The sequence below is a fragment of the Capra hircus genome, chromosome 26, assembly GCF_001704415.2.
Source record: "Capra hircus breed San Clemente chromosome 26, ASM170441v1, whole genome shotgun sequence".
Classification (NCBI taxonomy): Eukaryota; Metazoa; Chordata; class Mammalia; order Artiodactyla; family Bovidae; genus Capra; species Capra hircus.
The window spans coordinates 41,876,233-42,014,900 of NC_030833.1; the positions used below are offsets into that span (position 1 = coordinate 41,876,233).

Genomic DNA, 138,668 nt, shown 5'->3' on the forward strand with positions numbered 1-138,668 from the left:
TTTCCAATTCCACATTGTACCTAACTTTAAGGAAATTACAACTTGGTGGATTGGTAGTACCAAATAAAAATATCTACCCTGGTAGCTCCGATAAAGAATCTACCTGCAATGCAGGAGACCCAGGTTCAGTCCTTGGGTCAGGAAGATCCTCTGGAAAGGAGCATGGCAACCCACTCCAGTATTCTTGCCTGTAGAATTCCATGGACAGAGGAGCTTGGCAGGCTACAATCTGTGGGGTCACAAGGAGTCAGACATGACTGAGCAACTTTCACTTCACTTAATTCCACTTAACAATTATCTGAAAAGGCTGTTAACATACTTCTTTTCCTAACTGCATACTTATGTGAGGCCATATTTTCCTCACATACTATAACCAAAAACCATACCATAATAGATCAAATGCAAAAGCATGTATGAAAGTCCACGTAAAAAAAGATATGAAAAAATGTTTCTTTAAAAGCTACCCTTATCACTAAATTTCTGTTTTGGAAAGCATATCATCTTCATCAAAAATGTTATCTTAATATGCAACGAATATATTTATTGTTACTTTTTAAATTAGTAAACATATGTCAGGTAATAAGGCTTGAGTTTTAATTCCCCCCCTTTTTTTTTAGCTATAAAGCATCTTTCTTTTTGGGCTTCCCTGGTGGGTCAGTGGTAAAGAATCCACTGCCTGCCATTGCAGAAAATGCACGTTTGATCTTAGGGTCAGGAAGATCCCCTGGAGAAGGAAATGGCAACCCACTCGAGTATTCTTACCTGGGAAATTTCATGGACAAAGGAGCCTGGCGAGCTACAGTCCGTGGGATCGCAGAAGTGTCAGACACCACTTAGTGGCTAAACAACAACGAACTACACATGTAGACCTCACCCTGATACCTCATCTGAAGAGGCCTCCCCTGCTTATACTCAGTCTTATCTCCTGTCTGTTTCCATCAGAGTATTTGGCTTGGTTCTGTAATTACCTCATTTACTTCTTTACCGTCTACTAGCTTTCTCCATCCGGAGAAGGCATTGGCGCCCCACTCCAGTGCTCTTGCCTGGAGAATCCCATGGATGGAGGAGCCTGGGAGGCTGTAGTCCATGGGGTCACGAAGAGTCGGACACTTACTGAGCAACTTCACTTTCACTTTTCACTTTCATGCATTGAAGAAGGAAACGGCAACCCACTCCAGTGTTCTTGCCTGGAGAATCCCAGGGACGGGGGAGCCTGGTGGGCTGCCGTTGTGGGGTGGCACAGAGTCGGACATGCCTGAAACGACTTAGCAGCAGCAGCAGCAGCAGCAGCAGCAGCAGCAGCAGCTTTCTCCATCCACAAAGGACACGTGTGCACTGCCAGTGGTGGGCACAGGAATAGAACCTTAATTGGGGCTTCCTATGTGGCTCAGCCGTAAAGTCTACGTGACAGTTTAGGAGATGGGTTCAATCCCTGGGTTGGGAAGATCCCCTGGAGAAAGAAATGGCAACCCACTCCAGTATTCTTGCCTGGAGAATCCTGTAGACAGAGAGCTTGGTAGGCTACACAGTCCATGGGGTCACAAAAGAGTCAGACAGGCTTAGTGACTAAACAACAACATTGACCTACAGCACTATGTTAATCCCAGATCCTGGAATGCTTCACAAATTTGCAGAAGCCATGCTAATCTCTGTATCATTCCACTTTTACTATATGTAGTGCCAAAACTAGTACTGAATTTTAGTTTCTAATATGGTAAATATCAATAGGTAAAGCACACAAACAAAAGCTTGTTGAGATCCTCGATAAATGTTAAGAGTATAAAGGAATTCTGAAACCAAACACTTGAAATGTGCTCCTTACACCATTGTTCTACCCATTCCAGGTTGAAGACCATGTTCCCTTAAAGAAATGAAAGGTTTCCTCAAGTTGTTACAGGAAGTAGCATGTATAACACGATAATTAATGGCCTTGGGTCGGCAATCAAATTGACCTGGATTTAAGACCTGGTTCTACTACTTACTAATTTTGCTATGTTCAACAAGTTGTTAAACCTTTCTGTACCTCAATTTCTCATGTATCAGATGGATATAATCATACTTCCTACCTTATGAGAATTAAATGGCAAAACTTGTTACACTTTTTAATCCAGAATACTCATTGTCATCACAAAGTTTTATACTAACAGTTGAAAGTAATATGGTGCTACTGCAATAATGGGAGATATTCTAAAGACTTGAAATTCTCTTCCTTCATCAGGAAGTCATTTTTTTCCAGATGACTGCAACACCAGTTCAGTTTTTCTCCAAACCAACCTAGAAACTTGTCAAGATTTCTAGGTGCTAGAAACTTTAAACATCAAATCTTTTCTGTTGGGAAACTGAAAAGCATGTGTTATGCCTACATGATTGGTCAGTTTTCTGAGGATATCTCTGTAATAAAATTCATATCTAGGAAAAGGCCCAGTTACAAAGGTTAAATCAAAGAGTTAACATGAGCAGGTGAGCAAAGTGATTACCCAGTACTGACTCTGAGGATGAGCTTAACCATTATGTATCTGGTGATGACTCTCCCATGTTTCAAAATTGCTTTTACTGTGGGTATACAAGACAATAGACCTAATCAGATACTATTTTTTGTCCATGCCACTTTGGATACTGTAAGTACAGAGCATTTGAAACGGGTTTTTACATATTGCATGCATGCTTAGTCACTCAGTCACATCCGACTCTTTGAGACCACCTGGACTTTAGCCCACCAGGCTCCTCTGCCCACGGAGTTCTCCAGGCAAGAATACTGGAATGGATAGCCATTCTCTTCTCCAGGGGATCTTTCTGACCCAGGGATGGAACCCGGGTCTCTTGCATTGCGTGTGAATTCTTTAAAGTCTGAGCCACCAGAGGAACCATTTACATATTAAACCTGCATAAAACACTGTAATATAAAATTGACATAATCATGTTTGGACCTATGATAATGCTAATTTTTCACTCAGTGTTGTTGACAAACAGCAGGAACTTTATATATAGCTGAGGGAGTCCATGAATGTTCTTGGTTTAATATCTTATTAAGGTACTTGTAGCTAATTGCAATCAGATATATTTTGCTTTTCAAGCACTCATCCACATTTAAGGCTTTAAAGTCAGCATGAAAATCAGACAGTTATTAATTTATCTTCAAGTTTGCTGACTCTTTTCACTTCCATTTTTCTGTTGTCCATGTAGTGGTTTTTATTTTTAATATCAGATGGTATACTTTTTGTTGTATGATTTCTATGTGATTCTCTTCATAATTTCTGTTTCTCTGCTGAGAACTTTTTCCATTCAGTTCAAGCGTGTTTATCTCTTGAAGTATAATTATAACAGTTGTATTTACATCTGATAATTCTAACATCTGGGTTATCTGGAGGCTGGCTTCTCGACATTTTTTTCTTTAGAAAAAGTATTCTTGGTTCTTCCTGGTTATGTAAGTTTGGATATTGGTTTATACACCTCTGATCTTGTTGGAACTTGGGGGGATGGGGAAACATTTTGTTTGATTGTTTAGTTAAGCAATCAACCCAATAAGGCTCAGACGGCAAATTCTGCCTCACTTTTTGTGAGTGGGGGCTCTGACCTGTTTCATTTGTGAAGGCTGCTATACTGCCTTAGGTCTGTCCTATGCATGTCCGCTCAGAAGTGAGCCCAGGACACGTGGAATGTCACACAAAGAATTAGAAGGTTTTCTAACTCTGGATTTTCCTCAGGATATCTTCAAGATGTCCCCACTCTCCCCAACCCCATGCTGTCTGACTTAGATGACACTCTTTTTTCTGGTTCCTCTGGCACGTAAGCTGGATGTCTTCAGCCATGTATAGCTCCACATGAGGCCCACTCTTAAGGCTGAGCTGTAAGAGAAAAGAGAAATCATGGGAAATCCTCATACAAGTTGCTTTTCCAAGTTTTGACACTCCTTCATAGTCTGCTTGCTTTTGTTTACTTTTCAGGGTTCGTAGGTACTATACTTGGAGAAGGCAATGACACCCCACTCCTGTACTCTTGCCTGGAAATCCCATGGCCGAAGGAGCCTGGTAGGCTGCAGTTGGAGAAGGAAATGGCAGCGCACTCCAGTGTTCTTGCCTGGAGAATCCCAGGGACGGGGGAGCCCGGTGGGCTGCCGGCTGTGGGGTCGCACAGAGTCGGACGCGACTGAAGCGACTTAGCAGCAGCAGCAGCAGCAGGTACCATACTTGACTTCCACATTTGCTTCCGAGGTTGCCATTAGCAAGAACTGAGTGGTCTGGGCACACTTGACTGGATCTGTAAGTTCCCTGCCTACTTCTCCTAATGCTTTCTTCCACCACTCTCCACTGCCACCTACTCTACACCAGCCTTTTCCTTCTTACAGGTTCCTACATGACTAAGTTTGCACCTACAACAAGCTATGGAGCTCGCTCTTCCCTCTACCCGAAATCTGTTTCCCTGCTCTTAAATAAACACTCTATGACTTTTTCTGACTTCTGAGTGTGCTTAGTTGCTAAGTCGTGCCCAACTCTTAGCCACCCATGGACTGTACCCTGCTAAGTTCCTCTGTCCATGGGGATTCTCTAAGGCAAGAATACTGGAGTGGGTTGCCATGCCCTCCTCCCCGGGATCTTCCCAACCCAGGGATCAAACCCAGGTCTCCCTGGGTTTGCAGGCAGATTTTTTACTGTCTGAGCCACCAGGGAAGCTTTCTGACTTCTACACTACCATAATGCCCACTGGACATGGAAAGCATGCAACCTGTCCTTGTTGGATGGCTAGCTGGCCTGCTTAACTGATAACCAGTTACTTTGAAGAGTCCAGGTATTCTGGTCCAAGCAAAAATAAAATGTGAGTTTAGTTGATCAATTTAATAATAAACTAGTAAATAGAAAGATCTCTCATTCTGTGTCTTGATATGAAAATGTGTCAACAACTTACTATCATACCTGTCAAGAAGTTTGCAAGATATATTTTCCTCTTTTATGGCCCTTGTAGCTCACTTGGTAAAGAATCTGCCTGCAGTGCAGGAGACCTGGGTTCGATCCCTTGGTTGGGAAGATCCCCTGGAGAAGGAAATGGCAACCCACTCCAGTATCATTGCCTGGAAAATCTCATGGACAGAGGAGCCTGGTAAGCTGCAGTCCATGGGGTCACAAAGAGCTGGGCATGACTGAGTGACTAACACTTATGGTTCAAACAATTTAGTATTTCTCTTTGCAATTCATTTTGCCTGACATACCCTGAGCTGAAGCTTGCTTTTCTCCTGTCAGTAATAAACAATATAGGCATGACTTCATTACCCACTAGTTGTTGAGGCTTTGTTTGCTTTGTAAATTCGATTCTGTTTAACAGGTAGGAACAACCCTGTTAAAATCTGGATCTACTTACTAGTTGTCAGATGGGAAATTTAAGGACTCTGAACTTCAGCGTTTGTGCAGAAAATGAAATACAACTATCTACCCTGAAGGGTAGGTAAAGTACGTGAAATATCTACCACAGCGTCTGGCACATACTGCAGACTCAAAAGAACATTTTTCATTTTCCCATCCGTCCACCAGCCCCCAGTACTAAGAGTCAGTTTGAGCTCTCCCATGCATTACTTCCTGCTTTCCCTTCTTTTCTTACTTCAGCTTCCTCTCTCTGTGTTTCATTTCGGTCTCTAGGTACCAGACCTATCATCACAGAATTCCCATGAATTTTAAATATGTGCCTTCAGGTTTTCTGATGTAGAACTGTGTTTGATTTTCCTGAAAAAGATTCACGTTGCTTGAGGTTTCCAAGGACCTCCTAGTCAAGAATTTACCTCAATAAATCATGTCCATAGTGATATTTTTGTTTTAATCTTGTTGGATTTTTTATAGAAACAATGGCTTCAGTCTTCTCCAAGGACAGCTAAAACACATTAAATATCTGCTGGGTCTGGCAAAAGGGAAATTTTACCTTATATGCACCTACTATTTTATAAAAAGACTAAGATTTATTTTCTCCTTCAAACATTCATTACTATACAGTACTAATAATCATAACAAGCCCATGCATTATTCATATGAATTGTGATAGCTGTACCCAATACACAATTAGCCAATTAATTACTTAAAGAACACTTGTGGTTCCCTTGTTGAATATAACCATGCAAAATGTTTTCTGACCAAATATACTTTCATGGAAATATTGAATAAAACTGGGAAGTTTGATAATTTTCATATCCATAAAATTTAAATACATTTATCTTCCTTACCGATAATAAGAATTAGAAAACTAGGAAATCTTTAATTTCAAAAATATTATAATAGAAAAGGAAAGCATGAGTTTCACAGTATCTATGGGTCATATTTTTGCCTTTGCATACTGTTCACTGACTACGCTAATGCCTTTGACTGTGTGGATCATAATAAACTGTGGAAAATTCTTCATGAGATGAAAATACCAGATCACTTTACCTGCCTTCTGAGAAATCTGTACGCAGGTCATGGAGCAACAGTTAGAATCGGACATGGAACAACAGACTGATTCCAAATTGGGACAGGAGTACAACAAGGCTATATACTGTCACCTTGCTTATCTAACTTATATGCAGAGCACATCATGTGAAATGCCAGGCTGGATGAAGCACAAGCTGGAATCAAGACTGCTGGGAGAAATATCAATAACCTCAGATATGCAGATGACACCACCCTTAAGGCAGAAAGCAAAGAGGAACTAAAGAGCCTCTTGATGAAAGTGAAAGAGAGTGAAAAGGCTTAGCTTAAAACTCAACATTCAAAAAACTAAGATCATGGCATCCGGTCCCATCACTTCATGGCAAGTAGATGGGGAAACAGTGACAGACTTTATTTTCTCAGGCTCCAAAATCACTGCAGATAGTGACTGCAGCCATGAAATTAAAAGACACTTGCTCCTTGGAAGAAAAGCCATGACAAACCCAGACAGCATATTAAAAAGCAGGGACATGCCGACAAAGTCCGCCTAGTCAAAACTATGGTTTTTCCCATTGTCCTATATGGATGTGAGAGTTGGACCATAAAGTTGAGCACCGAAGAACTGGTGCTTTTGATTTGTGGTGTTGGAGAAGACTCTTGAGAGTCCGTTGGACTGCAAGGAAATCAAGCCAGTCAATCCTAAAGGAAATCAGTCCTGAATATACATTGGAAGGACTGATGCTGAAGCTGAAGCTCCAATACTTTGGCCACCTGATACGAAGAACTGACTCACTGGAAAAGACCCTGATGCTGGGAAAGATTGAAGGCAGGAGGAGAAGGGGACAACAGAGGATGAGATGGTTGGACGGCATCACTGACGCAATGGACATGAGTTAGAGCAAGCTCCAGGAGCTGGTGATGGACTGGAAGCCTGGTGTGCTACAGTCCATAGGGTCACAAAGAGTCGGACACAACAGAGCGACTGAACTGAACTGATAGATCATATTTACCTGGGAAATATTAAATAGAAAAATATGACTAGCTCATTTTTTCCCAAGTCTCAGTTATTTCAAGAATAAACACTATGGTAAAAGTATAGCTTATTTTTTGAAAACTAGGTTGGAGACTTATTTATCAAAGCTTAAAGGAGCAAGTCACAAAAATATTCCAATGAGAGGTTCAGGAGATATTCCCAGTAAGTTTAGCCAAGACCAATGGATATATGCAGTATGGTTTTCTAAACTGATTTGGCAGTTCGCACGTTAGGGAAGCCCATTCAGATACCTTAAATTCTTTCTGAAGTAAAATGCACTAGGAAAAAAAAGTCATGGACTCAGAATAAAAACAAAAAGCAAGACTGTCAAGGAAATCTTTTAAACCACTTAAAACCCCATTTTAAAAAAAGCTAATAGAGAACACTTTCTTTCAAAATTTTATGTCCAGTTATACATAACTGCCTTGCTAGGAAAAGAAACTGGTCACTAGCAAATACCAGTTAAACAATGGCCAGATAAATAGTTGCAAATTTCTATTGTATTGACTTAATTTAAATATACTCTTTCCCTTTGATCACAAAGTTAAACTTCTTGTTTCTTGAATGGAGTAACAGAAGAGTGTGTGTGGGGGGGCGGGGGTCCCTCTTTGCGAAAAGACATTTCTTTCACTATTATACAGTTCCACAGGATTTTGCTTATGAGTTAAGAATATAAAGCACTAGGCCATAAATTTCACTTTTCTTGAGTAACTCAAAATTTACAACTTGTTTCCTATCAATAAATCGTAAGTGACATTTCCTTTCAGCTTTACAGAAGTGTTTAAGGCCATAACAGAACTTTAACGTCTACTGAAAAGTGCTATCAAATATTGCCAAAATACAAACACACACATTTAGTAAGACTGCAAGAAATTTAAAAATGAACACAACTCTAACAATGAAGAGAAACAGATTATTTATACAGATTTTGCCAAACCAATTTAGAAAATAACATACCTTAGAACATTGTAACTATTTTGAGTAGCAGTCTTTAAAATTCTCCCTAGATATACCAACGTGAGCACCTGTGTCCTCAGTAATGGCTGACTCTTCATGACCCCACGGACTGTAGCCCATCATGCCCCTCTGTCCATGGGATTTTCCAGGCAAAAATACTGGAGTGGGTCACCATTTGCTTCTCCAGGGGATCTTCCTAACCCAGGGATGGAACCCAGGTCTCCTATGTCTCCTGCATTGCAAGTGAATTCTTTACTGCTTGGGCCAAGGCTCAGATATACCAACAGTAACCCTAAAAACTCAGGAATCAATATAGTTGTAAAAGGCGAGAACAAAATTTTATACAGGATGAGTGCATCTTGCTAATTAAAAGGATGAAAACTTCTAACTACTGTTTCAGGGGAGGCCTATCTGGACTTACCCTATTCAACAGTGCAATCTCTGCTTCCGTGTACGTGGTTCGTCCTTACCCTGTTCACATTCCCCACCCCTCTCCCCACACATCATTTATTAACTTGTAAGTGGTGTGGTAACCATTCATTATCTGTTGCTATTATCCCTTACTAGAATGTAAGATCTATGAGGACAGGGATCTATTGTTCACTCGTTTGTATCCCACATACCTAGAGCAGCACCTGATACATATCAAGTGCTCAAGAAAACTGAGCGACTTACAGTTTAGTTTCTTTATTGCATCATGCTGTTTTGTTGCTTTCTGTTTTGCCTTTTTTTTTTTTCCAGTTTGCTTTATTCTTAACTCCCTCTTCTTTGCTCAACAAAGCCTTCCCGGTTTTGTTGTTGTTCAGTTGCTACGTCGTATCCGACTCTTCGCAACCCCACGGACTCTCATGTCCTTCCTTCACTATCTCCCAGTTTGCTCACATTCACGTCCATGAAGTCGGTGATGCTATCTAACCATCTCATCCTCTGCTGCCCACTTCTCCTTTTGACTTCAATCTTTCCCAGCATCAGGGTCTTGTCCTTCCAAAGCATCAATTAGAATACAATTAATGATGCAATGTAACAAATTGTCCCCAAATCTCAGTGGAAGCTAATCCTTACTTCTTGCTCATGCTAATACCTAACACATTCAATACAGGGGGAGGATTTGAGGAAGTTTTGCTCCATATAGTCACTCACGATCCAGGCTGACAGAGTTGCTCCACCTGGAACACATCATGTCCTTGGTCACTGTAGTAGAGAAGCCTAAGGATTGTACAAGGGATTTTATTTTCACTGCTTTTCCTTGGAAGTGTCATACCACTTTTCACTGCTAACTCACGGGAATAAATTAGTCAGAAGGGCCCCTTCTAACTTAACGGGGGTGGAAATTTAGAGGAGCATATGGAACGTGTGGTAATCATCATGGTGTCACGTATCAATATTATAACTATTTTAATAAAGTCCATTTTCTCTATTAGAATGGAAACTCCTGAAGGGCCAGAGGATGTTGGTTGGATCTCTAATATAATCCAAACATCTACGGACTTGACAAACATTTGTTGAATAAAAAGTTTAAAACCAAGTATTAAAAATAATTAACCTTTTTAATTTTTCAAAGAAAACAAATACTGTCCATAAGAAAGCATTTCTGTTTTTATGTCCATCAGTAGCCAAATGGAATTTTGATATAAACATTTCCATCATACCAACTTTGGATAAATGCACAACTTAGAAAATAATTCAATAATGCACGTATCAAGATTCTACCAACAAATTAATTAATATCCAAGATTCATTACTGAATGTCAAAGTCAACCAAGGTTAAGATTTTCATTATGATGAACTGTAAAATTCCAGTGCCAACTGGTTGCCTGAATCAAACTGTTTAATCCCTAAAACTGGAATCTAGCACTCTCAAACACGTAGTTCACCCAGCCACCCAGACCTCACTACACACACACCCTCTCACACTCTCTTTTAAAAACTGCCCATTAGGGCATTATAATGGAAAAAGAAAATAGAAACTGAAAGAGCATTTGTAAACATGGGATATCACTTAGACAACAGAGTAGGCAGAAAAATCCTAAAAGTGTACATGAAAGCCGATAAATGATAAGCTACAGAAAGCCACATTTAACCATTTTAAGAATTTCACAACAGTGAGCAGATTTGACAAACTGAAACACCAGAGCCAGGACTATGAGCTTTGCTCCACTCCAGAACAAACAAAATCTCTAACCATTTTAAGAACAGATGAGAATCCACATGCAACAAAGGAGATATAAATATTATTTTTAATTGAAAAAATGAAAAATATAAATCCTTGTTAAACATTTCATTTAAAAATATGCAGCTTTATTTTAAAATGTGGTAATGCTCAAAAATGGCAGTTGACTTCACTCATATATGTAAAAATGTTGGTAAAATATCAATACATTGGTTTATAAGTTATGTACTGCCCTCCAGCTAAATTTTTTTTCACCAAACTTAACTGTCAAGAAAAGTCTTATGTCCTAAGCCCACCATTATTAAACATGGTTAAGTTCCAGAGCTAAAAGCGAACCATTCAAGAAATAGGTTTTGATGTGACAGAAGCCTCATGAGCAGATATAGAGGCAGCTAAGCGATAAACCAGCAGTAACTTTCTTTTTTGCAGGTGTTTAATTCACTCTAAATTGAGCCACTGTTTGGGAATTATAGAGTGAAAAGCTCATCCTTCTTTTCCAACTTATAAGGGAAATAGAAAGGTGATGATGAAATTAACTACTAATAGTGTTTCATACATTGTTTAGCACATAATTCCAAAATGCAAATGTTTGAAATAGTTTTTGAAGAGAAATATCTACAATCTTAAGCCTGTCTATGCTAAATAAATGTAACTGTCTTATTTACCTAGACATGTATTATTCTGATGCCAACAATATTTAAACGTCTATGACTGACCACTGAATTGGAAAGGGCTCTTCAGTACACACACACTCTGCATCTGCAGCACTAGAAAGAATCCAATCAATGTCCATTTTCTGATGTAATTTAACATTCTACAAATCCATGAAGAGAAATACTAAGCTTAAAGGCTTTGAGAGTATGCACAGTACAAATTTCACCATTTAAAGAAAATATATACATGAATATACAAGAACAAAAACAGGATTGTATAGTCACTGAAGTATTAATAATGGCTATTTCCAGGTGGTGGGATTATGAGTGAAGATTTTTTATGGGAAACTGTTCTCAACATAGCTAACTTAAAAACCAAAGGGTATTACCAACCAATGAAATTACTGTCCTTTACAACTTCACATTACAAACTTTTAAAGCTACCAACATATGTATTTGTCAGAGTGGCTACATATATTCTGATACACTTGGAAGATCTCTTAAAAGATGGAAAAATAGCAAGATCATAAAAGAATATATTTACTCTAAAATTAAAAACCACTGATAATCATTAGGTTTCCTACAGATATATAATTCCATAGGAAAATCAGTCTCTTTCATCTCATTTTTACAAGTTTTTAAATGTTTTTCTCTATTATCTTTTTTGCTAGTTTTTTATGTATTTATACCAGTTTGGACTGAATATTTACACTATTTCCATTCACAAACATTCCTCTCTGAACTAGTAACAGCACTGCTTATCAAAACTTACACTCAAGCCATTTAAGACTAAGTTTTAGATCTGTGGCTAATTATCTGGCAAGAATAAAAGAATAAGAAAAGTTTCATATTAGCAGCAAATTAACTAGATTTAAGGGTCTTGATTTGTTGTGAGCCTTTGGAAGCCTGCATATTAAATACCGGTGATTTTTAAATTCTCAATGGAAATGGTGATGGCATTCACTTAACCAAGCTAGCTCAAATTAAGGGTAGTGAGAACATGCAATTAAAAAAAAAAACAGTAAATTCCTATTTTTCAGACATCTCCAAGATCATCTTATAAATCAGAATGATCTTAGACTCCAGTATGGTTTTCATCCATACTTAAATATCTAAAAAGAAAAAAAATGTGTGTACTCACACACACACACTTTTCATACTTTATATATTATTCACTTTTTAAAAGTTAGAGAAAATGTAAACTTGAAATAACATTAAATTGTTACATAAATGATCTGCTTTAACATTTTTATAAGCTACACTTTCACTTATTACCTTACTATGCTTTGTGAAAGGATATGCCTTACTTAGTCTTTGCACTCTTAAAAATATGAGAAATAACAAGATTAAGTTCAGGAACATAAAGTCTTTAGACTATTGTGGAATATCAATTTTTAAAGAGCATAAGTCACAATGATCAGATGAAGCTTCCCATGTTGATGGCGTATTACAGAATCAAAGAATGGAAAAGCCACAAAATTGAAATCTGAGATATCAAATCCATTCTGGGCAATTATCTTCAGATACCCCACTTAGTAGAATATATATATATAGATATATGCATGATTTTTCAAAAATCGTGAACATTTTGGGATTAGCATATTATTTAATATGTGCAATTTAAATTGTGCTTAAAACAATTTACTAAGTATTAGACTAAGATCCTAAAAAAGCTAGATGCCTCTCAAACATGAGTAGATTGGTACTCTACTCCCAAATTGATAAGGACCCATGTTTTTATGTAACTGTAGGCTTTGAAGGACAGCAGGGGGTTCAAAAAAAACCTTACAAAAAACTTATTAATCACATTTGGCTGCCCATCATTAAAATGTCAGTGAACCTAAGCAATTTAAATTATAAATATTCTTATTTAATAAAACACCCACACAATGACAAGAATGAGACTTTAATCAGTTTTAAGTGGAGTTTATAACACTAAGAGATAAAGGGTTGTTAACAAACACAATAACAAATGGACATCTGATTGGCAGGAGGCATTATCCTGTACACATCGTATTTTTTTGTGCATCCTCAGTGCATAGCATTTACACACAGAGCCACTGCTGCACAGCACAAGAGTATCTGAAGAGGCTGAATCAGAGTAAGGCTGTTGAACAGACTGAAGTTTTTTAGTATATATATTCTATATGAAAACAGATTGAACTTTTGAACTGGCAGGGTAGAAGGCACCTCTGCCAAACACTGCAGTTAAAGCCCCCACTTTAGTGCACAGTTCCACCCCTTCCATCTGCATGCATGACACATTAACAGTATTTAAAGGTAAACGAGGCACTTTGTGGCAACCACAGCCATCGTTATGAACATATTGCACAAATTTTCTAGAACTAAACAGTAACTTGTACCCTACTTTTATTTTTTAAAGCTGAAACATTTGATGCTGCCGGTAAACTCCACTCAAGTTTATAACCTGTGCCACAGTGAAGAATGGTGATGCTATTTACTCAACTACCCTTTAATAATTATGGCAGAAAGATGTTCAAGAGGAGCTACAGAGGACTTGGGATGGTACAGGGCCCAATTGTAAGCTTTCTTAAAAGTGATGCCTTCAAGTAACTTCAGACAAGTAAGCGGCTGCACATCCAAAAAGTCTAAGAAAACATTCCAGAAACTCAAGAGATTTACCTACAGAATGCATTTCAGGCTAATCATGAATACTGTCATAAATAAAGTTTTAATTAGGACTCGGAAACCTTTCAGTCATAGCAATTCTTGTCAAATTCTATGGGCATGGTAACTGAAATAAAGGAGAGTAGTATGTATAATATATATTTATATATATATAATATATATAATGCCATTTTTCCATTTCCAATGACTACACCATAAAATGTAAGCAAGGCTTCTCAAAAACATTGAAACATTCAAAATCAAAACCCTCATTCAGACCTTCACATTCCAAAGGAAAAATAATAACAGTGCAAAAGCCCATTATAATGTCATTATTTATGACCTGGCCCTCCATGTTACATATTGGAACAATACAAGTTATGCTTTAATATACTGTGCCCAAAACTGTAACAAATAACAGTATTAATAACTATCTTCAAAACACAAATAGTTGATTTTCATTTTAGTCAACAGTTTTCAGCTTTTATGAAAGACAAGGTGAGATAAATTTCAATGATGAGAGCTGAGGAATAGGTGTCTCTAACTTTACCAATTTAACTTATGAGCAGTCAATCAATTCTCTACATATCAATGTTTAAATATAAATGTGTAAATACTAACCGCTTTGTTAAAAAATTTTAAAATCTTATTTTTTGAATGAAACTGACGAGGTATGGAAAACATGTCAAGATTATTTACCAAAGAATATTTTAGATGAAGTTCTGCCTAATCTATTTACCATCAAACTCTATAAATGCTGCTCGAGTAGGTCCTACGCAATCTGTATTTGTAAATTAACTAGGTCAGACCACAGCTAGTGAACAATTTCAGCACCAATAAGTTATTGAAAATGAGATTTTACACCATTAAGAAATAAACTGGCTGGATAGTCAAACATTTCAAGGTCAAGGTGTAATTTGAAAGATCAAATTTCTGGGAAAAAATTATTTTTAATCATATCTTCACATTAACTTTACAATAGTAGTTGTACTCTGCTTAAAATCATATGCAGTCTGGGCATATCAAATATATGATATTTAAGAAGTGAAATTGAAGCCCTAATCCTAACTCTAGCACTATGAAGAAATGATTCAACACTGCACATTTAAAAAAATCTATTCTTTCAATAGCAAATTGATAAAAGCATTATGTGGGACAATTTCTACTGAAAAAGTAAATGACTTATTATTTGTGCAGTGTTGAAAATTTACTGCAACTCTAATTTCCTTTTTAACACAAATAACGTCCTTTTAAATATAAACATTATATGTATTCAATATTCAAGTAAAATTCCCTAACAGTTAATGACATTTAAAAAGTGTGCAAAACTGCAAAACTCATTGTAATAGAATGTGTAAGGTCAAAAGGGTGGAACGGCTGACATCTATTGGATTGAATAAGTGCATCATAAATTTTTAAAGGAAAAAAAAAAAAAACCGCTTACTGTAGAATCTCAAATTGAAATTTCCTGTGCAGCATTACAAAATATTGTATATTTAATGAGAAAAAAGAAGCTTGTAGGCAGCACATGAAGCATCCACAGCAGGTACATGATTGAAAACTAATAACATAAGTGTAAGTTGTTGACTGATGTAGGTACTAATAGCATCTGACTTTTAGCACTGGCCTTGATTACACAGGAGATGGAGCAGTCATTACAACTGAGAAAACATATTTAATAAATCATTGTCAATTTTTATAATGTTTCAAGCCCATTCTTTGTTGATAGCCTCCACATTTGTATGGTTAAGTCATTGTTGCTGTGTTTCTTATCTATGACCACATTACTTTTATATCCCTTCGTTTGTGGATTCTTAAGATGTTGTGGAAGGTTCATTCCTGTACCCCAATACAGATTCACTCCCTCTAGCTGCCTTTTCTAGCACCAATATGCTTAAAAAAAATAAAATGCACAAATAACAAGCAGTGACAGCGGCCAATTCTTCAAACGTCCAGATTAATAACTGTAGCATGCTAAAGAAAGGTGCGTGTAAATAGCTGGAGATGGTATATGGTCCAGAATCCAGCACACAACAAATGCCTTTCTGAGCATTCCCTCCATTCCCCTAACCCGAATACATGCATTAGAATGTAGCAAAACCTTTTAGAAACTCCTCTTAGCCAACTGCAAACTTATCTGTTGCCACAAGTGCAAAGGGGTAGGATGTGAACCTGTATATCACAAAGCTCTTTAGCCACTTCAGTTGGTGACAGAACACAAAATGAGAATTTCCTACGTATACACATCAGTCTGTCTCCACTTTTTATAAAACTGGAATAAAATGGGAAAGTGCCATCTTTATTCATCCTAATTGAATTTTAAATGTCCTTTTGACACAAAAAGGTATATACATGACACTACACAATCTTTTTTCAACTGGACAACAAGTGTCAAAACCCTGTGGATGTATAGGGTAAAACAAGATTGGTCAGGAAAAGAGAATTGTTCCTATAACTGGTAATCTGACACAATGTCCTATTGCCATTAAAAAAAAAAAAAAAGGTCCATTTTCAGTTTATTCAAGTTTGTTTTCATGGTGTTTTATCCCTCTTGATAAAAAAAAAAATCAGACTTTTGTAATTTGTGTATGCTGATCTTCATCAAAAGGTTCATTCTCTGGGTCAGAGTCAGTGGTGTCAGAATATCTGTAATGATCAGGTTCATTGTCACTGACATCTGGTGTTACAGACGTTGAACTGCTAGCCTCTGGATTTGATGACTCCTCTACTGTTTTTGTGAAGTAGAGCTTCACCTAGAGAAAGAAGAGAAAGTGTAAATGGAAAATCCATAAATCTGACCACTCTCAAAGATACATATCTTTATCGGATTCATTTTTAAGTACTATGACATACATAACCCTTAAAGAGCCTTTTCAATGACCTTCTCAAGATTTCCTACATTTTCTTTCTTGGCATACACTGAAAAGAAACTGGGATGTTAATACACTACGTGTTTTTTTAAATAAACATAAACTACAGGCATTAATGAAATAATTCTACAAAAGAAATGTACTGATTTCAATAGTCCACATAATATTTTTTCGATCACAAAATTCAACTCACATAGAGTTGAGATTCCAAGGAATATTTCACTTACAGCCTGTCTGAAATTCAATGTATTTTCTAATACAGATAATATTAACAATGATGTTTAGGATTCCATTCACCCTAAAAACTTCACTGAAAAGGGAGTAATAAAAAAGTTAATATCATACAGTGCTCTAAATAGTGAACCAACAACCTTTATAAGCAGAGGTGAAATAACTGTCAAACAACTCTACAGGATAGGTCTTTCTGTTTTAAAAGAGAGAAAGCTATAGTTCAGCAAGGCTAGGACACTTGCTAAAGGCCACATATCTAGTAGGCAGTGGATGTGGGATTTAAATTAGATCTGACATCCAATTCTTTGATCAGTCTATCATAGTGTCCTAGCTTTCATTCTTGCCCTCCTCTTGCCTTTATTTTAAAGGAGAGGACAGAGTAAACTTTTAAAGACAAAAATCAGATTACCTCTCTCCTGTGGAGAACACACTCAATGTATTCACACTTGGACTGATATGTGTTAGTCAAAATGATTTCTTATCTATTGCTCTTCAAATACACTAAGCTCACTCTTGTCCCAGGGTTCCTACACCTGCTCTTTCCTCTTTTCCCAGGTATTTTATAGCTCCCTCATTTCACTTAGGCCTCTAATTAAAGTCAACTTCTTGGAGAGGCCTTCTCTAACCATCCCACTAAAAAATATACCAAGGCCACTCTCTCTCCTATCTCTGCTTTATTTTTCCAAAGCACTTACCATTATATGATATTATATGTGTTTACTGATAACTGCAATAGCTTTTATTTGTAATAATAAATATAAAACCTCTTGTAACATTAAAACAAAAAAATAAAATTAGAGGAAGTCACACTTTAAAAGCTAGTAACTGAGGAAAATGTAGACAGAGAAAAGAAACAAACTTACAAATTCTAAAAGACACTTCAAAACACTTTAAATATAAGATCTAAAGGTACTTATTAGCTCCATTTTAACTTGAAACAGGTAGCCCCTCTTTATTTTTATTACTACTAGCAATATCCTTAAACTTAGGTGAAGAAAGAGGTGGGAAGGAACTCAGCCCTTTAGGAATGATTCATATGGAATGTTTTCACTGCCTCTACCATTCTCCCTCTCCATTTTATTGGAATGGAATGAAGAGAGAATTTATTTAATGGAATGAAGAGAGAATTTTTTAAAAGAAAGGAAGAGGGTGTGGCGAAAGGGAGAGAGAAAAATCAAGTACAATAGAGAAGAAGAAATGAGAATAAGAAAAAAATGGCAAACAACCATTAGGGAATGTTCACAAGTCAGATTTTTAACCTGATCTGAATTCTCATCTAGAAATATAAACAAACGTACACAAATACATGTGACATACAGATAAAAGTAAAATGAACCAAATAATTCTGCAACAAGAAGAGGTAGGCAGAGTTTAAAAAAAGGAAGAAGAGGACAGGATGATCAGAGAAGGCCTTTCAGAGCACATGAGATTGAAGCGAAGGTTAGAATGTAAGGACAGCCAAGTGAAGGGCAGGGAGAGGCTGAGGGCTGGAGCACTATGGGGAGAAGAAAAAGAATTGGAAAGACCTGAGGCAACTGAAGAACTGACAAGAGACCAGTCTGAGTGAGCTGCAGGAAGAGAATGTGGCTAGACTAGACGCAGAAAGTAGTCCCATGCTAAATTATACAGCTCTCTGTAGGGCCCATCAAAAAACCACAGATCTTTAAAAAGTATAAACAAGACTGATGATTACAATCAAGTCATTTTTAAGATAGCTCTAAGGAGCTGAGAATAAAATGGAGAGGGAGAATGGCAGAAGCAGTGAAAACATTCCATATGAACCATTCCTAAAGGGCCGAGTTCCTTCCCACTTCTTTCTTCACCTATTCCTACTTCATATTCAACTTAAATCCCCTCCCCAACTTATGCCCCGTATTTCACCAAACTGCAAAGAACAGGGTAAGGAAAAGGTAGACTTTTGACTCTCTGTGCACCCTGGATTTCATTAGAAAGTTTTAGGTTACTGCTAGGTAAACAATGCTTATGAATATACTTAATTTAAAAATTAACCATTCAAGTCTTTCACCAGCTATATACTTAGAATAAAACAAACACACAGAGCCACTCACCAACTTCTCAAAATGTTTTTAACTGACCTTAAAATTTGGAGAAAAGTATCGGTTGGCCTTGTCTTTATTTGCTTTGTCAAGATCATTTTTTGTTAAAGTGAGTACTAGATATTCCTTGTCATTATCTGCACGCTCTATACTGCAAATACTATCAATTTCTTGATCACATAGACTTCCATTTTCTACTTTTTCTGAGGTTTCCTCTGGTCCTGGTATGAAGAATGTGTTTACCCAAAAGTGAAACATTTTGTCCTTTAAAAAAAAAAAAAGGCATATTTGAATTTTTTTTTTAAAGACAATGCTAATTTATTCAACATTTGTCCTAGGAAGTGAACATATCATGCCATGTGCTATTTAATATTCTGAACAAAGGTAAACACAAAAACTAATACTGGACAATCAATCTATGGGTTATCTATCTATAGCATCTAATTCCCATAGGAAGTTTCCTTTAATTCTAATCTAGACCAAAAATGTATTTCTACAAGTGCTAAAATAAACTTACTTTAATACCTTAAGTAAAATATCTTTTCTAGTCTAATGTTAGTTTTTTAAAGTGTTGTTTATATTATATACTAAAAAAATTCAGAAATGGATTTAATTTCCTCTGTGTTTCAACAAGCTATTACAAAATTTACTTTAACAAAAGCTCTTGAAATGTCAGTTCAACTTTCCAATGAAGCACTGAAGGGTGTTACGAACTTCAACTTTTCGTTGTTACAAAATGCCTGCCTAAAAAAAAAAATCACTTCTTACTAATAATGAGGTCTTGTAAATTAAAAAAAAAAAAAAATCACATCAGAAATTCACTACTTCAAACCTTTCCTGATCAACATAGAAACTGTTCTCTCTCTAGATTAGTGGAACTGGCCTGTATGCATCATTTGACAATTAATGATGTACAACCCTGTGACATCTTATCTGGTACCTTAAACTGCCATTTAAATCTTTTATTCTAATTTATCTTCAAGTTTATTTTCCTGGGAAGATGGTAAGAACCTTAAGAAACTTATCTCTTAAATGTTTTTGTATCTTTTAACAGCACCTAGCACAGCAATAATGTGGTAGAAGTCTTTTAAAAATGTTTTATTAATTTCAATTATTTTAGCAAAGTTACTGAGTTAGTAACTACACACATACTTAAGAGTCAGAAGAAAATAAACTAGCAAAATTTAAAACTTCAAAAACTGTGGATTGTGCTAATGCACTAATTATAGAAAAACTGCTTTGTTTAAAACACACCAAACTCTTACAACATGCAAGGAAAATCACATAAAATGGAAATAAATAAGGTAATTCAAGATAAACAAATTATTATAAATATTTAACTTAACCTTCAATTTTACATGTGTTAATGTAAATTGGAAGAATAAGAATTAGTGCACTCCTAAAAGTAAAGAAAAAGTGATACAGGTGTTTATTTTTAAAAGCAAAATATAAAATTTTTATGTGTGCTAGTCTTATGATGAATAAAAGAAAAAATTTACCTTAACTGCAAAACATTTATTAATACCTCTTGGATTATTGAAAAATATATTTTCAAAGTTATGGAGATATACTTAACTTTTATTTATATAGTACACATAGGAAATGGGTTTCTGGTGAAAAAAAATCAGTTTTACATCTTGTGATTTTCCAGCTACTTGGATTCTGGATTAAAAAAAAATATATTTCTTCTGATAAGCAAAATAGAAGTCAAAATTTTTGTAGTTAATGAAGCCTCCTCATTTTCTCTCAACAACAACAATAAAAAGCTAAAATTCAGGAAAATGAAATCAGTCTGACTATGGAGACTGTCTAAAAATTAGTGATACACTACTACCTGGTATGTTTAGGAGGCAGTAACAATACACACAGCTACTGTTTCTGCTCATTACTACCTAAATATTTTGTACCTTAGGCTCACCTTAAACGTTCACACTTTCACACTTAGTATTTTAAACCAAGGCTGTTTGTTTTAAAATGAGCTCCTATATTCTCTAAACATAGCTCAGTGAGATGCAAACCTCACTAGCTTGCTAAACAAGTGTATTTGAATACCACATTTTTTCATTCTTTATTACTTCCTCTTCATATTGATTCCTCGCCTAGCTGAAAACTGAAATAAATTTACTTCCTCAGTAAATCTGAGGAAGCTAAATATAAAATGACCCAGTCTCAACAAACATTAACCAAAATGGGGGAGACAGATTTTATTTATACAAACAGACCAAAAATTTTTTTCAAACTCGTGCCCCATGCTTACTTCTCGGTTTAATCAATCATCTCTTCTAATAGGACTGTAACCGACTGAACGGGGTACATATGCAATCTTCAATACTTTTATAGAATTTATTTGCATAAGCCAAGTTAAGAAAAATTCATCTCAAATTACAAAGTCAGATGGCCTTTTCCTTCTGCTAGGACTATGTACCACTATAACGGCTCACTGATGCCATAGTAAGCAAAGCGCGTGCAGATTTAGTAGAAAACTATTCATGATTTATTAGATGTCAGACAGAAAACACATCTTTTAGTCTCTCCTTTCAGAATGATTTCTGCCCAACTAAATGCTTTAAGCAAAAGATCTGAGGTTACTATTCAAGGTATGGCTATTTTAGATATTTTCCCTAACAAAAGTAAAGAGCAAACCTTTTTTAGCATCTTGTTCTGTTTGTGGAAGAACTCTACTTTGATGTCACCACACACAGGCAACGGCTGAGGGAACTCAAAGTACATGAACTTGTCTTCCCGTCGTGTGGGTCCTGAATTGGAGGAATATATCTTCACCTTTAGCTGGCAGACCACAAACTGAGGATCTGCATGGTCAAATACATACTAGTATCACTTCACAGGAAATGTTTTTAACTGTCAAAAGCTATTTTGATGATTAGTATTAGCAACAGACACAAAGTAGTAATTTTGCATCTTTAATGCCCCAACTAAAACAAATCAATGGATACAAAATAACAGAGATACAGATAGAAATAAATCAGTGGAAATAAACTACAGCAAAATATAATCAATACCAGATTTTCCCTAATTTGTACCATCAATATGAGGTAATATTAAAAGGAACTTTTAAAACAGGTATTTGCTGCAGTATTTTAAAGTCTGTAAAACAGAATAAAAACCACAAAATACCAATCCTTACACATTCAGAAGAAAATATAACCTATAACAAAGTTATAATACATTCCATAAACACAAGTTTCAATAATTATAAAAATATTAACCATATTTCATTTTACCTATAATTCATATTTTATTTTTAAAGGTATATAAAGCCACCACCACAAGAAACAGGAGGAGAGATTTGAAGTGTTTGCAAAGAAATGCAACAGACATTAAGTACAAATTATAGCACAATCTCCCTCTCTTCAAAACACATTCCATTTTCATTAACAAGTATTTTGACTTTGGTCCATGTCTGTTTTAAAATATATGGTAAAAAAAATAATAATAATAAAAATAAAATAATCTCAAAATATATCATGTTTATATTAGCAATGCAATTAAAAGGCAGTTAAGTGTGAAAAGAAAGGCTTATATGTTTTATTTTTTAAATCTACTCATAAATACATTTATACTAATGACACTGATGACAGAATTTGGCTTCAAGTCACGGACATTAAGATCCTAGCAGTTAAGAAAGAAAGTAATTAAACTGAGGGGGGAAGAAATGGGTTTTTAAAGTTTCAAAACATACCAAGATAATTAAGAAATAAAAACATAAGCTTGCATAAAGTGAATGAGAAATATATAAATATATAGACATAAAGTTCTCATCACCAAAAGACATCATTCTTAAATATGGGGGGAAAAAATGTATCACATTCTTTATCAATGTGACCACAACTCTGGACAAGACAAAAAGCTTATTCAAGCTAAATAAATTTTCCAGTATAATAAACACCTACTGGCTCATCTATACAATATTTAATGCAGTATCATCAATCACATAATAAATAAATAGTAAGCTTGATAAAAAGTATGAGTGTTTACTGCAATATGGATTTGAGAGACATTGATGAGAAAAAGGAACTCTAAAAAGAGAAATGTTACACTAACAACCTATCAATAATCTTCACTTCCTTGACTAAAGATTCAAAGTACAATGCGCTATTTTACAAGACGTAATTTGATACTGAAAATTTCACTGAGAAGTCCAGCTTGAAGAAGTGAACAAAGTATGATTTCAAAACTGTGATAAAAACCAAACAGGATGAAAATGCCTTGTAATCATATTAATTCAAACTCCACTAATTCAGAATCTGATCATCTTGATCTTAGGAGTTTAAAAAGCAAATTCACTGTGAAATCTGAATTAACAGATTTTAATTAAACTACGTCTAAAATGTGCACCTTCAAGAATTTTCGAATTGTATAAATATTCTTATTAGAAATTAGTGTTACTTAGATATTTCCTCAAAAAACTAAGCTCAAGTTTTAGTAAGTGAAAAATATTCCCTCACATCCCTAAAGAAGACAATTTTCTTTACAGTATGAATTTCACATTTTAGATAGATAAGACCACACTTAACAGAAGTCCAACATCAGTATGGTTCTTTTGACTAAGACACAACTGATATATATATATGTCTTTGATAGGACAAACGGTGCTCTAATAAAACTGAAATGAAATAAAACTTAGAATTTTATATTATGAGAGAAAAATCAATGATCATCTTTTATTAACTTTTTTAACCCTTTTAGATATATAGAAGATAGTAACTTTTTTTAAATTCAGAAATATTAAGACAATAATCAAAAAAGAAAAAGGTTGTTAACTCCTGACAACTTTGCAGAAGATAAATTATTTCCACGTTTTGTTTTCTTCCCTGATTCCTCTTCCTCCTCTTAAACCAAAACCATTATGGATCCTGTTTGTCTCAGCCCTCACACCGTTTCTGTCTGAGCCTTCCCACATTCTCAGCTCAGTTCAGTTGCTCAGTCGTGTCCGACTCTTTGCGAACCCATGAATCGCAGCACGCCAGGCCTCCCTGTCCATCACCAACATCCGGAGTTCACTCAGACTCACATCCATCAAGTCAGTGATGCCATCCAGCCGTCTCATCCTCTGTCGTCCCCTTCTCCTCCTGCCCCCAGTCCCTCCCAGCATCAGTCTTTTCCAATGAGTCAACTCTTCGCATGAGGTGGCCAAAGTACTGGAGTTCCACCTTTTAGCATCAGTCCTTCCAAAGAACACCCAGGACTGATCCCATATTCTAGCCCTATACCAAATTTATATGAAAGGGTTAACTACCATGTCTCGTTCCTGATGCTTCCAAAAATATGACATATCTTTCACTTAAGTTCAAATCCATACTTTAAAGTACCAATTGAATATGTTCATGTAAACAGCTCACCTTTACCTGATTTAAAACATATGTTTAAAACCAAAATATCAACATTCATGTCTCCAAGTCTCAGATTCCTTTTTCTTTCTTCCCTTTTCTGTGACTTATTCACCTGACCAGAGTAAACTATTTAGATATAAATGGCAAAAGAAAAACTAATCATTTGACTGCCCCAGCAAAGCATACCTGGCTTAAAGAAAGTCATGTAATTCAACTATTTAATTTTCCACTGTTTTTCCTTCCCTCATGCAGTCACTACTTTCTACAAAACTGTACCTAACTACAGCTTACACCTCTACTATGATCACTGACAACACAGCATGTATCAAATCAAGTCCAATATGCCTATTCAGAGTCTTCTAACAGTCAGCCACACATTTTATTCCTATTCTGTTCTCCATCTCTATATTCTTGTCCAGCTCATTTCCTTCTGCTGTGCTTCAATTCAAGCTATTTCCTACTGCCTGTAATTTTCTTTAGTTTAAAGGCCAATCTAAATTGCATGCTTTCTCCAATGTTCAATAAAGAGCTGGACTTCCTTTATAAAAGTATTTGACAACTCCCCCAACTTGATTTTTCTGAATATACTGTTTGTAATTTACATGTACAACCACACATTTAGTTATATACTACAGCTTTACTAGACAGTATTGAATCATAGTATGTAAACAAAGAACTAGAAAATTGGTAAAGATTAAACAGATCTCAGTAGTAACTTGCAAAGTTTAAATATAATACTAAGGGGTCCAATATACACAGACACACACAACACACGTGGTTTAAAGGCAGAGCACAGCTGTAGAGAAGAGCTGACAGACGTTTGCTAGAGAGACCAATATGGAAAAATAAATTAGAGTAGATGAAATTACTGAACTAAATGTGTATTTCTGTAATATTTTGTACCTTGCCATGTGGCTCTTACACTGATATCTAACACTATAGGAAGAACATGAGTTTTTTTGCGTTTTTTTTTTTCCCTTTTCCCTTCTCTGCTATAAATCTAAGTTCGTATGTCAATCACCTCTTGACAGCATAGTACCTTGTACTCAGCAGTTTTTAAAATTGTACTGAGATGACAAAAACATCAATGAGGTCTCTTTGAAGTCTTCCACGTGCTATGTTAAGGTCTTTGATAAATAAAATTAACTTGCCCTAAGAATACAGGAAAGATCTAATGAAGGTGATCACACCTGACAACATAAACAACAAAAAGAAATTAACTGCCTAGGTATAAATTAATTCAGCGTCACAAGGCTTTTAAGTTACATAAATACTGTAAGAAGAAAACTTTAGGCTAAAAAATAAAACCACCAACAAATTGCAAAGTATCACTGAAATACTGTTAGAGGTATTAGAAAAATAACACAATTACATCTTATCTAGAAACTACAAAATTGTATTCTAAATAAACAAAACACAGTTCTTAAACACGAAATGCAATAGGAAACGGCAACCCACTCCAGTATTCTTGCCAGGAAAATCCCATAGACAGAGGAGCCTGGCGGGCTACAGTCCATGGCGTCACAAAGAGTCAGAAAGAACTGAGCACACACAGACACAAACATGAAAATACGACTAATCACTTCCAAGACAGAAACTAATACAAAAGACTCTAACAGAAAAAAGCAGCACAGTCTGTTCTTTTATAGGGCTGTATTAACACTTCCACATGTTCTCTCGTGACCGCCTGCTCAGGGTCAAGGTTTTAAGGTTCCTATCAGTCTAGCTTAAGAACTCTGGCAAAGAATAGGAGAGAAGCATAAAAGGACCAGGAGGCCTGAGGTAGGCTTACAGAAGTCAGGATGAGAGAGAAAGGCAGACATCAATGACATGATCTTCTTTAAGCACTTTCCTAGGAAGTTTCAGATTTCAGAATATCCTCGTATTATTGATAAACAAAGACAAAGAGAGGTGTGGTAGATGATGTGCCCTTGGTTACACAGCACATTAATGACAACTCTAGCACTGGAGGGAGACACAGGGGTCTCAGTCACTTAGTCATGTCCAACTCTTTGTGACCCCAGGGACTGACTGCAGCCCGACAGGCTCCTCTGTCTATGGGATTTGCTGGGCAAGAACACTGGAAAGACTTGCCATTTCCTCCTCCAAAGCAATCACGCTCGAGGGCACCCATGGATCAAATCCACGTCTCCTGTACTGGTAGGTGATTCTTTACTACTGAGCCATTTGGGAAGCCTCTTTAGCACTGGAACTCAGATCTAAAGCTAGGCTTTCTCTAATACTCCATACTCAATCAATATACTTCAGCATGTTGCTATGTCTTATAACTGTTTTCTTTTTAACGTCCTTATCACCATTTCTATTAACATCTGGTCTTCCTAAGATACTGAGGAATTGGTTCCTACCCTAACACCACTGAAGTGCTGAATCTCAATGCTACTCATACTGAATCACTGACAGGACAAGCTTTAAGTCACCAAGTCAGAATATAGGCTGCATTTGGTGGTTGTGGCATGGAATACTTCTTCCATAAATATAATACGGCTTCAAAGTCTTTCAGACCCAATGGTCTGGGCTTCCTTAGGCCAATGTGTGCTGAACAGCTGAGTTAAGTAATCAGTTTGGACACCTCAGAAATATACAAACTTGCATAAAGTTTAAGTGTGGTAAATTTCTTTACAGACTTTTTATAAACTTCTACATATGTTAAGAAAAGTGTTACAGTAAATGAGAGGATGAGGATTTAGAGCACTTACTGCAAGTTCCACCACTGAACATTGGAATAGTTTCAAACATCATCTTGTGAAACAACAGTGCCACTGGTCTGTAATCCAGATGATTCTTTAACAGGTAGCTATAATAATACACATAGCGCCTCTGACTGGGAATAGTTACTCCCTGGTGAACAGACAAAAAAAGACAGAAAGGCAAAGTCAGAAGAAAAGTTTCATTGTGTCTGCTGAAGAACATATATACGTTAAAAATTTGACCTTAAATGATCTAACATTTAAACCTAGCTTGGTAATAGAGTAAATCAAAGCAACATCAATATGAAGGAAATATCATAGTAACTCTCCTCCCTTAAAATCAATTATCACAGCACTCCCATCTATTCAATGGTCACAACAACCTTTGAACCATGCACCCAATAAGCAAAGGCCAGTGCATATCCAAAACAACTGTCAAAAGCCTTCACACATAGGGTTCCCCCCAAGGATTTATAGAACAAAATTCCTCACAAACCTGGATACTTATTTTCTAGGCAAAAGAATCAGCAAACTAAATAAAGACATATTGCCTTTATGAGACAGAAATAGCAGCAGCGAAAAAGATGTTGGCTTTAGAACCCAACAAAAACAAGAGTATGTGGCTGACACAAATGTATGCTATAATCTGATAACGGTACTCAGAGGTGTCCCTGAGCTATGTTACCTTGGAAATACATAATGTTTCAGAAAAGTTAAGTATGTTCTTGTTCAATTGCGAAGTCATGTCTGACTCTTTGCGATCCCATGAACTGCAGCATGTCAGGCTTCTCTGTCTTTCACTTCTTTCACTATCTCCTGGAGCTTGTTCAAAATCATGTCCACTGAGTTGGTGAGGCCGTCTAACCATCTCATCCTCTGTCATCCCCTTCTCCTCTTGCCCTCAAACTTTCCCAGCATCAGGGTCTTTTCCAATGAGTTAGCTCTTCGCATCAATCAGGTGGCCAAAGTACTGGAGCTTCAGCTTTAGCAGCTGTCCTTCTAATGCATATTCAGGGTTGATTTCCTTTAGGATTGACTGGTTTGATCTCCTTGCTGTCCAAGGGACACTCAAATATACAAATGCTAAAAAATATATACAATTCATGTGGTGTTTAAATGGAGACCCTGACTTACCTCAAGAAAAAAAAAAATCTAATGTGGGCAGCAACGCATTCACTAATGGGCTGCGTAAATGAGGTATTAGGGAACTCACTGAAGGTTTCCTTTCCTGTCCCACAATATTACTTCAGGAAAATTTAAACATTCAACCTAGAATTTGCAGTAGTTCTCGTTTAGATGCTGTATCAGCATCTAAATTGCCCTATGTTGTAAAATCTCTGGGCTTTTATGCTTTCCTTCTCCAATGAATAGTAGAAAGCACATTTATGTAAGTTTAAAGATAAGTATGTTGAATGGCAGGTATATAGGTATTCATTTCAGTACTTTCATAAAGGTTAGTATGATTTTATTACAATTAAAAAATACATAAAGTGCCAAATAATGGATAAAAGTCACTTCAAAATCTAAGATTATGGCTATAGCACAAAGATCATTTAATCAGGAGACTTGGATGTGAATGCTGATAGTCAAAACACAAATTTTGTTTCTTCAGGAAAATGAAGACAATAATACTACCTTCACGAGATTCTCATGGGGATTAAACACTAAATGAAGTTTACACAAAACCATGCTAAAACAACAAAATGTTACAGAAATCCGAATCAGTGATTTTAGAAATTCTACCAAATATTTAAGGTATAATTTTTGGAACTGTAGTATTTTTAGTTCTACGTATTTTCTTAAACAAACAGAACTAAAACTATGTTATTTTAAGAGCTGCTACAAATACCAATGTAAAAATTTATCATTAAATTTTAAAAACTGTTAAGCTTAAAATTATTCTCTATATTATATTACTTAATTCCACTTAACCTTGTCCCCCCAAAAAACCCTTTTCATGTTTATCAAGATAAAATACAGAATTGCAAAGCAGGTTGGGGGAAACAGCACACAGAAAATGGATGGGGGGGAATCTTTTTTGAACCATGTATATTTATAACCTAGTCTAAAAATTAAAATCAAATTAAAATTTAAAAATTAAATCAATGGAAACCTTTAAGACGACCAAGCTGTCAAGTTATTTATTGGGGTTTAGTGGAATGAAAGATGGTCTTTTTCGTCCTTATCTTCATTCTTGGTATAAGTGTGCATGAAATAACTAGAAGATTTTCAAAGTTTTAATTTTATTCAAGTAGCAAGTGATTGGTAGTTTATCTGTAATACAGGTTTTAGAAACTCAGTTAATCCTTAACAAAAAGGCAAATGCATAGAGAAAAAATACTATGAATCTAATAGCTGCTAGCAATGAATGAGTAGTTAATGTGTAATTACAAGAATCAAAATTACTGACACATTTCAAAGAAAAATGCTGGAAAATATAATTTAAATGTATTATTTTACTATCAAATTATGTATAATTAGTCTTCTGTATCTTAACTTTGCAATCCTGATCTGTTAGCTAACCAGCATCTCAAATTCAATGTGCCCAAATTAAGAGAAATTTAAAACTTGTGGAGAGATTAAAAGCTTCACAGATACAGACAAGCAAATGCTCGGAGTTCAGCACCGCCAAGTCAGGTTAGTTTTCTGTTAGGTGTCTACATTTGGTAATACATAAACTCTAGCTTTGTTTGGGAAAAAAAAAAGTTGGAAGGTCCAAATGTGTACTATAAGCCCTTGAGATGTTGTCCTCACTCTATTCTTGTCTCTCACAGCAGAGATGCACCTAACTAAAATTTAAATAACAATACAATGAATCACAGTGTAATCTAGGATTTGAAAAAAAATGAGTAAAACTTCCACACTAAGTTGACAATGTGATTTATAGCGTTTTGAACATCATATATCCTGAATGCATACACTGGAAACAACGATTCATGTGCACGTTTTACCTACAGCATCTTGAATATTAAGATTAAATTTAAATAGATATACATATTTTTAAAAAATCTAAGAAATGAACTTACTGATCTTAAAAAAAAGGGCTGACCTTTAAAAGCTCTTGAAGATTAAAAATTACATGTTCAAATTTTTCCATTTTTCATTAAATTAAGACTAATAAAATCAATTCTATTCTTGAATTAGTAATTTTAAAGCTAAACTGGTCTATAACTACATCCCCAAAATATAGTTCTACTCTCTACCACTGAATATTCTCCTAGAAAATTACTTATATTCTTTTCTTCCTCAAGTAAAACATTGAAATCACTTTAATTTTAGCTAAACTCAGCATTCTACGGTTGGCTGAGCATCACATTCCTGGCCATCATCTCAAAAAGCAGCCACTGCCTCTTCAATCCCCTTTTATTCACTGGCCAGGAGGATGTTTAGTGTTCCTCCCACTCTTCCTCCTAACTTACATTTCTACTGTCTTTACTTAGCCTCCTCACCAATGCCAAATCTGTATCATTCAATAACTCTTTCCCCTGGGATACACTTATTAACACTTGACTACAATGTTTTCAGCATTTTGTTTATCCACCTCTCTTTCTGTCCAGTCCCAAACATCACCATCAAATAACTAAGTTCTGATTTTACTGGAAACCCTGAGGTAACCCAATGTGAGCACCCTCAGAATTATTTTCTCTCACCTTAAAATCTTTTTAGTGCTGATATTTTATAGAAGTGTCTCTTCATGTTCACACTGGTTCCATTTTTGCAAGTGTTCTATTAATTATCGCCTCTCTGACATCGGCCTTTATTCTCTCCACCTGTCCATCCTAATAAAAAGCTCAGATAACTCATCCTTTATCCAAAATAAGCAAACAACTCTAAGGCCAAAAACCTATTCTCTCCCCAAATCTTATATCCCTCTCAAACTTCCATCTTCTCTCTCTTTACAAACTCTTGGAGAGAAGTCTCCTTAACTCTTGGAAATCTGTTAGCATAAGGCTGATTTCTTAAAGGTCTTTAGTTCTAATGGTCATTAGTGGTCATTTTCTATTGTTTTCCTACTACCATTGTGGCTCATTTGTTTGGCTGCCATTCTGAAAACTCCCTGCTTCTTTCACAGGATACACTCTCTAAAGGTATTTTCTTATCTTTATTGGCTATTTCTTCTCTTCTTGTCCCCCCAAAATCGATCTCAGCTATCCCCTCTTTATATCAATCCTATCTACTTCAGTCTCAGTTCAGTCGCTCAGTTGTGTCTGACTCTTTGCGATGCCATGAACTGCAGCACACCAGGCCTCCCTGTCCATCACCAACTGCCGGAGTGCACCCAAACCCAAGTCCATTGAGTCGGTGATGCCATCCAACAATCTCATCCTCTGTTGTCCCCTTCTCCTCCTGCCCTCAATCTTTCCCAGCATCAGGGTCTTTTCAAATGAGTCAGCTCTCCAAATCAGGTGGCCAAAGTACTGTAGTTTCAGCTTCAACATCAGTCCTTCCAATGAACACCCAGGACTGATCTCTTTTAGGATGGACTGGCTGGATCTCCTTGCAGCCCAAGGGACTCAAGAGTCTTCTCCAACACCACAGTTCAAAAGCATCAATTCTTCAGAGCTCAGCTCTCTTTATAGTCCAACTCTCACATCCATACATGACCACTGGAAAAACCATAGCCTTGACTAGACGGACCTTTGTTGGCAAAGTAATCTCTCTGCTTTTTAGTATGCTGTCTAGGTTGGTCATAACTTTCCTTCCAAGGAGTAAGCGTCTTTCAGTTTCATGGCTGCAGTCACCATCTGCAGTGATTTTGGAGCCCCCCAAAATAAAGTCAGCCACTGTTTCCACTGTTTCCCCATCTACTTCAGTAGTTTAATTATAAATCTTACACATTAACTCCAAAAACTGTGTCTCTCAATATGACTTCACTCCTCACTCCCAGTCCCGAATTCACATGGCTGGACATTTTGAGCTGGAAATCTCACAAGTACGTGAAAAACAATATATCAATATATCAGAGCTGAAGCTTTCATATTCTTGCATGGACCAACGTCTGTTAGTTACTCACTGTTTTCTCCAGCATCTGAGGGCCAAATCTCTTCTAATACCATCACTATCATAGAGCAAAGGAAACACACTTTTCATTTGACAAAAATATAAGATTAATCACATAAACAATTAATTCAAAATGTTAAATGGCTTCCCAGTGTCTACCCAAATAAGAACAAGTTTATCAAATACTGTAATTCTTCATGTTTGTTGTTTAGTTGCTAAGTCATGTCCAACTCTTTCACAACCCCAGGCTCCTCTGTCCATGGGATTTCCCAGGCAAGGATACTGGAGTGGGTTGCCATTTCCTTGTCCAGGGAATCTTCCTAACCCAGGGATCAAACCTGTGTCTTCTGCTTGGCAGGCAGATTCTTAACCACTGAGCCACACCAGAGAAGCTCGTAATTTTTTAACAAACATAAAAATAAAGTCCAACTTCATTTTCTACTCTTATCTCTCACAACTCCTTTCCACATACTCTTACTTTTGGCCAAACTTTTAACCTCCCCTGTATTATGCTTTCTGGTTTTAAAAATGTTATCCTTATCACACTGAGGTAGGAGGGCAATGTGAGCAGTCCTCTGGGAAGTTACATCCCTTCCAACACCTGGACCAATTTAAATAACATAATTATTTGATGCTTCAAGGTATTATAGCAGGCTGAAATACAAATCTGGTACTTAATTCTTGAAGGCACTTACACATTTTCACTCTTAGATGGTCTATTCAGACTTTGTATTTCACCTTGAAACATTTATGATAACACACTTATTAAGAAAGTCATGGTACATATACACAAAGGAATATTACTCAGCTATGAAAAAGAACACATTTGAATCAGTTCTAATGACGTGGATGAAACTGGAGCCTATTATACAGAGGAAGTCAGAAAGAAAAACATCAATACAGTATATTAACGCATATATATGGAATTTAGAAAGATGGTTATGATGGAATTTAGAAAGATGTCTCACCCTATAGGTGAGACAGTGAAAGAGACACAGATAGAACAGACTTTTGGACTCTGTGGGAGAAGGAGAGGGAGGGATGACTTGAGAGAAAAGCAGTGAAGCATGTATATTACCATATGTGAAACAGATCACCAGTGCAAGTTCAATGCGTGAATCAGGGCACTCAAAGCCGGTGCACTGGGACAACCCAGAGAGCGGGGATGGGGAGGGAGGTGGGAGGAGGGTTCGGGATGGGGCCACATGTACACCTGTGGCTGACTCATGTCAGTGTAAGCAAAACCACCACAAGACTGTAAAGTAATTAGCCTCCAATTAAAATAATTTTTAAAAAACTGTCCATTTTCCACTGACATTTTCAAATTCATTAGCATAGATCTAAATATAATTTTTAATACCACTTTCACACTGTAGTTCTACCTCCTCTCTCAAACCTAACATCTGATTTTTCTGTTTTCTCTTTTTCCTTTGATTGGCTTCCAAAAAGATGTATTGATTTTAATGGCATTTTTATACAATCAGTGTTTGGATTTATTAGTTCAAATGGCTTACTGTTTGCTAACTCATAAATTTATATTTTCATCTTTATTAATCCATCTCTCTACAATTTGCTATTATCTTAAAAATAACTAATATGAATTTCTATTTCTTCAATGACCAAAAATTATTTGAGTTTTTAAGTTTCCAAATAGTTGATTTAGTTTGATTAAACATTTTAACAAATTTTCTCATTCTACTGAATCATAACAAAGGGATGGAGCTTATATATTTCTACTTGGAGATGAGATTTTTACGGTTGGCCTAATGAATTAATAACTTTTTAAAATGAGAAAACCAATATATTTTATGGGAGTTCATTATATTATTCAAGGACTCTACATATCTTCTTACTTTGTATCTTTCTGGTCTTCAAGTGAGGGTTCCCCAGGTGGCCCAGTGGTAAAGAATCTGCTCGCCAGTGCAGGAGACACGGGTTTGATCCCTGCGTCCAGAAGATCCCCTGGAGGAGGCAACAGCAATGCACTCCAGCATTTTTACCTGGTGTATCCCATGGATAGAGAAGCCTGGTGGGCTGCAGTACACGGGGTTACAAAGACTCGGACACAACTGAGCAAAGGAGCACGCACGTACAATCTTAAAGTACGTTAAAAAGATTTCTACTAGCGTTGCCATCAATTTTTCTAATTTCTTCCAGTTTTTGCTTAATATATTGTGATGTTATGTTTAACACCCTATCATTGCTAAATCTGCATTGTGGAGTGTGCCCTGTGTTAATACAAAATGGTATTCTTGGTCTAGTCTTACACATTTTGCTGTGCATCAACCCTCTTATATCATCTTCTTCAAGATGAACTTACAATCTAGATTCCTCAGTTTAAAAAGTAATTTTCTTCCTCAGTACTCACTGGGACATCTAAACTCAGAAACAATGTAAATGTTTTAACATGACACTGTTTGCTTGAAAATTTGGAAACCCATGTTTCAGAGTGATCACAGTAAGATTATTACAGGAAAGTAATTCAACAAAGGAAGAAATATGGTTCTTAAGAATGGTGATTATTACAATGACATCATATAACAGTGTATGCTTAGATGCTCAGTCGTGTCTGACTCTGTGCAACCCCATGGACACAAGTTATTGTATATTAAGCTACAACTACAACCACTTTATAAGATAGATCTCTTCTATTTTAAGGATAAGAAAACAGTCCTAATGTACATAATCACTTTGTTAAAATACAAGATCTGAACCTAAATAAGAGTCTATTTTTTTTTTACTCCTATGTCCTGGGTTTTCTAACAGTATGCATGCTAACTATGTAAACTGAAAGATGTCACAACCTCTCAGAACTCTTGTTTTTCCCACTGACAAAAGACCTCCAAAGTTTAGAGTACTACTGTGCTTCAGTTTGATGAAACTAACTATAAACAGTGTGCTGAACAGTGGTACATTAACCACAGAATCCTTGAGAATAATATGAAACAGAAAACTGCTGCTTTTCTCTTTGTGTAGCTACAGGTTTATATGCTGTCTACTTTGGCAACTGCAATGGGAAGAGAGCAACGATGCTCTCTGTGTAGCATCCTTTCCCCTTTGGGATGCTCTCTCTCTCCCTGTGACTTGCGGGGAGAAAGAGGTGGGGCCTAGTCTTCAGCTTTGGATATATGCCCCAAGCCTCTGGCTAGAATGTTTGGTTAAGGATCGGGACATACCCTAGTTCAGGTAAACTGGAACCTAAACCAGAAATTTTTGCTTGAATTGTAGCTCTCGTCCCATTGCAGTTGCTAAAGCAGCACGCAAACCCGGAGCTACTACCTTGCCATTACTTGTGAAAAGTCTGCCTAAAATAAAGTATAGAAAGATGAAAAAAGAGAGTTGAGAGACAGATTTCTGACATATGGTAAACATCTAGCTCCAGGTCAGAGTTTTTAGGTTTACACAAGCCAATAAGTGTCTCCTCATGTTTAAGCTATTTTGAGTTGGGTTTCTGTGACTTGAAACTGAAAGAGTTCTAATACATTAAAATACACTTCTTTTTTCCTTTTTAAAAATGTCTATTTTTACTTTGGCTTTGGGGATTATAATAATAAAACTAATTTGGATAGAAGAACATAGTACAGTAAAAAGAATACTGGATTTGAGGTTAGGAGACATGGTTTTCAGTTATTACACAGATTAAATGACCAGGGGAAAATGATCTTTGCAAATCTATTTTACCATTTATATTAAATGGGTTCTGAATTAAATAACTGCCAAGATTCTTCATGGTTCAGTGGTAAGGAAACCACCTGCCAATGCACGAGACAAGGGTTTTGAGCCCTGATCAGTAAGATCCTCTGGAGAAGGCAATGGCAACCCACTCCAGTATTCTTGTGTGGGAAATCCCACAGACAGAGGAGCCTGGGGGGCTCTGGTCCATGAGGGTGCAAAAGAGTCCGACATGACTTAGTGACTAAACAACAAAAGATTCTTCAAGGTATAATAACAACTTTATGCATATTTAGATCGGATAACAGCGAAACACAAGTTTAGCCCAGGAGAATTACTGTGTTAGAAAAAATAAAAACGTTATAGTCAGCTTTATTAAACAAAAAAAGAGGATAATTATAGCTTACTTTGTTTGAAATGAAAAGATGAGAAATTTTCATTAGGTTACCATATGGGGAAACTTAATAAATAGACCAGAAAAAAATAACCTGATTATACTAGCACATAAATTCATTCCTCAAAGAAACTAGAAAACTTCCTCTTCTTGGGGTCACTCAGAATAAAGTGTCTATTACTTTCTAGAAGACAGAAGTCTTCATTAAAGATAAGCTAATGAATTCATGTATCGAGATCATAACACACAAGAACTTTAATAACTGCTTTGAAAACAAACCCTATCAAAAAGAAAATCAAAATCTCAAAATTTTTTCCTAGAAGTTAAAGAAAGTAAGTATTAATGCATACTTAATCTGCCACCATTCTAAAAGGGAGAAGACAAAAGAAAGAGAGGAAAAGCAGAGATTTGGGGTATGTTTGTCAGGAATAGAAGTTTGTCTCTCTGAATTCAGAAATATGGGGCATCTTTCCAAAATATACACTTACCAGTATTGGTAGGGCATTTTAATTCAATTCATAGTTGGTGATAAATATGGTTATCTATTTTAATTCTGAAATATAAGTACAAATGCAGACAGGGTAAGTCATAGACTAGATGGGAAGCAACCCTAGAAGCTTTATTTGAGTGGGAACCATCAACAGCTCATTTTAGACTTTTTGCCATGTGCTCGTAAGGTAAAGACCAAATATGCAAAGAAATGATTCCTAGAAAAGTAATAACATGATTGCTTTCTTATAAATTACTGAATGAAAGAGTCTTCCCTCAGGGAGTTCTCCTACTCTCAGAAAACTTTTTTAAGTAAGAGGTTATCAGTTGTACTTTTACTTCTCTGCAACAATCAAACCCTGAAGTATTATTTGGGTATTACTAACTGCACATTTTATGGTGAAGAGGCACCCACTACTCTACCATCTAATTTGTACCAAGTATACTGAGAAAAATGGCAAGACCGCACTAGATTAATCTGAGGAGAATCTCTGCAAAGTCTATAAATCTTAAAACAAAAACAGGACAACTAGCTCCTCTTTCTTCAAACCAAGGGGGAGGAGCGGGGAGGAGCAACATGGTAGAGAGGGTAGAGGAGAGGGAGGGGAAGGGGGAAAAGGGAGAAGAAATGTCTCGCTCCTATAAAAATGTCATAAAGACCTAACTTTCTTCAGTGTCTTAGCGCTTCTCTGCAGTTAAAGTTGGGCTTCCCTGACAGCTCAGACGGTTAAGGATACAAGCAAAAGAACATTAAAGATAGTTCTAATAAAATTAATCCTACACAAACTGCAAAACCGATAAAATGCATGTATCTTCTATAATTGTGGTTCACAATTTCAAAAATTCAAATTCACAGACTCAACCTAAAATACTGCTAAGAGGATAAATCTCTTAGCAGATGTTTCAAGAATAAAACTACTTTGGATAATCAATTATATTTATTATAAGATACTTATTTCTCTGGAAAAATTCCACAGTTAGATAACATCAGCTTTAATATGCTCCACCAAGTTTTCTTATGATAAGATTTCTCATTTTTATTTTCCATTAAGTTTTCTTATGAGAAAGACATATTTTTAAAAGTTAAAAATATATTATTATACATATTATTATTTCTAACCATCAAATGAAGTCATACTTGTAGTTTGCAACAGAAAAAGTAAGACTGTTGTATTACCTCTATCAAACAATTTTTTCCATTCCAAAAAAACCTGAAAACTATGAAGCAGGTCATGAAAGGACTGGAGGCGCCACTTCTCTTCAGCATATGACGCCTCAGCTTAGCCAGCTACCAGTTTTCATCAAATACATGCATGGTGACACGAGCAATAACTCCTGATTTGGAGTCCTTTTTGGAAACTTCAGAGGACATTAATATTTTCAAAACGGTGAAGTTTCTTGGCCCAGAAAAAGGCTTCTGAAACAATCTCATTATTCTGTAGACAGACAGTACACCTTAATGCCTAGCAAAACATGGTTTTATGGCTCTGGTAAAATCAGAAGTTCTACCTGTCACTGTGACTCCATCCTGAGTTCACCAGAATGCACTAGTGTATAAGACTCTACCATTAATCCCAAGAGAAAGCTTTCTACTGTTGTGAAAGTATCCTACTGCTTCACAAGAGCCAAGTTTTGAATCACAGACTGTGCAAGAGGATTTGTCACAAAAAAATCTACTGTTGAGAGAGGTGCCAAATTCAGGAAAGTCAGGACTTTAAATAAAGAATTCTTATCAGGTTTTTGTCAACAAGTGGTAGCATCTATGCAATTCTTTGCTACACATTAAGTTCACTGGCTTTAGGAAGACAAATACTATAGCATAATATACGAATTCATTAACACAACTTAACTCTTCAATATTGAAACAAAACTGTAGAGTCATAACCCTTTCCTTCCTAACACATGCAGGATCTTGCCAAAAATGATCTCAATAACTAGAAGACAAAGAAAATTATGCAAAATGAATTTATCTGAAAAGTCTTAGAGAATTCTTATTTGCTAACACAAGCCTACTTTCATCTGGTCAAAAAAAAAAAAAAAAAAAAAGATCCCAGTTTGCTCTTTCATGAGATAGGGTTCTGAGCATTTGTTTTCACCAAGAATGAAGTCAAAGCTAACTGGCTATCAACTATGACATAAAAATTGCCAAGTCGAAGACAATGGCATAGTTTCAATGTGTTAAAGCCTAAATAGTAGGACTCTTTCATAAAATTTACTACTGAGCAGAACACCAAAGTTTAATTTTGGTTAATCTGTACCACTTGGATTTATTCATTACTCTCAAGCAGTGGCCACTGATTCTGGCATAAAAAAGTGAAACAAAATTCAGGGAATATTTATAGATTTTTTTCATATTTTTTAAAAGGTATATAACATAAATAGTTTAAAAGTCCCTACCTTAAAGCTAGTTCTATGAAGAACAAGCTAGAATCAAGACTGCCAGGAGAAGTGTCAGTAACCTCAGATATGTAGATGACACCACCCTTATGGCAGAAAGTGAAGAAGAACTAAAGAGCTTCTTGATGAAAGTTAAAGAGGAGAGTGAAATAGTTGGCTTAAAGCTCAACATTCAGAACACTAAGATTATGGCATCTGGTCCCATCACTTCATGGCAAATAGATGGGGAAACAGTGGCTGACTTTATTTTTGGGGGTTCCAAAATCACTGCAGATGGTGACTGCGCCATGAAATTAAAAGACGCTTCCTCCTTGGAAGAAAAGCTATGACCAACCTAGATAGCATATTAAAAAGCACAGACATTACTTTGCCAACAAAGGTCCATCTAGTTAAGGCTATGGTTTTTCCAGTACTCATGTATGGATGTGAGAGTTGGACTATAAAGAAAGCTGAGCACCGAAGAATGGATGTTTTTGAACTGTGGTGTCGGGAGAAGATTCTTGAGAGTCCCTTGCACTGCAAGGAGATCAGTCCTGGGTGTTCATTGGAAGGACTGATGTTGAAGCTGAAACTCCAATACTTGGGACACCTGATTTGGAGAGCTGACTCATTTGAAAAGACCCTGATGCTGGGAAAAATTGAAGGCGGGAACGGAAGGGGACAACAGAGGAGGAGATGGTTGGATGGCATCACTGACTCAATGGACATGAGTTTGGGTAAACTCAGGAGTTGGTGATGGACAGGGAAGCCTCACATGCTTCGGTCCATAGGGTCTCAAAGAGTCAGACACGACTGAGTGACTGAAGTGAACTGAAAGCTAGTTCTGGCTTCACATTACACAAGTTTTCTATCTTTATTTTAAATTCTTTTTACCTTCTTTCTTTTCAATGACCGAACTGTGTGGTGCTCATCAACCCTGTTTTACATTTCTACCACTGCTTTGGTGACTGTACTTTAATTTGATCCATCTGTCTAGCTCTTCTTCTCAGTCAGTCTCTTTTCCTTGTGCTGTCCTACATTTATTCACTAAAGTACAGAAAAATTTACCTTCTGTATTTTCAGTTAGTGAAAGCACTACATGAAGAAAGAATGAACCAAAATAAACACCTCAGGTCCTCCGCTCTGGAATTCATTTTAGTGCTATCATTCCATGGTACACTCAGTATACAGAAATGTATAACAAATTACTATAATCAATATTCACCAAATCATGCATTAACAGTAAGATTCAATTTTGTAAACTATCATCAATAAACCATGCTTTGGTATCTTTAGATATAATTCACAAAAGTAACAACAAATAAAACAGGTGAGGAAGAAGTGAAGGAACAAAAATCAGTGCAACTATACAGCTGAAAATGATAGTTACGATCACCTATGTTTCTGTTTTGAAGTTAAATTAAACAGAAATTAAACTCAAAGAAAGCCCTCCTCATTGCAAAAATTACTAAAACTATAATAAATTTTCACATAAAGTTCAGATGTCTTCCTCAATAGAGCTCTCTTTCCCCTATAAATACTTTGTTTTTTTTTCTTTCTTGGAGACAGAAATGTACAAACCCCCTTTGCAAGAAATTAAACATGTTTTGTCATACTTACTATCCAAAGAAATAAATTCCTTGAAAATCACTGTAAAAATTCTCCAAGAGTTCACTTGTATTACACAAATTTGTCAATGATTTTTAGCAGCCTTTGGTTTTCTGAATAAGAGAAGAACCTTTGACTAATCTTAATTATAATTTCACTTATAAATATTCAAATCAAAAAACAATCTTTATGTATTATAAAAGTAAAGATCACTCATACTTTACTAAGTAATGATATCCAAGCTATTATCCACAGACATTTTATTTCCAAGCAAGCTTCAGGAATATAAATCTTACTTTTGATCAATGCGCTACTTTTTAAAATACTTTGTAAAGATTTCATGAGACCGAACTTTGCAATCCTGTTAATAGGTAAGATCTGCCAGCATGATATGAAAATGCAGGTATGAAGAGAAAAACCTGAATGAATCTGCCATTTGCTCATATGAAAGTTAAGGTAGCATACTGACTTAAATGTTTAGAGGAAGGAAAATAAGGGTTACCAATTATCTAAGAAGACAGAAGAAAAAAAAAATCAAACGTAACTTACCTTTTTGTCTCTGGTCCTTACTTCCCCATAGAAATCTAGGGCCTCTTGTGCCTTTAAAAATTTGCCCCGATGTAACAAATATGCACAAATCATTACACCAGTTCGTCCCTTTCCAGCTTTACAGTGAATTGCTGCAACATGATTGTCATCTTCACTTAGCCATTGGTCAAGATCTTCACAAAAGGGTTTGATAAGTTCTAACTGTGGTGGATTATGGTCTTCAAAGGGATACTGTGCAACTGTGATAAAAAGATAACCGCAGAAAAAGAAAATAATCTCACTTGAATTGCTTATTACAAGTAGGTTAACTTTAGAAATGTTGCATACAAATAGTTTAAAAATATCTGAACTATAGAGGAAAAGAATTTATTGTCTGATAATTTTCTAATTTTTGAACAGAAAATAATCTCTCATTAACTCAAATTTATCCATTTGACAGGTAAGACAAGTATTCTTTTCCTCACTCTATGATGGAGGCAATGGAGGAGCAACATATCAGAGGTCACAACACAACGGAGGAAGAGGCAAACTCAGAATGAAACGTCGCATGAGCCTCTTAGCAGGGCTCTCAATACGTTTCCTAGCAAAAGGAACTGTAACATCTATAATATCGCATTATCACAAAACATGTATTCCAAAGAAAGTACAGATCACTAATAAGCCAACAATGCAGAAGACTGCATTTTATGTTTGATGTGACAGAAAGGCCAAGCATATTATTTTAAAGATGGTCTCGAAAATGCAACTGTTGCGTACACACAATTCTAAAGACATTCACAAAAGACACTTAAAAAATTTTTCTTTTATAATGTATACAACTGCAGCAAAGTTTATTGAGCAAAGTTTCAGGACTTTTCACATAAGTTATAAGAACTCAAAACTTCTCTGCTCCCCATAGTTGGGGCTGAGGTTTTAAAAAAGTTTTTCTAGAAATAAGACTTTAAATATATCAACTTAAATTTTACCTTATTGGTCTCTGCCTAGGTTCCACTCTATAAAAATCCTGACTAACATTCAACTAATTACCCTTCGTGTCACTTAAATATGTGAAAAGTATGTCTTTTATATCTTCAACCAAATCATTCATGTGACACGAGATACACTCAATGAAGCCTTTGGTCTGACAGAACAGCTCTTCAGACAATGACTACTGCTACAGGGAGTCGTCAGCACAGCTCTGATTTGGTCATCTGCCCAGCTGAACCATCATTTCATCTGCATTTCCCCAGTGGCATCCAAAAATATCCAGGAAAACCTGTTAAATGTCTATTCGAAGGTGGATAAAGCTCGATTAAGACACTCTTTGACCAGTAAACAGAAAAAATTCACTAAAAATGAAACATTCTTAGTAATAAATCTACCCTAGCTCTCAGTTATTAGCACTTCTAAATTCTTAAACCAACTGTTTGAAAGTCTGTCCCTAAATATTTAGGAAGGAACAATGGCAAATGTATTAATCTGTAGCTCAGGCATCAACTTTCTCTTTGTGACTATCACAGCAGCATCTTGCCAAGCTTCTCAACGTTTCAGGTCTCTCGGGGTTCAAAGAGTTTCACAAACACAAATGAAAGTTTTTGTGGACTCTGAGATAAAATATGCTACACCTGGAGAATAACTCACTTAAAGCAGTTTTTGCTTTCATCTATCAGGCTCCGTTTATCCATATTTCATTATACCCTTTTCCACTGTGCAGGTCATGTTCCATTACAGAATTAAGCCATTCTCCTTTCCCTGTAATCTCTTACTATTATGCCAAATGCCTCAAATCACAGATATAACCCTCTATTCTGTTAGTCTATAAACTTCTCCTAGTTTTCAGTTAATTCAATTTAGTCATCCTCATTTACATGATACTTATTTCCAAAAACACAACAGCAAAGTTAATTTCACATTTTCTCAGGCCATCTTTAACATAAATATATTACTTAATACTTGTGATTATTCATTATTGGTATGACAGTAAAATTTAGACTGTTGGCTTCAAGTTACCTAACATAATATGTGTACCTGTACTTACCTCTGCAATTAAATTTGGCGGTATCATAATGTCTTTCAGCACATCTAAAAGAAAAATTTTAATTTGATATAAAATTATCTTGTGCACTTGAGGAAAAAAAGTGCAATAGTAACAAACATTTTCTGAACCTTTATAATATACCAGGCATTATGTTAAATATCTTATATTAATTACTTTTTTTAATCCTAAGAATCCTATGAAGTAGGTCCCATTCTTTAATCCACATTTTACAATTAAGGAAATCTAGGTTTAAAATGCTAAGTGTACACAATCAGAGCTTATACACTGGTTACAAAACTTGTAATGTCACTAATATAAAACAGGGCAAATTCACCTGCATCCACACCTTCACCATTTCCTTTATGAAAATTATACATGCTAAAGGATTTTTTATTTCACAAGTATGTGTAAATAACTAACTAGTTTCAATTTTATCTTTGCTTTATAATTGAGCATACATAGTTTTCTCAAACTATTAGTATAAAAGGTGTATGTTAAAAGTTAAAAAAAAAAGTAGGGGAAAATTTAAAGCAAAGAATAAAAGTGAATGATGCTAATCTACTCAAACACAACATTTACTCAGTTATTTTAAACCTGATCTTTCCCTCTGTAGATAAGCCAAAGGTCATCTTTTTCAATAATCTCTCAGATTGTTTTAATTAAAGTCTGAGAGTAATGAAAGAGTAGTAAGTAAAATCAATACAGAAAAACATTGACTTAGCATATTTACAGCATGCTAAAATTTGTCTTTTTACCAGTAGTCACACATTTGCTATCATGCACTGGCTGACTCATGATTAACAGGCCACATTTATAGGCTCAGAAAGGGATTCCATACATTAGAGTTTATGGTCAGCAGCATCCTGGTAACTCCAACGACTAGCCAAACCAGGTATTTTCAGAAATTTAGCACTTTAAAACAAATAAAGCCTCTTAATCCGCCACTGCAAAATCCCCAAATTTTTAAACATCTGAAATTTTCTCTTAACTGTATGGTAAGCTCAACTGCAGGAGAACTAGGTCTGAGTTTATAAAAATGTGTAGTCTTTAATTAATAGAAATACATTTAGAACGAAGAGTGAAACAATCTATTCTAGGTACTGTTCCAAATCCTGCTGGGGTGTTATGTAATACAGAATATATGTTTCCATGTTAACGTTCTAAAAAAACTGAAAAATTCTGAATGCTGAAACAAAACTAGTTCAAAGAGTTTCAAATAAGCAGTTATGGACCTGTGTTTTACATTTAAAAATCCTGAGAATATCTGTAAAGTTCTTTTATTTTAAACAGTTTTTAAACTGAAATCCACATGAAGATAGGGAATCTCCTGGCAGTCAAATGGTTAGGATGGCGCTCTCACTGCCAAGGGCACAGGTTCAATCCCTTGTCGTGGAACTAATATCCCACAAGTCTTGTGGTTGTGGCCAAAAAAAAAAGTCACATGAAAGTTGAAATAACTCTAAGCAAACTGCAATCCACTAATTTTTAACTGGTCAGATCTGAAACAAATCAACTTTTATACTACCACTGAAAACCAAGTTTTCCCATTTTAGGATATTATAATTCAGTATATTGAGTTTGCTAGAAAAAAAATTTATTTAATAATGACATGCATACATACACATCCTTGCTAAATAATTTCATATTCACTTAAATTTTTTAAAAATGACATGATGAAGAGAACTAACCATGGTACAGATTAAAGAGGAGTAGGGTCAATAGTGAAGAATCCGTGAAAAATGAAAGTGTTAGTCATTCAGTTGTATCTGACTCTGCGACCCCATGGACTGCAGCCTGCCAGGCTCCTCCGTCCATGGACTCCTCCAGGTAAGAATACTAGAGTGGGCTGCCATTTCCTTCTCCAGGGGATCTTCCTGACCCAGGGATAAAATCCAGGTTTCCTACATTGTAGGCAGATCCTTTACCATCTGAGCTACCAGGGAAGCGAAAGAGTCCACAATGGAATATTTTATAAGGAATCATGTAAAGATAGAGCTTAGGAGACAAGGGGAGCACTGTATGCCAGGAAACAATTCTAAGAAACTGGTCTCATGACAACAAAACAAAAATAAACATTTTGAATTTTATACAGCTTCAGTCATCTATAAAATTTCCATACTTTTCCAGCAGCTCAAACACTGTGACTACCTTCATACTTTGATTCTCAAGTAATATTGTTAACCGGAAAAAAACGGAGGGAAAGTGAAAACAATGAGCTACTAAATGTCTACTAGATGTGCATACCGTACAACCAAGATCCCTTGTTTTCAAATTCATCCTCACAATCACATAAGAGTTAGTATTATCTCCAGTTTATCTATGAGCATTACAAAACTTGCCCCAAACCCCAATATATACATGGAAGAGCCCAGCACTTCTGATTACAAAAGCTGAACTTTTTTAAGTACCGTTTCACACTTCCACATAAAACAAAGAATATAGAACAGTTTAGAAAACAATAACAAATTTTAGTCAAAGTCAGCACTCCTACAAGAGCATTATTTGGCAAAACAGAAACAGCAAACAGTGATAATGAAAACATGACTAAAAAATTGCAAAAATCTCTACAAGTATGGATAGGGCGTATGTAAAAACATATACTGGGTCTGGTAGGGATAAAAGTGATCTGGAAAGAGGTTAGTAGGGTAAAAAAGAAGACCCTCAATTAAAACCTTCTCTGATAACTGCACAAATACACACATACACTATTCCTTATAAAATTTTTTGTGGTATATTAGTGATAGGACAAGTTTTTCAAAACAAACCAAAATTAAATATGCATGAATGGGAAATGGAGTTTAACCAAGACAAGTGTTAGGAAGATTTAACCATTTATGCTTTCTTATAAAGAGAACTCAAAAGACATCTTTTTAAAATCATCATCTCCTTTGGCTTTTAACAGATAAGAAAAATGAAGATACACTGAAAGAGTTTTTATGAAGCAGCAGAAAATTAAGAAAGGGATAAGATTAATAGGAAAAGCTTCCAGAGAAGTGAGACTTGCCATAGATTCAGCTAGGCATGTAGGTCTCTACTTTCTTCAACAGAATTATCCCTATCTTACAAAAGAAAACTTAATAGATAAAAATTAATAACAGCTAAAAGTTTACCACAAAAGGATGGAGAGTTTATGTTAAAGAGAATATATGATGAAACAGTCAACCTTTTAAAAATTAGTATCTAAGGAACATTTAACTTCCTCAGAGGCAAGAACTATATTGTACCTTTCTACCCTATCTTCCCCCTCCTCACCTTACCCGCCTCAGAAGATACATTATAGAGGAACATACAAAGATGAAATATACACACTTGCACAAAACAAACTGATTAATGTACTAATTCACCAAGTATATCTGAATTTGGTTAGTGATTTGAAGCTAATTCTGTCCTTTCTTAAAATAACCTTACTGAATGCCCAATAATATAGAGATATAAACAGATAGTCAATTATTAGAAAGTCCATGTTAAGAACTCATCTACATCCACATTATGTCATAGTTGCCATAAAAACTTTTAATATACTATTGAATATAGTTATGTTAAGCATAAGTATTTTAAGGTCTTTCCACTTACACATGGTTTCAAAGACATATATCACATGTTATTAATATCCTAAAAATAAAAGAAACAAAATAGAAACATCTGCTACTTATCAGACTCACTTACCCAGAGCCAGAAATATAAACAGGGATAGGTAAAGAAGATTGAAAAATGATGTCAGAAATCAAAACATTCTACAACTTGGTAATTCCAGAAATTTCTGAAGTAAGTAAAATTTGGGGAGATTAAAACAAACAAAAAAATCAGAAAGGGAATATTGGTATCAACAGTGGACGGTCTGCTAACATATGTACCTGTGTGACCTTGTTCAACTCACTTAACTTCTCTAGGCCTCAGATTCCCCATCTGTAAAACGAGAAGGTTGGACTAAATGATCTCTTTCAGGTACTTTCCAGTTCTATGATTCCATTAAATGGATGGGGGAATAAGCGAGTTAAAATATGTGCACCAAAAGCTACTCTCAACTAATAATGAGACAATTCATTAACTTGAGAGTCCAGTGTTTGGATACACAAACAGGCAATCAAGGTTCCAGGTTAGATCCCAGTGCCAACTTTAACCAAATAACACAAGTGACCCACAATACTGACAGTACAAACCTAAGTTCTAAATTCTGGAAGCAGGAAGCCACTGCATACAGGAATGAAAAGTATTTCCTTTCTTTTCTTTGGATATAATGTTAAAGTCTTCCTTCTGGGGCTCTACATGCTCAATCCTGAGAGTCTAAATCCAAAAGGACTCATTTAGTGGACTCCAGCTTTGAAAGTTAGTTCATGACCTCTTTTTTTTTTTTTTTTAACTTAAATTCTGAATCCATTTGTTCAAAAATTACAAAACTCTGTAACTTATTTTCCTCCACATAAACCTCTGGCACCTGCAACAAAAGTTGTTGCAGAAGAGGTTAATCCAGAAAAGAGAAAGATAATATGCACAGATCATTTGTAAACTGCTGCTGCTGCTGCTAAGTCACTTCAGTCAGGTCCAACTCTGTGTGACCCCATAGACGGCAGCCAATCAGGCTCCCCCATCCCTGGGATTCTCCAGGCAAGAACACTGGAGTGGGTTGCCATTTCCTTCACCCATGCATGAAAGTGAAAAGTGAAAGTGAAGTCACTCAGTCGTGTCCAACTCTTCGCAACCCCATGGACTGCAGCCTACCAGGCTCCTCCGTCCATGGGATTTTCCAGGTAAGAGTGCTGGAGTGGGGTGCCACCTAAACTAAGTTTCTACAGCACCTGTTACTTTCTTTCATTTGATTATTTTAATACCACTGCTCCCTCCACACACCATAATCTGACCATAATGGACCCAATCTGGCCAAATCTGGCTTAATTACAGCATGTTCCTAGACAGTATTACACCACCAAGCTTCTCACATGCCATTCTCTAGGTCTACAACACCATCTTCCCTCCTCCTAAGCCTGTAGGTCAACCTTCATGATTCCTTTCACCTCAGCTCAAGCATTCTGTTCTTTATGAAATCTTCCCTGTAACAGGCAATCACTATTTTGACTGTTGTCCACATAGCTCTTTTTTATACAAGAGTTACCTCTCCTATAATACTTTGTCTACTTTCTACATTAAACTAATTACTTGAGGGCTGGAACGACATCTTATTCACCTCTGCACTAGCTAACGTTTTAGAATGTCCAACAGGTAACAGGCACTCAGTAACTGTCTGCTTCTTTGTGGATCTGAGGAAATCATTTTACAACTAAGAGACACAACACCTGCGCCTATGTCACTCTCAGATCTTCTGAAGTCTTATCAGAGCACAAAGATCACCAAATTAAAGGTAAATAAGCAACATCCCATAAGAAATAAGGCACTGCTGCTGCTGCTAAGTCGCTTCAGTCGTGTCCGACTCTGCGACCCCACAGACGGCAGCCCACCAGGCTCTGCCGTCCCTGGGATTCTCCAGGGAAAAACACTGGAGTGGGTTGCCATTTCCTTCTCCAATGTGTGAAATTGAAAAGTGAAAGTGAAGTTGCTCAGTTGTGTCAGACTCTTTGTGACCCCATGGACTGTAGCCTACCAGGCTCCTCCATCCATGGGATTTTCCAGGCAAGAGTACTGGAGTGGCTTGCCATTGCCTTCTCCCAATAAGGCACAGAGACGCTTTAATTTTTTGGTGAATATTTGAAAGCCCACTCTAGAAAAAGAATCTTCTTACATCTGATAAACTCTACAAAAATTAAATAGTGGATAGTATACATAACTTGGGATTAAAAATTTTTCCAATGCACCATTTATACATATCACCCAGGAAAAATAAAAGCCATGTAGAAACACAACACATTTTATATATCATTTTTTAGAATTAGAAAATGGTCAATATTTGGGGAAGAAAAAATGGTCAAGGGCAAAAAAGGGAAGATATTAATATTTTCCTCACATTTTTCTTTCCTTTTCTTTTTTTTCCACATCTCTACTCACAAAGTCAAAAGGAAAAGTTAAAGATAAGTCAACTAGCTGAATCAAGAGGCAATCCTTACACCCCTGCCTCAAACAAGAAAAACCACCCATTTTAACAATTTTAGGTAACTTATTTATCTTATATACAGTTAGAGAATATACTAATAACTTTTTCAATCAACTGACCTAGAGACACAGAATATAATTACATTAGATGCTTCTCTCCATAGAAGATGGCATTGATGCTTTAACAGAAGCTCTGTGTGAATTACACTTCCAGTTACCACATGGTTATGGGCGCAAAGATGGGCTAGATGCCAAGTCATTTAAAGCAGATCAAGCAGCATGAATCGGTGCTGACAGTGTTTTACCTCATCACTACACTTTCTAAAATGACCTAACAATGCTCTCAATCAGACTTCGTGAACTAATTGTTTTAGGAATACAATTCCGTTAAATTTTCTCTTTAACTCTACTTCACTCTAACAAGGAAACAACTTTCACTCAATAGTTATTTTAGAAGATATTTGCAAGCATACAAACAAGAAAATATACTTACAGATTGTATATCTTGTAATGGTTTTTATGCTTTGAATCCAAAAACCTTAAAACAAAACAAACAAACAAAAAGCCACCATTAACAAAAATGAGCTAACATTTGAAATTACATTAATATTATTGAGAAAAACGAAAAGACAGATTCTATTTTTCCTAATCTCAAATGTAATTTAAGAAAAATAAACTCCAATAAATATTCCCTCCATGGGTTTAAGCTAGTAAGCAGTTCCTTCTTATATAATTATTATATTACACAGATTTATAAAATCTGCAGTAAAGCCATAACTTTTCATAAAATGAATATTTTCATAATCTCTCTTTAGCCTAACATAATGAAGTTGAGTGTTAAGAAATAACTTCTTTAAAAAGCATTATTAGCATTTAGCTCAAGTTACCTAGCTTATACATTTTTCTGAGTCACATGCAATCAAGTAATATTAAAAATAATCCTGGTAACTCAGTCATCAATTCTTTCAAACTAAAAGCATTTGATATTTGAAAGATGCAAGTAATAACTACTAGTTTTATACAGTATATTAAACATTTTCACATACATATTCTTATTTGATGCTCACAAACATCTGAGAGGCAGAACTTATTCACATTTTACAGATAAGGGAAGTAGGTAAAAGAAATTACAGGACTTGCCTGAGGTCATATAACTACTATGTCAAAAATCAACACCAAAGACCTCGCTCTCAACAATTAGTGGAGAAACTAAACAACAATTACAGCCAACACTTTATGTGCCAGGCACTACTTTCGATACTTTATACATATAAACTTATCAAATCCTGTGAGGGAAGTAACAGAGGGATTAGAAATTTGTAAAGCTGAAGAAATAGAATAAATAGAAGAACAAATGGAAAACAGCAGAGACAATTTTAAAAGACCTAAAATCTAGGAGATGCAACATATGAATAGGTATCCCAGAGCAAAGGATGGAAAATACAGGAAAAGAAATCCATGATATAATTCAAGAAAAAGACCCCAAACTGAAGGTCATGAATTTCCAAACTGAAAGGGTATAATGAATTTTTTTTTAATTAAAACAGATCCAAATAAAGGCATGCATATTTTAGCGAAGTTTTGGAATACTGAAGAGATAAACCTAAAATCCTAGAAACTGCCTGAATCAGGTTTCATTAAAAAAATCTGGAATCAGAATAACTTCATACTTTTTAAATGGCAACACCAGCAGCTAGAAAACAATTAGACAAAACCTTCTGACTTTACATTATTCCTAGTCTAGAATTCCACAGCTGCTGCTGCTGCTAAGTCGCTTCAGTCACATCCGACTCTGTGCAACCCCACAGACAGCAGCCCAGCAGGCTCCCCCGTCCCTGGGATTCTCCAGGCAAGAACACTGGAGTGGGTTGCCATTTCCTTCTCCAGAATTCCACAGCAAGATACACTATAAAACAAGCATGAATCTATAATAAAGGCATTTTTAAATAAGCAAAGTCTCAAATAATTTTGATTTCCACATATTCTTTCACTCAGGAAATTATGAGAAAATTACGAGAAAATGTGTTCCACCAAGACGGGTGGGAAACCTATGGAAAAAGATGACAAATTCCAAAAACTGAAGAACTCAACTCATGAGAAGAAAACAGGGAACCCCTGAATGAATAGTGAAGGAACATCTCAAGTAGACAGTCATACAGCAAGTTCAGAGAACAACTAAGCCAGTTTAGGGACGAACAGAAGGTTCCTGAAGAAGATGAAATTGATATAGTGCCAAATGTGCTCAAACATTTCCAGAGATTCAAACTTAGAGGCAAGTTTAGAGATAAATTAAAGTTAAGAAGGCAGAGACTAAATGAGAGAGAAAGGAGAAAGGGAGAAAGAAGGGGAAACAAAATGCGTAGGAAAGACCAGCTATAATATACTATATCGTTTACACTGAGTTCAGTCGCTCAGTCGTCTCTGACTCTTTGTGAACCCATGAACTGCAGCACGCCAGGCTTCCCTGTCCATCAGTTACTCCTGGAGTCACTGATGGACAACAAACTCCAAACTCATGTCCATGAGTCGGTGATGCCATCCAACCATCTCATCCTCTGTCATCCCCTTCTCCTCCTGCCTTCAATTTTTTCCAGCATCAAGGTCTTTTCCAATGAGTCAGTTCTTCGCATCAAGTGGCCAAAGTATTGGAGATTCAGCTTCAACATCAGCCCTTCCAATGAACACCCAGGACTGATCTCCTTTAAGATGGACTGGTTGGACCTCCTTGGAGCCCAAGCGACTCTGAAGAGTCTTCTCCAACACCACAGTTCAAAAGCATCAATTCTTTGCCGCTCAGCTTTCTTTATAGTCCAACTGTCACATCCATACATGACCACTGGAAAAACCATAGCCTTGACTAGACGGACCTTTGTCAGCAAAATAATGTCTCTGCTTTTTAATACTCTGTCTAGGTTGATCATAGCTTTTCTTCCAAGGAGCAAGTGTCTTTTAATTTCAGGGCTGCAATCACCAACTGCAGTGATTCTGGACCCCAGAAAAATAAAGTCAGGCACTGTTTCCCCATCTATTTGCCATGATATGATGGGACTGGATGCCATGATCTTAGTTTTCTGAATGTTGAGTTTTAAGACAACTTTTTCACTCTCCTCTTTCACTTCCATCAAGAGGCTCTTTAGTTCTTCACTTTCTGCCATTAGGGTGGTGTCATCTGCATATCATAGGTTACTGATACTTTGCCCAGCAATCTTGATTACAGCTTGTGCTTCATCCAGCCCAGTGTTTCTCATGATGTACTCTGCATATAAGTTAAATAAACAGAGTGACAATGTACAGCCTTGACATACTCCTTTTCCTATTTGCAACCAGTCTGTTTTTCCAAGTCCAGTTCTAACTGTTGCTTCCTGACCTGCATAAAGGTTTCTCAAGAGACAGGTCAGGTGGTCTGACACTTCCATCTCTTTCAGAATTTTCCACAGTTTATTGTGATCCACACAGTCAAAGGCTTTGGCATAGTCAATAAAGCAGAAGTAGATGCTTTCTGAAACTCTCTTGCTTTTTTGATGACACAACGAATATTGGTAATTTGGTCTCTGGTTCCTCTGCCTTTTCTAAAATCAGCTTGAACATCTGGAAGTTTACAGTTCACATATTGTTGAAGCCTGGCTTGGAGAATTTTGAGCATTACTTTGTTAGTGTGTGAGATGAGTGCAACTGTGCGGTAGTTTGGCATTCTTTGGCACTGCCTTTCTTTGGGATTGGAATGAAAACTGACCTTTTCCTGTCCTGTGGTCACTGCTGACTTTTCCAAATTTGCTGGTATATTGAGTACAGCACTTTCACAGCATCATCTTTCAGGATTTGAAATAACTCAACTGGAATGCCATCACCTCCACTAGCTTTGTTCATAATGATGCTTCCTAAAGCCCATTTGACTTCACATTCCAGGATGTCTGGCTCTAGGTGAGTGATCACACCATTGTGTGAAGATCTTTTTTGTACAGTTCTTCTGTGTATTCTTGCCACCTCTTCTTAATATCTTCTGCTTCTGTTGAGTCCTTACCGTTTCTGTCCTTTATTGAGCCCATCTTTGCATGAAATGTTCCCTTGGTATCTCTAATTTTCTTGAAGAGATCTCTAGTCTTTCCAATTTTATTGTTTTCCTCTATTTCTTTGCACTGATTACTGAAGGCTTTCTTATCTCTCCTTGCTATTCTTTGGAACTCTGCAGGCAAATGGGTTTAACTATAAATGACATTTATCTAGTTATAACATAAAAACTCAATATTGATAAAATCAAAATTACAATATAACCACTGGAAGTATGGGAGAATGAAAACATGTGGCTGGATTAAGGGGGGAAAAAAAAAGTCCATAAACTTGAATGTGAAAAAGTATGTTACACAGTCAATCAAGCAGTACTTAAAACTTTATCACTAACTGATGTCACATTATGGTTTTCAAAGATACCAAAATATTATTTACAATCAACACTGCAGAATTAACATTAGACCTGCCAATAGATTTAAATGTTTATAACTATTATTATATAGATATTTTAAAATACTTTATAACTACTATAATAAAAACTAATACAATAGGCATATTTATAACCCTATGAATTTTATTTTATCAATTTAAATCATTCTAAGAAACAGTTCATAAGCTTCAACAGACTGTCTACAAGATACACGGCATAAGATTATGAACTCTTGCCATGGGGCAGTGGTTGTTAATAAACCCTATAAATCTATCTGATTCTAGTATTTCGTATGTACATATTTAAGGTATGTGTAAATTTTCCTAATTCTTTTTTTTTAACCCACTACTTCAACCAACCCCGGAAGCATTGATTTTGCTATGAAGACTTCTATTGAACTATAAATAATATTACAAGAAAAAGTGGTATGTTAGAGACCCTTTCATTCCTATCTCTTTTACCTTCTTTATCTTCTATATTCTTGGATATTTCTCAATTTGTACTTTTGGATTTTTCTTTAAATTAAGGTAAAATTTACATATAGTGAAATACATAGATCTCAGGTACACAATTCTATGAATTCTGAAACAACCACTCCAATCAAAATACAGGACACTTCTTCCATCCCAGAAAATTCCCTCATGCCCAATTGCAGCAAAGCCCCACCAAACTCTCAGGTAGCTACTACTATTTCATGAAGTATGCATTGTTTTTTAACTGACTTCCTTCACTCATGTTTTAAATTTATCCACGGTGTAACATGTATCACTAGTTTATTCTTTTTATTCCAATTATTATTCTGTTGTATGAACATACCACCACTGATCCACTCTTCTTTGATGGATATCTGGGATTTTACAGTTTGGGGTTATTATGAACCAAGTGCATAAACATTCTTGAGCAAGTCTTTTATGGGGACATATGCTTTCACTCTCTTAAGTAAATAATAGCTAGGCGTAGAACTGCTGGGTCACAGAGTAGATAGGGGTGGGTGTACACTTATCTCTGTGAGAAACTACTGAACACCTTTCCAGAGTGGCTGTTCTATTCCACAGATCTACCACACTTTAAGAGTTTCAGTTGCTCCACAGTCTTATCAACATTTGGCACTGTTGGTTTTTTAAAAAAAATTCTAGTCCTTCATTTGTTTATTAGTCATTTTTATACTTCCTTTTGTGAAATATCTAAGTTACTGGCTCATTTTATCCCCCAACTGGATTGTCTTTTTTATTACTGATCTAAAGGAGTCTTCTATATATTCTGGGTATAAGTCCTTTGTCAGATATTTGCTTCCTGTGTACAACTTGCCTTTCCATTTCCTTAATAATGTGCTTTGATAATCAACAACTTTAAATTTTTATAAAATCCAATATACCATATTTTTCTTTTGTTTAGAACCTTGTAGTCTCTCTGAGAAATCTTCCCATGCACAAAAACAGTTCATAAAGATATTCTCTATCTTTTGTTCTAGAAGCTGTATACATACTTTTAGACTTTTCTCAGTTTCTATTTTAATTTGATTCTATTTAATTTGGTTTAATAGATAATGCTAAGGATAATTAGAATATCTAAAACATGGACAAATGATTTCAAGGACAGTGATCGTAACATTTAATAAACAACAACTCATTGCTACCTGCAGTATCTTCCACCATGGGTTGCTTATGAGAGAAAATGAATAAGCAAAAAATAATCTACAAAATACAATTTTCTCTCAGAAAGCCTACAATGTAAATGTGAGCAGAGGAGGGGAGGGGAGGTATTATTATGGAAGATTAACATTTCATTTTTACTTCATTCTGAGTTTGGTAACTTTATGATTTGAATCCAAATACATAAACCTACACTATATTAATAGGAATTGTACACATCCTATTGCCCAGCTCCAGGGAATACTATTCAAAGGCGGTAGTCCTATACACTTAAACTGGAGCCCAAAGTAGTGGCAGGACACATACCAAAATGGTCATAGTGGTTATCCTGGGTTTACAGGGAGAGATGGGCGCTTTCATGATTTACTTTCAACACTTCTACAATTTTGTTGTTAAAATATAAGCACATACTACTTTCAAAAGAAAAATGTTTTCTGCCCTAATTTATTTCCCCTAAAAAGTAAGAACTGATGAAGTTATATCACATTGTTCTACCTTCAAAGAGTAGGCTTCATGAAAGTCTAAGTTCTTTTAAACAGTATTTTTTAGAGTTTACATAAAATTATTATTTTTATATACTGTTTTGAATACAAAAAACAAGAATCAAAGTTTTTTTATGTGACAACAGTCCTCTTTGAGAAATAATTAGTTTTAATGAGATTCATGCAATCCCTATTTATAACGACTCCGGAGGTTTTTCTTAATTGTATTTTCATTCAAACTGAGCCTGTCCTGAGGATATTAAAAAAAAAAATTTTACTAGCACACACTTGGTGCCAAATCACAAATCTGACATCAGTGAGAAATGATGTCAGCAAAAACATAAACGATTCATTAAAATGCTGGTAATGTGTTATTCCTCTAAACCCCTCGTAGATGTTCCAGCCATGAAAAGCTTTTTCTTCAGTTTCATCAACACACTTTTTATGTTACTTTAGCTAGTAACTACTTTGTTTATAATGTATATTCAAAGATAACTGTTTTCTTTTTTTAATGTTCAAGGATTATTTATTATGGGCACAACTGCTAAGAATTTCTGCTTCCCATTCTTTTATTTTTCTACATTGCTTTCAGGAAGGACAAAGGCTTACTAAATAGTCTCATTTGATTCCTCATCAGTTCAGTTCAGTTCAGTCGCTCAGTCGTGTCCGACTCTTTGTGACCCCATGAATCACAGAACATATACTTAAAAATAAAATCACTTCAGTTCTAAAAAAGAAAAGTATCTGTAAGGGTAAACTTTCATTAAATTAAACATTCCATAAAATAATAATGACTGAGCTAGTAAAATGAAAATAGATTTGAGTAGGCAAATAGGTACCAAACTGGTGGTGGCTTATTGAGGTGCAATGTTAAGGCTATCAGAACAATATCTAGGTTGGAGACTGAGAAAGAATATGATGATTGATTACCAATGTCTGCCATTAGTGAGGGAGAGAGGATAAAATAAAAATGTTCACTCTGCCATCTCCAGAAGACATCAATACAAACTTATGGGTTGTCGTCATTCAGTCACTAAGTTGTGCCCAACTCTGCGACCTCACAGAATGCAGCACGCCAGGCTGCCCTGTCTTTCACTATCAATTTAGAAAAAGAAAATCTGAACATTATAAATTATTATACAGTAGGCAAAGTTACTGCAACCAGATACAAGTCTATTATGAATAAGCCTTAAAAAGCTTTGTTCTAAAAATATTTTTTTACACTGGCATTCAATATAAAGGAGCCATTTCCTAAAATTTCTCTTACAGGAGCATGTATATACTTTCGACGATTATAGAGTACTGGTATAGGCATTTTTCCTTTGTAAATAACTGCAAAATTGGGGAAAAATACATGAGGAACTAAACAAAAGGCAGCAGAGGCCTATGATCTTCAAGGAAAAAGAAACCTTACCTGCCTCATGCAAAACCTATATGCAGGTTTTTCTCTAAGTTTACCCTTATAGATACTTTTCTTTTTTAGAACTGAAGTGATTTTATTTTTAAGTGTGTGTTATAAGGAATCAAATGAGATTATTTATGTAGTAAGCTTTTGTCATTCCTGAATGGAATAATAAATAATCTTTGAACATTAAAAAAGGAAAACAATTATCTTTGAATATACATTATAAACAAAGTAGTCAAGAAGCAACAGTTAGACTCAGACATGGAACAATGGACTGGTTCAAAACTGGGAAAGGAGTACATGAAGGCTGTATTTTGTCACACTGATTATTTAACTTCTATGCAGAGTACACCATGCGAAATGCCAGGGTAGATGCAGGCACAAGCTGGAATCAAGATTGCCAGGAGAAATATCAATAACTTCAGATATGCAGATGACACCACCAATGGCAGAAAGTGAAGAGGAACTAAAGAGCTCTTGATGAAGTTGAAAGAGAAGAGTGAAAAAGCTGGCTTAAAACTCAACATTCAAAAAACTAAGATCATGGCATCTGGTCCCATCACTTCATGGCAAAGAGATGGGGAAAAATGGAAACACTGACAGACTATTTTCTTGGGCTCCAAAATCACTGAGGATGGTGACTGCAGCCATGAAATTAAAAGATGCTTGCTCCTTGGAAGAAAAACTATGACAAACCTAGACAGCATATTAGAAAGCAGAGACATTACTTTGCCAACAAAGGTCCCTATAGTCAAAGCCTCGGTTTTTCCAGTAGTCATGCATGGATGTGAGGGTTGGACCGTGAAGAAGGCTGAGTGCCAAAGAATTGATGCTTTTGAACTGCAGTGTTGGAGAAGACTCTTGAGAGTCCCTCGGACTGCAAGGAGATCATATCAGTCAATCCTAAAGGAAATCAACCCTGATTATTCATTGGAAGGACTGATGCTGAAACTGAAGCTCCAATACTTTGGCTACCTGATGCGAAGAGCTAACTCATTGGAAAAGACTCAGATGCTGGGAAAGATGGAAGGCAGGAGGAAAAGGGGACAACAGAGGATGAGATGGTCGGGATCGCATCACTGACTCAATGGACATGAGTTTGAGCAAGCACCAGGAGATGGTGAAGGACACAGAAGCCTGGTGTCTTGCAGTCCGTGGGGTCGCAAACAGTCAGATCAACTAAGCGACTGAACAACAACCCCAAGCCTGCCTTGTTTTCAGCTTGAAGACTATTTTGACAGAGCAGAAGGAAACGGAGCAAAGGTTTCACTGAGGTAAACAGACAGAAACTGGCGCTCTGGATGGTAAAGCAGCTAGGGTTTGTGGAACAGAAAAGCAGGAAAAGGAGGATGGACAGATGGAGGGACTTCGAAGTCTGTGTGGAAATTAACCTCAGGGCCTTGGCATGGGTTAGGCTGCATAGCTGCAGGTTCTGGAAGCATAATGGAGATAACATCAGAGAAAGAACAGTACTGGGAGAAAGAGTTCTGTCCTGCCAAAATGGAGAGACTTTAGGTATTCAGCTGAGACCCTAGAAAGCCACACCTGAGGAATAAAGATCATGACACGAAGCAAAAGACAAAACTGAAACAGGCCTACCTTAACAAAGAAAACCAAGCCTGATGATATAAGGAGATTAGCCATTAATTTAAATGCCTGCCAAAATGAAACTCAGCACACTTAAAGTAGCAATTCAGACTTCCTACAACATAAAACATTCATCATACAATTAAAGCTTATTAGGCATGCAAAGCAGGAAAATATGATCTATGACCAAGAAGGAAAAAAAAAAGCAGTCAACAGAAACCAATTCCAAGACGAACCAGATGTTGGAATTAGCAGACATGGATTCTGAAGCAGCTATTATAAAAATGTACAAGAATGTAAAAGAAAATGATTATAGCTTAAGTGGAAAGATGAAAAATCTTAGCAAAGGCATAGAGACTATAAAAGACAGAAATTCTAGGTCTCAAAAGTACAGTATCTGAAAAGAAAAATCTACTCGCAAGACAGGACTGCAGAAGATGTGGGAGATTGAGTTTTCTAAGAATGGACATATTCCCCATTACACATGCTCCTCTTAAACATAACCTTAACAATGGTCTCTTTTAAGTGGTGGAGTCTACGGTCCATCCCCCTTGAACTTGGGCACACTTCTGTGATTACCTCAACTAACTGAGTACTGGCAGAAGTGAGATAAAGCTATTTCTAATGCTAGGTCATAAAAAATGCCATATACTTCTACCATGGACTCTGGATCTTCACTTTCAAGAAGGTGTCATGCTATGAGGAAGCTCAGAATAGCCTACATGGAAAGGCCAGGTGTAGGGGTTCTGGCCAACAGCCCCATTAAAGACCTAGATAACAGACAGCCTATACCAGACACACGAGTGAAAACACAAACAGATGATTCAGCCCTCAATCTGCCAAAACCCATCTCCTGTCACTGAGTTTTCCCAAGTAAGGCCCCAAATATTCTGGAGCAGAAACAAGTCATTTCCACCATGCCTTGTCCAGATTTCTGACTCACTTAATCTGCGAGTACGAGATAAATAAATGTTCTATGCTATTCATGTTTAGAGATGGTTTGTTATACATAGATATCAGCTGGAAAATAAAGATATGAATTTGATAACACATAGTAGTTAATTATTTAACACAGAGAACAGAAGAAAGAAATTAAAAAACAAAAATTTAAAGACATCATGGACTAAAAATTTCCCACCCACAGTATATAAAACATCAACTTAGAGACACTACAAGCTCAATAAACTCCAAATAAGACAAATATAAAAAGAACCAAACTATGCCTATCATAATCAAAACCACTGAAAACTCAAGGGAAAAAACAAAAGGAGTCAAGAAAAAGATACATTATATATCTAGGAGAATACAAGTATGAATAATGGCTGACTTCTCATCAGATCTAATGAAGCATTCAAAAACAACAACAAAGTCATCACAGAAGTCTATATCCAGCAAAACGCCTTTCAAAAACAATCAACAAATATAGAGGATTTGTCACCAGCAAACTTGTTCCTAGGCTGAAGGGAACTAATTCCAGATGAAAACTTTGACTCTAAAGAAATAAACAAAAAGCATCAAAAATAGTAAATACAGGAGTAAGTATAAAAGGACATCTTTTTTCTTGATTTCACTGAAAGATAACTGGTTAAAGCAAATAAAATAACATTGTATTCTGCGGTTTACTACATACATAGACATAAAATACATGACAAAAATCATACAAAAGAAATGGAGGAAAACAGACTTCTACTGCAATAGGGCTCTTATATTTTAATGCTTACAATGACAACTCTAAGAGAACTGTAACAAGCTGTGTTCTATAATTCCGAGAACAAACTCTAAATATATACAGATACACACACAGAGCTAAAAAATAGAAGAATTTAAATGGAATACTTTAAAATATTCTATTAACCCCAAAGAGGACAGAAAAAAAGGAATGAGGGAGAATGAGGAAATAGGAATGAATGGAATAAAATAGGAATGAATGAACAACTAAACACAAATAGGAAGGTGTTAAGACTGAAAGAAAACATATCAATCATCATATTAAATATAAATGGACTTAACACTCCAATTAAGAAAGTCAGTGATTATAAGGCAAGTTCAAAATCACAGATACTTGCTATACAAGCTGGCACACTCTGCAAGCAATGAATACACTATGCAACGCTAAAAAGTGAAAGAAGCCAGATTACGTAAATCAAATGCAAAACCAAATCTAGATGCAACCAACTCTAGAGGCTCTATACGTTAACACCATGCTGCCGAATTCATTCCAACAGAGGAGAAAGAATCTAGGTAGCAAGATAAGCTTTTACTGACTCTTAGAAGGCAGAAATTCAGTTATTATTTTGGTGAAGTTACTGGTGGTCCAGAGTCTGATCTATCTTTCAGAATTAAACTTGATCATGTCAACATATTGAGCAGTGTTTTTTCCCCCCAGGAAATTAGAACCTGTATCATATGACCGATGTATAATTATTATAATGATCATAATGGCAATATGTTAATTTACTGAAAAATCCAATTGCCATAAGAACTAAATTATTCATTTAAGATCGTATCTCACCATAAGGAGATCTGAGAAGTGTAATCAGAATGTTGCTGAGTAAGTGTGAACTCAAATAAGAGAAGTTAAATGAAGCAATTTTTAATAGACAGATATTCTGATGCTTCCATCTCCACAAAAGGAATAGCTTTCCCAAAACTATCTGAAGTTCATTGGCTAAGACTTCCTTTCTCTTGGCAGTGTTTTTCCTGTATTTCAATAGCCAACCAATCTTTCTTTACACTGAAAGGCTTTACGTAGACTAATCTGAAGTCTTACTCTAAGTTCTAAGAGTCCTTCTGTTTCTTAAAGGTGAACTAGTATATTTCTGCTCTGTGCCAGTATTTATAGATTAGAGCATTCTATCATTTGCAAGTGCTTGGACAACTGATAAGATATCATCCAAAAAATATTTCTTGAAAACTTGCAAAGTGACAAACACTACTGTAGATACACTGGTAACAAAACTCCAAGTATGAACAACCACAATCATTAATAAAAACTGCTTCCAGCAGCTTGACAGAAACCCAGCAAACCCGGTTTTACAAAGGTTCCCATTCAGAAAGCAGTCTAAGGACACTGGACAGTTCTTGCCAATCCAGCGGAGGCTAAGAAGAAACCAATTACTTTACATGCTGCATGGTCCTGCAGCAAAGCAACTATTTGGAAACCACACTTAAGTCATCTGCTGTGTCCACGTTCAATCAATATTTGCCCTTACAACCCTAACAAACCTACAGCTGCTACTGCTACTACTGAAACGTGAAATTGGATTGCTGTTTTTCTTTTTAACACATAAATCGTATCATGCTTCATCCCATTAAACAAAGGTAAACTTCAAATACTCTACTAGGTTGGTGCAAATGTCATTGCTGTTTCAGACTGAATTTTACCGTTATAACTAGGCTCAAACACATCTTTATTAATCAAAATGGGAACCATTATAATAAATACATTTGTGTCAATGAGAAGTAAGTTTGTTTACTCCTGTAGCATAAAAATCCGAGCTTCAGGATTTGACGAACTCTTGGAGAACATTTTCTGCCTCCTGCTGGTTGTAGAAGTGTTTTGCCTGCAAAAAGTTGAGATACTTGAAGAAATGGTAGTTGGCTGGTGAGACGTCAGGTGAATATGGTAGAAGAGGCAAAATTTTGTGGTACAGTTTATTCAACTTTTGAAGTGCTGGCTGTCTGATGTGTGGTTGGGTGCTGCTGTGGAGGAAAATCGGGCCCTTTCTGTTGACCAATGGCAGCTGCAGGCAATGCAGTATTCAGTGCATCTCACTGATTTGCTGAGCATACTTGTCAGATAAAATGGTTTCGCCAGGCTTCAGAAAGCTATAGTGGATCAGACTGGAAACAGACCACCAGCAGTGATCACGACCTTTATTTGGTGGAAATCGGTCTTTGGGGAAGTGCTTTGGAGCTTCTTTTCAGTTCAACCACTAAGCTAGCTGTTGTCGCCTGTCATATAAAATCACTTGTTATAGAAAAGCTATAACAAACCTAGACAGCAAATTAAAAAGCAGAGACATCACTTTACTAATAAAGGTCCATCTAGTCAAACCTATGGTTTTTCCAGCAGTCATTTACAGATGTGAAAGCTGGACCATGGAAAAGGCTGAGCACCAAAGAACTGATGCTTTCGAACTGTGGTGCTGGAGAAGACTCTTGAGAGTCTCTCAGACAGCAAGGAGACCAAACCAGTCAAATCTAAAGGAAATCAACCCTGAATATTCATTGGAAGGCCTGATGCTGAAGCTGAAGATCCAATACTTTGGCCACCAGATGCGAAGAGCCGACTCACTGGAAAAGATCCAATTGCTTGGAAAGGTGGAAGGCAGGAGGAGAAGGGGGCAACAGAGGATGAGCTATTTGGACAGTATCACTGATTCAATGGACATGAGTTTGAGCAAACTCTGGGAAATAGTGAAAAATAGGGAAGCCTGGCATGCTATATAGTACATGGGGTTACAGAGAGTCAGAAATGACTTAATGACTCAGTTCAGTTCAGTAGCTAAGTCATGTCCTACTCTTTGCGATCCCACGAACCACAGCATCCCAGGCCTCCCTGTCCATCACCAACTCCTGGGGTCCACCCATAACCCATGTCCATTGAGTTGGTGACGCCATCCAACAATCTCGTCCTCTGTCATCCCCTTCTCCTCCTGCCTTCAATCTTTACGAGCATCAGGGTCTTTTCAAGGAGTCAGCTCTTCGTATCAGGTGGCCAAAGTACTGGAGTTTCAGCTTCAACATCAGTCCTTCCAATGAAAACCCAGAACTGATCTCCTTTAGGATGGACTGGTTAGATCTCCTTGAAGTCCAAGGGACTCTCAAGACTCTTCTCCAACACCACAGTTCAAAAGCATCAATTCTTCAGTGCTCAGCTTTCTTTATAGTCCACCTCTCACATCCATACATGACCACTGGAAAAACCATAGCCTTGACTAGACAGACCTTTCTTGACAAAGTCATGTCTCTGCTTTTTAATATGCTGTCTAGGTTGGTCATAACTTTTCTTCCAAGGAGTAAGCATTTTTTAATTTCCTGGCTGCAATCACCATCTGCAGTGATTCTAGAGCCCAGAAAAATAAAGTCAGCCACTGTTTCCACTGTTTCCCCATCTATTTGCCATGAAAGGATGGGACCAGATGCCATGATCTTGGTTTTCTGAATGTTGAGCTTTAAGTCAACTTTTTCACTCTCCTCTTTCACTTTCATCAAGAGGCTCTTTAGTTCCTCCTCACTTTCTGCCATAAGGGTGGTGTCATCTGCATATCTGAGGTTATTGATATTTCTCCCAGCAATCTTGATTCCAGCTCGTGCTTCATCCAGCCCAGCATTTCTCATGATGTATTCTGCAAAGAAGTTAAATAAGCAGGGTGACAATACACAGCCTTGATGTACTTCTTTTCCTACTTGGAACCAGTCTGTTGTTCCATGTCTAGTTCTAACTATTGCTTCCTGGTCTGCAAACAGGTTTCTCAAGAGGCAGGTCAGATGGTCTGGTATTCCCATCTCTTAAAGAATTTTCCACAGTTTATTGTGATCCACACAGTCAAAGGCTTTGGCATAGTAAAGAAAGCAGTAATAGATGTTTTTCTGGAACTCTTTCGATGATCCAGCAGATGTTGGCAATTTGATCTCTGGTTCCTCTGCCTTTTCTAAAACCAGCTTGAACATCAGGAAGTTCACAGTTCACGTACTGCTGAAGCCTGGCTTGGAGAATTTTGAGCATTACTTTACTATCGTGTCAGATGAGTGCAATTGTGCAGTAGTTTGAGCATTCTTTGGCATTGCCTTTCCTTGGGATTGGAATGAAAACTGACCTTTTCCAGTCCTGTGGCCACTGCTAAGTTTTCCAAATTTGCTGGCATATTGAGTACAGCACTTTCACAGCATCACCTTTCAGGATTTGAAATAGCTCAACTGCAATTCTATCAACTCCACTAGCTTTGTTCGTAGTGATACTTCATAAGGCCCACCTGGCTTCACATTCCAGGATGTCTGCCTCTAGGTAAGTGATGACATCACACCATTGTGATTATCTGGGCCGTAAAGATCTTTTTTGTACAGTTCTTCTGTGTATTCTTGCCACCTCTTCTTAATATCTTCTGCTTCTGTTAGGTCCGTACCATTTCTCTCCTTTACTGTGCCCATCTCAGCATGAAATGTTCCCTTAGTATCTCTAATTTTCTTGAAGAGATCTCTAGTCTTTCCCATTCTATTGTTTTCCTCTATTTCTTTACACTGATCGCTGAGGAAGGCTTTCTTATCTATTCTTTGGAACTCTGCATTCAGATGCTTATATTTTTCCTTTTCTCCTTTGCTTTTCGCTCCCCTTCTTTTCACAGCTATTTGTAAGGCCTCCTCAGACAGCCATTTTGCTTTTTTGCATTTCTTTTTCTTGGGGATGGTCTTGATTCCTGTCTCCTGTAAAATGTCACAAACCTCCGTCCATAGTTCATCAGGCACTCTGTCTATCAGATCTAGGCCCTTAAATCTATTTCTCACTTCCACTGTATAGACATAAGGGATTTGATTTAGGTCATACCTGAATGGTCTAGTGGTTTTCTCCACCTTCTTCAATTTAGTCTGAATTTGGCAATAAGGAGTTCATGATCTGAGCCACAGTCAGCTCCTGGTCTTGTTTTTGCTACTGTATAGAGCTTCTCCATCTTTGGCTGCAAAGACTATAATCAATCTGATTTCGGTGTTGACCATCTGGTGATGTTCATGCATAGAGTCTTCTCTTGTGTTGTTGGAAACAGGTGTTTGCTATGACCAATGCGTTCTCTTGGCAGAGCTCTATTAGCCTTTGCCCTGCTTCATTCTGTACTCCAAGGCCAAATTTGCCTGTTACTCCAGGTGTTTCTTGACTTCCTAGTTTTGTATTCCAGTCCCCTATAAAGAAAAGGACGTCTTTTTTGGGTGTTAGTTCTAAAAGGTCTTGTAGGTCTTCATAGAAGTGTTCAGCTTCTTCAGACTTAATGACTAAACTACAACATATAAGTTATTAGCAAAAAAACACAAAGCAAGAAATGTGCATTAAAATGATGTATAACGTAACTACATTTATTTAAGAATGTATTTCTATTATCAATGGCCAAGATCAACAATGTAAAACCACAAATATTTTACACCAACCTAACAGTCCTTAACTAGTTTCTCCTAGTCATTTTCAGGTTGTCACAATCAAAATTAGTTATATATCTGATAAAAGAAAAGTATCTTGTTGAAAATGTACTCTTGCCTGCACAGTAGTACTTTCTCCAACATTATCCCAGGTTAAACAGGCAAAAATAAGAGCTTTATATTAAATTCAGGTGAAAAACAGTAATCTCCACAACTAAAGGAACTCTGTTTTATCTAAAGAGGTATAAGACTCAAAGGAAAAGAGGTTTCTGGGGCTTACCGGGTGGTTCAGACAGTGAAGAATCTGCCTGTGATGCAGGAGATTCAGGTTCAACCCCTGGGTTGGGAAGATCCCCTGGAGAAGGGCATGGCAACCCACTCCAGTGTCCTTGCCTAGAGAATCCCATGGACAGAGGAGCCTAGTGGGCTACCGTCCACAAAGAGTTGTACAGGACTGTGTGACACTTTAGGGTTCTATTATAATCCATTTTCAGTTAATTTTTGTGCCCAGGCATACCTCAGAGGTGTTTTGAGTTCGGCTTCCTGGTGGTTCAGATGGTAAAGAATCTGCCTGGAATGCAGGGGACCTGGGTTCGATCCCTGGCTCAAGATCCCCCGAAGAAGGGAATGACAACCCACTCCAGTGTTCTTGCCTGGAGAATTCCATGTACAGAGGAGCTGGTAGGCTACAACCCATGGGGTCACAAGAAGTCGGACACAACTGAGCAACTAACACACACACTAGACTATGGCAATAAAATGGCTATAGCATTCTGGCTTCCCAGTGCATATAAAAGTTAAGTTTACACTATACTATTGTCTATTAAGTGTTGAAAGGCATTGTATGTCTAAAGAAATGATGTACATACCTTAACTGAAAAATACCTTATTGCCAAAAAATGCTAGCCATCACTTGACAATGAATAGCTTCCATAAACTTTCAATTTGTTTAAAAAAAAAAAAGGCCGTATCTGTGAAGTGCAGTAAGTAAAGCACAGTAAAATGAGGTGTGCCGGGGGTGTGAGAAAGGTTCATTTCACTTTCATACTGAGTTACAGTTGCTTCCGTATCGTTCTGTTAGCAAGAGTGTCCTTTCCCCAGTGAACTACCTCTGTACCTTTGTCAATAAACGATGCGTTTTTCTGCAATCTCTATTCTGCTCTACTGACCTATAAATACACGAGCCAGCCATTCCACTCACAGATAGCCAATAGAAACGAAAACACACATCCACAAAAATCTTGTACGTGAATACTCACAGCAGCTTTGTTTTTAATAGACCCAAACTGAAAACAAATGTCCACAACAGGTAAATGGGTAAATTATATCATATCTATAAAATGGAATATCATTCAGCAAGAAAAAGAATGAAATTAATAATAAAAGCAACAGGGATGAATTTCAAAAATACTATGCTAAAAGAAAGAAGCCAGACCCCAAAGAGTACATATTACATGACTGCATTTATGTAAAATTCTAGAACAGGCAAAACTTATCTACAGAGTGATAAACTTGCAGACTGCCTGCAGGGCAGCCCCAGAAGCTGGGCTGGGGACTGATTGCAAAGAGGCATTAAGAAACTTTTTATGGTAATAGAAATGTTCTCAATCTTGATTGTGGTAATGTTTTTACATGGGTGTATACAACCGTACACTTAAAATAGGTAAATGTTGTTGCATGCAAATTATACCTTTAAAAAGTTGGTTTTTAAGAGTATATGATTATAATTATCAACTTGTAAAATACAACTCACCTCAAAAAAGTCTCAAATTTACTTTGATTAACAGCAGAAACAGCAACAGAAGGAGCACATCATATTCAGGAAATAGAACTTTTCAGAAAGAAATGCAAAATGGCACCATCTACAATAGTACTGTATAACAGAACTTTCCACAATGATGGAAATGCTCTGTATCTGGGCTATCCAACACAGAAGACACCAGCCACATGTGGCTACTGAACACTTGAAATGTGACTATTGCAAAAGAAAGTAAGTAAATTTATTTTTAATTACTGTAAACTTAATAAATAGCTACATGTAGCTAGTGGCTACCATATGGGTTAGCACAAGTCTAAAAGATGTATCGGCGAAAAAAATCCAATGGAACATGCTATGCGTGCTTCTTAGAAAGTATGTTCTTGGGATAGAGCATAAAATTGAAACACAAGAACGATACATTAATAACTAGGGACTCACAACTGTCAAAATACCTACTGAAAACAACATTTTCAAGTACATGCAATTTTCTAACAAATTTTTGATATGCTTGATTTTCTTTTATCAGTAGACTAATAAAGGGAACTACAATTTTGGATGTATTTCTAACCAAGAATGAGGAACAAGTTTGAGTGGAAATGCCAGGAAACAGGGAGAAAGTATTCATATAATTTTAGAATTCACGTCAGACAAGGAAGGAAATACTGGCATAGTTAGATATGATACAGATCAGTAAAACGGATTTCAAAAGCTTCATTTAAATAACAGGCTATGAATTCATAACTCAATATCTAAAAGGAAAGACCACAGAGAGGTTTTAAAAACTAAACTTCTGTATAAACAATTACAAATGACCCTAGTTTAAAAAAGACAAAAGAGGAAAAACAAAAATTATTTAAGACCAATAAATACAGCTATAGAGAATTTATCCAGATTAGATTAAATATATATACACACATATATATATATATCTCCAGAAAAAAAGGGAGGAAATATTTACAGATGAATATAAAACAGTAGCATATATAAAGGAAAATAAAAATGGTAAAGACAAAAGAAAAGGCTTGGAGTGCGAAGCAATGTTTAAACCAAAAAGAACAATAAATGAGACAGAATTCCACAAGTTAGCTAGCTATATAATGCTAGAGGCAGAAAAAAAGCAGGAACTCCTAAATTTCCTTTTCACTTCTATTTTCTCTGTCCAAGAAAATATTGCTCTGAATGACTAACTCAAGAGTGATGGATGCATGATATTTTCTGGATTAAAAGTTTTATTTGCAATTTAAACAAAGCTATTTCTTAACAAACAGCTACAAACAAAAATCTTTTCATATCCCATGATTATACATATTAGTAAAGCAGAGAGCAATCAATGATTCAAAACAGAGATAAACCACCAAGCTTATCACTGCTTTATCTGAATCTTATAACATTCAAATGTAAGAGTGGCATAGCATTATAAAAATTGCCTGAAAAAAATAGGACCACTAATTTCCAAAGAGTTTGTAAAAATCAATAATCACAGCAAGGTCAGCACACACAAACAAACCAAGGAAAAACATGTAAACCAATAAAGATCACCAAATTGCTTAAACTCACACAGAAATACAATCAAAAATCACATTACAACAAACTGCAAAAAGTTTTAAGCTTGGTAATATTTATTTCACCAAGACTGTGAAGACATCTTGGGGGGGAAGATGCATACATGTTGGTGAGAATATAAAATGATACCATTTTTAAGTTTAAACCATGGACTCACTGCAAAGAAATTTACCTTAAGGATATAAGTACTTGCAAAAGGACACCAAGACAAATGTGTGAAATTTCTGTTTAGAGCACTGTTTTCAATAGCAATAACTGGAAGCACCCTAAAACATGTATCTGAGTGGGCTGTTTATTATGGTATGATCATAAAATGGAAGACAACCAATAAGAGAATCAATTTCATCTCCACACCAATATGGAAAATTCCAAAGTATGTTAAATGAAAAAATAATAATATGAAGTATGTTCTCATTTGTATTTCTTAAAGGGTGAGTATAACATGAAAACAATTTTTTAAAGAATATATGAAATTTTTAATTGTAGGTAATAGAGTCTGAGGATGTGTGTGACGTGTAAAACAGGTGAAATGTGTAAGGGATATTTGCCATCTCTAGGCTGTTTAGCATCCAAAACTATTCCAATCTGGAGAGAATTTCAAGAAATAAACAAATACTCCCTTCCCCATCTTTCTCACATTACATGTGCAAGGTCTAAGATCAATTAGGTCCTCATGTTCTGGACCTCTGAATCCCAGGTAGTAAGAACAAGGTACAGATGAGTCAAGGAATTATTCAGAGAGATCTCCAGCGGAGCTTAAAGTTTATGAACCCAGTCATCAATATTTAGTCATGGTGGTAGTATCTGGGACAGCAAATATCTAAGCAGCAATGTCCTCAGCTGGGGGTGCTCTTCTTTATAACCTCTTGACTTGATCTGCTTCTCTTAGCTTCTGACAGTCTTCAAAGCCTGGTTCTCTGTGAGCTATTTTTTTTTTTTTTTTAGAATTCTCTTCTAATTAAGTTAAGAGTTACTTTTTGCCACGTGCAATCAAGAACCCTGACCTCTTTTATTTTCCTATAGTTTTTTTAATAAGTGAGGGTTGGTGAAATCATACTTTTTTTGAGTGTTCCCTTTAATATGTGAACTTTACTGTAATTTCTTATCTAGCACTGTGGGCAACAGTGAGACAGGCAGGAGAATAAACAATCTCTTTAAAAGAAAATATCACAGCATTTTTTCAAGGAGCAAGTTCTCTCAAAGAACTTGAATATTACTTAGGGAAACATTCAGCATGACTGCCCCTCCCACTTCCTCCTCTCTCCTCCCAAGGATTTCATGCCCACAATTGGCTCACTGCCTTCTAAGTTTGATACAATGGAAAGGCGGAAAAAAGCAAGAAAACAGCACTTTCCAAAGGGAAATGGGAAAATTTAACTGTGGATACTTGGAAAGTTGAGACTGAGAACTTTAACGAGAGCAGAGAGTAATACTCTCAAAACTTAAAAATACTAGAATTCAAATCTTCTAATTTTTTACCTTATTTCAAATAATTTCATATATATATATAAATCTGAATTAGTTGTGAGAATAAACACTGTCTTATTAAGTAAGTCTTTACTTTCCTCATTCCATGGAATAGTCCTAAATAAGCTTCCGACATGCAGAATTTTTTATTTTATTGGCATAATCTGTCTGGTGTAACTATTTTAGAACTCTGGAGGCTATTCAAAAGTTTGCAGTTTTCAGGAGAGAAGGCCTGGACAGTAAATCACAATTAATTTCAATTTCAACTCCTGGTGTGGTAGTAGTTAGCCACCCATCATCCCCTCCCAGCAGGCAGCCACACATGCATTCCTAGAGCAGTCTGATGCAGCTTGTGGGACTCCATCCTCCAGATATTAGAGATCTATGTCTGGATCCTTGACAGCTGCTTCTGATTATGATTATGGATGTGCACACACAAGCAGGCTGCCATTGCTGCAATCCCCAGCAACAGAAATGGCTTCCAGGGCATTTAAAGATCCACAGCCTATTTTCTTTTCCCTTTTCTTCTTCCAGGAGCTGGGGATTTAAGAAGTATGACATCCATGCACAGGATGAATGTTAAGTCTTTCTGTGTGAACATTAGCCTTCAACTCCTTTGCGTAAATAGCCAAAGGGCTGTACTGCTTGATTATAGCAATTATGTGTAGCTTTGTAAGAAACCACAATCTTCCCAAAGCAGCTATATCATACTGTGTGCTGTGGACTTTTCATACACTGCCATACTGAATAGGAACAGAGCTTCTGTGTGCTACATGCTGGATAATTCTACCTATGTAACATTCTGGAAAAGCTGAAATTGTGGAGACCATAAAAACATCAGTGGTTGCCAGAGGCTGGGGACAGATAGATGAACAGGCAAAACACAGACCACTTTGAGGGCAGTGAAACTACTCTGTATGATACTATAGTAGTGAATGTATACTTACATAATTTGCACAAATCCACAGGCTGCACAATACCAAGAGTGAGCCATAACATAAACCATATATATTCTCTGCGTAATGATGAGCCAATGTTGGTTCATCAACTTAACAAATGTACCACTCTGGTTGAGGACACTGATAACGAGGAAGCTATGCACATAGAGTAGGGGTATACAAGAAATCTCTGTACTTTCTGCTCAATACAGCTGTGAACATAACATGGCTCTTAAAAATAAAACACTCCACAGCTAATGATATGCCAAGATAAAAGACAAAGTGTTTTCTTCTGAAGCAACTGACAAGGCAGCAGGCCTACTTTTGCCACTTCTATTCTAACGAAGTATTGAATGTTCAAGCCAGAGTAATTAAGCAAGAAGGAAAAACGCATTCAAATCAGAAAGAAGTACAATTACCTATTTCCAGATGACATGATCTTATACAAAGAAAATTCTTAAGATGCCACACACACACATACAAAAAAAACCTGTCAGAATAAATAAATTCAGCAAAGTAGCAGCATACAAAATTAACATGCAAAAATCAGGTGCATTTTTACATAATAAACAGTCCAAAAAGGGAAATTAAGAAAACAATGCCATTTATGATAGCATCAAAAAGGATAAAATACCTAGGAATTACCTTAACCAAGGAGGTGAAATACTTGTACATAGAAAGCTAAAAAATACTGCTGAAGAAAATCAAAGACCTAAATAAATAGAAAGACATCCCATATTCCTGGATTAGAAGACTTTATATTATTAAGGTTTCAATACTATATTATGCAATTCCTATCAAAATTGCAACAACTTTTTGCATGAATAAAAACTTCCATCCTAAAACTCAGGGACCCTCACAGGACCCTAAGTAGCCAAATTAACCTTGAAATAGAAGAGCAATGTTGTAGGACTCAATTCCCAATTTCAAAATGTACTTTGTACAATGCTACAATTGGCAATCCACTCCAGTATTCGGAGAAGTCCGCAGACAGAGGAGCCTGGTGAGCTACAGTCCATGGGGTTGCAAAAGAGTTGGACACAACTGAGCACGCACGCAACAATGTATGGTACTGGCATAAAGACAGACGTATACCAATGGAACAGGCTAGAAAGCTCAAAAATAAAACTTTGCATATATGGTCAAATGATTTTGACTAGTGTGCTAAAACCATTCAACAGGGAAAGGAGAGTCTTTTCAACAAATGGTGATGGGAAAGGAAAGCTGGATATCCACTTGTCAAAGCACTAAGTTGGATCTTTATCTTTTATCATATACAAAAATTAACTCAAAATGGATCAAAGACTACACCAAAGACCTAAAACTATAAAACTCTTTAAGGGAAAGACAGGAAAAATTCATTACACTGAATTTAGCAATGATTTCTTGGATTCAACACCAAAGACACAGGCAACAAAAAAAGATAATACTGAACTGCATCAAAATTTAAAACTTTTATGTACCAAAGAACAGTATCAACATAGTAAGAAGGCAATCAATAGGATGGAAAAAAATATTTGCAAATCACATTATCTAGTAAATTATTAACATCCATCATATATAGAACTCAAAAACACACCAAAAATCCAATTCATAAACTAGCCAAGGGCTCAAATAGACATATCTCCAAAGAAGATATACAAATGGTGATTAAGCACATGAAAAGACGCTCAGCATCGTTTATCATTAGAGAAATGCAAATCAAAACCACAATGGGATATCACCTTATACCCATTAGGACAGCTGTTATCCAAAAAACCCCAAACAAACAAAATAAAAAAAACCCAGGAAAAAAGTGTTGGCAGTGAGGGTTTGGAGAAGTTGCAACACTTGTGCGTCGCATATAGGAATGTAAAATGATATGGCCACTGTAGAAAACGGTCAGATAGCTCCTCAAAAAAGCAAGCAGAGGATGATCATGTGACCCAGCAATCCCACTTCACAGTGTGCCTTAAATTAGAAGCAGAGACTCAAACAGATACTGGCACACCCATGCTCATAGTAACGTTATCTACAATAGTCAATAGATGGAAGTAACCCAAGTGTCAATCGACAGATGAACAGATAAACAGAATGTGGTATATACACATAATAGAAGGACACATGCCACAACGGGGGTAAAACGACGTAAAATAAGTCCCCAAAAGATAAATATGATATGGAAACTTATGTAATATATAAGAATATGAATATATATATAAGAATATATATATATGTCTGACTCTTTGCGACCCCATGAAGCGCAGCACGCCAGGCCTCCCTGTCCATCATCAACTCCCGGAGTCCACCCAAACACGTCCATTGAGTCAGTGATGCCATCCAACCACCTCGTCCTCTGTCGTCCCCTTCTCCTCCTGCTCATATATTCCATATATATATAAGAATATAATATATATTCCTCTAATCAGAACTGGGTGCTCTTTAGCTTTGCGGCATCGTTGTCACCCTGGGACTTGACTGTGGTTTCTGAGTTGGATTCTCCGTTGGACTCTCAGTTTGTCAAAGCCCTTTTCTTTTCTTTCACGGTTTCTCTCCCTGTTTTCCTAGGGCACATCTTCTAGAAATTGCCTAAGAAATGTTACAAGGACAAAATTTTTTTGTTCAGTCCACTGAGTGTCTTTTTTCCTACTCTTGCACTTGATTGATGGTTTGGCTAGATATAGAATTCCAGGTTGACTGCAGAACATCTGAAGTGCCGTTCCTCAATCTTCTATCTTTAATTCTACTGCTGAGAAGTTAGATGCTACTGACATTTCTCAGTTCAGCTCAGGCGCTCAGTCGTGTCTGACTCTTTGCGACCCCATGAACCGCAGCACACCAGGCCTCCCTGTCCATCATCAACTCCCAGAGTCCACCCAAACACATGTCCATTGAGTCGGTGATGCCATCCAACCATCTCGGCCTCTGTCATCCCCTTCTCCTCCTGCTCTCAATCTTTCCCAGCATCAGGGTCTTTTCCAAGGAGTCAGCTCTTCATATCAGGTGGACAAAGTATTGGAATTTCAGCTTCAACATCAGTCCTTCCAATGAACACCCAGGACTATCTCCTTTAGGATGGACTGACTGGATCTCCTTGTAGACCAAGGGACTCTCAAGAGTCTTTTCTAACACCACAGTTCAAAAGCATCAATTCTTCTGTGCTCACCTTTCTTTATAGTCCAACTCTCATATCCATACATGACCACTGGAAAAGCCACATTCCTAATCCTTTCTAAATGATCCTGAAAGCTTTTGAGAAATTCTCATTCTTCTTCACATTTTTTTTTTAACTTCTTAATAATTTGCCTGGTATTGACCTATTTTCACTTATTGTGCTTGGCACTAGTAGGTCTTTTCAATCTAGAGACCCAAAACCTTGAGAAATATTCTAGTATGATACTAGAAAAGACTTTCCTAGATGATTTCCCACACTGAGCGGGGAACAACACTGTGTTAGGCCAAACAAGGAAATCAACAGGCTAAATGAGCAGGAGTTTCTAGTTTTTGTCCTCTGATATATAAGATTTTATGGTTATTAAGGAAATCAGCTTTGGAATCTGACAGACCTGGACTCAATCCTCAGCCTGTTCTTACCAGCTGTGGCACTTGGGGAAGTTAGCTTCTTTCAAACCATCTATGAAATGGAGATAGGTTTACTGTAGCAATTTAGTAAGAGAACACATGCAAACTGCTTATACAACAGTAATACATATATATAAATGCAAATAAATGTCACCTATTATTAAAATATCAAAGATTAGATTGGTACAGATAATTTGATCATTGTCAAATCCATCATGGCTCTGCGATTTGTAAAGAATAAAGACTAACAAAAGAAGCAGGAGGAGTCTCTGGGGACAGAGTTTTCTTCTGGGGCGATAAAATGTTTCAGAACGTGACAGAGGTGGTGGTTATAAAACATTGTGAAGACACTAAATGTCCCTGAACTGTACACTCTGAAGTGGGCAGTTTCATGTTATGTGATTTACATCTGAATAAAGAAAAAAAGGAAGCAAGAAACAGACAGGCAATGAGGGAAGAAGTCAAAAGTTGTTGGAAAGGGAGAAGGGAATTGATATCCTCCTAAATTATTTTTGAAGCTTTCCTATAAATAATCTCTTTTCAACCTTTTTAAAATGAATAACCAATAATGGTGATGTTGAGAAAACAAATGTGTCCTTTTTTTTATTGAAAATCAACATAACATTGATTGAGAGATCATTATATAATTAAGAGAAAAATATCTGAAAAGTTTCTTCAGGAAGAAAATGTATAAAACAAGAAAAGGGAAGATGGACTTTTGAATCGGCAATATGGCTGCTTACACACGGATGAAAAAGCTGATCTTTCCAATAAAAAAGGAGGAAGTAATTTGTTTCCTAATGACAGACAAGAGGAAAATATTGTTATATACAACTTTTTCATTTCAACATTTCCAAAACTGTGCTCCATGGAACACTGTTGAGAGAAATGATATTTACTATACTACAAAAGAAAAGAAAGAGATAAAGGGGAAAGGAAAGAGGAGAAGAGAAAGGGAAAGAAGAAAAAAAATGAAAGGAACTTATTAGAGTTTCATTATTGGGAGAATTACAATGCATAATAGCACATTAAAAGTTCTGCAGTAAGAAAGCCAGTTCACCTCTATTAAATTTACACTTCTATGATTTATTACATACAGAACAATTCTTAAACTATGTCTACTAAACATAAGAAGCATCATCAATTTGTTAAAGATTGCCTAGATTTATACAGGTAACATATAAATTATTAACAGATAACTTCAATATTAATCTGAGAAATAAGATTAATATATATATCAAAGAACAATAAATCACCCAAATAAAACATTGCTTCACATTACCAGCTGGTCAGAGCAAGAATTTTAGAGGCAAGAAAGAAAGGAGAGAGAAGGCAGCATTAAGATGAAAAGAAGAAAAAACAATCTGGAAAGAGTTAGTTTTTCCATTTCCATTCTATGAAATGACCCTTTCTTGCCCTGTCAATTCTAACTGCTTATTAAAGAAAACACCTGCAGTAAAGATAGTAAAAAAAATTTCAACTTGGTTCACTTTTCCTCTACTCTTATTCTTTACATTAATTCCTGATCCCAGGAGGTAATCTCAAAAGGAGAAGTTAAATATTTGAATACCTCAAGTATAAAATTTTACATTGCTGTAACGAATTATATCCATAAACAGTTAATACTTTAAGCATGAAGGTATCGGGAATATGAGTTTTACTCAAAGCAATGATGTACAGCAACAACATCTGAATTCTGAACAATATTTCTTGTTTGGGGGGAAAAATCATAGGAATCATAGGAAACACATGGGATTAAAGAAGAAAAGGTAATTGTAAATACTCTTTAGATATCCCAGTTTCTAAATCCCAAAGTTTACTGTTAACAGAAAAGATGTAAGAAAATAAAGACCTTTTTTCACTGAGGTGTTACCATCTTTGAATAAAAAAAAAAAAAATTCACTACTAGTGATTAGTACTAGTGTCTCCAACATCATGAGAAATGCTGGACTGGATAAAGCACAAGCTGGAGTCAAGATTGCCAGGAAAAATATCAATAACCTCAGATATGCAGAATGACACCACCCTTATGGCAGAAAGCAAAGAAGAACTAAAGAGCCTCTTGATGAAAATGAAAGAGGAGAGTGAAAAAGTTGCCTTAAAACTCAACTTTCAGAAAACTAAGATCATGGCACCTGGTCCCATCACTTCATGGGCAATAGATGGGGAAACAGTGTCAGACTTTATTTTTGGGGCTCCAAAATCACTGCAGATGGTGACTGCAGCCATAAAATTAAAAGATGCTTGCTCCTTGGAAGAAAAGTTATGACCAACCTAGACAGCATATTAAAAAGCAGAGATATTACTTTGCCAACAAAGTTCTACCATCAAAGCTATGGTTTTTCCAGCAGTCATGTATCGATGTGAGAGTTGAACTATAAAGAAAGCTGAGCGCAGAACTGATGCTTTTGAACTGTGGTGTTGGAGAAGACTCTTGAGAGTCCCTTGGTCTGCAAGGAGATCTAACCAGTCTATCCTAAAGGAGATCAGTCCTGGGTATTCATTGGAAGGACTGACGTTGAAGCTGAAACTCCAATACTTTGTCCACCTGATACGAAGAGCTGATTCCTTGGAAAAGACCCTGATACTGGGAAAGATTGAGGGCAGGAGAAGGGGACGACAGAGGACGAGATGGTTGAATGGCATCACCGACTGAATGGACATGGGTTTGAGTAAACTCTGGGAGTTGGTGATGGACAGGGAGGCCTGGCATGCAGCGGTTCATGGGGTCGCAAAGAGTGGGACACGATTGAGCAACCAAACTTAACTCCAATATTGTGCAAGCCATTCAAGGAAATCAGTTATCTAGGTACTAGAGACGGTCATTTCCACAGAGAGGCTAATCCTAACACACAAACTATTTACGAATTATTCATTTTCATTTTAGCTCATAGGAAAAGACACAACTTCCTTCATGGTCACTCTGCTCACCTTTCTCATAAACTAAGGGGGGAGGGGTAAACTGATAACAGCGAAGCATTATGGCCATTTATCCATCGATCAAAAAAAAAAGGAAAAGAAAAAACAAAACAAGTACAGCGTAGTTATTATCTTCAGTTGATGCTTCTTCATTTTCATGTGCTACAACCATTATTCACTAGGGTGACAAGACCAGTTGGTGACAAGATCAGTTGGCTAAAGTAACCACTGGCTAACCTTTTCTATGGAGAAGGCAATGGTACCCCACTCTAGTACTTTTGCTTGGAAAATCCCATGGGCGGAGCCTGGTAGGCTGCAGACCGTGGGGTCGCTAAGAGTCAGACACGATTGAGCAACTTCCCTTTCACTTTTCACTTTCATGCATTGGAGAAGGAAATGGCAACCCACTCCAGTGTTCTTGCCTGGAGAATCCCAGGGACGGGGGAGCCTGGTGGGCTGCCGTCTATGGGGTCGCACAGAGTCGGACACGACTGAAGCGACTTAGCAGCAACCTTTTTCTAAGAGTGACATCTGAAAAAGTTAAAAGCTAGATAAAATAAATTAGATCCATTAAAGGAGACAGAATAAACCTCAACCGCTGTTCCTGATTACAAGCCAAATGTATATGACTCTAAATTCAGAGGCATAAAGGCAGAGGTTTCTGAAATCAGAAGATGACAGATCAAAATACTTCCCAGCACGGTATTTTCTTGATGGAGTTATTATAACTTAACATTGTATAGGAGTCAGTGACTAAAACCATCCCAAATGAAAAGAAATGCAAGAAGGTTGTCTGAGGAGGTTTTACAAATAGCTAAGGAAAGAGGAGAAGTGAAAAGCAAGGTAGACGGGGAAAGTTACATCCAACTGAACACAGAGTTTCATAGAATAGCAAAGAGAGAAAAGGAGGGTCTCTTAAATGAACACTGCAAAGAAGTAGAGAAAAACAATAGAATGGGAAAGACTAGAGATCTCTTCAAGAAAATGGAGAGATCAAGGGAACATTTCAAACAAAGATGAGTACAGTAAAGGACAGAAATGGCAAGGACAACAGAAGCAGAAGAGATTAAGAAGAGGTGGAAAGATTACACAGAAGAACTATACCAAAAATGTCTTACTGATCTGGATAACCATGATGGTATGGACACTCACCCAGAGCCAGATACCCTGGAATGTGAAGTTAAGTGGGCCTAGGAAGCATTACTACAAACAAATTCCAGCAGAACTATTTCAAATCCTAAAAGATGATGCTGTTAAAGTGCTGCACTAAATCTGACAGCAAATTTGGAAAACTCAGCAGTGGCCACAGGACTGGAAAAGAACAGTTTTCATTCCAATTCCAATAAAAAGCAATGCCAAAAAATGTTCAAACCATCATACAATTTTGCTCATTGCACATGCTAGTAAGGTTATGGTCAAAATCATTCAAGCTGGGCTTCAGCGGTATGTGAGCCAAGAACTTCCAGATGTATAAGCTGGGTTTAGAAAAGGCAGAGGAACGAGAGATCAAATTGCCAACATTCGCTGGATCATAGAAAAATCAAGAGAATTCCAGAAAAACATATACTTCGGATTCATTGACTACATTAAAGCTTTTGTGTGGATCACAACAAACTGCAGAAAGTTCTTAAAGAGACGGGAATACCAGAACACCTTACCTGTCTCCTGACAGGTTTACCTGTTTTAAAGAAGGTAAACCTGTTGTCAAGGAGCAACCATTAGAACCTTCTATGGAACAACAGTCTGGTTCAAAATTGGGAAAGGAGTATGACAAGGCTGTATATTGTTAATTTAACTTATATGCAGAGTATATCATGCAAAACGCTGGACTGGATCAATCACAAACTAAAATCAAGATTGTGGGGAGAAATATTAACAACCTCAGATATGCAGATGGTACCACCCTAATGGCTGAAAGCAAAGAGGAACTAAAGAGACTCTTGATGAGAGTGAAAGAGCTGGCTTAAAACTCAACATTCAAAAAACTAAGAGATTATTTGAAGATTTATAACTTCTCTATTTTTTGTTTTAGAAATAATAAAGAAACTGGGGGGGGGGGGGAACTAAGATCATGGCATCTAGTCCCATCACTTCATGGCAAATAGAAAGGAAAAATGTGGAAGCAGTGACAGATTTTACTGTCTTGGACTCCAAAATCACTATGGACAGTGACTGCAGCCATGAAATTAAAAGATGCTTGCTCTTTGGAAGGAAAGCTATGAGAAACCTAAACAGTGTATTCAAAAGCAAAGACATCATTTTGCCGAGAAAGGTCTGTAGAGTCAAAGCTGTGGTTTTTTCAGTGGTCATGTATGGATGTGAGAGTTGGACCATAAAGAAGGTTGAGTGCCAAAGAACTGATGCTTTTGAACTGTGGTGTTGGAGAAGACTCTTGAGACTCCCTTGGACTTCAAGGAGATCAAACCAGTCAATCCTAAAGGAAATCAACCCTGAATATTCACTGGAGTACTGATGCTGAAGCTGAAGCTCCAGTACTTGGCTACCTGACGTGAAGAGTTGGCTCACTGGGAAAGACCCTGTTACTGGGAAAGACTGAAGGCAGGAGGAGAAGTGGGCAGAGGATGAGATGGTTAAGTAGTATCACTGACCCAATGGACATGAATTTGAACACACTCTGGGAGATGGTGGACAGGGAAGCCTGGTATGCTGCATTCCATGGGTCGAACATGTCGTGGTGACAAAACAATACACCACCACCAAAGATCTGATGACCATATGTAAATCACACACAGAACCAGAAACTGGACTTATCAGTAACCGGAAAGATGACCAATCAGCCTCAGCATTAATCCACAGTCAGAAGAGACAAATTCACATTCAGAAGAGAACAATGTAGAAATTAGCATATCAAATTAATTTACCAAAAGGATATTCTTACAGTGACTGGAAAATGTATCCTCTACTCAAGAGTATTCATACTCTTTTTATGTATGAGTATCAATCTGACTTGTTTGAATTAGTAGTTGGTTGAATGCAGAATTACAGTAATGTTAAGTAGATCGACTTTAGAAATGTTTCTTCTAGGCCACAAAGAGGCCTGATAAAACTACTCCTTCACCGTAACAGCAAACATGTTTCACGACAGCACTGCTCGTTTCCAAGATTCTCCATCTCTCTTGAGTCAAAATTTACTTCTCTTAAACTTTTTTCTATCATTCACTGTATTTCTGTAGATTGGTATTAACATTGACTAAGCCATATCAAGCTGTTGCTCCCATTCTTCCACTGTGTCCTGCCCAACTACTAGAAGGCAAACTCATTTCTTAAATCGCAGGCTCTTAAATCATTCCTCTGACAGCCTCATGGACCAACCACAAAGTAGTCTGGGAGTTTTTCTGTCGATACTGAAGTTTAATTCTGAACACAATATAAGCATTACAAAAACCCAACTGGGTACAACTCAATACTGCAAAAATGTACACAGACTTTGGTTCAAAGCAAATTGCTAAAAATTAACCACTGAAAAAAACTATGGTTGGTTCATATAAGTGTATATAAATAGTTTAAATATTAAGACAACTATTTTAAAAGAATCCTATATCATAATGCTTTACAAAGTGCTTTCCTGCCCACTGTAACATTTACTTCTCATAACCACCACATACTTAAACTGGAAGTCTCCAAAAAGGATACTTCTGAAAGAGGGTACAAGGGATGATAGAAAATTTAAACTTTTAAAAGCCAATTACACTTCTACTGACATTTTACAGTTTATTTATACACAAATTTTTTGTTCTGAAATTAGAAAACATATTGACTATTTACAAAGCAGACACAAATTCCTTCTTTCATAAAATATATTATGTACTCTTGGGTCATAAATGTATTTAAGGTTATTTAAATGAGCCTTGAGAACTATTGCTCAGATATGAATGATAATTCCTCTTAAAAACGATGCAAACCTGAAAAGCAGACACCTAGGCTTTGGTGTCTAACAGATTCCTTTCCAGATCCCCTGCACTAAATACTTCTCCAGGTCCTCTGTACATTCATGCCCCTTTATAAACTGTTCTACGTAAAATTACATCATTTATGTATACCTTAGCATAAATAAATTTAAGTGAATAAATCCACTCAAGGATTTTAAGGCTAATACCCAACTGTGAAATAAAAGGCAAAAATAGTGCAATGGAACCCAGATATTAAACTGGTAAGGAGTCCAGGAAATCATAACACATATACCTGATTATGTAAAAGGTCAGTTCTTATCTAATGAGTTTTATCCCACTGACACCGAGTAGGTACATGAAGCAAAATAAACAAAGCAGTTATAGATCATCGTGATAAAAATAAACTCAACATCAAAAAGTACATCTTTTTCTGTGGTTTAGAAATTCTCCTAAACGAAAATACAACATGAATATACATCAATATTTGAAACGGAAAGTTAAAAGCTCTTACCTGACTACATCGTCTATATTGTTCCTGTACACGCCTTCAAGTCTTTCTGCAGGAAACCCCATAGCAATAATGTTTGGATAAATATCTGAGTGCTTAAGTTAAGGAAACATGCAACAATGTAAACCACATGTACACATTTTAAAACATTAGCTTACTGAAATATACAATGCAAACCTCATGTAAATGTTTTAAAACTTTAGCTGATTATAAAAAGCTTTCCCCACTACAAACCATGTTAATAATAAGGCTGTCAAATGTATTTATTTATAAGCCATCATGTGTAATTAAGAAATACAGGTAAATACACTGATCCCAAAAAATATCAATGGCAACCAACTCCAGTATTCTGGCCTGGAAAATCCCATCGACGGAGGAGGCTGGTGGGCTATGGTCCATGGGGTCCCAAAGAGTCGGACACGACTGAGCAACTAACACACAATCATACGACAGTGATTATTAAATCTTACTCAGTATGTTTAGAATGCATCTAAGGTAAAAGGTAACTTTCATATTTACAATACTAAAACATCCAGACAAAATCCAAAAATCAAAAACAAAACAAGAAACAGCTGCACAATTTCTCCTTTTTCAGAGAAAAGTAGACACAGTTAAGAGTTAGAAGATTAGATTTAAGAACAAGTTATTCCTCTAATCAGATGCATAAATTGGACAACTGACCCTTTTTAGACTTCAATTTCCTATTCTACATGGTGAGGAGGTTGAGAAAACCACAATGATCTATCTTAACCCTTGGTATTTATGATGATAATACTGAACTGAGGTAGAAACTTAATCTCATATCCAAACAAGGTAATCAATACTTAGCGTGCCCATTCTGTTAACTTATATACAACAGCTGCATAAAACAAACTTCTACACTCAAGAAAAATTTATATAAAACTATAAAGCAGCAGAGATTATCCACATATTTGAGGATTTTGTCCATCAGACTGGCTCATTTCTTGAGCTCCATCAATTCTCTCCAATCTCATGATTTTCTGACAAAGATGTTTCAAACCAGCCAATCTTAACTGCTTTAAACCACTCAAGACTCTCTCCAAAGCTCTATGCTCACCTATTGGACCCATTTATCTTCCAAATACAATACAAAATTTATCAAATTCAGTGCCTTTTTAGAGATCTTTTTAATTTCTGCTGCATTCACATTAGTGAGCTTATTTCAGTATTATTTTCAATCCAAAATAACTACTTAAATTACTAAAACCTTTCATTTTGGTATTGTAATTTAAGAAAAGATCACCTGTTTATTATGCGTTCTGTATAATTACCAGTACTGCTTGGACGGACCTACAAAATGTTTTAAGGGAGCAATGTGCATAACAGAGCATATAGTGTGCCACCTTTGTATAAAAGAAACGCTTTATGAACTGATTTTCTACACATAGATTTGCCTGAACTGGAATGCTCCAACACACACAAAGATAACTGAGAGACTAATGAGAATGGCTGCTTCATAGAGAGGAGGAGGAGGCGGCAAGCACACACTGAAACAAATCTGATTAAATAGCAAACTGGTAACCAGGAGAAAGGATTTATTTCAAGGGTTATCTAGACACTGCAATTTTACTGTACTTCTGGGCAGGAAGTTTTCTAAGAAAAAAGAGCTACAAAGAAATTTTAAACCTTTCCAGTAATTTCTAATGACATCAGTATTAATATCTTCCAAACTTTTCCTTTATATTACAGGAAAAAAAATCAATGAAGTTATGTTAATGACTTGAAGGTTTGTGATTATTACTGTAAGAGAAAAGAGATAACATTATAAAATCAAGAAATCAAGTAATAACTGAAAATATTAATATGAACTCATGCTTGCAGACATTTACACTGTTTAGGTCTTTCCAAAAAAACAGCCAAAAGTATGTCACCTGAGCAGCAGTAAACACTTCTAGAACCCTGATTTCATCTTTAATATCATACTACACTAAAAGGTATCAACTCCTTGAAAAAACTGTTGACGTCAGATCTGGGGGCAGGGAAAGCATACATACGTTAGTGGCCTATATCAAACAGACATAGGAGCTAGCATGAAGCATGGCTAAATTTGTGACAAACTGAGCATCAGAGGAAAAATGTAAATGGTAGTAAATCAAAGAATCCTGAATAAAATGGAAATAAATCCCCGAGTCTATAAAGATACTGAATACAGAAAAAGTTATAACAAAAAATTATTTTCACTTTTAAGCTTTGCTACGTATCTACTGGAATAGTTATTTTCTTTACTTTAAAATTGGTAAAGAGGGAGATAAAGGATTTATCCTACTTTTCCTGTAGGAACTCTATTTCACGGCAACTCAATAGCTCCATTTCATAAAGCAAACACGACAGAAAACACCAGTTAATAAAAATAAAAATTTTAGAAAAATCAATTAGAATCAGAAAAATCAAACTTTGAAAGCCCTAATAAAATTACTGACTTAGGCAAGGATCAACAAATGGTACTAAATCAATAGGTGAGTGGATAATAAGGAACTGAACTTTCTAACAGAGGCAAAGTGATACCACACAATATATCTTCTAATGTAAGAAAACACCACATAATATATCTTCTAATGTAAGAAGACAAACATAATTGAATAATGCACAGAAAAGACTGTCATCACCCAATTTCAGTGGTCAGTCTCAGCATTACCAAGCAAGTTAAGTTGAGATCACATAACTTTTGATGTGATGCAATATGAAGGACACAGCATCATCTATGAGGGCCGAATTATCCTCAATCTGAGAATCCACGAAGCACTTACATATAAATTTTAATTTACAGATATGATATAGAACAAGCTAAATGACATTATGTGTATAAACTGGACAATTCAAAAAGTCTGTAGGACGTGACTCAGTATCTTTCAAATTATCTTTTTTTAAAAAAGTCAAGTATCATTTCACAGCTGAAGAGAGGAGAAATGGGTAGCTGCCCTTGGTTTACAAAGACTTAGGGTTCTAAAAGTCAAGTTCACTGGTATAATCCTGTTCTGGTTACTGTTTCGGAGCAACCAGCCATTAAGGATATTTTTGAACCAACTAGAGAAATTTTAAATATGATCTAAGTATTGGCTGAGATAAAAATTTACAGAAATGGAAAAGCAGACATTACTGACTGGAAAAAAAAAAGGTTTCAAAAGAGAAGGTACAATGTGATACTATTTTAATAAGAGAAAACATATACAGCATACTAGTATAACTAAAATATGTAGACAGAAAGATTACAAACCAAAGTACTGAAGGTAATAATATCTAGGGAGTAGGAATATTGGAGAAGGCAATGGCACCCCACTCCAGCACTCTTGCCTGGAAAATCCCATGGATGGAGGAGCCTGGTGGGCCGCAGTCCATGGGGTCACTAAGAGTCAGACATGACTGAGTGACTTCCTTTCCACTTTTCACTTTCATGCACTGGAGAAGGAAATGGCAACCCACTCCAGTGTTCTTGCCTGGAGAATCCCAGGGACGGGGGAGCCTGATTGGCTGCCGTCTATGGGGTTGCACAGTCGGACGCAACTGAAGCAACTTAGCAGCAGCAGTAGCAATATATAGTTTTTCTCATTTTTGCTTGTTTTAATATGATCACCTATACCGTTTCTATAACAGGTTTAAAAAACCGTTTTATAATTATCTCCGAATCTATTTCCTAAGTGTAACAAAATAGTCTTGCCCTGTATGACTTACAATCAGCTTTGTATGTAATTTTTTAAAAAGCTGAATTTCTTAAAAAATAATGATAAAAAAATTATATAAGCCAGGGACAATTTCTGTCACTTTAAGAATACACAAATTCACCCTCAACCTCAAAGGGTTACATTAGGATCATTTTTAACATCACAAATATTAGCCATCATCTATCATTCTCATATAAGAAAGCAGCCCCACCTAAAAATGTAATTCCTAATTACCAAAATGTTTTAGGTGTCCACTCACCAAAAAAAAAAAAAAAAAATGAAGAGACAAGAGGCTCAAATCAAGCCTGAAGCGCTACAATTCCTGAACATGAATAATCTTTACTTTTTAACTGTCTTATAGAATACAAACATAAGAAAATGGAAATTAACAGGAAAAAAAAAATGAGGCAGCAGTAGGGAACAGCAAGCAGTGGCAACTACCACAAACCTGGAATTTCTAACTAAATAATTATAAACACATTTTACTAAAAAATATAAACTGAAATTATGCCAAGGTTTTCTGAGCAATGCAACAGAAGTTTTTTATGTAAAAAAGTTTTATTACTACTAACAAACTTACCTGACCTAACCATTAATTTCAGTGGGAATGCTAGTAAGCTTCCAGCCTTACAGGAAAGCATATAAGTGAGAGAAGGGATAAATTAGGAATTTAGGGTTTATACATACACACTACTATATACAAAATAGATAATCAACAAGGACCTACTGTACAGCACAGGGAATCATATTCATCTTGAATATCCTATAATGGAAAAGAACCTGAAAAAGAATATATGTATGTATATACATACATAATTGAATTACTCTGCTGTACTCCTGAAACACTGTAAATCAACTGCACATCCATAACTTTTTTAAAAAGCACAGAAATGTAAAGCCCCTTGAAATGCAGTCATTTTAACAAAGACTAAATTTAGATTTATCCTTCTACTATGAATATTAACAAAGTAAATAAGGTTGCAAAGGGCTTGGTTTACTTATTTAAGAAAAATACTTGTCAGTAACTACACATGAATGGGGATACTCATCGGCTCCCTCCTTTACTCAATTATCCACACACACACTGAACGTTCACATACTGAACATTGTGCACGGGACACTGAGATCATAAGTCTAAGTAAGCAAAGACTACCACACTCTGCTGCTGCTGCTAAGTCGCTTCAGTCGTGTCCGACTCTGTGTGACCCCATAGACGGCAGCCCACCAGGCTCCTCAGTCCATGGGATTTTCCAGGCAAGAAGACTGGAGTGGGGTGCTACTGCCTTCTCCACCACACTCTAGGAGTTCCTATTCTATCAAGGCAGACAGACACACAAACCTACAACTATGCCAAAGGCCCCATTATATATACATAAGATCAAGACGTTTTAAGAGCAAGACAAAGAAGGATTAATTCTGCAGAGGTAGAGATAAAATAGGTAATATGTTAGAAATCACAAAGCAGATAGGTAATATGTTAGAAATCCTTAAGAAATAAGGCATACATCAGAAGAAAGAAGAAACAAAAGCAATTACAACATTCTAAAAAGAGGGTAGAACAGATACATGGAAATACTGGGTTGGTCAAAAAGTTCATTCAGGAAAAAAAAAAAGTTCATTCAGGTTTTTCCACACCATCTACAGAAAAACTCGAAAGAACTTTTTGGCCAACCCAACACATAAAATATTCAGAAAAAGCGAGCAGTCCAGTACAGCTCACACACAAAGCTTTATGCAGAAGGTGGCAGGACTGACTAAGATTAGGTCTCGGTTTAAGGATGCTGTGACAGGAAGTTCAAGTCAATCAGACAGATAAGGAGGCAAAGGCCAGGATCAACAGGGGAGTTTCTAGCAGAGCAACAACCCATGGCTCTGCAATCTCTTACCGAGCAACAATCCAACTCTTCCTTTAACAGAACTGAGGAATCAAGCCTTCTTAAAGTTTCATTTTCCTCACTTACACCTTCCTTATTCATACAGTCTGAAATTTTACCCAATACTTTGGCATCCATCATAAATTAGAAAAACAGAGACCATGTCCCAGACAGTATGCCAAATACATTCTCATTTAATCCTAACAATCCTTTGAAGTAACGTTACTTCACAGATGATGACAGTGAAAGTTACTCAGTTGTGTCTGACTCTTTGCAAGCCCAAGGACTATACAGTCCATGGAATTCTCCAGGGCAGAACTTTCTCTTCTCCAGGGGATCTTCCCAACCCAGGAATCGAACCCAGATCTCCCACATTGCAGGTGGATTCTTTACCAGCTGAGCCACAAGGAAAGTCTACAGATGATGAAACTGTGGATCAAAATGAATGGTCCCAAAGCCATCAGTAGTTAAGCTACAATTCAAACCCATTATGTATGTAACTTCAAATGGAAGTAATTTACTAATCAAACATTGAAAAACTTCTAAAAGACAACAGAAAAATCTACTGGTATTTCCAAAACTGATGTCAGCAACTAATGACTACTCAATTTTGAGGCAAACATTTCTTAAGCCAAGAATTGTATAAAATAAAATCTTCCTTACATACAACTTTTTTGCTTCCCATTAAAATTTTTATGACATACATTTTTAGATGATTTCAACCAAACAGGAATAACCAAGGGAGGAAATATTAGAATAGACTTAACTTGCACTTACTGGATATAATAAGAAGTAGAAGGGGCTAATAAAAGTACCCATCATATAGGGTTGTTTTAAGGATTAAATGATTTAATATATGAACAATGCCTAGAACATAATGATGTTTGTCTATCAACTGAACAAATGGTATAATACTACATCTTAGGAGCCCACTGTAACTGTTCAGTTGTTTTCCAATGACACTGACTTGCTGAATAACCTAACCCTTCTAAAGAACATTAAAGCCTAACAGAAACTTTAACTCTTTATAATCTTTAGTATATTGCTTTTTTATTTAACTTAAGAACATATGCAAAATGTAACTCCAAAAGGGGTTAAAAGCCTTTATTCCCCGCATCAGTTGCTACTGCACATGAAATAAGGAGACAGGTAAGAAACGCATACATGGTCCTCTCTTGCCCAGGATGAACGCCACCTGGAGGAGATCTGATAAACACTGGTAGTCTCCACCCCACTCCCCCTCCCTCAAACAAACATGTCAAATCTGTTTTGTTTCACTTTAATAGAGGTATGTGAAGTCGCTCAGTCGTGACCGACTCTGCGACCCCGTGGACCGTAGCCCACCAAGCTCCTCCGTCCATGGGATTCTCCAGGCAAGAATACTGGAGTGGGTTGCCATTTCCTTCTCCATAACAGAGGTATAACTTAATACAATTAAATACACAGATCTTAAGTGGCTGGTTTATGAGTTCTGATAATTACACACAGTATAGCATATTTGAGTCAAGTGCTGCAACGATCCTTCTCACATCACAGAATACTGTCCCAAAGAAAAAAACTTAAGTTTTAGAATATAATAATTTTAAAAATAACATCCACAGAAGTTGATTCAACCTATAACTGACCTATTATTCTTACAATGTGGCTATGATAAAAGCTAAACAATTTTTTATTGGCTGTTCTAAGCATCCAAGCATAACTGAAAAAACTAAAAATATGTTCCAAGCTACCTCTAATTAACAAAACATCTTTTAAATGAAAACTTGTGGGGGCTTCTGGTGGCTCAGTGGTAAAGAATCCACTTGCCAATGCAGGAGACACAGGTTCGACCCCCGGTCCGGGAAGATCCCACAGGCTGTAGAGCAACTAAGCCCGTGTGCCACAACTACTGAGCCTGTGCTCTGAGCCCAGGAACTGCAGCTACTGAAGCCTGCATGCCCTAGAGACCGTGCTCCACAATGAGAGGAGCCACCACCATGAGAAGCTCCCACGGCGATGAAGACTCAGCACTGCCAAAAACAGATAATAAATAAATGAATAACTACAAAAAGCTCTAAAAGATGTGGGTTGAGATCTCATGAGTCTACCTTACCTCAAAAGTTTATTTGAGCCTAAATTAATGGGGTTCATATGGTAAATTAACCTTGAATTTTCAAATAGAGGATAACAACCAAATATAGCTCCCTAAGATATTTTGTTTTACTACTTTCCATTCTATTGCATATTAAAATGGTAAGGGAGGGAAAAACAGGCCCCCTGAGCCTTATTTTACAACAATGTGTTCCCGACACAAAAGCTGTATCTTATTTGAAGCATAATTACTAACAGTAAAGCAGTTCTGAAAAGTTTCTCTGTAGTACTCCATATAGCATATATTAATAGATATGCTTGTCCCTTTACAACTTAAAAACTGAAATGCAGTCTTAAATTATAAATCACTAACTACTTATTTTTCCTGCTATAATTATTTCTAGGAAAATTATTTCCATAAGTCACATAAAAGTTATTTTTAGAATCTAGTTAACTGAAAGGTGTGCAATATGAAGCTAGAAACTATCCCATACAAGGAACATGACAGGTCAAATAAAAGTGACATATAGATTTAGAGACTATCAAAGAGTATCCAGAGCAAATCTGAAGTTGCCCAGATCACAAAAGGAACGTTGAGCTGAACTGGCAGCAGGAGTAAAGGAATCAAGTCAGACTAACAAGACAACAATCAAAAACAAGTTAGCAAATACCAGAACTTCACCATTTAATCTCATTTTCTAGGAATATCTGGAGCTTTTCTCGGCTATCTGGGAGTGCTTTCAACTCACAGGCACTTAAGGCTCAGGTGAGAAGAAAAATTCAGCCACTGATTCATTAGTTACATCAGCTTTACATTCCTTTCAACAAATGTTAACAGGTTTAAATTTAACAAATACTTTCCAAATATGTCACAGTTATATCCACGTTATCAACTTTTATAATCAATTATGCTTTAAATACCAGCCATGCTCATAGACTTCTATGACTTTCTCATTTAATAAAAGATTTTATATTTCTTACTAGATTTTTTTTTCCTTAAAAAGTGTGTTAAATGTTTGGATCTCGTTTCTAAACTGATGATTCACATTGGGAGGAAAGCAGAAATAGAAGGTGCTTGAATTTCCCAGTTGATAAGTGTTAATTATTTACTATTTAAGAACATCTGCCCTAATATATGTCATATAATCATCCCTCTACAAACCAAATTAACGCAGCCTAAAATTTTATTTTCTAAAGTGAAAAGGGCACAGAGGTACAAAAGCATGAGCTACAGAAGTAATGAGAAAGAATGCTCAAAGAGATGGGAATTTTAAGAATAAAGGAGAAATGAACAGAATACTGCAAATATTTTCTAGGTGAAAGGCCCTATTCTAAGCACTTAATGTATATACTGTTTTTTAATACAGAGTACCAGAATTCTATCCTTAGCTTTGCAACTTAAGCCTAGACTTCAGGTTAAGTTACTGAATCTCTGAATCTCAAATACTTTTGTTTTTCTATAAAATAGTAAGACTTGCTGCAATTTCTTCACTGGTTGTTTCAAAGATCGAATGAGATATGAGGAAATATCTTTAAATTATAAAACTGCAAAGGGGTCTACAGTTGTAAATAAGGGGCTGTTATTTGAAGTTGCATAAGTTAGAAATGTCCTGTGTTTTTTTTTAGTTTAAATGTCTCATTACAAGGCAACTCAATACAGTATCTTCATAAACAAATTATAAAAGGAATTTCAATATATTAACTTAAATTCACTTTAGCATAAATTTTAGGTTCCACTGAACACTTTTAAATTTTCTGCTAGTACTGCGAAACCAGAAAGCCAAATAACTGAGGAACTACTAAAGTTTTCTATTTCTCCAAGCAATTTAAGCCTCTCAACTTTCTTTGATGTTTTTATACTATACCAACTCTTCTTGACAGAAAAGTCTACATAAATTTATCTCACTTTGTAAATGAAAACATCACATTCTTCAAAGGTAATATTAAGAACTGCTAGTAAATCTTCCACTTAGAAGCAACCCTATAAATTGGTTCACTTGGCAAGAAATTCGCAAGCTGTAATACAGAGCTGTGAAGCTGCTGTACCTTTTCACTCTGGCAATCCTACTCTAACACTACACTCTACAAACACAAACCAAAGGAAAAGGTAAACTATACAAAGATACTTACAGTAGTGCTGTTTAGCAAATCACAATATTTAGCCTGATGAAATATAACCTGTATAGCTTTTAAAATAAGTACCTATTGACATAAAAAATGTTTATAAAAGAGATCACAGAACAATATGGAAACACTGATTCATAAGATCTAATTATGTTCATATGTACATTAACAGGGAAAGATAAATTCCAGTTGACAGATATAAAACAGAAGTAACTTTTTTCTATTAAACCATTCAAATTTAAGAATAATTCTGAAAATATTTCAAGCCAGATACATTAAGATTCCACTAAGTTAAAAAAAAAATGTTTTTAAAGGAATAATCAAGGCACTGTGAACTTTTAACTATTTAAATTTAAGCAAATTAGAACCACAGAAAAATACGTTATCAAGTCACTGATGTGTGTATGCTTAGTCGCTCAATCGTGTCCCAGTCTTTGCAACCCCATGAACTAATAACACAGAAAAATATCTTATCAAGTCACTGATAATATGAGCAATACTCTTAAAATCCAAAGCATTATTTATTAGTGCATTGAGCTGAGGTGTTTAGTGTATTAGTACCCTCAACTAACTGAATCAGTTTTTCTCCAGAGTAGTTGTTAATTATGAAATAATATATCCAACAACTGTTCAAGCCTGCATCTGTGAACCTCTAAAAATTTAAGTTGCTCAACTAACTGGTTTTAACGAGTACACCGAACAATTACCTTCTTCCTAGGTCTCTGGATGAATACGATAAGACTGATTTCCTGTTTCAGAACTCTGCTGCTGTTAAAATACACACACACACACACACCCCTCCCTACAGCGCTGCTCCCACTAAAAAACATCTAAGATTGACTACTAATAACAAATAATAACGTTCAAAAAGATTATCAGTTCAACAACATGCATTAGACACTTATCAACATTATAAACTTGAACTAAGCCAAATAAAAGCATATTAAGACTGTAAAAATTGAAATTACTTCACTCTTATTACACTAAAGTACCTAAGAGGGTGTCTTTTATGCTCTACTATTCATACTCAATGTTAAGATTTACGCATTACTTCTGTAATATCATTCTATGATAAAAGTCATTCTTTTATCATTTAATAGAAGTAATTACCTAACACATTAGTTTTGGCTACTGTATAGCTATGCAAAAAGATAAAAGGTCATTAACTTTTACAGAAAACAAGACATTCAAAGAGTTAAGGTACAGAAGATGACAAGGGATTTGTCAGCAGTATGACAAAAGCCTAGCAGCATTCAGTGCCAGTTCACTCAGTATTAGCAAACTGTATTCTGGAAGGAAAGAAGATGCCAGGAGTTGTAACTGAATTGACCTTTTAGATACAATCATGAACAAATTTTCTAACATTCAAAACTACCACACACTAGCTAAGAAAAAACAGTTCTAATACAAATATGTTTTCAACAAGTACATTTTCCTTCTATTAATTCAGCCAAAACTGCAAAATTTTTAAATTAACTTCTAACAATCAAATCTACCTTTTAAAGAAAGTCATTAATTTGATACTTTTAAAAGGAAAAAAAGCTCCAAACAAGTATGTACTTACTGCTTCATTTTATATTTGGCTTTAATATTATAAAATCTATAGCTTAAGTCAGAAAATCATTTAGAAATTACCTACTTTTTTCCTCAACCAGCAAAAATAGTGTTGCCTCAGTGCAGTATTTTAAATCTGGGTAAGAACAGTATGAACTAGAAATTCAGGTAGATTTTAAAATATGAAGGCAAACATATTGGCATTTGTTCCTCTACTGGTAAGAATCATGTTACTGATCTTATGATAAGTGCCTTGTTCTAATACTGTGTGATTCATATTCCCACTGATGGTATTTTAGCCATACCGATTTAAAATTGCTTGAATAAGTGTAATTATCCAAAAGAACTTAAATTACATATTTGCTAAAATACTAGCAAAAATTCATCTTAAGATTTAATAAGATAGTTTTAGAATATACTAACAGCTACAAGAATAAGTCTACATAGATGGCTTTGAACTGTTATCAGTCTTAATTCTAGACAGTGTGTTCCATTTTAGTATGAACCCAATTATTGCAACTAGGGGAAGAGACACAATTACTGACCATGATTAGTTATGGAATCTTCATATCCAAAGGAGAACACAGTAAAAAATCTTGGAAAATAATTAAGCTGAAACATTAAAAAAAACTGAGAAACTTTTTCATCCAGTAAATAAACTTTTAAAAACACAACATTTAACACAGAGAAAGACAAAAATACCAACAGTTAGATGGAAAGGAGAGAAATGAAGAGGCGGGAAAGCTCTTAATACCTCACACCCTTTAAATACTATTAAGTAAACAGAACAGGTGAAGACTTTTAAACCTCGAATATTTAGACAGAAAATCTCACCTACATATGCACCACATTCCACGTAAGAGCTATAATTTAGGTATGTACTACCTATCCACCGCCCACCTACCGCCCTACCAAAAAGGGCATCATTCCTTTCATGGCCTACAATTCAAGAATGAACAAATTCTATAAACTGATACTAGTAAAACAATTTGCTTTAATCAGACATTAACTTTAAATTGGCAAGACATTTCTTACACAAGCTAGAAACCCCAGATACAAAGCTACATTTAAGAACATAAATTCAAAATCATATCTAAATATTACATCTGATCATATTAATCACACTTGGCATGGTAACAAACTCAGTAAAAAACAATGTCAACATAATAAAGTAGATTAAAATTAATCAGATCCTATTAAGCCCAATACGCAATTTTAAAGACGGCTAAGAAACGACGACTAAATTCTTAGGGATGATAAGAAATTAACAACCACTGCTGTGGTTGAAAATGTAACACCAAGATTTTACAGAAAACTCATTTACTAGCATAAAGACAAGAACTGAGCTACAGAAAAAAGCAAAGACTTGAAAATCAACTCTTAGGAAACCTAAAGCTTAAAAACCTTATACAATCACAGTACCAAAATCTTGTATAACATAATATCTCAAGTTAAAACATTATGTTTCCACTTACATATCCAAACAATCTTAAAAAAAAAAAAAGATAAGTTCAGACTTTCATTACATAATATTTAGTTCCCAACCACTATCTTCAAATTTTAGTAGAAAAGCATCAACACTGGCATAACCATTGTTTTATTTTTGCAAAAGCTTAAAATTTGATATTTTTTTTAAATTAAAATTAATAGATGATTCCAAAAGGAGAAGTCTCAAAGCCACTTATATCACTAGATTATCTTAACTTTTTCCTATATTTGTGTAACAGATGGCAAGCCTTACTTCTTGGACATTATACAATAATCACAATCTGTGTGACCTTTTCAGCACCAAAAGGAATCCAAATAGCCTTAATAACCACTAACAGTATGGAGGTTCCTTAAAAAACTAAAAACAGAGTTAGCATATGATTATTCAATCCCATTCCTGGTCACATATCTGGAGAAAAACAGGACTGCAAAGGATACATGCACCTCAAAGTTCACTGCAGTACTGCTTACAGCAGCCGAGACATGGAAGGAACCTCAATGTCCATCAACACAGGACTGGATAAAGGAGGTGTGATACATATACACGACAGAATATTACTCAGCCATCAAAAAGGATGAAATACTGCCACTTGCAGCAACATGGACGTGCCAAGAAACTATCACAGTGAGGAAAGCCAGAGAGAGAGGAATCGCATATGGCATCCCTTATATTCAGTGTCTAAAAAGAAAGGATACAAATGAACCTATTTATAAATCAGAATCTGCCTCACAGACTAAAGAGAACAAACTCATGGCTCAGGTGGGGTGGGAAAGCAAGGAAAAGGGATAGCAGTTAGGGAGTTTCAGATCACCACGTACACATCGCTATGTTCAAAATGGATAATCAACATGAACATATTCTATAGCACAGGGAACTCTGTTCAGTGTTATGTGGCAGCCTGGAGGGGAGGGGAGTTTGGGGGGAAATGAATACATATATATGTATTGAGTCCCTCTGCTGCCACCTGAATATTGCTGCCGACTATCAAAATATTGTTAACTAGCTAAATTTCAATATAAAATAACAACTTTTAAAATTTTAAAAGAAAAAAAGAGGGCGAGGACTCAAATCAAAAAGCTAGAAATGAAAAAGGAGAACTGACACTGCAGAAATACAATGGATGTGAAAGAGGTTACTTCAAGCCCATATGCCAATAAAATGAACCACCTGGAAGAAATGAACAAATTCTTAGACATGCACAACTTTCCAAGACCCAGGAAGAAACAGAAAATATTAACAGACCAATCAGAAGTAATGATATTGAAACTGTGATTAAAAATCTTCCAAAGTCCAGGACCACATTGCTACACAAAAAAAATTCTATCAAACATTTAGAGAAGAGCTAACACCTATCCTTCTCAAACTCTTCCAAGATACTGCAGAGGGAAAAACACTGTCGAACTCTTTCTATGAGGCCACCATCACCCTGATACTAAAACCAGACAAAGATAACAAAAAGAAGATTACAGCCCAACATCACTGATGAACACAGATGCAAAAGTCCTCAGCATAACACTGGACTGGCCAAAAGGTTCCTTTGTGTTTCTCCATAAAACGATACAGAAAAATCTGAACACTTTGGCCAATCCAGAACTAGCAAACTGAATTCAGATCCACTTTAAAAGGATCATATACCATGATCAAGTGGAATTTATCTCAAGGATGCAAGGATTCTTCAATATATGCAAATCAATCAATGTGACATTCCACATTAACAAATTTAATAATAAAAACCACACGGGGCAGTTGCTGGCAGTCCAGTGGTTAAGAATCGACCTTGCAATGCAAGGGACAAGTTTAATACCATGTTCCAGGGAGCATCCAAGCCTGTGCACCCAACTACTGAGCCCATACTCTAGAGCCCATGAGCTGCAATTACTAAGCCCATGCACTGCAATTTTGAAGACTACACACCTAGAGCCTGTGCTCCACAACCAGACACGGCATTGCAATGAGAAGCCCACACACAGCAATGAAGAGTAGTCCCCGCTTGCTACAACTAGAGTAAGTTTATGTGCAGCAATGAAGACCCATCACAGAATATTTTAAAAATATATTTTTAAAAAATGGTCGTCTTATAGGCGCAGAAAAACTTTTGACAAAATTCAACACCCATTTATGATTAAAAAAAAAAAAAGGCTCTCTAGAAAGTGGGCATAGATGGAACCTATCTTAACATATTAAAGGTCACATATGGCAAACCCACAGCAATCATTATTTTCAATGGTGAAAAACTGAAAGCATTTCCTCCAAGATCAGGAACAAGACAAAGGTGCCCACTCTCATCACTATTACTCAACACAGTCTTGGAAGTACAAGCCACAGCAATCAGAGAAGAAGAAATTAAAGGAATTCAAATTGGAAAAGAAGTAATACTGTCACTGTTTACAGATGACATGATACTATACTTACAAAATCCTAAAGATTCTATCAGAAAACTATTAGAGCTAATCAATAAATTTAGTAAAGTTGCAGGATACAAAACAAAGAGAAATCTCTTCCATTCCTATACAGTAACAATGAAAGATAAGAAAGAGAAATTAAGGAAACAATTCCATTTACCACTGCAACAAAAAGAAATAAAATCCAATCCTAAGGAGGCAAAAGACTGTACAGAAACCTGTAAGATACTGATTAAAGAAATCAAAGACCACACACACATACGGAGAGATACACCATGTTCTTGGACTGGAAGAATCAATATTGTGAAGGCGACTATACAACTCAAAGCAATCTACATATTCAATGCAATCCCTATCAAATTACCAATGGCATTTCCACAGAACTAGAACAGAAAATCTTACAATTTGTATGGAAACACAAAAGACTCCGAACAGACAAAGCAATCTTGAGAAAGAAGAACAGAGCTGGGGGAATCAGGCTCCCTAACTTCAGACTATACTACAAAGCTACAGAAATCAAGACAGTATGGTACTGGCACAAAAACAGAAATATAGATTAATGGAACAGGACAGAAAGCCCAGAAATAAACCCATACACCTATGGTTAATTATGACAAAAAACAACAAGAATATACAACCAAGAAAAGACAGTCTCAATAGGTGATGCTGGGAAAACTGGATGGCTACATGCAAAACAATGAAATAAGAACACTCTCAAACACCATACACAAAAGTAAACTCAAAATGGATTAAAGATCAAATGTAAAGCCTGACACTACAGAGCTCTTAAGGGGAAACATAGGCAGAACACTCTTAAATCACATAAATCACAGCAAGATCTTTTTTGACCAACCCCTAGAGTAATGAAAATAAAAACAAAAATAAACAAATGGGACCTAATGAAACTTAAAAGCTTCTGCAGAGCACAGGAAATCATAAATAAGATGAAAGGACAGTCCTCAGAATGGGAGAAAATATTTGCAAACAAAGCAACTGACAACAGAATAGTCTCCAAAATACACAAACAGCTCATGCAGCTCAGTATCAAAAAGATAAACCACCCAACAGAAAAATGGGAAGAAGACCTAAACAGGAATTTCTCCAAAGAAGACATACAGACGGCCAATAAACACATGAAAAGATGCTCAACACTGCTGCTGCTAAGTCACTTCAGTCGTGTCCGACTCTGTGCGACCCCATAGATGGCAGCCCACCAGGCTCCTCTGTCCCTGGGATTCTCCAGGCAAGAACACTGGAGTGGGTTGCCATCTCCTTCTCCAATGCATGAAAGTGAAAAGTGAAAGTGAAGTTGCTCAGTCGTGTCCGACCCTCAATGACCCCATGGACTGCAGCCTTCCAGGCTCCTCCGTCCATGGGATTTTCCAGGGAAGAGTGCTGGAGTGGGGTGCCATTGCGTTCTCTGCAACACTGCTAATGTAAATAAAAACTACAGTGAGGTATCACCTCCCACTGGTCAGAACAGCCATGATCAAAAATTCTACAAACAATAAATGCTGGAGAGGGTGTGGAGAAAAGGGAATCCTCCTAGGCTGTTGGTGGGAGTGTAAATTGGTATAGCCACTATGGAGAACAGTATGCAAGTTCCTTCAAAAACTAAAAATAAAACCACCATATTACACGGCAATCCTACTACTGGGCATATAACCTAAGAAAATAGTAATTCAAAAAGACACACGTACCTCAATGTTCACTGCAGCACTATTCACAATAACAATGACATGGAAGCAACCTATATGTCCATCAACAGATGAATGGATAAAGAAGATATGATGCATATAAACAAGGGAATATTACTCAGTCATAAAAAGGAATGAAATTATGCCATTTGCAGATAACAGAATGGACCTAAAATCACTGCAGACAGTAACTGCAGCCATGAAATTAAGACACTTACTCCTTGGAAGAAAAGTTATGACCAACCTAGACAGCATATTCAAAAGCAGAGACATTACTTTGCCAACAAAGGTCCATCTAGTCAAGGCTATGGTTTTTCCAGTGGTCATGTATGGATGTGAGATTTGGACTGTGAAGAAGGCTGAGCACCGAAGAATTGATGCTTTTGAACTGTGGTGTTGGAGAAGACTCTTGAGAATTCCTTGGACTGCAAGGAGATCCAACCAGTCCATTCTAAAGGAGATGAGTCCTGGGTGTTCTTTGGAAGGAATGATGCTAAAGCTGAAACTCCAGTACTTTGGCCACCTCATGCGAAGAGTTGACTCATTGGAAAAGACTCTGATGCTGGGAGGGATTGGAGGCAGGAGGAAAAGGGGACCGACAGAGGATGAGATGGCTGGATGGCATCACCAACTTGATGGACGTGAGTTTGGGTGAACTCCGGGAGATGGTGATAGACCGGGAGGCCTGGCGTGCTGCAATTCATGGGGTCACAAAGAGTCGGACCCGACTGAGTGACCGAACTGACTGAACGGACCTAGAGATTGTCATACAGAGTGAAGGAAGTCAGAAAAACACATACTATACATTAATGCATATATGTGGAATTTAGAAAAATGATATAGATGAACTTATTTGCAAAGCACAAATAGACACAGAGGTAGAGAAAGAGGACAAACCTAAGAATACCAAAGGGGAAGTGGAGGTGGGATAGATTGGGACCCTGGGATCGGCACATATACACTACTACGTATAACATCCATAACTAATGACAGCTGACTGTGTAGCATAGCACAGAGGATTCTACTCAGTGCGCCATGGTGACCTAAGCAGGAAGGAAGTCCAAGGAAGCAGGGATATATGGATATGTGTAGCTGATTCACTTTGCTGTAGAGCAGAAACACAACGCTGTTCAGCAACTATACACACTCCCCCCAAAAGGAATTGAAACAATTATATCCCATTTGGAAAATGTTACACTAAAAAGTAATTTTGTTTAAAAAAGAGAAAGTGTTTCTTTTGCAATATTTTTGTTCTAACTACATGAATTAATAAATTCACTGAGAATAATCATTTACCTAATAAGGTTAAACTCATTTCCATGTTTTTGTAACTGATAGTTAAAAATAAAATTTTATATAGACTATCACAAAAATTAATAGATTATTAATGCAAATACACAGCAAACCTGCATCAATTACTATCACCAGTTACTACGACCAAGGCAACCAAGTAAATATAAATTGCTATCATTCAAAATATGCTCTAGGGCAGGGGTCCCTAAGCTCAGGGATACAATGCCTGATGATCTGAGGTGGAACTGATGTAATAAATAACAGAAATGAACTGCACAATAAATGTAATGTGCTTCAATCATCCCAAAACCACCTCCCCTATTCTGGCAAATATAAAAATTATCTTCCATGGAATCAGTCCCTGGTGCCAAAAAGGTTGGGGACTGCCACTCTAGGGAACAGAAACATCTCGACAAGTAAAACCCTTTCTAATTAAAGAGAGGAAAGCAACAGGGTTATAATAACTTTAACACAAAATGATGTGATAGTTTAATCAAATGACTTCTGTATCCACTTTCAACACAACAGAATACTCCTACCACAGCAAAAGAAAATGACAGATCAAAAGTAGCTAAATTCCATTTTGCCTCACTTCAATATTATTAAAATATGCTTAAATTTTAAATATGCAATACCTATCATACAGTAAGGGGGAAAAAAGCTGCTAGACATTAAACTTCAGCTACTTTTGTGTAACAGGTTATAATCTTGTGAATCAAAATAATGAAAGCCTTTTCGAATATTTAGGTTATCTTAAATTCACAGTAAGGAAAATAAAAAAAGAACAGGAAAAAAAATTTGCCAAATATTAGAAAAATGTTTAATGTGTAACTACAGAGAAACAAATATTTCTGGTGATTCTGCCATTTAAAATAATTAACGAAATTATGAGGTGCTTTGGAAATTGTTAAAACACACACCTTCAAGTTCAAACATACACACACACCTTGCAGTTCAAACACACACACACCTTTAAGTTCAAACACACACACCTTTAAGCTCACTATGATGAATAATATTTTAAAATAGATTGATATCAACAAAAACTAAAAGCTAACATGGAAACATGAAGTTCCAGAGAAGTAAAATTCTTTAAGTAGTTTTTATAAAATTTTCTTAAGAAAACGGAGTTTTTTATTCATATACTGAAATAAACACCATATTTATTCAAATAAATTATAGCAACAAGTGCTATTTACTTTTCTTAAATGTGAAGTTATCACATGATTAGCAGCCCTGGTTTTAAAATATTTATCAGTATCTCTGACTAGCTCCTATAATTTCATAAAGAATCAAAAGAGTCAAAACTTAAATTTCATAAGGATTTTTAAAATAGGCCTTGACATCTGCCTGTGCAAAGTTGACAAGCAAAGCAAATTGTAATATCAAGCGAACAGAAAAAAATAATCATAGCAAACAATCTATTCCTAGAACACTTTCGTAATTATGTTTGTCCTAAAAACAAAACAAAACTCAGAATCCACTAAGCTACTCCCTTGGCATCTTCCCGTCTCCGGATTAAACTAAAACTCTGTCCCTATTTTTTCTAAAAACTTCACACATTAATGCAAGTTTTTAAATGTAGATAAGTAAAGCACTTATTCAATGGGCTGACAGCCCATTGGGGTCTCAGAAAGAATGTAACACATCCATCAGAGAACCTTAGCTGGCCCTACTTTCCTCATCTGGAAAGAAACAAGACATTTTTAGAACTTGTCAGAAATTTGCCATTTTACATCAGCATATGTAACCACATCTGATTATAACAAAAGCAGCTTTAGAATCAAAAAGTCTAAGATTAAAGAATGCATTGAACACCACAAAATAAGTATCCTGTAAGTAAAGTATCTCCTAATTACGTAACTACTTTTAAAACTAATGGCAATATAAAAATGAAAAAAAAATGCTTTAATAAAGCATATCCATCCTGTTAGAGAAGTTTTATGTAACATCCTTCTGAATACCTCATATAGTGCAATATACTTAACTTGAAAATATCTTCAGCCTTTTCTGACAGAAGTTCAAAGCAACACTTTCACAATCAGCCAAGTAACACATGAGCCTTCTTCAAATTTTTGTTACCAGGGAACTTTTGTGGAAAAATTTCTTATAAAGAATACTAGCCTAGCAGCAGTCAAAAAATACAGATGTTAAAAGCCTAGCTCTATCATTTATTAGCAATTTGACCTTCTTAAATACCACAACCTAAGGGCAAAGGTACTGACTTGCATAAAATATCATACGTATTATATACCAAACACTTAAACCTCTAAATCAGAGTTTCTCAACCTCAGCAATGTTAGCAATTTGAGCTAGACAATTATTTGTTGTGGATGAGGCTGTTCTGTGCATTGTAGGATGCTTAGCAGCATTCCTTGCCTCTACGCCGAGACAGATGACAATAGCTTCCGCCCTTTGCCCCTCTTCCCCAAGCTGCGACCACCAAAAATGTCTCTGACATTGCCAGATACCCAGACAAGGCAGACGGGGGTCACCCGCAGCTGGCAACCAAGATTCTGAAAATATATTCTTCCAACCAACCTAAAAAAAGTACACACAAGGGTCTTTACCACGTTAGAGATATGAAAACCAAGGTTCACCAAGGTTAAGTATTTTGTCTTTTATTACGTAACTGATAAATAGCCAAGCAAGGACTTAAGCTAGACTTTAAATCTAGCTAATTTCCAAATCTATACACCTTCCATTCCACTATGCTTTTGTAAAACTCATTGTCTTCATCTGCAAAAATTAGAGTAACAATTGCCATCTGAGCTATCTCGTATTTACAAATAAAATGATATGTATGTATAAATTCTATTAAACTAAAGGAGGTAACATATTAAGGATTTGCTTGACAGGAGATTCCCCTGATGCTGGGAAAGACTGAAGGCGGGAGGAGAAGGGGACAACAGAGGATGAGATGATTGGATGGCATCATCGACTCAATGCACAAGAGTTTGAGTAAACTCCAGGAGCACAGGGAGGCCTGGCGAGCTGCAGTCCATGGGGTCGCAGAGTCGGACACGACTGAGCAACTGAACTGAACTGAACTGACAGGAGATAATGTAATACAGTGGTTCACAAAGTGTGATCCCCAGACTACCATCATCAGTATCGTCTGGGAACTTAATGAAATATAAATTCCCAGGCCCCAACTCAGATGTTAATGAATCTGAAACTCTGGAGGTGGGGCAAGTAATCTATGACTTAAGTCTTACAAGTTTTTTACATGCCCATCTAAAGTTTGAGAACCACTGATGTACGTAACGGGAAAAATACTGCATCATCAGGTGCCTAAAAACCCAGCACCCTCTTTGGACTCAATCTTCTGGTAGCCTTTAACAAGTTACTGATTTTTTTTTTTTTTTGGAGCTACAATTCCTGTATTAAAAAATGAGGAAAGTAATGCTTGTACCATATTTTAGGCTGCTCCTTTTTTCTTGCAAAATCAAATGTATTAACAATTATTAAAGGCTTTGTTAATGAAAAATGCTAAAACAAATATAAGACACAGGGTATATGCTAGCTAATTCTATTTCATTTTTCAAAAAACATCCCTTCTGGCTTAAGTCCTCATTTCTTCATCTTTCATATTTCATAAATGAAAAAGTGAAAATGTTAAATAAATTTTACAACAAAGCTAAGTTAAGCCTGACAAAGTATTATTTTCACATAATAAAAGAAAAAAAGTCTACACATTTCACTTTAACTCTGATAGATTCAAAGTCACTGATAAATACATAAAAATAATACCTAAAAAATATCAAGCGTGGTAACATTCCCCAAACTTCATTTTAAACGTAGAATAAAGATTTCCATTCTATTTATTTAATCTCCAGTAAGTTCCAAATAAATAGAATACTCAAACCGAAGTGTCTCACTAAATTCATGATAGCAAAAGAATTTTAAATGAAAAGAAAAAAAAACTATATATTAAAACAAGGACTTGTTTGCAATTCAACATGTATGCTGTACTTATAAATCACTTTAAGAATATATCTGATTCGGGACTTCCCTGGTGGTCCAATAGTTAAGAACTCATCTTCCAACGCAGGAGACAAAGGCTCAATTCCTGGCCAGGAAATTAAGGTCATACGTGCCGCAGGACAACTAAGCCTGCGTGCCACACGAGAGCCCGTGTGCACAACTAGAGAACCCATGCACCACAATTCCTAAGCCCATGTGCTTTAGAGCCTGGGCTCCACAACAAGGAAGCCCGTGGGCCACAACCAGAGAAAGCCCAATCACTGCAACAAAGACCCAGAACAGCCAAGATTTATTTTTTTTTAATTTAGGAAAAAAACCATATATATCTGATGTAAGGACTACCTGCTTCAAATCACAACCAATTTATAACACCTTAAATAATTACATCTTCCTTAAAAGATCAAAAATACTAAATATATAAAATTAGCAGAATGCAATTAACACTAGTTAATATTTAGTTTATTTGGTTATTAAATTATTAAAGATTTAATAATTTAGTCAATTAATTAGTAATTAATACTAAAGAAGTGAGAACCTTATTCTACTCAGCCTAAAAACCTACAAAAAGCAAAAGAAATAGAACGGAAAGCTATTCTGAAGGGCTTTAACAACACTAAATCAACTATGTTTGGGGTAGTGATATAAAACAAAATTCAGGTGCATGTAACACAATACAGAGAAGCGAGGGAATTGTAGACAATTAAGTTTTCCTAGAAGTTGTCAAAATGCACAGTTCAATTCTGCAACCTAGACTTGGACCAAAAATACAGCTAGTTTACCTAACATATAACAAAACACGTAGAAATCATGTAATCAGAGAGTTGCATACATAATTAGACAGCACAATTCATTTTGTAATACAAAACAAATAAGGAAAAAACAAAAACCTCCCTGGTAATCAAGTGCTTCAGTACTGAGGGCACTGTGACACAGCAAGGAGTCCCGAACAGGGAAAGAAAAAAAAAAGACTGATCCCTATACACAAGAAACCAACGGCCTCTAATAGGCAGGTCTCAAGCTTATTCCATTTTCCCCACACCTGGTAAGAATAAATTAAGAAAAAAATCTTTTAGTTCTTCCCATTTCTAGGGCCTAAAACTGGATCAAAAGTGAAAATGGGAAATAATACAAAGGTTTAACCTAAATATAACTCCCATATTAATGCACTGCCAATTATTTGAAGTGCAAATAATAATGTTATAAATGTAACTTGGCGTTCAAAGCTGCATGACTCCAAAAATCTGAACTTAAATGTTACAGTGCCTTCACTGATAGTTTCTGTAACTGCTGTATCACATAATAAATTTTTTGAGACAGAGATGATTCTGCGAATAAAACACGATATTTTAGTTGACCTGTCTTTAACGCTAAAGAAAATTTAATATTTTAACAAATTTTTAATGTTATAATGAAATTTTATTTTTCTACTTCATATAGAGGAAGTTTTCATCATACCTTAGTATTTAAAGCAAATAGTCTTTGATTACTATGATTAATGCTTCCATAGTATGAGGGAGCAGAGGGTCAAACTACTTGTGATGAAACAGCAAAATCAGACATTTTATACTCAGAGCTCCTAAAGGAATACTCCTATTTTAAAAAATACTCATAGCATGAACCAATTTATATGGCAACATATCCAAAACTGAGGAAATTCAGTTAAAATCACTGCTCCTCCCATACATGAAAAGACAAATAATTTCTCATACATGGGTAACCTGGAATTATAATTTTTAACAGCAGCAGTGCCCAATTAAATATTTACAAGGTGGCAAGTGCTATGCCATTACTTATCTCATTTATTCTTCAAAATAAACATTATATGGGTGGGTACCATTATCCCACTTTCACAAATAATACAGATTGAGAAAAGTTAAGCAACCTACACAAAGTCACTCAGCTACTAAGTGTCAGAGTCAGGATTCCAACACAGGCAGTGTTGGTTCCAGAGCCTACAGTGCCACCTTAAAATCTAAAATGAAACAATGTACAAACAATGTGTGGAAATAACTCATACTCAATATTTTAATGTAATTTAAAACAGATTTAACCTTATTTAAAACTTATAAAACCATACCCACTAGGCGGACTCTTCTTTAATGAGAAATTCAACTTTTAGAAATACTACTATGATTGCCTAACTTTGTATTCACATACATAAAAGTATTCAAACACTTCTAAGTTAGATTCACTGTCCATAGCTGAAGTGATGACTACTATAATAACTAAGTGTGTAACAACTTAAAATATGATATATAAATAGTCTTTTTTTCCCACACTACATACAGGTTAAGAATAATTTTCTGCTGGAAGGTATTGCCATAGTATCCAAATCTGCCAAAAGGACCAATAAGTACACACCTAATACCCTGAAGATGTCCACTCATCTCTGAATGCAAACTGCTGCAAATGAAGTGAATCTGCCTTAACTATACTGAACTAAATTGAAACTTTCCATACGAAATTAATTCACCCCAAGTTATGTTTATTCTTCTTAAATCAGTATTTTTCCAACAGTTTTTTTAATTCCAATGCAAATTATTTTAAAAGTACCAAACTGCTAATAGCTTTTCTGTAGCCAATGAAAAAATTCCCAAAAGTAGGGAATAGTAGGTGAACAGTCAAATCCAATATACTAATTTCACCTTTCCTAAGTATTTTAAGTAAAACTGAATATTTACTGAAATAATTTCTGACCCCAATCTCACAGTCTGATACATCTTAAGCCACTATCCTTAGAATAAACCCTAACAGAAATCAGACCACATAATACTGACTTTACTTAAAATCATGTTTATCTAACAGAAAAAGAGAGGAGAAAAGAGTGACAGTTCTATGAAATACAAACAGAACTTCGGAACAAAGAGTGTCTACAGGAAAAAATGTATACCAAATACATTTCCTTCATTATCATTAACAACATTTTTCTGAAAGCTAACCTCTTAATAGTACAGCCAAGCCCTAACATTTCAAGTTAAGTGAAAAACTGTCGTAAACGTGCAAACTTCTAAATTTCTTTTTACAAACTCCAATTTCACATACAATATTAATATAAAAACATTTCCTATGCTGCTGTCTTACTAGAAAGGTTGAGGTAAAAATTTAAAAATAGAATGTCTGAGAGTGATTTAATGTAGAAATTTTGTGAACTGATTTTCCCATAATAAATACTCTTACATTAAAAGTCACTGAAGTGATTACTTAAGTGGCTTAAAAATTAAAAAGTATTAAGCTATCACCACATGAACAAATAGCAAATGGGGCAAATCTCAAAATGAGGACATCTGAAAATCAGACTTCCAAAAAGTATTTTGTGACTTTAAGAGGTCTGTATTGTTTTTTTAGTGGTTTATGGAAAAAAGGAGATACTATACTATACCACACAAAAATTAAAATATCACCAGCTACCTTCAATGTTGTTAAAATTCTAAAAGGTAATATATACAAATGCATCTTTCTTTACTATCTCTCTAAAACTATATTTTAAATTAACGTAGTTATGTCTCACCATATTTTATATTTACTATTTCTTTAGTGTATCATAAACAATGTTAAATCTACACTGATGACTACTATACTATAGTGAAAACTTTTACAATGAACAGCAATAAATTCCTTTTTCTTTATATTAAGAATTACATAAACCGTAAATTTCTCAGATGTGCTTTATTCTTTAGTACCCTTTATGAAAATGAAGTTTGTAGATTATCCTGTAACAATTAGGTGGCCCAGTCATTTTGTACAGGAAAGAGATACAACTTAACTGATATAAAAAGTGTAAAATAAAAACTTTTGAGTAGAATCTTTTTTTAAAAAAATCTTCACTATACAGTCATTTCAGTAATCACTAATCTTAAAAGATAACAGCTAACTTCAACAGTCACTATACTCTCTATGAATTAAAAAGTTTCCCCTATGAACATTAATTATTTGAAAAGATGCAAACTTATCAAACAATTAAAATTCAATAAAGCCTAAAGTGTCCATGAAATCTAAAAACAATGAATTTTTTATAGTCTCATGTTCAGTACTACTTTTCAGACTAATATTAAGGATAAACCCCCACCAACAAATTATTTTTAGAATAACTCAATTTTGCAAAAAAAAGAAAAAAAAAAAAAAAACCAACCATAGTCCTCAATTTTCCTTTAAGGAAGTCACTTCATTACTGACTTTTGTAAAAATACTCCAATCACTACTTTCATTAAAGAACTGAACTTTGAGAAGGCTAACTGTTGAAATAGATACTACAACTTGTCAGAGAAAAAGCCTTCAATGGCCATTTTAATTTTTCCCCCACCACAATAAACACAAAACACTGAAGTGAAACCAAGCAAACCAGAGCCTTAGTGTATCAAAATTATTGGAAGTGCAACTATCAAAAAGGCAAACCCTTTACTGACTTTCCTAACATGATTTTTTTTCATATCAACATTTGGCTCAATAAAACCACAACTCTAGAAATTAAGTGTTATTAGTCATTTGATGCAATATATGATAATGCTTTCTATGCATACCATAACTAAAAGGACAGTTTGAGAGAAAGTTGTAAGTCACATAAATTTCACACACAGAGGCACGCACCCTGAAATCAAAGGAGAAATGGCTAATTGCTGCACTGCTCACATATAAAAACCTGGTAGAATAATGATAGTCTTATAACTCTGATAATTTTAAATCAAAAATAGCAAAAATACCATTTTTATGCAAAATTAGCATAAACATACTCTGAATACTAAAAGCAATCTGCCGAACAAACAGCATTCTAGAAAATTTTTTGAATGGGGGTTTACTTTAAAAAGTTAAACATTTAATTAATTTGGTCCTATACATCTAGATGACTGTCAAGTCACACCAATAGACTACTTCTGAAATAGGTTACAAATGAGAAGAAACAAGTTTAAGTATTTTTCATGATTATCTTCTGGGCAAACAGGTCAAGCTCAGCTTTAGCACTTTTTCAATTAATGCAACTCCAAAATGTCCAAATATTCTTTTAAAATACTATTTTTAAACTTAACAGAAAACTTAAGTTATGTGTGTGGTAAAGCTACTTCTTCAGTAACTTTTACCTTCACTTCATATCAGAAACTTGGGCAAAATCAGCTGCAAATACTACGTATGTATATATGTATGTGCAGATATATAATCCAAAGAAATAAAACCTCCTCATGTATGTAACATTTTTCTTCAAAAATATCTTCCCCATAGTTTTTAGCTAGAGATACAGACACTTCAGTGTCACTCTATTAGGCAAAATGTTTAGTGATACTTGCTAAGAAACCATTTTTTTTGAGTATACTCTATTAACACCTACACAACTGCTTAGTTTTAACTAAGTATTGTCCACTGCTACAATTCATATCACCAAATTTTTTTGTCTTAAATAGAAACCTTAATAAAATGCTTCAGTCACCTCAGACCAATAACTTAATCCTATTTTTCATGCCTTATACACTGGCCTACCAGTGACTCTCAATTCCTAACATATTTCCCATTCTGCCAAAAAGGAGGGCTCTACCTCCTATCCTTGATCAAAATTTGTTCATTATACCTGAAACTGCGAAGATTCATGCCTTTCAATAACCACTATCTTTTGAAATACAAAAGCCTAACTTTCAGACAGCCAGCTGTACCCCAATGAAATTCTTGGGTTTCTGTCTTATTCAACAAGCTGACTCAGTAAATTTAATACACCATATGAAAAAAGCGAACACACCTACAATCCAAAGATGGAGTAAATCCACTCTTGCCAGCATTTCTGGTTATCAGCTGATAAATTATATTTGATGTTCTACACAAGTCAGAGTAAAATTAACGGATACCTCAAGGTGTCACAGGACCTGAAACCTAAATAAAGCTGAGTATCAATTCAAGTATCACAATCAATACTTAAATTTTAAGTGAAACTGAAGTTTAATCTCTGCAATCACCATTTGCTACACACAATACCCTTGAACCTACATAACATTATCATCTGAGATCAAAAACCACTCAATCTCCATTCTATTACCTGTCAGAAGAGCACTGAATCTACAATGCTACTGAACTGTACATTTCATGTCCTATTCTCCATCATCTTAGAGACCATAAAAAAAAAGCAAATTTAACAAAATCTACTAAGAGCGTCTTTGAGAAGTATCAAAGACTATTGATTTCAAACTACAAAACTTCTAAACGCGGTTCAAAGTTGTAATTAACTTAGTTTTAACACAGAAACCTACTTTTGCCTTCAAATGAGCACCATATATGCTAAAATGATTCTCTCTAAAGTTATGCAAATCAGTTCACAACTCACATTTTAAAAGAATCTATCAATGCAACCCAGGAAACTAAAAACAATCACTGCATGATTCTGATGCAATAAGCCGTACGTGCAACACTAATTTTCCTTTTAATCTGATCTATACCCTTGATCTAGGGCCTAAAGCCAAGATTTAATCGAAATATGCTCAAGCTCAAAGCACCTACTTTTCTGTTCATTTAGTAGACCGGATTACCGAGCTCACTAATCCACTAACAGTGTACTGGATTCTGCGGACAATAGCCCTTAGAAAGAGACCCATCGGTGCCTTGACACTTGCAACCAGGCAAGAGTTCCGTCTAGCCGAACACACCCTAGGCTGAATGCATTCAAAAAAGACACAAAATATACATCTAGAAATCCGACCGGGGTTAAATGTCACCCACACTATGGACATTTTTTCGCATCCGTCTATTCCCACGTTATCAGAGAGAGTGACAGAAAGGCAAAGAGGAGCAGCAGCCACAGAAATGGATACAGGTCAAGTCTAAGTCGAATCCATCCTCTTGATATCTCCTTTTGTTTCTGCTAACGATCTCTTTGATGATGGCTGTCATGTCTGGGAGCCTGTGGCTGAAGAAAAAGGAGGAGAGAGATGGCAGAAGCTGCTGGTGGCGGGGCTTCTTCTGCAGGATGGAAATGGCTCTGGACTTGGCGGTGGCTGATGCCCCTCGCTCTGCTGCCGCTTGGCTCTGGACCGCAGCCGGGTAATGGCTGCTGCGGCGGCTGCTGGATGGTTGCAGCGACTGGGCCTGCTTCTCCTCAGCAGCCAGGGGTCTGGCAGCGGCGGCAGCGGAATGGGGAGAAGAATAATCCTCGGAACGGCTGCCTCCTCCGGCGGCCTCCGGAGCCCGGGCCAGGGGGGGTGCGGCGGCGGCGGAGGGGAGGTTTAAAACCGGCCCGGGTCCCTGGATGTGCCGCCGCCGCCGCCGCCGTGTTGGAGGCAGTAGAAGGGGAGAGACCAACTCTCCGGCGTTCCCAGCCCTGGAAATGGTGACAGGCGACTCCGACCCCCTCCCCGGAGCTGCGGCCGCCGCCGCCGCCGCTTCTCCCCCCCGCTCCAGGAGCGGGAGGTGCCGCCGCCGCGCCTCAGCCGGCTCCCGCCCGAGCCCACGGCTTCCACCTTCCCTTTCAGGAGAAGCCGAGAAAGAGGCTGCACGGTTAGAAAAGACGAAGAGGGGGCGAGAAACGCCGCCGCTGCCGCCGCCGCCGGCCGGCCGGCTCCCCGAGGGCGCTGCCCCCGCGGCTGCTCACAGGCGCTGAGAGGGGCTCTGGGCTGCGGCCGCCGCCGTCTCTCATCTCCCTCGCCTGAGCCCGGCCTCGCCTCGCAGCGGCTCAACTCTCAAACTTCCATCATGGCTGCAGCTTCCGAGAGGAGAGATCTGAGCGCAGCCGCGTCCCGGCGCCCGAGCGCGTATCCTGCCGCAGTGCACAAAGAGTCCCGCCACATCACCGCCCGCCGGCCTGCCCGCCCCCTCCGCCGCCGCCGCGCCGGGAGTCCGGGCGCCTCGGGAGCCCGAGGGGAGGAGGGAGGCGTACCCGACCGCGCCAAGGGAGGGAAGGGCAGGGCCGAGACTGTAGGGAGGCGGCAGAAGGTGCAGCTCCGGGTCCCCAACCTGCAGGCGCACTGAGCATGCCCAGTATGACTGCCTAATGCTAGATCGGGCTTGTTGCGAGGCGCCCGCCTGTAACTGCACTTGCCGCGGCTTCTTCTGCAGCAACGCAGGGTGGGGGGAACGAGCTGAGCCACGGCCGGTGCCGTAAACTATTGCGAAGGTGGGCAGGCGGGGACGGGCAGCGGGGGGAGGGAAGGGGAGCGGTGAAGGTTGAAGCAGGTTTATTCCTCTGTGTCACTGACTTGAGGGTGAGACTACCTGCGCACAGGTGGAAAAGACCAGGTGACCGCGCTGGTCAGTGTTCAGGGAAACGCAGGGACGGCCCGTGCAGCGAGGACACCCTTCCCCCCACGCCCAGACTTCCCCGGCACGGCCTGCAGCCTGCCTCTGCTTTTGTACCTATGTCGGATCATAAGCGTTCGCGGGGATTTGACTGCAGGAGCCTCCGCCAAGAAGTCCCACCTCTCCACCCATCCCCGCCCGTGTCCTCAAGGTGTCAGTCTTAGTACAAAGAACAACCCCCTATTGTGTCTCCAGTGTGTATCACCTCACCCGGCTCCCTTTCACCGCCCCACCTCCCGCTCCCCCGGCTACTCGATTCATTTGCCCTAAAAATGAAAGCTCCTAGCAGAGCGCGCTGAGTGTGAGCACATCGCCCCTGAATTTCTAGATCCCCAAAGGCAACTGTCCAGGTGGGCTGAAAGCGGATCCCCGAAGATGGAATGCGCCCTGCATTCCCCCTGGAGAGCCGAGAATCTCTCCCCTGGGGTTTCCAGCTGAGTTCACCACTCCAATTCAAGCTCGATCCTTAGAGGCTCCTCGACCCGCCCCTTTTGGACCGCTGTGAAAACCTCGCTGGGTGAATCGCCCCGGAGCCAGGTTCTGCGCTCCCCCTAGCTGGGGAGTGCGCGCCGCAGACCCCTGTTGCAGCGCGGGAGGGCGAAGTACGTGATTGTAGGAAGCTGCAGCCCCTGTGAGTGGGCGGAGCCGAGGAGGGTTCAAAAGGAGGTGGAGGGATACGCGGGCCACGGTCGGAACTACTTTCAGGAGGAGGTCACGTGTACTTCTAGTTGGGGAACTTTCCAAATTCCCACTCCCATATGATAGCTGTAGAGGCAAATGCTTCGCTTCTTTTGCCCAGAGTGCTCCCGCCTTGCACCGGCAGCGGGACCCCAAAGCCTCCCGGGTCTCGGTGGAAGAACAGGCTCAGACGAGCCTCCTACTGGAGCGCTGTCGGGGCTGGCGCCGGAGGAGCTGGTTACACAAGCACCCACATCCAAGCACGTGCCCCCGCCTTCCCTCACCTTGGCTGCTGCCGCTGATTCTTACAGATCTCGGAGCGAGGGTTCCCAAGCTGGTCGCACCCTTTGCCCGCTACCCACAGAGCAAGCTAGAGGACCGAAACCTGAGACTCCGAGCTCTGGAATCACTGGCTCTGCCTTCCCAACCGTGGGAGAAGGGACTAGATTTCAGGGGTCTGTCGCATCTTTCTCGCTAGCGCCCTGCCCCCTTAGGGCGTAACTTTTCTGGTGCTGTACTCGCGGGGCAAAAGGGTATCTCCTGCAGCAGCCCGCTGCGTGAATTCAACGACGTTGCGACAAACTTTCAGTCAATACTTTCGGGCTGATGAGCGCGCCCCACCTACTGTAGACTCAGCCAAGTGACTTATCTGGTCGGAGAACCTAGTCCATGGCCTTCAGCCCAGAACAACCTTGTCAAGTCTGCTTACAGTTTGGATTGGTTGACCTAAACCGCGAAAGAGCTGGTTCAGAAACGCTGAGAACTAGAGTGCATTTACCCCAACATTGATCGGCCTGTAAAGTGAGTTGTCCACCGTCTGCTTGGAGAGAAAGAGGGCATCAACACCAACCTAGGAATTCTTTCTTTCCCCTGGGAAGTAAAACTCAAGGAGAATTTGAGTCCAAAAGAATTTAAGCTGATACCCAGGTTGAGGCACTGGTAGTTTTTTTAGATCTTGAGAATGGGATCAGTTTGCATGTGTATTGCAGTAATTGTGAATATGTGGCTAGGGAAGGTCTAAAGAGAATTTACTCAGTGTATGACAAAGAAAGTGATACATGAGCACATCATAGTTGCAGGCAGCCCCTGAAGACTAGAAACCTCAAGAGAGCTTGCTTAGACGCCACAGACCATTACCTAACTCCAGCACTACTAATTAAACCAGGGATATTTACACTGCTCTTAAGAGATCTCTGAGGCTTCATGAAACTTTGAATTTATATGCAACGTCCTTCTAAGATAGCCCTACAGGAGTTGCTGCTACTGCTGCTAAGTCACTTCAGTCGTGTCCGACTCTGTGCGACCCCATAGACGGCAGCCCACCAGGTTCCGCTGTCCCTGGGATAGCCACCTGCTGAATCTTCAGTGTTGATATTTATTGAAGCCTGGTTTTGTGCATGGTCCTGGTCAGCTTGGGGGAAGGAGGGGCCACAAGTGAAAAAAGAAATGGAGAGCAACCTAGGAAGAACAGGAGAAAGGCCTCCATTTGGTTTCCAAAGATGAAAGCCCTGTCCACACAGCCTAATGTAAACCAGAGATTTCTCTATTTTATAAATAAAAACAAGAAGTCTGTGATTTTTAGATGTTCCACTAGATTGCATGGCAAGATCCTGAGAGTGGCATTCAATTGATTATCAACTACTGCTTGGTGAGGAAAGGGAAAATGAAGATAAAGTTAAATGAAGGCAAGTGATTACAGAGGGGTGCAGTGTCCCATGTTTATTTTTCCAGTTTCTGATCTTGTCTCCAGAGTTCCGGTTATTAGCACTGCTCTTCCTTACCCAGTCCCTATGTGAAGATGAGTCTCACAGCATCTGAGAAGTCCTGAAATCCACTCCCTGGGAAGAAAGTGGATTCAGTCCTGCCCTGTTGGGTGTTAGGTATGAAGAAAGAATCCTTTTCCTTGCTGTGGCACAGAGCTATTCCGGAGCAGAGAGGGTGCACATCACCAGCACTAACGTGCTGGAATATGAGACTGGCCCACAAGCACTTCTATCTGCTGAAGGAAGAAACTGGAAAATGAGTTTCGCTGCTACTCTAAACATCAGGTCCCTCTACTCACCTTCATGGTGATTTAAGGGCCACCAACGTTGGCAGGTATTTGACCAACCTGATGGCAATATCAGGCGGTTATTAGAAGCTGCTGAGTAAAAATTTCTTACCTTTCCCAGTGTTAAGTGTGTTCCTGGAGGAAATCCTGTTTTGTTTGTTTGTTTTTCTTCACTCTGTCCTGCTATCCCCAGAAATCTCCTTACCCAGGTGGTGGAGCTGAAACCTCTAAATAGGTGACCCTATCTAATATACAGAAAGTGTTTTGGTTTTTTTTTTTAAATTTCAAGTTCAACTGCCAAGTATCTCTTTGGCTGTACAGGTATTACAATACATTGGTTTCTAAACACTTCAGTTCTACCTGATTGGATTCAGATTGCCCTGCGAGAAATAGAAGCTTGTAACAAAAGAATTCTATAAAGCTTCAGGGAAAGTAACCATGTAGAATAATTAGTGAACATGATAAACTAGCTTTAATTATAGTTTCTAACAGCTGATTCCAAAACTGTATTGTTACTGCATCCAGAGAATATCTAAAGAAAGTTTCTTTCTTATTTTCTTTGATAACTGAAATGACCAGCAACTTGATGGGGATGATATAAATAGTTGATGTGCTCTTTGTAGGTCCTACTGCTAAAATGTCTCTTGTAGAACACTGATTGCTATAGTGCCTTTCTCATCTCCCACACACTGACCTTTCAAATAGAGATCTAAATCAATGGCTTTAATTTTTAAGCAATCTTCTCTATTTTTATCTGCTTAACCACTGTTTTCTAACTGCTGCTGCTGCTGCTGCTAAGTCACTTCAGTCGTGTCCAACTCTGTGCTACCCCAGAGATGGCAGCCCACTAGGCTCCCCGTCTCTGGGATTCTCCAGACAAGAACACTGGAGTGGGTTGCCATTTCCTTCTCCAATGCATAAAAGTGAAAACTGAAAGTGAAGTCGCTCAGTCGTGTCCGACTCTTAGTGACCCCATCACCGCAGCCTACCAGGCTCCTCCATCCATGGGATTTTTCCAGGCAAGAGTACTGGAGTGGGGTGCCATCTTCTCTGTTTTCTAACTAATACAAGACTAAAACATATACAATAATTATAGATTTTCATTTAAACCATCCCATTCTTCCAACGGTCTGAAGACTTTTCCCTTATTTCATTTATCCTAATTACAAATATTCCTATTGTTTTAAAAAAGATATTTTGCTTACCACATTTCTCCAGAAGGTATCAGTATGAATCATACAAGCAACCACATCCTAAAAGAAAATTCTCCGCTCTCTCTACAAGTTCTTCATGCCCCAGTCTTCTGGAACTATTTCAGATGGCACTCGTGTCTCTTTCACATCTCGGTAGAGAGAGGTGCTGTATGAAATTATCACTCTCAGAGAAATAAGGGTTGGGCTGGGTGCTTCTTGGAGAACTATAGGGGAGACTAGGCACTCACTGTGAACAAGTAACGTTTAGAAATTGTGATTTGGACTAGAGAGTGATTGAAGGGAAAGACGTAACATCACAAGACAGCTTTGACTGTTTTCGTCTCTTTTTCTGACACCGGCTATGGGGCATTCCATTTTGGTACCCTTAATACTAACACTGGCCCTATGGAACACATTTTTTGTCTTTCAGCTCTTCCAGTAATAGAAAAAGATAATAGCTTTTATGTTACCAGTAGATATTTGGGCATTTACCAAGTGCTTCAGAGAGTAGCCCTCATTTGTCTAAGTATAGGAGGGACACTGAGAAGGAGTCAAAGTTAACTATTACCTCACTCCTACAAATCTTTCCCTTCAGAACATCCTTCCGGCTTCTGAGGTATCACTTTTTCTGATAATAAAGTAACAGAAAACCTTTTTGAAAGAGAAAATGCAGGGTTAAAACTCTATTTGAACTATAGGGTCTTAACTCCATTCAGTCGTTTAATGATTCAATCAACAAATATGTGGAAGTCTTTTCTGTGCCAGTACTAATTGTGCTAAGCTCTGTGGATACCACAATGACTATGGTATATAGGGTCCAGCCTTTATGGGATTTAGTCTCGTTGAAAACTTGGCTTCTTTGTCTGACATTGTTGCAACCCCTTTATAGTCTAGGAGTAAAGTTAAAGCTGTAGAAAACATCCTAACATTTGATAACTGTTTCAACTATCTACTGCTGCATAACAAACCACCATAAACTTGGTGACTTAAAAGAACCACCACCATTTGTTTCCTCACAATTTTGCAATTTGGGAAGGTCATAGCCAGACAGTTTTTCAGCTCCCCCTTGATATCAGCTGGGTCAGACGTGGTTACGTCCAGCTATGAGTCTGGCTAGAGCTGGAATGTCTCTGACATTCCCCACACGTCTGGCACCTCAGCTGGAGCACCTAAAATGTCTGCCCACCCCCCGGCCCCTTCTCTTCATGTGATTGCTCATCATTCTGAGGTCCAGCCCAAGCATCTCTGCACAGCGACTGAATCTCAGGCAGAAGAAAGCAGAGGCTTCAAGGCCTCTCAAAGCCATGGTTCAGAAGACCCAGAATATCACTTTGATTGTATTCTCTTGGCCAAAGCGAGTCACATGGCCAGCCCAGATCCAAAGGGAGAGGAGTCTCCACTTCTTAGTAGAAGGAGTGTCTGGGATGGTTGGAGTTATGGGCAGTTGTATTTGGAAACACTCTACCGTAATCCATCCTTTGGCCCCAACAGTTCACACATACACGCCCACACACAGACATGCAAAAGACACTTACTTCCTCCCCCCAGATTATCATTCTGTATAGCACTGGCTCTAAGGTCTAGGATCTAGTAATAATATACCAGACCCAGATGGAAATGAGGCATTTCAGATGCTGCTCCTCTTCATCAGGAGACCCAGGAACTAAAAAGACAAGATATATGGCATACAGTGCTGAACCAGGGACAGGATAAGTGCAATAGACACTTCTGTTCAAAAGGGGGGAAATGGAAAGCACACAGCAGTCACCGACCTGTAGCAGTTCTGAAAGTCAGCCAGGTACTGTCATCCTGACTCCGAGGATCTAGTGCTCCACTAGGACCTGGTTTTTCTCCCTGGGGTAGTTTCCTAATCCACTGTTCTTGGCTCCCTGCTCTGGGGTCTAGTTGACCTCTGAGTCAATCTTCCTTTTTCATGAGAAACTGTCTGCCTTTACAGTTGAATTGTTCCCTCAGCCTGCTTCTTACCCAAGAAAGTTGGAGACCAAGAGGCTCTTTTTTTGTTTCCATTTTGAACTGTCTCCTGCCTGCTTGATCCAAGCTTCTGGTGCTTTTACCAATGAAATTCTCTTTAAAGCTGTGTAGGTTTTCTATGATTCTAATTGGAGTTCACTCCTTGACCACAAAGCAACATCTACAATTTTTTCAAAAACAAACTTCTCTCTACGTTGGGCCTTGTCTAGGTGGCTGTGGTTGGACCACCCTTAAGATTCTTAGAAGCCCTTTCTGTCTAGATGTGAGGATCTTTCAAGCAGGTATTACATTTTTTAGCGGTCTTAATAGAGTTTTGATTAAATCTTTTCCTTGAGGTCATATTTTATAGGCAGTCCCTGAGGCCATTTCTTAATTGAGACCTTTTGCTGACTGTAAAGAGTCTCCTAGGCCCTGTGTATTTCTTCTACAATCTGCTTAAAAACTGAATAATTCTTTTTTTTTTTTTAAGAAACACGTTTCTCTCCTGCGAAACATCATATATCAGTAAAAGAAGCCAACTGACACTTTAAACATTCATATTGAAAATCTCCTTTGCCAAGTCTATGAGTTCATTAGGTACATTTTCTGTGTTTTACTGCACACAAGTGCAAATGTTGCCAAACATTTTCCACTACATAACACCACTTAGCCAGCCTCTAATAGCAATTTCCTCACTACTCTTATAGCCTCTATTGAGAGCTCTCAACAAAACATTAGCAAACAAATTCAACAATACATTAAAAGGATCATACACTATGATCAAGCAGGATTTATGCCAGGAATGCAAGGATGGTAAACATCTACAAATAACATGATATACCACATTTACACAATGAAGGATAAAAGTCATATAATCATCTCAATTCATGCAGTAAAAGCGTTTGACAAAATTCAGTATCCACTTATGGTTAAAAAAACACACACACAAAGTTTGTAAAATGGGAACATACATCAACATAATAAAGGCCATGTATGATAAGCCCACAGCTAACCATACTTAACAGCAAAAAAAAAACTGAAAGATTTTCTTCTAAGAGCAGGAACTAGAAAAGGATGCTCACTTTCATCACTTTTATTCAACACAGTATTGGAAGTCCTAGCCAAAGCATTTATACAAGCAAGAGAATGAAAAGGCATTCAAATTAAAAAGGAAGAATTAAACTGTCACTATTTGCAAATGACATAAGATTATACATAGAAAACCAAAAGATGCAACCAAAAAATAAATTCAGTAAAGTTGCAAGATATAAAATCAAGATATGAAAATCAGTTACATTTCTTACACTAACAATGAACTATCAGAAAAAGAAATTAAGAAAACAACTCCATTTACAATTGCATTGAAAAGAATAAAATAATTAGGAAAAAAATGTAATAAATAAAGAGGTAAAATACCTGTACACTGAAAACTGTAAAACACTGATGAAAGAAACCAAAGAAGGCACAAATGAAAAGATAATCTGTGCTCTTGGATTAGAAGAATTAATATTGTTTAAATGTCCATACTACCCAAAACAATCTACAGATTCAATGAAATTTCTATCAAAATTCCAAAGGCATTTTTCACAGAAATAGAATATATAATCCTAAAAATTGTATGGAACCACAAAATACCCTAAATAGCAAAGCAATCTGAGAAAGAAGAACAAAGCTGCAGTCATCATTTCAAGATACCTTACAAAGTTATAGTAATCAAAACAGTATGGTATTGGCATAAAAACATACACACAGACCAATGGAACAGAGTGTAGAGCCCACACACAGATATGCCTATGTGGTCAATTAACTTACTGCAAAAGAGGTAAAAATATACAATGGGAAAAGGACAAGCTCTTCAACAAACGTTGTTGGGAAAACTGGACAGTCACATGCAAAAAACTGAAACTAGACTACCATCCTCAGTTCCGTTCAGTTCAGTCGCTCGATCGTGTCCGACTCTCCACAACCCCATGAACCGCAGCACGCCAGGCCTCCCTGTCCATCACCAACTCCCGGAGTTCACCCAAACCCATGTCCATCGAGTTGTTGATGCCATCCAGCCATCTCATCCTCTGTCGTCCCCTTCTCCTCCTGCCCCCAATCCCTCCCAGCATCAGGGTCTTTTCCAATGAGTCAACTCTTCGCATGAGGTGGCCAAAGTATTGGAGTTTCACCTATACAAAAATTAACTTGAATTAAAAACTTGTAAAACCTAAAACAATAAAAATTCTAGAAGAAAATGTAGATGGTAAGCTCCTTGACATTGGTCTTGGCAATTTTTTTGCATCTGACTCCAAAAGCAAAGGCAACAAAAGCAAAAATGAACAAGCAGGACTATATCAAACTAAAAAGGAAAGAACATCAAAGGAAGTCATCAACAAAATGAAGAGTCAACCTACGGAATGGGAGAAAATATTTGGGAATCATTTATCTGATAAAAGGTTAATATAAAAATATTGTATATAAAGAATTTATACAACTCAATAGCAAAAAAAATATATTCAATTTTAAAAAATGGTCAGAACATTTTTCCAAAGAAGACATACAGATGGCAACAGGCACATGAAAAGATGCTCAGTATCATTAACCATGCTGAGCAAAGCCAAAGAAAGCCAAAACACTAATTTGAAAGGATATATGCACCCCTACCCCTAGATATTACTTCCAGAGAAGGCAATGGCAACCCACTCCAGTACTCTTACCTGGAAAATCCCATGAACAGAGAAGCCTGATAGGCTGCAGTCCATGGGATCACGAAGAGTCAGACACGACTGAGCAACTTCATTTTCACTTTTCACTTTCATGCATTGGAGAAAGAAATGGCAACCCACTCCAGTGTTCTTGCCTGGAGAATCCCAGGGATGGGGAGCCTGGTGGGCTGCTGTCTATGGGGTCGCACAGAGTCAGATACTACTGAAGTGACTTAGCAGCAGCAGCAGCAGGTATTACTTCAAAGTCAAGATATGGAAACAATCTAAATGTTTGTTGGTGAATGAATGGATGAAGAAGGTGTAATAGATGTATTTAAATACACATACACACACAGAGTGGAATACTATTCAGCCATAAAAAGAATGAAATTTTACCACTGGCAGTAACAGGAATGGACCTTGAGGGCATTATGTTGAGTGAAATAAGTCAGACAGAGAAAGATAAACACTGTATGACTCACTTATATGTAGAATCTAAAAAGGAAAACAGGATTTCAAAGTTGCTAAGAGAATACATCTTACATGGTGATTATTTTCCAAGAGAGTAAAAACTAAAGTTGTCAGGTCTAGGCCCAGAACTGTAGTGGCATCATTTTTGCCTCATTCCATTGACCAAAGCAACTAACAGGCCCATCAAGATTCAAGAGAGGGGAAAAAAACTCTACCTCCTCATAGCAAGCTTGCAGGGAGATGGAAGAATTATTGATGGTCATCTACCACAATGAGCCTTGCTCTCTTCCATATAAATGAGTCTTCAAAACAGACAATTTTCCATGGTCAATTCTGCCTAGAATCTTATCATTTAAGAATCACCACCATCAGCTGACAATTTGATTAACAACTGAATGTTTTCAGTTTGTTAGCTATTTTGTTCCTTAACCATGTAATCTTTTCATTTGCTCACTCATCTATTTTATATGCATAAATCTACTCTAGGATCAATATATTTCACAAAAGCATTCATTAAAATTCAGTAAAATAAAACAAAAGGGATAATACACGTATACATATATGTTTACATAAATACATCGAAAATATTGATATACAGAAGAATAAACCAGAGAGAAGACAACAGTTATTTCTGAGGTTAGGATGGGGACGGAGGGCTTCAGAGGGAAAGGAGTTTCTCTTTTCATTTTTTGCTTTTTGTGTAGTTTGAGGGTTCTTTACAGCGATCATTTATCATTCTGAAATAAGCCATTTCATCAAATAGAATTAAGACTAAAAATAAATTCCTATCATCAAAAGAATATCAAATAAACCAAGGTAAAGAGCTCAACTCTAATTTCATTTTTAAATAAATGAGCTCACAAAGGAATTTCCAGCATTTAAGCCTATGGGTCTGTTTGATGGCTGCTGCACAACAGAAATACATGAGAATACCTGCTATAAATGCGGTCTAGTGGGAGATGCTATATAATAGACAGGTGTGTCTCACTCCGAGTACCCTCTCTCCCTAGAGCAACCATCTCTACAAGAGCTACTCTTCACTCTTTGTACTATCTAATGACTTGCTGCCCAAAGAAAGGATGCTCCGGAAATAATCATCTGGTACCACAGCAATACCACCACTTAAAGCAGTGGCAGACGATGATCTCAAAGATCCCTTAGTTCACCAATCCCACTTTACAGATGAAAAACTGAAGCCCAGGGAGTTTGCATGCCCAGGGTACATAGCTACTCAATCAAGGATCCTGGATTGGAGTTTGGGAAATTTCTTGATATCCTATTAGTGAATAATAAAGATGGGAAGAAAACCTCACTTTTAGAGACTTGAGTTACTAGAAATTTCACTGGAGAAGGCGTTGAATGGTATTTTCAAGCTTAGACAGGGGAGAATGAGGGCAGCAAGAAGACTCATCAGAAACAGTACATAGAGTTTGGAATAAAGAAAGATGGTGACTGATGCTCACTCTCTGCCCTAGAGTGTCCTGAAATCTGACCATGAGAATTAGAACCTTAAAGACCAGATATGAAAACATGAACTGCTGCACGTTACAGCCTTGTTCTCCTCCTCAGTTCCTAAGATCGTTGGCTAAATATCTTCCAAACAAGGATGGAAATGAGGAAACTGTTATAAGTGGAGTGAGAAAAAGAAAAGGGACCATGATTTTGAAAGGAAGGAAACACCAAAAGCTTCCGGTAACAGAGGGAAACACTGCCACCTGCTGAAGAGTTGGAGTTAATGAAAATGATGCCGGACATGGTTAGAGGCCACATCTCCTATAGAGGTCAAAATTTTATTAACGAATCTATTTGTGGTCTGAACTGGTCAGTGTCAAGAGAAAGTTTAGTTTGGGATTTCATCAGGCCAATCTGTGGTGGAGAAAGGTCAGTTTGTCTCTACTGTGAGGATGGTAGAGGACCGCATTCCTGCTTCCCTTTCTTTATTGAACATTTATGCCTATTAGCTCTGAATTTTTTCCTAAAAACCTAAGTCTCAAAATAATTAAACAGGGATTCCTTGTTGGCTCAGTGATGAAGAATCTGCCTGTCAGTGCAGGAGACACAGGTTTGATCCCCAGTCTGGGAAGATCCGGCGTGCCATGGAGCAACCAAGCCCATGAGCCACAACCACTGAGCCTGTGCTATGGAGCCTGGGAACCACTACTGAGCCCATGTGCTTCAGCTACTAAAACCTGCACACCCGAGAGCCTGTGCTCTTCAACAAGAGAGACCACCTCAATGAGAAGCCCGCACACAGCAACTATGGGAATAGCTCCTGCTCATGGAAACTAGAGAAAAAATTGCAAAGCAATGAAGACCCAGCACAGCCAAAAAATAAATAAATAATTTTTAAAAGATAATAAATATACTTGGTTGAGACAAGATAAAAGTGATCTGAGAGTAAAAAACAATACAAAGAAGTTTATTCATATAATACCTGTACAAAGCTAAAAATCCTCAGTGGCTCAACACAACCCTTCCTGAGACTTTTTTTTTTCTTTCTTCCTTTTCTATTCATATACAAATATACACACAAAGGACAACTGCAAGAGAGGGCTGGGAGAAAGGTGCTTATCCTTTGTATAAAGACTCAGTCTTTCTCTTTGCTATGGTCTTAATGTGTCTTCTCTAAATTTTTACATTGAAACCCAACCCCATGGTGAGGGTATTAGGAGGCAGGGACTTTGGGAGATGATGAGACCACAAAAGCAGAGCCCTCTTGAATGGGATTAGTGCCCTTAGAAAAGAGGTCTGATAGAGCTCCCTTCCCCTCTGCCATGCCAGGTGAGGTCACATCCTAAAGACAGCATTTATGAAGCAGGCCCTTGACAGGCACAGACCTGATCATGTGGGCACTCTGATCTTGGACATTCAGCCTTCAAAACTGAGAAACGAATTTCTGTTGTTTCTATAGCATTTTGCTATAGCAGCCTGCACAGACCTTTCCACCACCCTTCTATTCTCTCCTCCTGCCCTCTTTCTTGCCATTCTCCTTCTTCCTAGCCCATTCCCCCCACCTCGACCTCCATCTTCCAAGATTCTCTTTATTAATGTGCAAAAAACTGACAGAACTAGGAGACCAAGTGGGAAGGTGGCATTACAGGACTGCCAAGTGACACAGCTCCAAGACCCCCAATCCACACTGTATGGGATGCTGTTATTTCATGCTTTTTTATTTTTCAACCACATGAATGTAGAATCTTCAGTTTATACTTAATTTTTTAAGACCTAACCTTAGTGGTTCAATGGTAGGCCACTGTTAAATTCCATTGTTTCATTTAATGATAAAGCAGTTCTGGATCTTACCCAGTTATAGTTTTTTTTAAATTAACAATTTCTTAGGATTAATAAGTTCTAAAGATACTCAATGTGATTTAGATTTTTTTTATTTTGCAGAACTTCAGAAAGAATAACACAGAAAAGTCTAATGTTGTCAGACCTAACTTAGATGGAAAATATTATCTTTCCTAAATACAAAGATGATCAATACTCTTTTTGTGAATTTTTGCTAATTAACTGTACTTGAATGTGTGGCATTTTTTTAAAGAATGTGCAGGTTTTAAATTTCAGGAAACTCTACAGGAAAAGGAGGTCTGTAAGCAAAGGTCATGGTACTTATAAGTTAATTTGGGAACATTTCAAATCCTTAACATAAATTTCATGAAGTTGAGAAACCAAGAGAAAGTTAATGGATAGAAACATTCTATGTTCTGAGAAAAACAAAACTCCCATTTACCTAGCTCTGAGCCCTAAGTCTTATCTGAAATTTTCCTGGACATAGTATCTTTGTGTTGAATGTCTCCCAAGGTGCACAACCAGGCCATTGGCTGCTAGAGCTCAAGAGACCACCTTTTTCCTGTATTACTTGAGAAGCAAGTACAAACGAACGCTTAACTGAGATATGTATTATTATTAATGTGTTCCTGTGGACTTGTTGACTATATTTTATTACAGTCTTTATAATGATTTTTACAATAACTTGTAACTGTAAAATAAGACTGTTTGTATTTCATATTCTGTTTATTTTATAACGTTGAGACATTTGTCCTATTAACTGGTCAACTTTTTCTCATGAATAGAATTTAGCACATTAAATCTTCCCAGTCTTTAAAGTAGAATTAAAGTGGTTCCTGCCTGAGAAGGGCTATTATTCTATTTTTGAAATGTACGGTCCTTTTCACCTACATCTAGGAATTCATAAACCAGAAAAATTTTGCCTAAAGAGTAAGCTACTTTGGTAGTATAATTACTTGTCCTGGGTTTGCTATTGGAAGCTAGATCAAGCAATCCCAACTTCTTGTTCTCCCAAACTGCACAAAATATGTCTAATAACCTTCTCTACTAGATATCTCTATTTTGCAGTAAACAAAGGGTAAGAGGAGTCTTAAAAATATTTCTGCTTCAGGGCACAGAATGCATACTAACTATAGTGCTGTCTTTGTACACATCCTTATTAACATAGACTAAGGATCCCACTCCAGTGTTCTTGCCTGGAGAATCCCGGGGACGGGGGATGACTGAAGCGACTTAGCAGCAGCAGCAGCAAGGATGCCCTTTAAAGAAAGAAAATCATGAATAAAAATACTTCCAGAGGTAGTTACAAAGCAAATTATAGAAATAAAGTGTCTCATAGAACCCTGGTTACTATACTTTGGTCACCAGTTATTTAAATAAATTGAACATGGGATTTTCCCCAAATTAGAATAGTATGACTCATATGTAGGGAACTTTGGAGGGACTTTTCCCAAGTCCTTAAGAGACACGGCAATGTCCTCAGTGGCTTGAGTTTGGTGAAAGTCATACAGCGTAGAAGACTCCAACAGCAGTCATTTCACTTCTGGGTATAATCCAAAGAAACTGGAGAACTGAGACACTCAGACAGTTCTAAGGAGATCAGTTCCAGATCTTTAACTTTTATATATGGGCTTCCCTTGTAGCTCAGCTGGTAAAGAATCCACCTGCAATGCAGGAGACCCCGGCTCAATTCCTGGGTTAGGAAGATCCACTGGAGAAGAGATAGGCTACCCACTCCAGTATTCTTGGGCTTCTCTGGTGGCTCAGATGGTAAAGAATCTGCCTATAATGTGGGAGACCTGGGTTGGGAAGATTCCCCTGGAAAAGGGAACAGCTACCCACTCCAGTATCCTCGCCTGGAGAATCCCAGATAGTTTTAAGGAGTTCAATTCCAGATCTTTAACTTTTATATATATACCTCCTCCTAAATCTGATCTACCTGAGAACCAGTGTAGCCAAGCAGCCTTGTGGTTCCTAGCCCGACCTCTCTTTTCACATTAGCCTTTTCTCCCACTTGAAAAGAAAAAGGCATATGTCTACTAAAATGCTAAAATGGTGTTTCGCTCCAAGTGTAAAAAACTGCAAGGAGCTAAAAAAGACATTCTAAAATAATGATATTGGTATTGAGAGCTAAACAATTTTACTGGGTAACAAACCCTTTTAAAAGTTAGATTATTTAACATTACTTGTTTTCTAGTAAATTGAAGGAAGACCTATTTATACTGTCCACTGATAAATCACTAAAAATAAGATCACTAAGTGATCAGTGGCATATAACTTGGAAAGCTTCCCAATAAATGTGACATCACTAAAACAATTCCTTCCAGTCACATACTTATGTGAACAATATTTCTCAGTGTTAATTATATAAAAGCAAACACTAGAAATAAACCGATGTGGGGTTTCCCGGATTAGTCAGTTCAGTCACTCAGTTGAGTCTGACTCTGTGACTCCATGGACTGCAACATGCCAGGCTTCTCTGTCCATCACCAACTCCCAGAGTTTGCTCAAACTCATGTCCATAGAGTCGGTGATGCCATCCAACCATCTTATCTCTGTCATCCCCTTCTCCTCCTGCCTTCAATCTTTGTCTCGGGGTAAAGAATCTACCTGCCAATGTAGGAGACATGGTTTCAATCCCTGATCCAGGAAGATCCCACATGATTCAGAGTGAGTAAATCCACATAGTTGCTACTATGTGGCAACATAGTGTACTCTCCAAAGCTGGAGAGCAACCCTCACAGCAAAGAAGACCCAGCACAGCCAAAAATAAGTAAATAAATAAAAGTATAAAAAAAGAAATAAACCAATGTGTGAATCTGTATCCTTCTGGTAAGTAAAATTCATTTATGATATATAAACTAATTTTTAAAGCCTCATTGACTTCTTTTTTATGTTTAACAATTATAACATTAAAAAATATGTAATTAATGAATTATGAACTAAAAAGAATTAATAATAATTCAAGATAATTTTTAACACTTAAGAGTATTATGGTCAAAGGAATTTAACATAATTTAATTTAACTTTATGTATAAAATTTGCTACAGAGAAGTATGACAGACTGACAATTAATATATTTACACACAATGTATATTACATTCAGATAAAAATCTGTGGCAGAAGTGGAAAGAAAATTCATGTGCAAAGAGAAAAAGAAGTGATGAAACATTTCCCACTAAAAGAGGAGAGCTTGTTCATGTTGTTAATGTTTTGATGGACAATGATGAGTATATCAAATCCCTATGGCATTTCTATTCCATTGGATACACGTAAGAATTCTGCTTTTAAATGTTAATGTTTACATTACAAATTACTTCCTTTGTAACTACTTAAACTGAAGATGAAAAGTTTCATTCCAGTTCTAAGAAGAAAAGTTTGTCCAAATCGCTTATGGGATAAGCTAACAAAATAAAGATTCCTTACTCTAGAATAATTTTCATATATGTGCATAAGAAAACATTTAGAGATTTTCATTTCAATATTATTTGAAACAGAAAAAAGTTAGGAAGATCTGAAATAAATATCCATCAATATAGATAAATAAAATGTGATATTCTCAGATGATAGAATCTTATACTCTAAAAGGAATAAATTAGATAAGCTTATCTATATGGAAATATCTCAAGATTTACCTGACCCTAGTTAAATCTGATCCTCAGAATTACTGTAGGCTCATCCTTCTCTCATTTCCTATCCTCACAATAGTGAAACCATTCCAGGAAGAAGGAAATCCACAGGCTATGTGATATCACCTAAACCTTGGCCCTGAGGCAGAGAACTTTGAATGGGTGTGTAACATGATCATATCACAGTTATGATCATGAAGGCTCCACGCTTGTCTGAGGCATTTTAATGACTAGTCCTTGCTGGGAGTGGTGGTGATTTAGTCACTAAGTCGTGTTCTGACTCTTGCGACCCCATGGACTGTAGCCCACCAGGCTCCTCTGTCCATGGGATTCTCCAGGCAAGAATCCTGGAGTGGGTTGCCATTTCCTTCTCCATTGTTGGGAGTGGAGGGGAGATTAAAATGGCCAAAGAACCAATTAGAAAGAAAAAAATTTCATCATCTTTTTGAAATTTTTACTTGCCTGGAAAGAGGAAGTAAGGTATTTATTTATTTAGGAAGGACAGAAAGAAGAAATATTAGTGGTCTAGCAAAAGTCCAAAGGTGAGATAAGTAGAAAGCACCTCTTAGCAAGACATTAATTCTATGATAAGAAAACCATAGTTCAAGAGTTCATTTCTGTAGGAAAGCAAAACCCGTAAGACCCAGGAGTGACGATTAAGTTCCTTGTCTATATATAAGTATCCATCCCTCTCTTTCTTTTTAGAGAAATCTACTAAAATATTTGAATATTTTGCAAATTAAATGCTATTTTCTCACTACCCCAAGGTAAAATTACTGATAACATAAAATGGGGACATAATAACAGTAATAATAATAACTACCAGTATTCTATTATTACTGACAATTTGTTGCTAACAATTAGAAATGTATAGGGTCAATAAACGGTATATGTAACTGGAGAAACCCATGAACAAAGGGGCCTGGTGGTCCATAGGTTCGCAAAGAGTCAGACATAACTGAAGCAACTTAGCACACACACGCTCTTAAAAGGGCTTTCCAGATGGCACTAATGGTAAGGAATCTGCTGGCCAGTGCAGGAGAGTGCAGGAGATGCAGGTTCAATCCCTGGGTCCAGAAGATTCCCTGGAGTAGGAAATGGCAACTCGCTCCAATACTCTTGCCTGGAAAATTCCACGGACAGAGAGGTCCATGGGGCTACACAGATACAGAGAGTCGGACACAGCTGAGTGGCTGAACAACAACGAAAGGTCTTAAGAAGCTCCCTGGCATCTTTACATTTTCTCTTCTAGGTCTCTGCAAATACGTTTCTATAAAGACAGCCTGGGGTGAGCACTGTGATATAAATAAAAATTAGTATTTATTGATTCAGTTCAGTTCAGCTCAGTCACTCAGTTGTGTCCGACTCTTTGAGACCCCATGGAATGCAGCACGCCAGGCCTCCCTGTCCATCACCAACTCCAGTTTACTCAAACTCATGTCCATTGAGTCGGTGATGCCATCCAACTATCTCATCCTCTGTTGTCCCCTTCTCCTCCCGCCTTCAATCTTTCCCAGCATCAGGGTCTTTTCCAATGAGTCAGTTCTCCATATCAGGTAGCCAAAGTATTGGAGTTTCAGCTTCAACATCAGTCCTTCCAATGAATATTCAGGACTGATTTCCTTTAGGATGGACTGGTTGGATCTCCCTGAAGTCCAAGGGACTCTCAGGAGTCTTCTCCAACACCACAGTTCAAAAGCATCAATTCTCCGGCACTCAGCTTTCTTATAGTCCAACTCTCACATCCATACATGACTGGGAAAACCATAGCCTTGACTAAATGGACCTTTGTTGGCAAAGTAATATCTCTGCTTCTTAATACGCTGTCTAGGTTGGTCATAACTTTTCTTCTAAGGAGCAAGCGTCTTTTAATTTCATGGCTGCAGTCACCATCTGCAGTGACTTTGGAGCCCCCCAAAATAAAGTCTGTCACTGTTTCCACTGTTTCCCCATCTATTTCCCATGAAGTGATGGGACCCGGTGCCATGATCTTAGTTTTCTGAATGTTGAGTTTTAAGCCAACTTTTTCACTCTCCTCTTTCACTTTCATCAAGAGGTTCTTTAGTTCTTCTTTGCTTTTTCCATAAGGGTGGTGTCATCTGCATATCTGAGACTATTGATATTTCTCCTGACAATATTTATTGACTACATATTACCATTAAATGGTCTACAGGTATGACCTACTGAAATATATCTCATGGTTTTCTTATCAGTTGACCTTATATTGTTTCTGTATCACAAGTACTGAAATCATCCCTCTCCTGAAATAACTGAAGCCTTATTATCATTTCCGCAATTCTCAACGCCCAGGAATTTTCTCCCTAAGGTTTCTGGTATTCTGTAAGTACTCTCTCAGCAGACCCACCCCATCGTTCCCCAGGTATGCCCATATAGAACCACACCTCCATAGTAAAGCAGCCTTCATACAGGTACCTCCACCAAAGGACACAGAAAGGGGGAAAAGAAAATGTTATCAGATTGACTGTAATCATTAATCCTCATAATGCATATAGGAAAGGAAGATGCAGGGTTGTAGCTGTGGCCATAAAATGAAACTAAATGGATATCCACTGGTAAACATATCCAACATTCTGCTGCATTTAATACTCCCTTATTACTCCATTCTCTCTGGAGGACAAACTACAACACATTTCTCGAGTCAAACACCCTTGGTATTAGTTAACAGGAAACACATAATCTGAGTCAGTTTTGCTTCCCTATACACCATTCCTCACTGTCTTACCCTGAAAGGGGAGGTACTGAACTCTGTATACTGAGATTATAAATTCCTTGAGAGGTTAGTTAGCATGGAGGCTAAAAGCACTGTTTCTGGAGCCAGTGTCTTTCTGTAAGTACTGTCTTTCTGGAGCCAGACTGTCTCAAATATTGCCCTGCCACTTAACAGCTGTGGGATCTTCAGGGAGCTACATAATCTCTCATATCCCCATGTCCTCATCTGTAAAATGGAGATAATAATAGTACCTACCTCAGGGCCTCCCTGGTGGCTCACCCGCCAATGCAGGAGACACGGGTTTGAGCGCTGGCCCAGGAAGAGTGCACATGCTGCGGAACAACTGAGCCCGTGGGCTGTAACTACTGAGGCTGTGCTCTAGAGCCTGGGGACCGCAGCTATTGAGCCCAAGTGCCACAATTACACTTGGGCTTCCCAGGTGGCGCTAATGGTAAAGAACTCGATTGCCAATGCAGGAGACATAAGAGACGTGGGTTCAATCCCTGGGTCAGGAAGATCCCCTGGAGGAGGGCATGGCAACCCACTCCAGTATTCTTGCCTGGAGAATCACCATGGACAGAGGAGCCTGGTGGGCTACAGTGTATGGGGTTGCAAAGAGTCAGACACGATGGGGCAAGCACAGTACGGCCACAACTACAGAAGCCCACATGCCCTAAATCCTGTGCTCCACTATAAGAGAAGCCCTGGCACTGCAGTGAAGAGCAGTCCTCACTCGTCACAACTAGAGAAACGCCCATGCAGCAATAAAGACCCAGCCCAGCCAGAAATAAATCATTTTTTTAAAAGAAAAACAGTACCTACTTCACAGGGTTGTTACGAGCATTAGGTGAGGATAGCAGCATATACATATATTACCTAGAGCAAGTCTGGCACATAGTAAACACTATATGAAGTGAAAGTGAAAGTGAAGTCACTCCGTCGTGCTCAGCTCTTTGCGACCGCATGGACAGTGGCCTGCACCAAGCTCCGCCGTCCATGGGATTTTCCAGACAAGAGTACTGGAGTGGGTTGCCATTGCCTTCTCCAGGGAATCTTCCTGACCCAGGGATCGAACCCAGGTCTCCCGCATTGTAGACAGACGCTTTACCGTCTGAGCCACCAGGGAAGTCCTAAACGCTATATAAGTGATCACTATTAGTGAGTGCAGATCCTATACGTTATTTGGTTGTATTCTCCTTGTTGCTACCTCTGACACCTTGCCTGTTATTTGAGATACGGTAAACTTTATAATGAATGATGCCAAATGAATGATGAATTACTATCAACAACTGCAAGATGAGAGATGATAAGAAAATAAGGATTCCCCCTGTCCTTCAGGATATCCCCAATAAGTAGTCATTTTATATCTCTTATTGCTATAATCTTACATCATACCAATGCTTCAGTTAAGAGTTTAAATAAGCTGCATTTGCCTCTGAGTCACTCTAAAGTGCGGTAATGAAATGATCCAGTCACACTGACCTGCCACATTCTTAAGTCACGTGTCCAACATTATGACATAAGCAAGAATACATACAATCTCCTTTTCCTCCCATTCAAAATTCTCTGTGGGGGCCAGGTTCAGGAGATGTCACCTCCTCCATGGACTAGAATAGCTTCCTGAAAAATGTCTTCTAGAAGACAGGCCCAGTTGAACTATACGAAGAGCAAAGTCACACGGGCTTCTCAAGAGTCAGCCTCATTTGACAGCTGTCAGAAGGTATAGTATACCTCTAGTCTCTCCAGTTTAAGCCCTGTCAACTCCTAACTACACCTCAGTCTCTGATTCAATATGGCTAGTCCCACTTCCCGCTGGAGTTTCTTGTAGGTTAAAAAAACAATTCTTTATACAAAGGTGTAAATCTCTGTACTTCTCACAATGCCTAGCCTAGTTTTTTTTATGTATCAGATAGACACTCTGTTAAGTATTTATAAACTCAGTGACTAAAAGACTGCACATGGTTTCAAATATATACTTAAACATACAAATGTAACTTATCAGCGGGATATAGTATAATCCCCAGATAATAATATCATCCATATATTTGGTTACCATGTCACGTTATATAAACCTTTCTTTCTATACTTTGGTGTGGAACATTATCAGCAAGGACCTTAATCACTATTTCCATTTTGTTTCCCAAAGGGAACATTAACAGAGCAGATGTCAGACTTAGTTAATAATCTGTGCCCTGAAGGAAAGAAGAAAAAAAGGTCTCTGAGGCCTTCTTAATCATAAAGCAAACATAGTAATGTATCTTTTCCTCAGTTACAGCATAAAAATAACCAAATTCCCCAGAATGTGGACTCCTAATTTTATTCAAGAGGCTAGCTTTTCTTTCAACCAAGATCTAACAAAATTATCATTTTCTAACAGTTCTCTTTTAAAATGAATTATTTGTTTATTTCTGGCTGTGCATGGGCTTTTTCTCTGTTTGGTGCGTGGGGCTTCCTCTCTCTTTGTGGGGTGCAGGCTTCTCATTGCAGTGGCTTCTCCCCTTGTAGAGCACTAGCTCCAGGTGCATGAACTCAGTAGTTGCGGTGCATGGGCTTCGCTGCCCCACCGCATGCGCGGCAACCGTCCCGGACCAAAGACTGAACCTGTGTTCCCTGCACTGGCACACAGGTTCCCAACCACTGGGCCACCAGGGAAGTCTTCACATTTGTCTTTTATTTGTCTCTAAAATGGAAGTGGCCAAATCACAACTGAGATTTGATTTCACAAATTATCCCTATTAACTCTGGAACAATGTAATGCTTTGATAAAACTGTAGTGTAGAAGAGGAAAAGTACCATATTATTATTCTAGAATAAGTAATAACCTTTTTAATTCCAAGTAATCCAAGCAGAATTAAGCCATGTATCCTAGCCAAAAGTGGCAGAACTACAGCACCACCACAGGGGGAAGGACAATATGGGAAGGTAGGTGAGGAATGGGAATGAAATAAGAGTACAAGGAAAAAATGGGGGATGAAGGTGGAGAAAGGAAAGGCCCTCCCTTCAAGGATCAGCTGCTTCTTTAAACCCTGTTCTACTGATTAACCAAGTTCATAGATGGAACAAAATTATGAAGAAGGGGAAAAGAAAAGGGAACAGATGAGATGGAAAAGATTAGTGGGGGGCTAAAAGAAAAGACAGAAGTCCATCTGGTGAGAAGCAATGGAGCATAACATTAAATTGCCTCAGGTACCAAAGCTCACTGATCTAGAGTCTTCAGCCCATTTGAGACAATAGCCTAGTTCTAGCCGAGTTCCTCTCCAATTATGTGGCCTTGTTCTTCTTTTTTATGGGTACGAATTATTAGTGATTTATTTTATTTTCTTACATGAATTTATTTAAAACTAGTATCTGTAAAAGTTAAGCAAAATTCCTTTATCTTCCTTATACTCAGTTACATATATTTATTCAGCATTACTCTAATTTCTCAAATTTTCCTATGCTGTAAGTGAAAGAAATGAGCTTTAGGCTTCTAATCATATGTCTTTGAAGTAAGCTTCTCAAAGACCTAAAGATTGGCTCAGACAGGACCTAGGTCACTTAGCCTTGAGGTTATTTACAGTGAAACATTAAGCCAATTTAGTCAAGAAGACTAGGAACCAAATAATCCAGCAGTTTATTAAACCAAAATACAGACATATCAAAGTTATCAAAATATATATATTTGCAGTGTGTTATAACTAAACAATAAAAAATTTGCTCTTTAAAGCTATCAGTCTAGTTTTGGGAAAAGCCCTCTAGTTCTGGCTTAAAGAGCAGGAAAAGCATTTCCTAATGCTCAGAAAGATTATGAGAAACCTGCCATTTTTTGTTCTTGTCTCTGTTGATACTTTTGAACTGTGGTGTTGGAGAAGACTCTTGAGAGTCCCTTGGACAGCAAGGAAATCAAACCAGTCAATCCTAAAGGAAATCAACCTTGAATATTCATTGCAAGCTGAAGCTGATGCTGAAGCTGAAGCTACTTGATGGGAAGAGCCAACTCATTGGAAAAGACCCTGATGCTGGGAAAGATTGAGGGCAAGAGAAGAAGGGGAGAACAGAGGATGAGATGGTTGGATGGCATCACTTAGTCAATGGACGTGAGTTTCAGCAAACTCTGGGAAGATACTGAAGGACAGGGAAGACTGGTGTGCTGCAGTCCATTGGGTCTCAAAGAGTTGGACACAACTTAGCAGGTGAACAACAACAACTTTCTCTAGTGCCCTAGAGCTCAGGAAATTCTCCCAGCCCAGCAGTGGCAATGACTTGTACAATGGGCACCAAAATCTGAGAGAGAGGAACTTTCCTCTATGGAGAAACTGGTCTCAGGAGAATGGGGAGAATGCCAGTTGCTGTTTTTCCCCCTCAGTCCATCTACTGATGGCCCTGGACACGGCACGGTTCCAGAGAGTAGGCAGCAGAGCGAGATCAGTGAATCACTAGCTTTCTGGCTGCAAGGCTAAATGAGGAAGTATAGGGAACCAGAAAGCACCAGACATCATGGGGAGGGAGGAGCCCAGGAAAGCAAATGAAGGTGATTGTAGACACCTAGGCTCACCTTCAAGCTGCAGAGGTGGATCTGATCTTAAACAGCACGCCAAAGACTTTGAGATTAAACTAAAGGGATCTACCACTGCACATGGCCCAAAATGACCACTGGGTGTGGCACACACGGGAGATAGATCCTAACAGTACTGCAAATATTTTGAAAACAAAATTGACATTGAAACTGCAACCTACAGAAGTTTGGTTGAAGTTTGTGGCCTGAACACAACCAGCTCTACTCCTGCTAAAACAAAAAATATATATATCAATATTCTCCACAGGATTTAAATAAAACTGAGAGTCTTCTAATATTTTAAATGTCTAGGATACAATTAAAAATTATTCATGGGACTTCCCTGGTGGTACAGCAGTTAAGAATCTACCTGCCAACGCAGGGACACAGGTTCGATCACTGCTCCAGGAGGATTCCACATGCCACAGGGCAACTAAAGCCCATGTACCCACAGCTACTGAAGCTCATGATCTAGAGCCTGCAGGCCACAACCAGAGATGTCACTGCAGTGAGACGCCTGTGCACTGCAACTAGAGAGCAGCCTCTGCTCACCACAACTAGAGAAAGCCCGTGCAAGCAATGACCCAGTGCAGCCCAAAATAACTTAATTAATAGATTGAATAAAAAGATTATTCAGCATACAAACAACCAGGAAAATCTAAACTTACATGGGGAAAGACAATTCAGGGGCCAACACTTAGATAACACAGATGCTGAAATCAGCTAATGAAGGCTTTAATGCAATTATTAAAGCATACTAGGAAGTAAGAGAAAACACTCCTGAAAGGAACACAAAGAAGTAGAAGATATGAAGAACTAACCTAACATTTCAGAACTGAAAAATTTTTAGGAAAACGTGATGTTCCCTTTGGGAAACAAAATGGAATAATTTTAATTTAATAAATAAGAATTTCCTTGGTTGTCCAGTGGTTGGGAATTTGCCTTTCAATGTGGGGGGCATGGATATGATACCAGATCGGAAAACTAGGATCCCACATGCTGCAGAGCAATGAAACCTGTGTACCAGCTGGCAATTGGATCTCTTGTTCCTCTTGTCTCTTCTAAACCGAGCTTGTACATCTGGAAGTTCTCAGTTCACGTATTGCTGAAAGGCTAGCTTGAAGGATTTTGAGCATAACCTACCAGCAAGCAAAATGAGCAGAACTGCATGGTACAGTCCATGTGCCACAATGAAAGATCCCGCATGACACAGCAAAGGTCTCCTGGGTCACAACTAAGACCCAACACAGCCACATCAATAAATAAATACAAATTTGAAGATACAATAAGTAAAATAAAGAAGCCACTGAATGGATTCAATCACAGAATGGAGATGACACAGGAAAGAGTCAGTGAATCTGAAGATTAACAACAAAAATTATTCAATCTGAACAAAGGGAAAAACACAGCGTGGGAAAAAGAATGAACAGCACCTCAGAGATGAGTGGGACAAAACCAAAAGATCTAGTATTTGCCACTGGAGGTCAGGAGAAGAGGAGAAAAAATACAATGTAGTAAAATATATTTGATAAAAATGACTGAAAAGTTCCCAAGTTTGGTGAAAAACATAAACTTACAGATTCAAGAAGACAGGATAAATCCCCAAAAACTCATGCCCAAATATATCATAATTAAACTGATGAAAATTGAAGACAAAAAAAGAATCTTTAAAGCAGCTAGGAAAAATGACACATTACTTACAAGGAAACAATTTCAAATGACTGCAAAATTCTTATCAGGAATCATGAAGGGTAGGATTAAGTGGGACAACTTGAGGTGCTGGGGAAATAAAAACAACAACCCTGTCAACCTGGAAGTTCTAAATCCAGCAAAGATTCCTTCATGAATGAAGTTCAAATAAATACATTCTCAGAGAAGGAAAACAAAGATAATTCATTGCCAGAAGACCTGCTTTAAAGAATTAGTAAAGGAGTATCTCTAGATAGAAGGGAAAGTGTACCAGAAGGAAACTTGGAACATGAAGAAGAGAAATAGTAAATATCTAGGTAAATAAAATGGACTATTTTCGAGTTCCAATGTATGTTTTCAATGTATGCAAATGAAATCTACAAGACAACTATAACATAAAGAAGGGAGTGTAAAGGTATCTGAATGATGCAAACACTTCTACATCTAATTAAAGGGCTAAAATATATTGATTCTAAGGAAATGGTGAATAATAAGCATTTATATTTTAATAAAGACATATTGTCAAATCAGGCTTCCCACATAGCACTATGGTAAAGAACCTGCCTGCCAATGCAGGTAAACATCAAGAGTCGCGGATCCTTGGGTCAGGAAGATCCCTTGGAGGAGGGCATGGCAACCCACTCCACTATTCTTGCCTGAAAAATTCCATAGACAGAGGAGCCTGGGGGGCTACAGTCGATGGGGTTGCAAAGAGTCAGATACAACTGAAGCAACTTAGCACGCATGCATGCGTGCATGCATAGAAAACCACAACAGATATAACTGAACACAGTTGACCCTT

General features: G+C 37.2%; 1 protein-coding gene across 3 annotated transcripts; it reads right to left on the minus strand.

The window, feature by feature from the left end:
• On the minus strand, positions 10,622-112,544 carry PTEN (phosphatase and tensin homolog). 3 transcript variants are annotated; one of them, XM_005698175.3, is made up of 9 exons: positions 111,460-112,544; positions 82,511-82,595; positions 49,683-49,727; positions 43,148-43,191; positions 41,131-41,369; positions 27,051-27,192; positions 21,626-21,792; positions 19,022-19,246; positions 10,622-16,577 (listed from the first exon to the last, which is right to left on the minus strand). In XM_005698175.3, the coding sequence occupies exons 1-9, from the start codon at positions 111,536-111,538 to the stop codon at positions 16,392-16,394; spliced, it is 1,212 nt and encodes a 403-aa protein (XP_005698232.1). In that variant the 5' UTR covers positions 111,539-112,544; the 3' UTR covers positions 10,622-16,391. The 3 variants fall into 3 exon arrangements, with proteins under 3 accessions (XP_005698232.1, XP_017896824.1, XP_017896825.1); XM_018041335.1 differs by lacking the exon at positions 49,683-49,727 and having other exon boundaries at positions 13,087-16,577; positions 111,460-112,195; XM_018041336.1 differs by lacking the exons at positions 41,131-41,369; positions 43,148-43,191; positions 49,683-49,727; positions 82,511-82,595; positions 111,460-112,544 and adding an exon at positions 27,727-27,808 and having other exon boundaries at positions 13,087-16,577.

Coding starts and splice junctions, on each gene's coding strand:
- PTEN (XM_005698175.3), bottom strand. CDS start 111,538: ATGACAGCCATCATCAAAGAGATCGTTAGCAGAAACAAAAGGAGATAT. Junction 19,247..21,625: donor AGAACAAGATGCTAAAAAAG/GTTTGCTCTTTA, acceptor TTTTTTTTAAAG/GACAAAATGTTTCACTTTTG. Junction 16,578..19,021: donor ACTTTTCTCCAAATTTTAAG/GTCAGTTAAAAA, acceptor TTCTTTCTCTAG/GTGAAGCTCTACTTCACAAA.